The sequence below is a fragment of the Somniosus microcephalus genome, chromosome 3 (genome assembly GCF_052327205.1).
Source record: "Somniosus microcephalus isolate GS21.2 chromosome 3, FLI_Smic_1.0, whole genome shotgun sequence".
NCBI classification, from domain to species: Eukaryota; Metazoa; Chordata; class Chondrichthyes; order Squaliformes; family Somniosidae; genus Somniosus; species Somniosus microcephalus.
In genome coordinates, this window is record NC_140989.1 from 213179888 (window position 1) to 213324066 (window position 144179).

Here is a 144179-nt window from a genome sequence, read left to right on the forward strand (position 1 = left end):
TCCGGAGGTTTTTAAAGAACAATGGTGTTAAGCATTACACATCCGCCCCATATCACCCAGCCACCAATGGATTGGCTGAGAGGTTCGTTCAAATATTCAAGAAGGCTATCAAGGCAATGTGTAATGAAGACATACCCCTACAACACAAGGTGGATAACTTCTTGTTTGCCTACCGGAATGCGACACATGCGGTTACCAATCAAACTCCAGCCATGATGTTCTTCAATCGAAGACTAAGATGCTGCTTGGATTTGGTTAAGCCAAACATCAGAAGAGATGTGGCGAACAGGCAGTTTCAGAATATGAATGAAAGGCCAACCAGGAGTTTCAAGATAGGTCAACCAGTTTTGGCCCGGGACTACCGCACAGAGAAATGGCAGCCAGGAACGATCTGCACACAGCAAGGACCTCTAATGTATACCGTGGACATTGGAGAGAGCATTGTAAGATGCCATGCTGGCCAGATTCTAGAGTCACTGGAAAACGTCAAATCTACACCACGATCCTATACACCTGGTGATGAAACCGAAGTACCAATTGCATCTACCTCAGAATCGGTGATATTGGAAGCAGACGAACCAAACAACAACGTTGATCCCGAATCAACTTTGCCAGAAGAACCTGATACCCCAAGGAGGCGTTATCCGGACAGAATCAGGAAGCCTCCTCAAAGACTGAATTTATAATTGATTAACTTCAGCTAATGTATATAGCAACTGTAATTGTAAATATGTTATTTAATTATTAATCGAATGTTATGTACTGTTTAGCTAAAAGGGGAGGAATTGTAGTGTATGTACCTTGAAGAAGGAACTATATTCTGCAGCCCCTGTATGCTGCAGTACCAGTAGTGACCACCCCTGTATATAAGCCTGTGAAGTAACTTTGTATAGTAGTTCCAGTTTTGTCTCCATTCAGTAAACACCTGTTATAACCAACTTCTGCAGTCCGTGTCTCAATTACACACGGACGTTACAGCCACCCAAGAGGACGCCCGCCAAAGGTGTCGAGACAGGCGCAGCAGGAAAGTGAGCAAGGGGCCTCCTCATCTGTTGAAGCCACAGGGGTACCACTACGTAGGAGCACGCGTAAGAGAAAAATAAAGCACCACTAATCACAAGGGTAGTCACTTGGGTGAAAAGTCTTGTAAATAGTTTTAATGCCATCAGTTTCCTGTACATTAAAATTCTGGTGGCAACTGCTGCAGTTATGGCGTCTGTCATTTGGCGAATGGGGATATCACATTGAGGCCTTAGGATAACTTGCAGATGTCAGCAAGCTGGTCAAATAGGTAGAAATGCGCAGGCATGGGCCACTGTCCATGGTCAGTTAAGAAGCAGCGAGGCTGCAGTGTTTGATGTACTAGGCTACGCAAATCTGCCCAGGATGAGTGCATTCCTTGTATTCCGCCCAGCAATGTTCTCGCGCACTGGTGCCGCTGGTTGGCAGCCCTCTGCAGGATGCTCATTTCCGTCCTCCTCCTCCTTCTCCTCCTCCTCATCCGAGGCGGCTCTGTGAGGAGCCTCTTGGTCCTGCGGAATCGGCAAGCCACGACGCTGTGCCATGTTGTGAAGCACACAGCATACCATGATGATTTTGGAGACCCTGGCTGATGAGTACTGTAGGGCTCCACCTGATCTATCGAGGCATCTGAAGCGCATCTTCAGCAATCCAATGGCTTGCTCGATAATGCATCTGGTGGAAATGTGGCTGGAGTTGTAACGCTCCTCAGCTTCATTGGCTGGTCTCCTCAACGGCGTCATTAGCCAAGACCGCAGGGGATATCCCTTGTCTCCAAGTAGCCATCCCTGAAGTTCGTTTGGCGGACTGAATAGCGGAGGCACAGTAGACTGGCGCAGTATGAAGGAGTCATGGCAGCTGCCAGGGTAATTGGCAAAAACATGCAAAATCACCTTCTTGTGGTCACACACCAGCTGAATGTTAAGGGAGTGGAAGCCCTTGCGGTTGACAAAAACTCCTGGATTGCGGTGGGGTGCCCTAAGGGCCACATGTGTGCAGTCAATGATGCCCTGCACCCTTGGAAAGTCTGCCAGCTGAGCTAATCCAAGTGCTCGCGCCCTCACACTTGCGCGATCTCTGGTGAAATGGATGTGATTGTGCGCGAGGACAAAGAGGGCATCGGTGACCTGTTTGATGCAAGTGTGTGTGGCCGCCTGGGGGATGCCGCTGATGTCTGCTGCTGATCCCTGAAAGGAGCCTGAGGCATAAAAGTTGAGTGCGGTGGTGACTTTGATGGCCACTGGTAAGGAGTGTCGACCTGGTGCTCTGGGCTCCAGGTCTTGCTGGAGCATTGCGCAGATGTCAGTCACTACCTCTCATGAAAGTCGGAGCCACCTTTGGCACTGCTGCTCAGTCATGTTGAGGTAGCTCACCCTGTGTCTGTCGACCCTGGTTGGGGGGTATCTCCTGCGCCGATGGCCTTCCATGCGCTGGCCCCTTCTGGCCTGTGCTGCCTCAGGTGGCTGAGCCGCAGCCTGTCGCTCCTGCTGGTGCTGCAGTTGCTGGTGCTGCTGTTGCTGGAGCTGCTCCAGCCTCCTCTGCTGTTGGAGATCCTCTAATGCCAGGAAGGGAAGGAACAAAAGGCCTCCCATGCTTCTGGCAGATGCCTCCGTTGAGGAAGCGCTGAGTTAGGGTGGTGAGAGGGGCTTCCCAGGAGCTCACACTGGAGAAGTGTGTGAGGCTCCAACCTTCCACAGCTGTGCCTAAGCCTTCAACAAATTGCCCCAAGCCTTCAGCAACAAGGTCCTGCAGCCTACAAATGCTGGCTGATTAAATCTCTTCAGTCCTGATTGACCTGCAGCTGAAAGCAAGCAAGCCAACATTGTTCACGCCAGGTTTCATCAGCTGTGTACCCACCAGGCGTAGTTTACGTGGGGAACGGCTGAAAATTTCAAGGGCCCTTGAAAATAGGATTAAACATGCCAATTATTGATCATTAGGCTCCTGCCGACCAGTCCCGCCTGCTGCGGGCGGGACTGATTCGGGTCGCGCTGAAACACGGGGGCGAAAGTCGGGCGGGGCGGGGAATCGGGCGGGGGGGGTCGCGACCCCCTATTTCTGTGATTTTCAGCCCCCGCCTGCCTGAAACCCCGCCCGACGGCTCGGGGAAAATCGGGGCCTTTGTGTTGAATGAGGACAGGATGAAGCTGGACTATGATGCCCCATCATGGTAAAATAGCCGGTCAACTCTCACTGCCATGAGTCGGACTTGAAGGGCTGGATTTTGCTAATGGGGAGCTTTTGGAGGCAGGACTCCCACTTGTCAGGTTTTAGGCCCGCCTCCATTGACTTCTGGCCAGCCCACGCTATTTTCCCTTGATTGACCTGGGCGGGCTTAGCAGGCCAATTAACGGGAAGCCGGTTACAGAGAACGTCAGCGTATGACGTTTCATCTGTCAAAAATTTTTGACAGATGAATTGTCATCGTTTGGCAGCTCTGTAAAGCTGTCAAACACTGACATTCTCTGTAGTTTGATAAGTTGTTGAATTCAAGACTCATCAAACCTTTTTCTTTAGCAGAAATTAGATGGTTGTTGTATTGGAGAATGCAGCAGCCATCTGTCATCTCTGCCACGGAGATGCGAGACTCTCCGCATCCCCAACTCTTGAAGCCTGCAGGAAGAAACAAAGGTAAGTAAACTTTTTCTAAAACTTTCCACTTACCTCACATACTCACCTCTCCACCCTTGCACCCATCACTTACCTTCACAGCGCACTTTTGCACCCCTCCCACCCCCGCAGACCCAATGCTCGCCTTGGTGACCCTGGCAGGGTTCGGAGCCTTCGGGAAGCCCGCACTTGTGTGGGTAAAATGGGGATAATCCTCTTATCTACCTGTTAACTACCTGTTAACAGACAGTCAAGTGGCTGTAATCCCCTTCCCGCCTCCAAGGAGATGGGACCCGGCGCGGGTCGGCTACCCGCCTCCAGGCAAGACAGCACAGAGGTGGGCTGGCAAGATGGGCACCCGCCCCCAGATTCTGCCATTTTTCTGACAGTCCCGCCTCCATACCCGCCTCCCCAGGGCTGGCAAGATTGCGCCCGTAGTTTTGCCATTTCGGTGTCTGAATGGGTGATAAGGCCTGTGGAACTGGGCTCCAGTGCTTCAGGGGAGGAGTGTCGGGGGGTGAGGTGGGGTGGGGGGGTGCGAGAGGGCAGGGGAATTGGGGTGTGTGCAATATCTCCTTTCAATGGAGATGTAAAAATAAATCTTATCCCCAGTTCCTCGTTTGTTTTCCTATTTCTCTTACCGATATCTTTTGTCAACACTCTTGGGAATATCTGCATAGAGCCCAGATTGGTAGTGTCCTCCTTAGCCAGCAGCTTCCAGTCGTTATCACTCAGGTTCTCAGTGTCCCCAATAGCAGAGCAGGCCTGGGCCAGGAGCAAGGATCGTGCCATTCGTCTGATGTGAAGGTTTTCGTTGTCTGTCTCAGGCAGCGGCCGTCTTTGGCACTGCGTCCAGGTGCTTGGATCTTTCGGTTTGGTTGCAGCCTTAAAAGGTCAAATAAACGAGAGTTTGACCTTGACATGAATTTTACAATAAAATGCCCACAGGACTGCAAAAACAAGTCATTTTCCTGTTTCGAATTTAGATTGCATTTTACATTAGAACTTTTACCTCATCCCAAGCCCGTGGTTTGCTACACACACGCCTCTAGCACAGTAGAGGTGTGAGGTTCCATTAGGAAGGGGATTCATATAAAGCGAACGGTTGTGTTGTGGTAATGTCACTGGGCTAGTAATCCAGAGACTTGGCCTGAATGATCCAGAGACGTGAGTTCAAATCCCACCATAGCAGCTGGGGAATTTAAATTCAGTTAATTAAATAAATCTGGAATAAAAAGCTAGTATCAGTAATGGTGACCATGAAACTATTGGATGTCATAAAAACCCATCTGGTTCACTAATGTCCTTTAGGGAAGGAAATCTGCCGACCTTACCTGGTCTGGCCTATATGTGACTCCAGACCCACAGCAATGTGGTTGACTCTTAACTGCCCTCCGAAATGGCCGAGCAAGCCACCCAGTTGTAACTAACCGCTACGAAAAAGAATGCAACCGGCCGGACCACCCAGCATTGACCTCGGCACACCCAGCCCAGTTGGCCCTGCAAAGTCCGACCTCATTACAGCCTTGGTCCAAACATGGACAAAGGAGCTGAATTCCAGAGGTGAGGTGAGAGTGACTGCCCTTGACATCAAGGCAGTATTTGACCAAGTGTGACATCAAGGAGGCCTAGTAAAACTGAAGTCAATGGGAATTGGGGGAAAACTCTCCACTGGCTGGAGTCATGCCTAGCACAAAGGAAGATGATTGTGGTGGTTGAAGGTCAATCATCACAGCCTAGGACATTGTTGCAGGAGTTCCTTAGGGCAGTGTCCTAGGCCCAACCATCTTCAGCTGCTTCATCAATGACCTTCCCTCCAACATAAGGTCAGAAATGGGGATGTTCGCTGATGACTGCACAGTGTTCAGCGCCATTCACAACTCTTCAGATAACGAAGCAATCCATGCCCGCATGCAACAAGACCTGGACAACATTCAGGCTTGGGCTGATAAGTGGCAGGTAACATTTGCTCCACACAAGTGCCAGGAAATGACCATCTCCAACAAGCGAGAGTCTATCCAACTCCCCTTGAAAATTCAACGGCATTTCCATCACCAAATCCCCCACAATCAACATCCTGGGGGATCACCACTGACCAGAAACTGAACTGGACCAACCACATAAATACTGTGGCAACAAGAACAGGTCATAGGTTGGGTATTCTGCACCGAGTGTCTCACCTCCTGACTCCCCAAAGCCTTTCCACCATCTACAAGGCAGAAGTCAGGAGTGTGATGGAATACTCTCCACTTGCCTGGATGAGTGCAGCTTCAAAAAACTCAAGAAGCTCGACACCATCCCGGACAAAGCAGCCCACGTGATAAGCACCCCATTCACCACCATAAACATTCACTCCACCACCGATGTACCATGGCTGCAGTGTGTACCATCTACAAGATGCACTGCAGCAACTCGCCAAGGCTTCTTCAGCAGCAACTCCCAAACCCGCAACCTCTTCCACCTCGAAGGACAAGGGCAGCAGACGCATGGGAACACTACCACCTCCACGTTCCCCTCCAAGTCACACACCATCCTGACTTAGAAATATATTGCCGATCATTCATCGTCGCTGGGTCAAAATCCTGCAACTCCCTACCTAACAGCACTGTGGGTGTACCTTCACCACATAGAGTGTACCCCATCCAATTTCCCACCCTTCACACACACTGTACCCCATCCAACTCCCCACCATTTCACACACACATTGAATCCCATCCAACTCCCCAACCATTCACACACACTTTACCCCATCCAACTCCAGACCCTTACATACACTGGACCCCAGCCAACTTCACATCCTTTTCAGATACTGTACCCCATCCAACTCCCCACTCTGTCACACATACACTGTACCCCATCCAACTCCCCACCTTTTCACACACACTGTGCCCCATCCAACTCCCCACCCTTTCACACACACTGTACCCCATCTGTTGTGTATGTAATATGTGTGCTACTTTGAACCTATGGACAGGACTGCACTACTTGTAGGGCGTAGTGATACGCAGTACCACTCCTGGCCATAGGGGTATAAATAGTACTGTGGGTACTGATCTCCCCTCAGTTCCCGCCTGTGGGCATGAAGTAAAGACCTACGTATAGTCCCTACCTCCAACCAGTAAAGACCTGTTTGAGTTATACGTTTAAGTCTTTGTGTTAATTGTTCAATACAATACACATACTTAACACTGGCGACGAGTCAGGTTCTTACCCTGCGGCAGTTGAAGAGAGGTTTCAAACATCACCACCCCACTAGAAGCGACAGGCTTTAGGACTCTGAAGCCTCCATCAGCGACTGAGCATTGGAGTGCAGCAGCCATCCTGACAGCTTCCAGCGACTGACAGAAGTCTTTCTGCAGTTTCCTTGTTCAACCTAGGTGGTGGGGTAAGCCGTGCAGCGTTGGCTGCAAAGACAGGGCTGGGGAAGTTGGAGAAGATAAGGGCGATCGCAATCCCTGATAAGAGCCGCGGTGAAACGCGCGAGCGGGTAAGCCAGAGCCCGGGAGGGAGCGAGCAAGAGCCGCGCGAGCGGGTGAGCCAGAGGCCGGGAGCCGCTTCAAGTGCGAGGCGCAGCGCGGGCCAGCGGTCGGAACCAAAGATAAGGGCCGCACTCGGACTGAAAGGCGCGGCGGCTGCAGAAGCTCAAGGTGCGAGAGCCGCGGTGCACAGCGCGGGCTATCGATCGCGGCGAAGATAAGGGCCGCACTCGGGGGCTGAAGGGAGATGGCGTCGGGGGACGGGTGAAGACCGCCAAGCGCGGGAAAACCGCCATTTTGTGGGCGGAGGTCGACGGCAAGAGCGGGAAGCCGCCATCTTTGATAACAAGTAAACAAAATAAAATCTGAGAAATTGCAAATCTACAATGCCTAAACACGGGAATATTAGCACCTTTGATAGTGACCTCGAAGATTGGGCCATATATGTTGAAAGAGTAAAAAATTATTGTAAGGCCAATAAAATTCGTGACCAAGATAAAGCTCTAACATTATTAAATTTAATGGGTGCGAAGACATACGGGCAATTGAAACACCTGTTATCACCAGATGAACCGGCGGATAAGACGTTCGATGAGATTGTTACTGTCCTGAAAGATCATCTAAACCCCACGCCGCTGATGCTAGCGGAACGATTTAAATTTTATGACAGAAGGCAGCTACAGCATGAAAGCAATGCTGAATATTTGCTGGAATTGCGTAAATTAGCGAAATATTGCCAGTTTGGAACGGGACTGACAGATGCACTACGAGACAAATTTGTGTGTGGTTTATTTAAACAGGATACACAAAAGCGACTGCTCGAGGAGAATGAGCTGACGCTTGAGAAGGCGGTCACTATGGCAGCAGCACACGAAGCCGCAGCGAGAGGCACGGCAGTAATGCAGCTACGGTCACCGGAGCTCAGTGCACACAAATTGGGTGTGAGTTCTGGCAAATGTTATCGTTGTGGAAAGACAACGCATGATCAGAACCAGTGTTGGTTTAAAAACCAAGAATGTAGAACTTGTGGTAGGCTTGGACATATAGCTAGAGTATGCAGGTCAGGGAAGAAGACCAGCAACAAGAAGTCACCGCAAGGAAAATACGCAAAGGTACACAAGGTGACCGAACAGGAGTCCGATTCAGACGCTAGCAGTAATGAACTGGCTAGCTTAAGCTGTAATGAACTGGCTAGCTTAAGAGTACTCAACGCTGGTAAGGGTGCAGACCTCCAGACAATTTGGGTCACTCTTCAGATAGAAGGAGTCCAAGTAAAACTGGAATTGGACACTGGATCGGCATTGACGGTCATAAATAAGAAAGATTACGGAAAGTTATTCCAACATATTCCACTACAGGATACGGGGATTATATTGGAAACATACACGGGGCAAAGAGTGTACCCCATCGGGAAAATAGAGGTTGCAGTGGTCCACAAGGGCGAAGACAGTCAAATAATGGACTTATATGTGATATCTGAAGGAGGTTCTCCAGTACTAGGACGGGAGTGGATTAGGAAAATGAATATGGACTGGCATTTCCTACAAACAATAACGAGTGAGAACTCGGTGAAGATAGTCGGCCCAGACTCTGGAACGGATGATGGTAAGCCCAACTCAGGTGCAAAAGACAAAGTTTCAGCACAGAATTCCACTGAGCAACAACAACATAGTTTAACTGTGGATTCTGAGTCTGGCAAGTCTACTGATGTGCCCATTTCTGAGGGACACCGGGCTCGAACTCAACTCCATTTCAAACTACAACAGCAATTAGAACAAATGCTTCGCCGTTTTGAGCAAGAGTTGAATGCAACGAAAGAGTTCTTTGATATAGAGTTGGAGAATCTGGAAAGACAACAGAAGCAGCTGATGGAGAAAATGGAGCAGGAGCACACAAAACGTCTGATGTCAGAGGAGTTAACGGTCAGCCAACTCCTGCATATGCTGAAGGACAGGACTCTGAAATGGGAAAAACTTGAACACGAACTTCAATATTCAAACGAAAGGGGTTCGGAGCTCTCAAAGGTTATTGGAAGAGCTGAGGTGGCAACACAGACTGAGATGACTGCAACAGAGCAGCCCTTGGATGCCAAAAGTACGCTGACTCACGTCAACGTAGAACAACAGACCGCTGAAACAGCTGCTCCAGTAGAGGGATTGAATAGTCCGATCAATCAATCTCCAAAAGAAGTTGAAGTAGTAAAATCTCAAATGAGGTCATTAGTAAACGACTTGCTGAAAGCCCAGAAAAAGCTGGATGAAGAGGTACGCATGAAGAAGTCTCTTCAGGAAAGATGTCTGGACTTGGAACAAAAGCTGGCTAATGCCCAGCTGGGTATGGAGGAAATAGAAGACCCTCTCGCTGGCCTAGATCAGGACGACACCGAATATTACTATGTCCTGTCCTGCCCAACTTGTAACTTCGACTCCCACCATACAGAAATCATGGAGGAGCACCGAAAGTCTACGGAACATCGGGAGAAGGTGGCTCTACTACGGAAAAAGGAGGAAGAGAAGGAGGAACTGCGCATGCAGCTGGCAGCTGACAGTGGAGCCCAGAGAGTCTCCAAGAAGCAGAAAAGGAAAAGTTGAAACAGAAGATGACCCATCTGAACCATTATCACCTCTACCAGATCACACACGTGGTCCCTCCGAACGGAGCCAATTCAGTTCGGAAGTTCAAACTGTTAAATCCATGGAAGGACTATTGAATGAGTCACTCCAGCAATGTGAACCGACTACACCACAGAGATTGAATCTGTGAACTGTTTTCCGCAGAGACTGAATCTGTGATCTGTTTTGACATGAAGTTATCTATGTATCTATGTTATTCTGTTATGTAAACCTGAAGTTATATATGTATATATGTTATTACGTTATGTTAAATGGGGAGATGACTGTAAAGCTAGGAAGGGAGGAATGTTGTGTATGTAATATGTGTGCTACTTTGAACCTATGGACAGGACTGCACTACTTGTAGGGCGTAGTGATACGCAGTACCACTCCTGGCCATAGGGGTATAAATAGTACTGTGGGTACTGATCTCCCCTCAGTTCCCGCCTGTGGGCATGAAGTAAAGACCTACGTATAGGCCCTACCTCCAACCAGTAAAGACCTGTTTGAGTTATACGTTTAAGTCTTTGTGTTAATTGTTCAATACAATACACATACTTAACACCATCCAACTTCTCACCCATCACACACACCGTACCCCATCCAACACTCCACCCTTTCACAGAAACACTGTACCCCAACCAACTCCCCACCCATTCACACACACTGTACCCCATCCAACTCCCCACACTTTCACACACACTGTACCCCATCCAACTCCCCACCCTTTCACACACACTGTACCCCATCCAACTCCCCACCCTTTCACACACACTGTACCCCATCCAACTCCCCACCCTTTCACACACACTGTGCCCCATCCAACTCCCCACCCTTTCACACACACTGTACCCGATCCAACTCCCCACCCTTTCACACACACTGTGCCCCATCCAACTCCCCACCTTTCACACACACTGTACCCCATCCAACTCCCCACCCTTTCACACACACTGTACCCCATCCAACTCCCCACCCTTTCACACACACTGTACCCCATCCAACTCCCCACACTCTCACACACACTGTACCCCATCCAACTCCCCACCCTTTCACACACTGTACCCCATCCAACTCCCCACCTTTTCACACACACTGTACCCCATCCAACTCCCCACACTTTGACACACACTGTACCCCATCCAACTCCCCACCCTTTCACGCACACTGTACCCCATCCAACTCCCCACCCTCTCACACACACTGAACCCCATCCAACTCCCCACCCTCTCACACACACTGTACCCCATCCAACTCCCCACACTTTGACACACACTGTACCCCATCCAACTCCCGACCCTTTCACACACACTGTACCCCATCCAACTCCCCACCCTCTCACACACACTGAACCCCATCCAACTCCCCACCCTCTCACACACACTGTACCCCATCCAACTCCCCACCCTTTCACACACACTGTACCCCATCCAACTCCCCACCCTTTCACACACACTGCACCCCATCCAACTCCCCACCCTTTCACACACACTGTAAACCATCCAACTCTGCACCCTTTCACACACACTGTACCCCATCCAACTCCCCACCCTTTCACACACACTGTACCCCATCCAACTCCCCACCCTTTCACACACACTGCACCCCATCCAACTCCCCACACTTTGACACACACTGTACCCCATCCAACTCCCCACCCTTTCACGCACACTGTACCCCATCCAACTCCCCACCCTCTCACACACACTGAACCCCATCCAACTCCCCACCCTCTCACACACACTGTACCCCATCCAACTCCCCACCCTTTCACACACACTGTACCCCATCCAACTCCCCACCCTTTCACACACACTGCACCCCATCCAACTCCCCACCCTTTCACACACACTGTAAACCATCCAACTCTGCACCCTTTCACACACACTGTACCCCATCCAACTCCCCACCCTTTCAAACACACTGTACCCCATCCAACTCCCCACCCTTTCAAACACACTGTACCCCATCCAACTCCCTACCCTTTCACACACACTGTACCACATCCATCTCCCCACCCTTTCACACACACTGTACCCCATCCAACTCCCCACCCTTTCACACACACTGTACCCCATCCAACCCCCCACCCTTTCACACACACTGCACCCCATCCAAATCCGCACCCTTTTACACAGTGTACCCCATCCAACTCCTCACCCATACACACACACCCTGTGTTATAAATCTCATAATCATAAAGAAACTAATCATGAAATAATGCTGGACGGCCAGCTGGTGGCGCCATCCAAGGAGTATAAATACTCGGGCGTGGGCCCAGCTTGTCCAGGGACATTTTGGAAGACAGGAACGAGTGAAGTACAACTAGACCTCCATGTTCTGAAACAACTTGATTAAAGCCTTGCTTTATACTCAAACCAAGTGCGTAGTGAGTTTTATTACGTCACCCTGTAACCAATCCAACTCCCCACCCTTTCACACACACTGTACCCCATCCAACACCCGACCCTTTCACACACACTGTACCCCATCCAACTCCCCACGCTCTCACACAGACTGTACCCCATCCAAATTCCCAACCTTTCACACACACTGTACCCCATCCAACTCCCCACCCTCTCACACACACTGTACCCCATCCAAATTCCCAACCTTTCACACACACCGTACCCCATCCAACTCCCCACCCTCTCACACACACTGTACCCCATCCAACTCCCCACCCTTTCACACACACTGTACCCCATCCAACTTGTAATGTATGTACCGTTAAGGGGGGGAACTACTTTCTACAGCTCATGTATACTGTAGTACCGGCAGTGACCACACCTCTTTATAACGCTGAGTAGTAATCTGCTGTTTCAGTTGCAGTTTGAACCACGTTGAGTAAACACCTGTTCTCCGTTCTCTGCAGTCCTTTTCTTATTATTACACGGACGTAACAGTGGCGACGAGCAAGTTCGAACCTACCTGCAACTCTGCATCACCTCCCAGGGATTCGCTCCTGGAGAACAGTGGAAGAAGGTCGAGTCCAGCAGCACGGGCGTCGACCACGGGCAACTGCCCAGTCATCCAGCGGAGATTTGAGCATCGCAAGGGAGGCTGTCGAGAGCCAGGCTTGGCTTTCCAGTCATGGTGGTCCAGCGAAACGGGCTGGACACAGGTACTGCACAGACCCTTCCCGGACAGCGATGGGCTAGAGCCCGGCCGAGCGGCACAGAAAAAGGCCGAGCAGCGTCGACGGGGGAGAGAGAGAGGGCAGAGCGTACAGGGCGCAGCCGGTGTTCAGGACTGAGTGGCGTCAACGGGGGAGAGAGGCAAGAGAGCGCAGAGCGCAGCCGGTGGTCAAGGGACGAGCAGCGTCAACGGGGGAAGAGAGGCGAGAGAGAGCAGAGCACAGCCGGTGGTCAAGGGCCGAGCAGCGTCAACGGGGGAGAGAGGTGCGCAGGAAAATGCGAGGCGCTGCCATTGCCACGAGGACCACCGAGAGCGGCGTTGGCAGCAGCGCGGGAGACGCCATTTTAAGCCGCAGCAGGGAAGAAAGGAAAGCGCAGGAGACACCATTTTAAGCCAGTCTAACCACACCCAAAAATGCCGAAGAGTGGCAGTATCACAGCGTTCGACAATGAAGTCGAAGATTGGACGACATATGTCGAACACATAGAAGTACACTGCAAGGCGAATGAAGGACCAGATGACAAGAAAGCGCTGGTATTGTTGAATTCAATGGGTGCAAAAATGTATGGCTTACTACGAAACCTAGTAACCCCAGAGAAGCCAGTAGAAAAGGATTTTGAAAACATAGTGTCAATCCTACAGGACCACTTAAACCCCACACCGCTGCTGATAGCAGAAAGATTTAAGTTTCACAAAAGGAACCAGCATAAAGATGAAAGTAATGCTGAGTATTTAACGGAACTGTGCAAGCTATCGAAACACTGCCAGTTTGGAACGGGACTAGCAGATACTTTAAGGGACAAGTTTGTGTGTGGGCTTCAAAGTGAAGGAACCCAGAAACGGCTTCTATCAGAAAATGATCTTACGCTGGACAAGGCTTTTAGCATTGCAGTATCACACGAAGCAGTAGCACGGGGCGCTGCAGAGATACAACGGAGACCGCTAGAATATGGCACAAATGAAATGTCATACGGAACAGTGAAGTGCTATCGCTGCGGCAGAACAACACGCGACCATAATGATTGCTGGTTCAAGGACAAAGTGTGCAGACAGTGTGGAAAAGTAGGACACATAGCAAGAGTCTGCAGGTCGGGAAAGAAAACCAGCAGCAAGAAATCTCCACAGGAGAAGTACAAGAAGGTACATAAGGTGACGGAGAGTAGTTCAGACGAACAGAAGAGTGATACAGACGCCGGAAGGAAGGAGCTGGGTTGTCTGAAACTACATAATGTGATCAAAACGGAGGATCACCAAACTATCTGGGTCACGCTCAAGATAGCAGGAGTCCAAGTGAAAAAGGAATTGGACACAGGATCAGCCCTAACAGTCATCAACCGAAGGGACTACAAGCAGCTATTCTCACATATACCCTTGAGAGATACAAAGATTGTCTTGAAGATGTACACGGGGCAAAAAGTCTCCCCCAAAGGAAAAATAAGGGTGAACGTTATATATAACGGCAAGGAAACACCAAAAATTGACCTATATGTATTGCCAGATGGAGGACCACCACTACTAGGACGTGAATGGATCCGGAACATACAGCTAGATTGGCATTCCATACAAGCACTGACTGTAGATGCCAAAAAGGATGACGACGTCACACCTGGACGACTGTCAAAAATGCTAACTGATGCACAAGAAGTGTTCCAGCAGGGACTCGGAAAACTAAAAGGCATAACAGCGACGATCAAAATAGAGGAAAACGCAAGCCCAAAGTTTAAGGCCAGACCGGTACCTTATGCGATCCGCCGAGCCGTCGAAGCAGAGCTGGAAGTTTTGGCACATTCAGGAGTACTGTCCAAAGTGGACTGGAGTGAGTGGGCTACACCCATCGTTCCTGTAATGAAGAGGTCGTTGAGTAATACGCCTGGGGAACCAAAGAAGGTTCGCATCTGTGGGGACTTTAAGGTGACAGTGAACCCAGTCCTTCACACTGTACAATATCCGCTTCCGTGGATTGAAGATATTTTCGCCTCGCTATCTGGAGGGAAACGCTTCACTAAGATTGATCTGGCCCAGGCGTACCTGCAAATGGAGGTAGAAGAAGCCTCGAAACAGTACCTCACGATCAACACTCATAAAGGTCTCTACCAATACAACCGGCTGGTGTTCGGGGTAGCATCAGCTCCGGCTATTTGGCAAAGGGCAATGGAACAAGTCCTGCAAGGGATTCCAGGGACCCAGTGTTATTTGGACGACATCCTGGTCACAGGCGAAAATGACAGTGATCACCTCGCCAACCTGGAGCAGGTGCTCACTAGATTGAAGGAATATGGGCTCCGAGCTAATCGCCACAAATGCGAGTTTTTCCAGAAGCAGATCTCGTATTGTGGCCACGTTATTGATAAAGAGGGGTTACATAAGTCCCCTGAAAAGATTGAGGCAGTAGTCAAGGCTCCAGCACCGGAAAATGTGTCACAACTGAGGTCGTTCCTCGGGCTGGTGAACGACTACCATAAGTTCTTGCCGAATTTGTCTACCGTACTACACCCACTGAACACCCTACTGCAAACGGGGGTACCATGGAACTGGAGTGATGAATGTAAATGAGCTTTCCAGAAGAGCAAAGCATTGATCACATCAAAAGAGGTGTTGGCTCATTTCAACCCAGCACTACCAATTCGGTTGGCGTGTGATGCATCACCCTATGGCACTGGAGCAGTGCTGTCGCACAAATTCCCGGACAGCTCGGAGAGGCCAGTAGCCTTTGCGTCTCGGTCACTAACCTCAGCCGAGCGTAACTACGCCCAGATTGACAGGGAGGCCCTCAGCCTAGTGTGGGGAATGAAAAAGTTCAATCACTATCTGCACGGGCAGAAGTTCACCTTGCTGACTGACCACCAACCACTTGTCTCCATCTTTAATCCAAAGAAGGGCGTTCCGGTGATGACTGCGCAACGGCTACAAAGATGGTCCCTTTTTCTAGGGGCGCACCAATATGAAATCGAGTATAACGGCACGAAACAGCATGGAAACGCTGATGGGCTATCACGCCTGCCACTGCCTACTGCGGAGGAAGCACCAGCAGTGGATCCTGTCGAAATATTTCATTCAACTATAATTGAATGCTTGCCAGTAACTAACGCTGGTATAGAGAAGGAGACCCGAAATGACCCGACACTGTCTCGGGTATATGATTTGACGGTGAAGGGATGGCCAGCACATGGCGACTCACTGTTACCAGCATTCTCATCCAGAAGAGAACAGCTGTCACTATGCCAGGGGACCTTGATGTGTGGATCCCGAGTGGTAATTCCACCCAAGTTAAGGGAGAGAGTGCTCAATGAGCTTCACGAAGGTCATCTGGGAGGGGTGAAAATGAAAAGCCTTGCTAGGGCTTATGTGTGGTGGCCGGGGATCGATCAACAAATTGAGGACCTGACAAAGAGCTGCTCAGGATGCCAGAAGTTCCAAAATGCACCACCACATGCCCCTCTACACCTCATCTCCATGGCAAGGGGTGCATATTGATTTTGCTGGTCCATTCATGGACTCAATGTTTTTAATAGCCATGGATGTGCACTCAAAATGGCCTGAGGTGATCAAAATGTCTTCCACCACCACGGAGAAAACTATTGCAGTCCTACGGACCATTTTTACCAGGAACTGCTTGCCAGAGCAGATTTGCTCTGATGACGGACCACAGTTTGTATCCGAAAAGTTTCGAAGGTTTATGAAAAGGAATGGGGTAAGGCATTACACATCCGCCCCGTATCATCCAGCCACAAATGGGTTGGCTGAGAGGTTTGTAGAAACCTTTAAAAAAGCAGTAAAGGCCATGTGCGATGACGACATTCCACTGCAGCATAAGGTGGACAATTTCCTGTTAGCCTACAGAAATGCGACACATGCAGTCACCAACCAGGCCCCGGCCATGATGTTCTTCAACCGAAGGTTGAGATCTCGTCTGGATTTGCTCAGACCAAATGTACGAAGAGATGTTGAGAGTAAGCAATTCCAGCACATCAATGAGAAGCCGACAAGGAGCTTCAATGTAGGGCAACCAGTCTTGGCCCGCGACTACCGAACAGAGAAATGGCAACCAGGAACGATATGCACACGGCAGGGGCCACTAATGTACACAGTGGACATTGGGGAGAGCATCTTGAGACGCCATGCTGACCAGATCCTAGAGTCACAGGAACGAGTCAACCCCATGCCTCGCCCATACGTACCTGGTGATGAACCCGACGTACAGGTAGCATCTACCCCAGAAACAGTAGCATCAGAAGCTGATGAACCAACCGACGACAGGGGGCCAGAATCGCCTCCGCACCAAGAGCAAGACACTCGGGAAAGGCGCTATCCAGAAAGGATCAGGAAGCCTCCCCAAAGACTGAATTTATAAATAGACTATTTTCAGCTAATGTTGCATGTTAAAAGTGTTAATTGTAATTAGTTTGATATTTAATTGTTAAATGAGTGTTATGGTACTGTTAATCTAAAAGGGGAGGAATTGTAATGTATGTACCTTTAAGGGGGGAACTACTTTCTACAGCTCATGTATACTGTAGTACCGGCAGGGACCACACCTGTATATAACGCTGAGTAGTAATCTGTTGTTTCAGTTGCAGTTTGAACCACGTTGAGTAAACACCTGTTGTACGGTTCTCTGCAGTCCTTTTCTTATTATTACACGGACGTAACACAACTCCCCACCCTTTCACACAGACACTGTACCCCATCCAACTCCCCACCCTTCCACACACACTGTACCCCATCCAACTCCCCACCCTTCCACACACACTGTACCCCATCCAACGCCCCACCCTTTCACACAGACATTGTACCCCATCCAACTCCCCACCCTTTCACACACACTGTACCCCATCCAACTCCCCACCTTTTCACACACACTGTACCCCATCCAACTCCCCACCCTTTCACACACACTGTACCCCATCCAACTCCCCACCCTTTCCCACACACTGTACCCCATCCAACTCCCCACCCTTTCACACACTGTACCCCATCCAACTGCCCACCCTCTCACACACACTGCACCCCATCCAACTCCCCACCCTTTCACACACACTGTACCCCATCCAACACCCCACCCTTTCACACACACTGTACCCCATCCAACACCCCACCCTTTCACACACACTGTACCCCATCCAACTCCCCACCCTTTCCCACACACTGTACCCCATCCAACTCCCCACCCTTTCACACACTGTACCCCATCCAACTGCCCACCCTTTCACACACACTGCACCCCATCCAACTCCCCACCCTTTCACACACACTGTGCCCCATCCAACACCGCACCCTTTCACACACACTGTACCCCATCCAACTCCCCACCCTTTCACACACACTGTACCCCATCCAACTCCCCACCCTCTCACACACACTGCACCCCATCCAACTCCCCACCCTCTCACACACACTGTACCCCATCCAACACCGCACCCTTTCACACACACTGTACCCCATCCAACTCCCCACCCTTTCCCACACACTGTACCCCATCCAACTCCCCACCCTTTCAAACACACTGTACCCCATCCAACTCCACACCCTTTCAAACACACTGTACTCCATCCAACTCCCTACCCTTTCACACACACTGTACCCCATCCAACTCCACACCCCTTCACACACACTGTACCCCATCCAACTCCCCACCCTTTCACACACACCGTACCCCATCCAACTCCCCACCCTTTCACACACACTGCACCCCATCCAAATCCGCACCCTTTTACACAGTGTACTCCATCCAACTCCTCACCCATACACACACACCCTGTGTTATAAATCTCATAATCATAAAGAAACTAATCATGAAATAACGCTGGACGGCCAGCTGGTGGCGCCATCCAAGGAGTATAAATACTCGGGCGTGGGCCCAGCTTGTCCAGGGACATTTTGGAAGACAGGAACTAGTGAAGTACAACTAGACCTCCATGTTCTGAAACAACTTGATTAAAGCCTTGCTTTATACTCAAACCAAGTGCGTAGTGAGTTTTATTACGTCACCCTGTAACCAATCCAACTCCCCACCCTTTCACACACACTGAACCCCATCCAACACCCGACCCTTTCACACACACTGTACCCCATCCAACTCCCCACGCTCTCACACAGACTGTACCCCATCCAAATTCCCAACCTTTCACACACACTGTACCCCATCCAACTCCCCACCCTCTCACACACACTGTACCCCATCCAAATTCCCAACCTTTCACACACACCGTACCCCATCCAACTCCCCACCCTCTCACACACACTGTACCCCATCCAACTCCCCACCCTTTCACACACACTGTACCCCATCCAACTTGTAATGTATGTACCGTTAAGGGGGGGAACTACTTTCTACAGCTCATGTATACTGTAGTACCGGCAGTGACCACACCTGTATATAACGCTGAGTAGTAATCTGCTGTTTCAGTTGCAGTTTGAACCACGTTGAGTAAACACCTGTTCTCCGTTCTCTGCAGTCCTTTTCTTATTATTACACGGACGTAACAGTGGCGACGAGCAAGTTCGAACCTACCTGCAACTCTGCATCACCTCCCAGGGATTCGCTCCTGGAGAACAGTGGAAGAAGGTCGAGTCCAGCAGCACGGGCGTCGACCACGGGCAACTGCCCAGTCATCCAGCGGAGATTTGAGCATCGCAAGGGAGGCTGTCGAGAGCCAGGCTTGGCTTTCCAGTCATGGTGGTCCAGCGAAACGGGCTGGACACAGGTACTGCACAGACCCTTCCCGGACAGCGATGGGCTAGAGCCCGGCCGAGCGGCACAGAAAAAGGCCGAGCAGCGTCGACGGGGGAGAGAGAGAGGGCAGAGCGTACAGGGCGCAGCCGGTGTTCAGGACTGAGTGGCGTCAACGGGGGAGAGAGGCAAGAGAGCGCAGAGCGCAGCCGGTGGTCAAGGGACGAGCAGCGTCAACGGGGGAAGAGAGGCGAGAGAGAGCAGAGCACAGCCGGTGGTCAAGGGCCGAGCAGCGTCAACGGGGGAGAGAGGTGCGCAGGAAAATGCGAGGCGCTGCCATTGCCACGAGGACCACCGAGAGCGGCGTTGGCAGCAGCGCGGGAGACGCCATTTTAAGCCGCAGCAGGGAAGAAAGGAAAGCGCAGGAGACACCATTTTAAGCCAGTCTAACCACACCCAAAAATGCCGAAGAGTGGCAGTATCACAGCGTTCGACAATGAAGTCGAAGATTGGACGACATATGTCGAACACATAGAAGTACACTGCAAGGCGAATGAAGGACCACACCTGTATATAACGCTGAGTAGTAATCTGTTGTTTCAGTTGCAGTTTGAACCACGTTGAGTAAACACCTGTTGTACGGTTCTCTGCAGTCCTTTTCTTATTATTACACGGACGTAACACAACTGCCCACCCTTTCACACGCACTGTACCCCATCCAACTCCCCAGCCTTTCACACACACTGTACCCCATCCAACTCCCCACCTTTTCACACACACTGCACCCATCCAACTCCCCACCCTCTCACACACACTGTGCCCCATCCAACTCCCCACCCTTTCACACACACTGCACCCCATCCAACTCCCCACCCTCTCACACACACTGTACCCCATCCAACACCCCACCCTTTCACACACACTGTACCCAATCCAACTCCCCACCCTCTCACACACACTGTGCCCCATCCAACTCCCCACCCTTTCACACACACTGTACCCCATCCAACTCCCCACCCTTTCACACACACTGCACCCCATCCAACTCCCCACCCTCTCACACACACTGTGCCCCATCCAACTCCCCACCCTTTCACACACACTGCACCCCATCCAACTCCCCACCCTTTCACACACACTGCACCCCATCCAACTCCCCACCCTCTCACACACACTGTGCCCCATCCAAATCCCCACCCTTTCACACACACTGTACCCCATCCAACTCCCCACCCTCTCACACACACTGTGCCCCATCCAACTCCCCACCCTTTCACACACACTGTACCCCATCCAACTCCCCACCCTCTCACACACACTGTACCCCATCCAACTCCCCACCCTTTCACACACACTGTATCCCATCCAACTCCCCACCTTTTCACACACACTGTACCCCATCCAACTCCCCACCCTTTCACACACACTGTACCCCATCCAACTCCCCACCCTCTCACACACACTGTACCCCATCCAACTCCCCACACTTTCACACACACTGTACGCCATCCAACTCCCCACCCTTTCACACACACTGTACCCCATCCAACTCCCCACCCTTTCACACACACTGTACCCCATCCAACACCCCACTCTCACACACACTGTACCCCATCCAACTCCCCACCCTTTCACACACACTGTACCCCATCCAACTCCCCACCCTTTCACACACACTGTACCCCATCCAACACCCCACACTCTCACACACACTGTACCCCATCCAACTCCCCACCCTTTCACACACACTGTACCCCATCCAACTCCCCACCCTTTCACACACACTGTATCCCATCCAACTCCCCACCTTTTCACACACACTGTACCCCATCCAACTCCCCACCCTTTCACACACACTGTACCCCATCCAACTCCCCACCCTCTCACACACACTGTACCCCATCCAACTCCCCACACTTTCACACACACTGTACGCCATCCAACTCCCCACCCTTTCACACACACTGTACCCCATCCAACTCCCCACCCTTTCACACACACTGTACCCCATCCAACACCCCACACTCTCACACACACTGTACCCCATCCAACTCCCCACCCTTTCACACACACTGTACCCCATCCAACACCCCACACTCTCACACACACTGTACCCCATCCAACTCCCCACCCTTTCACACACACTGTACCCCATCCAACTCCCCACCCTCTCACACACACTGTACCCCATCCAACTCCCCACCCTTTCACACACACTGTACCCCATCCAACTCCCCACCCTCTCACACACACTGTACCCCATCCAACTCCCCACCCTCTCACACACACTGTACCCCATCCAACTCCCCACCCTTTCACACACACTGTATCCCATCCAACTCCCCACCTTTTCACACACACTGTACCCCATCCAACTCCCCACCCTTTCACACACACTGTACCCCATCCAACTCCCCACCCTCTCACACACACTGTACCCCATCCAACTCCCCACACTTTCACACACACTGTACCCCATCCAACTCCCCACCCTTTCACACACACTGTACCCCATCCAACTCCCCACCATTTCACACACACCGTACCCCATCCAACACCCCACCCTTTCACACACACTGTACCCCATCCAACTCCCCACCCTCTCACACACACTGTACCCCATCCAACTCCCCACACTTTCACACACACTGTACCCCATCCAACTCCCCACCCTTTCACACACACTGTACCCCATCCAACACCCCACACTCTCACACACACTGTACCCCATCCAACTCCCCACCCTGTCACACACACTGTACCCCATCCAACTCCCCACCCTCTCACACACACTGTACCCCATCCAACTCCCCACCCTTTCACACACACTGTACCCCATCCAACTCCCCACCCTGTCACACACACTGTACCCCATCCAACTCCCCACCCTCTCACACACACTGTACGCCATCCAACTCCCCACCCTTTCACACACACTGTACCCCATCCAACTCCCCACCCTCTCACACACACTGTACGCCATCCAACTCCCCACACTTTCACACACACTGTACCCCATCCAACTCCCCACCCTTTCACACACACTGTACCCCATCCAACTCCCCACCCTTTCACACACACTGTACCCCATCCAACACCCCACACTCTCACACACACTGCACCCCATCCAACTCCCCACCCTCTCACACACACTGTACCCCATCCAACTCCCCACCCTTTCACACACACTGTACCCCATCCAACACCCCACACTCTCACACACACTGCACCCCATCCAACTCCCCACCCTCTCGCACACACTGTACCCCATCCAACTCCCCACCCTCTCACACACACTGTACCCCATCCAACTCCCCACCCTTTCACACACACTGTACCCCATCCAACTCCCCACCCTTTCACACACACTGTACCCCATCCAACTACCCACCCTTTCACACACACTGTACCCCATCCAACTCCCCACCCTTTCACACACACTGCACCCCATCCAATTCCCCACCCTTACACACACTGCACCCCATCCAACTCCCCACCCTCTCACACACACTGTACCCCATCCAACTCCCCACCCTTTCACACACACTGAACCCCATCCAACTCCCCACCCTTTCACACACACTGCACCCCATCCAACTCCCCACCCTTTCACACACACTGTACCCCATCCAACTCCCCACCCTTTCACACACACTGTACCCCATCCAACTCCCCACCCTTTCAGACACACTGTACCCCATCCAACTCCCCACCCTTTCACACACAATGTACCCCATCCAACTCCCCACCCTTTCACACACACTGTACCCCATCCAACTCCCCACCCTTTCACACACACTGTGCCCCATCCAACTCCCCACCCTTTCACACACACTGTACCCCATCCAACTCCCCACACTTTCACACACACTGTACCCCATCCAACTCCCCACCCTTTCACACACACTGTACCCCATCCAATTCCCCACCCTTACACACACTGTACCCCATCCAACTCCCCACCCTCTCACACACACTGTACCCCATCCAACACCCGACCCTTTCACACACACTGTACCCCATCCAACTCCCCACCCTTTCACACACACTGTACCCCATCCAACTCCCCACCCTCTCACACACAATGTACCCCATCCAACTCCCCACCCTGTCACACACACTGTACCCTATCCAACACCCGACCCTTTCACACACACTGCACCCCATCCAATTCCCCACCCTTACACACACTGTACCCCATCCAACTCCCCACCCTCTCACACACACTGTACCCCATCCAACTCCCCACCCTTTCACACACACTGTACCCCATCCAACTCCCCACCATCTCACACACACTGTACCCCATCCAACTCCCCACCCTGTCACACACACTGTACCCCATCCAACACCCGACCCTTTCACACACACTGCACCCCATCCAATTCCCCACCCTTACACACACTGTACCCCATCCAACTCCCCACCCTCTCACACACACTGTACCCCATCCAACTCCCCACCCTTTCACACACACTGTACCCCATCCAACTCCCCACCCTTTCACGCACACTGTACCCCATCCAACTCCCCACCCTTTCACACACTGTACCCCATCCAACTCCCCACCCTTTCACGCACACTGTACCCCATCCAATTCCCCACCCTTACACACACTGTACCCCATCCAACTCCCCACCCTTTCACACACACTGTACCCCATCCAACTCCCCACCCTTTCACACACACTGTACCCCATCCAACTCCCCACCCTTTCACGCACACTGTACCCCATCCAACTCCCCACCCTTTCACACACACTGTACCCCATCCAACACCCCACACTCTCACACACACTGTACCCCATCCAACTCCCCACCCTTTCACACACACTGTACCCCATCCAACTCCCCACCCTCTCACACACACTGTACCCCATCCAACTCCCCACCCTCTCACACACACTGTACCCCATCCAACTCCCCACCCTTTCACACACACTGTGCCCCATCCAACTCCCCACCCTTTCACACACACTGTACCCCATCCAACTCCCCACCCTTTCACATACACTGTACCCCATCCAACTCCCCACCCTCTCACACACACTGTACCCCATCCAACTCCCCACCCTTTCAAACACATTGTACCCCATCCAACTCCCCACCCTTTCACACACACTGAACCCCATCCAACTCCCCACCCTTTCACACACACTGTACCCCATCCAACTCCCCACCCTTTCACACACACTGTGCCCCATCCAACTCCCCACCCTTTCACACACATTGTACCCCATCCAACTCCCCACCCTTTCACACACACTGAACCCCATCCAACTCCCCACCCTTTCACACACACTGCACCCCATCCAACTCCCCACCCTCTCACACACACTGTACCCCATCCAACTCCCCACCCTTTCACACACACTGTGCCCCATCCAACTCCCCACCCTTTCACACACATTGTACCCCATCCAACTCCCCACCCTTTCACACACACTGAACCCCATCCAACTCCCCACCCTTTCACACACACTGTACCCCATCCAACTCCCCACCCTTTCACACACACTGTGCCCCATCCAACTCCCCACCCTTTCACACACATTGTACCCCATCCAACTCCCCACCCTTTCACACACACTGAACCCCATCCAACTCCCCACCCTTTCACACACACTGCACCCCATCCAACTCCCCACCCTTTCACACACACTGTACCCCATCCAACTCCCCACCCTTTCACACACACTGTACCCCATCCAACTCCCCACACTCTCACACACACTGTACCCCATCCAACTCCCCACCCTTTCACACACACTGTACCCCATCCAACACCCCACCCTCTCACACACACTGTACCCCATCCAACTCCCCACCCTTTCACACACACTGTACCCCATCCAACTCCCCACCCTTTCACACACACTGCACCCCATCCAACTCCCCACCCTTTCACACACACTGCACCCCATCCAACTCCCCACCCTTTCACACACACTGTACCCCATCCAACTCCCCACCCTTTCACACACACTGTACCCCATCCAACTCCCCACCCTTTCACACACACTGAACCCCATCCAACTCCCCAGCCTTTCAACACACTGTACCCCATCCAACTCCCCACCCTTTCACACACTGTACCCCATCCAACTCCCCACCCTTTCACACACACTGTACCCCATCCAACTCCCCACCCTTTCACACACACTGTACCCCATCCAACTCCCCACCCTTTCACACACACTGTACCCCATCCAACTCCCCACCCTTTCACACACACTGTACCCCATCCAACACCCGACCCTTTCACACACATTGTACCCCATCCAACTCCCCACCCTCTCACACACACTGTACCCCATCCAACTCCCCACCCTTTCACACACACTGTACCCCATCCAACTCCCCACCCTTTCACACACACTGAACCCCATCCAACTCCCCACCCTTTCACACACACTGTACCCCATCCAACACCCGACCCTTTCACACACACTGTACCCCATCCAACTCCCCACCCTTTCAGACAGACATTCTCTGCTGTAACCCTCCTAGTTGATTCTGGCACTCTCCTCCCTTCTCCTGGTGAATCTGGCATCTTCTGCCACTCATCGCATTTATTTCTCTATTGAAACAATTTGTTTTTTTGAGGCACCATTCAGAATTTAGAGCCCAGGTGATAGCCTTGTTGCTCCTCTCTCAATCACCTTCCCAAATCAGGTAAAACCATTCACGGAATGCAATACATTATAGAGGACGTATAATACCTTACATAGAGCACATTACAGGATAACACACGTAATTGGCAATGTATTACTGGGATATAAAAGTATAGAGGGTGTATTACAGGACATAATCTGTTATATCTGTTCTAAACGGCTAAGCACACTGGATACAGCAAAGGCTGTGGGTCCCGACAACATCCTGGCTGTCGTGCTGAAGACTTGTGCTCCGGAACTAGCCGCGCCTCTAGCCAAGCTGTTCTAGTACAGCTACAACACTGGCATCTATCCAACAATGTGGTAATTACCCTGGTATGTCCTGTCCACCATAAGCAGGGCAAATCCAATCCGGCCAATTAACGTCCCATCAGCCTACTCTCAATCATCAGCAAAGTAATGGAAGGTGTCGTCAACAGTGCTATCAAGTGGCACTTACTCACCAATAACCTGCTCACCAATGTTCAGTTTGGATTCCGCCAGGACCACACAGACTTCATTCCAGCCTTGGTCCAAACATGGACAAAAGAGCTGAATTCCAGAGCTGAGGTGAGAGTGACTACCCTCGACATCAAGGCAGCATTTGACCGAGTGTGGCATCAAGGAGCCCTCGTAAAACTGAAGTCAATGGGAATCTGGTGGAAAACTCTACACTGGCTGGAGTCATACCTAACACAATGGCCCAGTAATTCCTGCCACAACACGTGAGTACGGATGGGGTACTCACGCGTGTGCCCGGAGGAATTGCCGGTTTTCAGCATGCACAGCGCATGCGCTGATAACCGGCATTTCCTGTCCTCTGACCCAAGGGGTTAAGAGGCAGAATGCGTGCGACTGTACAGGCAGTGCGTGCGCGGTGAAATTCCTTTTTTTTTCCTCCAGAGTTGCCCGAGTGTAAAGACCTCCGGTTTTTACGCGTGGAAAAACCAGACGTAAGTACTTAGTTTTACAGGTAAGTGGGCTTTTAGTACAATTTAGAATTTTTTTTTTTCCACAGGTTTATTATTTTTAAAGAATTTACAGTAAGGTAAGTTTAGTTTTAGACCCTATTTTTAAAAAATTTATTTTTTTCAAAAAATTGATTAATTGTTTAAAACATTTTTTTAAACTTATTTATAGTTAATATAATCAGTGGGATGTTTTTAAAAATTTTATTTAAAGTTTAAGTAGTGTTTTGGCAGCCCATACTTTTCATGAGTTTGACAGTTCTTACTCTCAAACTCATGAATGAGTTTCCCCTCCCCTGATTGGCTGCACAGTGCTCACCTGATCCCAGCCGGCACGTCGCACTAACTACGCCACTGGATCAGGTAAGCACATCGCGCCGACATCTGAACTGGGCCAGTGACAGGAAATGCAAGCAGGCCCAGGCTTCAGATGTCGGCGCGCAGGGTGAGTGCACATCGGGGGCTTGCACGCGCGGCAAGCTCCCGATCCTAATTTCAGGGCCAATGAAAGATGGTTGTGGTTGAGGCCAATTATTTCAACCCCAGGACATCGCTGCAGGAGCTCCTCAGGGCAGTGTCCTAGGCCCAACCATCTTCAGCTGCTTCATCAATGGTCTTCCCTCCATCATAAGGTCAGAAGTGGGAATGTTCGCTGATGACTGCACAGTGTTCCGTTCCATTCACAACTCCTCAGATAACGAAGCAGTCCATGCCCGCATGCAGCAAGACCTGGATGACATTCAGGCTTGGGCTGATAAGTGGCAGGTAACATTCGTGCCATACAAGTGCCAGGCAATGATTATCTCCAACAAGCGAGAGACTAACCACCTCTCCTTGACATTCAATGGCATTGCCATCGCCGAATCCCCCACTATCAACATCCTGGGGGTTACCATTGACCAGAAACTTAACTGGACCAGCCACATAAATACTGTGACAACAAGAGCAGGTCAGAGGCTGGGTATTCTGTGGCGAGTGTCTCAACTCCTGACTCCCTTTCCACCATCTACAAGGGGCAAGTAAGGAGTGTGATGAAATATTCTCCACTTGCCTGGATGAGTCCAGGACAAAGCAGACCGCTTGATTGACACCCATCCACCACCTTAAACATTAACTCACTCCACCACCAGCATACCGTGGCTGCAGTGTGTACCATCTACAAGATGCACTGCACCAACTCGCCAAGGCTTCTTCAACAGCACCTCCCATACCTGTGACCTCTACCACCTAGAAGGACAAGGGCAGCAGGTGCATGGGAACACCCCTCCACGTCACACACTATCCTGGCTTAGAAGTATATTGCCATTCCTTCATCGTCGCTGGGTCAAAATCTTGAAACTCCCTCCCTAACAGCACTGTGGGAGTACCTTCACCACACGGACTGCAGTGGTTCAAGGCGGCGGCTCACCACCACCTTCTCAAAGGGCAATTAGGGATGGACAATAAATGCTGGCTTTGCCAGCGACGCCCACATCCCGTAAATGAATAAAAATAATTAAATAAATAACTTGTACTATAATCTATTAACTGTTCCACAGGACATACAATGGGTTTATAATGGGCCACATCTTGCTGGAACGGGGCATCTCATGGCGTATGACGTTAGTAGTTAGATCTTTGCCTGCACCCTTCAATTTGAATATAATTTGCGCCATAACTTGCTGGAAGTGTGAGCTGATAACAGCGAGGGCAAAGGGGCATCGGGGACCTCAGTGAAAGGCGAGCCCAACAGTGTATCTACTTAACCAATGAGATTTAAGGATTGAGAAAGAAACCAAGGAACAACGGTGAAGGAGGGTGACTTAGAGTCAAATCAGATACGGAAAGAGAAATAAAGAGAGAGAATGAAATATTGGATTGAGAGAGTGAAAAAAGAGACAGAAAGGAAAGATAAGAAAAGCATATTGAAATTTAAAATTTAAAATTTTTTAAATCTCTAAGTCGAATATTCTACCTGCAAGAATGAGAGCAAAGAGTTTAAAGTGTTCCCTTTCTAGGCCGCAGACAATGATTGGCATAGCATTAACAATTATCACATCGTTAAAAGGGAGCTTAAGCTGTTAAATATGAACCCTAACTTTCTGCAGTGAGTTTAATGGGCAATTAATGTGCAAATCCAGCAAGTTCTTACAAATATCAGGAGATTGAGGGGCAGGTGCTCTCAGTGTGAGGCAAACAGCGGAGCGGCGTAAATCTAACATCAAATGCTGGAGATTCGTAACTCACTGCAGACTCGTCATCCCCTGAACCTGCTGGGCAACTAACACATTAATAACAGTGTGCATCGAGGAAGATGTAGCCCAATAGCTCAGAAAGAGCATATTGCAGGATCTAACACCTTATAGAGGGTGTATTACAGGACGTAACACATTCATGATAGGGTAGAGTGGACATGATGTGTGGAAGGAGATTAAATGGGTGGGTAGAGTCCATGATCGGGTAGATTGTACATGATGTGTGGAAGGAGGTTAAATGGGTGGGTAGAGTCCATGATCGGATAGAGTGGACATGATGTGTGGAAGGAGATTAAATGGGTGGGTAGAGTCCATGATCGGGTAGATTGTACATTATGTGTGGAAGGAGATTAAATGGGTGGGTAGAGTCCATGATAGGGTGGAGTGTACATGGTGTGTGGAAGGAGATTAAATGGGTGGGTAGAGTCCATGATAGGGTGGAGTGGACATGGTGTGTGGAAGGAGATTAAATGGGTGGGTAGAGTCCATGATAGGGTGGAGTGTACATGGTGTGTGGAAGGAGATTAAATGGATGGGTAGAGTCCATGATAGGGTGGAGTGTACATGGTGTGTGGAAGGAGATTAAATGGGTGGGTAGAGTCCATGATAGGGTGGAGTGGACATGGTGTGTGGAAGGAGATTAAATGGGTGGGCAGAGTCCACTGTCCGCTCTAAGGTGTGCGGGCAGGCGCATTGATCCCCGAGCTCCCAGCACTTGAATTGAAAAGCCGCGCAGAGAGCTGGACAGTACCTGTGGCGGAGAGGGGCCAATTACACAATGGCCCCGGGAATCCAGACAGACTCGTTTGTGAGTCTTGCGACCTCAGAGCCGATCCCAATTGCAGCTCTTGAAGTGTGTGTTTCGATGGTTGATGGGTTGCTGTGTAACACCGGGAGGGCGTTGTTTTTCTCCCTTGAACTTTGACCTTTCAGCTGGACAGCGAGAGAATCACCCGCACTCTGATTTTTTTGCCTTTCAGCCTTCAACTGCCTGCTTGTGGGATACTGGGGCCGTACGTGCAGTGTTCAGTTGGACCATGTTTTCGTCGGCTCCATGCAGGGGTCAGGGGATCTGTTGGTGGCCGGTGAGGGGAAGGTCGAGGATCGAAAGGGGAGAGAGAGGGAATCGCAGGGAGGAGTGAGAGAGAGACAGTGTCGGGGAGAGAGAGAGGGAGACGGGGGAGAGAGAGAGAGACGGGGCAGAGAGAGAGAGACGGTGTAGAGAGGGAGACGGGGAGAGAGAGAGAGACGGGGAGAGAGAGAGAGAGAGAGAGAGATGGGGAGAGAGAGGGAGAGAGAGAGACGGGGAGAGAGGGAGAGAGAGAGAGAGACGGGGAAGAGAGAGAGAGATGGGGAGAGAGAGAGAGAGACGGGGAGAGAGAGAGAGAGAGAGAGAGACGGGGAGAGAGAGAGAGAGAGAGACGGGGGGAGAGAGAGAGAGAGACGGGGAGAGAGAGAGAGAGAGAGACGGGGAGAGAGAGAGAGAGAGAGAGAGACGGGTGTAAAGTCTGTGGGTTGTGCAGTTAATTACGACACAGACTTCAGGAGTAACATACAACAGGACTTTACTATTCGAAGGTCAGGGCGAATCTGCCCTATAAACCGTATACAGAAGCCAAACAAGTAGTGCCACACCTAAAATAGTTCTCTTAAAGGTGAACGGTTACATACAATAGTCTCTTAAAGGTAGACAGTTACATACACTACAATCCTCCCTTTTTAGCTTACAACATACGTATTCCCCATTAAACATAACATATATTCAACTTCATGTAAAACAATTTACAGATATAGTCTCTGCGGAAAACAGTTCACAGGTTCAGTCTCTGTGGGAACAGCTCACAGATTCAGTCTCTGGTCTTGACTCGGTCCGAACAACATCTCTGTGGTGTAGCCGGTTCACATTGCTAGCGTGACTCATCCAATAGTCTTTCCCTTGACGTAACAGCTTGAACTTCCGTCCTGCTGAACCAGCAGTGCTGACTTTTACAAACAGCTGGACTGCCTTAGTAATTTTTCCCTACTTTCCCATTAGAAGTGATAATGATTTAGATGGTTATCATCTTCGGCTTCGTCTTTTCCTTTTTTGCTTCTTGGAGACTCTCGGGGCTCCCTTCTCAGCTGCCAGCTGTAGCGCCACCATCTCCCTATGTTCCTTAGACTTTAAGTGCTTCATCCTGATTTCTGCACTTTGGGAGTTTTCATCACAAGCTGGGCAGACCAAGTCCTCGTAATATTCCGTGTCACTCAACAGGTCATGGTAATATTCGGTGTCATCCTGAGCTAGTCTAGCGAGAGGGCCTGCTACTTCTTCCTTACCCAACTGGACGTTAGCCGACTGTTGTTCCCTCCCTAGACATCTTTCCTGAAGGGACTTCTTAATGCGTTCATAGTCATCCCGCTCTTCCTGGGTTTCCTGCAAATCCTTCACTAAGGACCTCATTTGTGATTTCAATACTTCCCCTTCCATCGGGGATTGATTGATCGGGCTATTCAATCCTTCTACTGGAGCAGCTGTTTCAATATTCTGTTGTTCACATAGACATGATTCAGCGTACTTTTGACATCCCAGTAAAATCTGTGTTGCAACCTCAGCTATTTCCATAACTTTTGAGAGCTCCGAACTCCTTCCCTTTGAAGATTGAAGCTCGTGTTCAGATTGTTCCCATTGCAGAGTCTTGTCCCTCAGCATATGAAGGAGTTGGCTGACCGTTAACTCTTCCACGGGAACACTGTGGATCAGAGTCTTCTCCATTTCCTCCACCTTTTCCTCCAATGCTTTCACCTTCTTTTCCTCTTGTACTTTGGCTTTCAGCGCTCGGAGAAGTTGCGCCTTGATGCTCTCTAGCTCATGTTCAGGGGCCATTCTTACAGTCTCTGTGTTTCTTACAGTTTCCTTTTCTTCCACTGAAAGGATTCCCAGTTGAATCTGTTCTTCAAGTTGTTGAACCTCGGTCATTGCCGCCTCATATTTGTCTTGGGTTTCCTTCAATATTTTTATGAGTTCTTGGACATCTTGTCTTTCATGTTCTGCCATGTCTTTCACCTCTAATTTCTCATCTATGGATGGAACTTCTACCGATGAGTCTGTCTTGGCCTTGAGCTCATCAAGAATTTCCTGCAGCCTTTGGACTTCTTGCTCATGTTCAACCTTTAGTTGCTCATATGCTTCTACTGAAACTAGCTTTTCGGAGGTTGCCGAGTTAACCCCCTCCAGAATTATAGCCTGGGCCTGTTCATACTGTTCTTTCAACTTCTCACACTCTGCTTGTAAGGAGTCGTAGAGAAGAACTGGAATAAAATCCTGGCTTCCTGAAGATTCCTCTTCATTTGCTTCTTTCGCAATTTTCTGTTGGAGTTCAGCCAAGGCTGCTATGCTATCTGCCTCTCGAAGTCTCACTGCCATCAAATCTTCTTTATTCTTGCAGTCTATCTCAGCCATTTTCCCTTTACTTTCATTTAACTGAGTGAGTAGTCCCTTATTCTGGGCTGAGAGATATTGCACCTTCTCCTGTAGACCATTGCACTCCTTCTCTGCTCGACATAGCTGGTTACTGCTGATTTGGTTCTGTGTTTCAAGTTCCAACATCCTTTGCTTAGCTTCTTTCAGTTTCGCCCCTATAAGCTCCTCTTGCAACATGGCCACATTATTCTCATCAGGTAAAGAAGCGTTTCTCTTTTCTATGTCCAAGATTTTTTTCTGCATCTCTTTAAGTGCACATTGCGATTCAGCTTCTCTTAACCTTGCCTGCACTAGCTCCGTCTCCAATTGCAGGACAAAATCCTCAGTGTAGCGTGGTTTGCCTTTATGCTGTATCTCTAGATCATGCAAATATTCTAACTCCTGAACATCATAAGGGAGATGTGATCGGTAATTGGTCACGATGGCTCTATGGTCGCTCTCTGCTTGAGCCAGCAGGTTCTGTTGTCTTTCCAGCCTCTCCCATTCGGTGTCATAGAACTTTTTCATTGTTTTCATCTCTTGTACGAGACGGTAACTCAATTGTTCTAATTGTTGTCGTACTTTGAGATAACGTTGAGTTCGAGCCCGGTGTTCCTCCGTAATGCATATGTCTGTAACTTGAACAGACTCAGAATTCTCTGTCTTTCTACACGCCATCGTTTTTCCAACCTTAGTCAGTGAGTTCATGTTAATCTTGTTTTTCATACTTGGGCTGGACTTATCGTCTTCCGGCTCAGAGTCTGAGCTGCTTGTCTGCACCAAGTCCTCACTCATCATTGCTTGTAGGTAGTGCCATTCCATGTCTATTTTCTTGATCCACTCCCGTCCTAGAAGTGGTGGTCCTCCCTCAGGTAGTACGTATAAGTTCATTCTTGGGTGTTCTTTACCCCTATCTCTCACCTTGACTCTTATCTTTCCCATGGGGTATACTTTATGCCCCGTGTATGTCTGCAATACGAACTTGGTATCTCTTAAGGGTATATGTGAGAATAGCCTGTGGTAATCCCTTCGATTTATGACTGATACAGCTGATCCAGTGTCCAACTCCATTTTCACTTGGACTCCAGCTATTTTTAGCATGACCCAGATAGTTTGTAGGTCAGCTTCCTTACTCACATTATGAATTCTCAGACTACCCAGCTCCTGGCCGTTTGGGTCTGAGTCCGAATTCTGTTCGTCTGAACTCTTCTCAGCCACCTTGTGTACCTTGTTGTACTTTTCCTGTGATGGCTTCCTCTGGTTGTTGGTCTTCTTCCCTGACCGGCATACCTTAGCGATGTGACCCAGTTTGCCACATTTCCTACATTCCTGGTTCTTAAACCAGCATTGGTTCTGATCGTGTGTTGTCTTCCCACAGCGATAGCATTTTGTTATACTCGAGGTAATTTGGTCCACACCGAGTGCCGCTGCCTTTAGCTGCATTTCCGCAGTTCCTTTCGCTGCGGCTTCGTGCGATGCTGCTATAAGGACAGCCCTGTCAAGTGTAAGGTCGTTCTCTTCGAGTAGTCGCTTTTGCGTCCCTTCCTTGGACAATCCGCATACGAACTTGTCTCGCAATGCCTCTGTCAGATTCCCTTCAAACTGGCAGTATTTCGCTAGTCTACGCAGTTCGACCAAGTATTCTGCGTTGCTTTCGTCCTTCCGTTGCGTTCTCGCATAGAATTTGAATCGTTCAGCCAACATCAACGGTGTGGGGTTCAAGTGATCCTTCAGAACAGCCACTATCTCATCGAAAGTCTGATCTGCCGGTTTAGCTGGTGCTAGTAGATGCTTCAAGAGCCCGTATGTCTTTGCGCCCATCGAGTTCAGCAAGGTTATAGCTTTGTCATCTTCTTCTATTTTATTGGCCTCACAATAGATCTCAATGCGTTCCACATACGTGGCCCAGTCTTCTACCGCGGAATTAAAATCGTTGATGTTACCACGCTTAGGCATCTTCCTCTCTTTGGGAACAACACAAGTATTTCTTTAAATTATTATTTCTTTTTTTTTCGAAGATGGCGGTTATCCCGCAAAAATGGCGGTTTCCCGCTCTTATCTTCTCTCCCCGCCCACTTCAATGGCGGTTTCCCGCTTCTGTCTTCTTCCCCGCCTAATGGCGGCTTCCCGCGTTTCTTCCCTGGCGGGAGGGGTACACTTTCCCCACGGGCGACGGCCGCTGGCTTTCAGGTTCACAGCCTGTACGTCGGCTTCAAGGCTTCCCCTTTTTTTATTTTTTATTTTATGGCAGGGCGACCGGCTCTGGGTACCCCGTTGACGGCGAACAGGTTCAGCCGCTGGGCTGGCTCTCGCACAGTTCCCCTTGCTCGGCTCTGTCTCTCTCCCGCTCGCTCGGCTCTACCGGCGCTGGGTACACCCCGTTGACGGAGGACAGTGCAGACGCTGGACTGGCTCTCGCACAGTTCCCCTTGCTCGGCTCTGCCTCTCTCCCGCTCGCTCGGCTCTACCAGCGCTGGTTACACCCCGTTGACGGAGGACAGTTCAGCCGCTGGACTGGCTCTCGCGCAGTCTCTCTTGGTCGGCTCTGCCTCTCCCGCTCGCTCGGACCCCAATCGCGCCTCCCAGCCCTCTCGCAGTCCGGTGCTTCCCTCCCCGGCTGCGGCTGAGTTTCTTTCTTCCTGCGCCTACACTCCCGGTCGCAGCGCTTCATGGCTTCGGTCACCGCCCGGCTTTTCCCGCCGGTCGCGGTCTCTCACGACGCCGTTGGACCCGACTTTTTTTTTTCCGGCTCCTTTTCCCCCTCGACCGTGGTCAAGTGCCCAGCCCTTATCCTCCGGCTATTCTTTTCACTTTCCCTTACTCACAGTCACCGTGGCAGAAGGGACAGTCAGTGCCTGTTGCTGATGGAAGTTTTTGTTGCTAAAGTCTTCCTCCTTTCTATTGCTGCAGCCTTGAGTTTTCTCCCAGCCGAATGACGAGGGCGGTTGCCTCTTTTCGACGCTCTTTCGTTGCTTTGAAATTATTGTTGCCGCAGGGTACGATCGGACTCGTCGCCACTGTAAAGTCTGTGGGTTGTGCAGTTAATTACGACACAGACTTCAGGAGTAACATACAACAGGACTTTACTATTCGAAGGTCAGGGCGAATCTGCCCTATAAATCATGCCACAGCACTTATATACCGGTGTGGTCACCGTCGGTATTACCGTATACAGAAGCCAAACAAGTAGTGCCACACCTAAAATAGTTCTCTTAAAGGTGAACGGTTACATACAATAGTCTCTTAAAGGTAGACGGTTACATACACTACAACGGGGAGAGAGAGAGAGATGGGGAGAGAGAGAGAGAGAGACGGGGAGAGAGGGAGAGAGAGAGAGAGACGGGGAGAGAGATGGAGAGAGAGAGAGACGGGGAGAGAGAGGTGGAGAGAGAGGGAGAGAGAGACGGGGAGAGAGAGAGAGACGGGGAGAGAGAGAGAGACGGGGGGAGAGAGAGAGCAAAAAACCTCATAAACCTCATAAACACTGCCAAAAGACGCAGCCCTCCCACCCCCTCTACCATTGGGAGCCGTAACCCAAACAGGACCACCAATGTCCCCCACCCCCCTTTACAAAACCAACAACAGAACCGTGCTTTTATACCTGACCCAAGACCCCCCTCTAGACCACAGACTGTAGACCAAGAACTGAGAAAGATCATGACGATGCTGAACAGCCTGATAGAAAGCCGGAGAAATTATTAATATTGTTATTTATCATTATCATTATTGTTATCTTATCAGTATTATTACTACTATTAGATAGATATATGTGCATGCCTCATGAAATTTATACTAAATCATCATTTAGCATTATAGAAAATAGTGTTTCCACACTCATCCCACAAAATAGGTCCATTTTATTTCGTTTTATTGAACTATATAAATGCGTTCTTTCCACATAAGCTGCTGGAATATCCAGGGCCTCCGCTCCTCAACTTTTGGGATGAAGAGTACAGACCCTGAATTCCTAAAAGCTATAAAAGACATTGATATAATTGTGTTAACAGAAACATGGTGCCAAAAGGACATGCCGACCCACTGTCCCCCAATGTACCATGAAATTATTGTGCCTTCAGTAAAGAACATTAAGACACGCAAGGGCAGAACCTCCGGGGGAATCCTGGTGTGGTATAAAGGAGAACTGAACAAACACATCTCACCGATAAAACAGGGAAAATCACACGTATGGCTAAAATTAGATAAAAATATAGGAATAGTAAAAAACGATGTTTACTTATGTGCGATCTACATACCTCCAATAGAATCGCCATATTTTGAAGAGGAGATATTTGACACTCTCCACATGGAAATCAGCCATTTCCAGGCCCAAGGAAAGGTGCTACTATGTGGGGACCTAAATGCAAGGACAGGATGTGAACCTGACTTCATAGACCCACAGGGCAACAACCATGTGTTTGGCCAGACCCCTCTATATGTCACACCAGCCATCGCAAACCGAAACAACCTCGATTGTGAAATAATTAAAAGCGGTAGGGAGGTAGTGCAACTCTGCCGAGCCTTAGGCCTGTACATAGTTAACGGTAGGTTCAGAGGGGACTCCTTAGGGAGACTCACATATTCCTCAACTCTTGGGTCTAGTGTGGTGGATTATACAATCACTGACCTGGACCCCTGCGATATCAACGCATTCACTGTCAGGCAGCAATCCCCCCTCTCAGACCATAACCAAATAAATGTGTACCTTAAACTTTCTGCCCAAACTACAGACACAAAAAAGGAACCCAGTAAGCTACATAAAATAAACCAGACATACAGATGGGCCCCAGACAGTGGAGATAAATTCATCACAGCACTAAATTCACCTGATCTCACAAGTAAAATTTCAAAATTTAAAGAAAATCTATATGAGATCACCAGAGATGGGGTAAACATGGCCATAGAGGATATAAATATGATCTTTCATGAGGCAGCTGTAAAAGCCGACCTCGTGAAACAGAAGAGGAAGAGTCACAAAAGACAAAATAAAAATAAGAAATGGTTTGACCACGAATGCAAAAATGCCAGAAAAGACCTGAGAAAAATATCAAACCAAAAGCATCGCCAACCAAACAATCCGGACCTACGTACTAGATACAATGAAACCCTCAAAAGATATAAACACACCATTAGGAACAAAACACAAAACTATACCCACAAAATACTAGAAGAAATTGAAAACTCCACCAACCCAAAACAATTCTGGGAAATGTGGAATAACCTGAGTACAACACAATTGCAAGCATTACCAATCCAAGATGGCGACATCTGGAGAACACATTTTGAAAACCTCTACAAAGACATCCCAATAAACGAAACAAACCCAAGTCAACATCAGGTCACAGAAAAACTCCACACATTAGAAGCAACAATCAAAGACAACCAAAACCCTCTAGACTCCCCAATCACATGGAAAGAAATGGCCACAAAAACAAAATCTCTCCACCTAAAGAAAGCCTGTGGCCCAGACAACATCAAAAATGAAATGCTCAAGTTCAGCAATATGGAGATGCAGGGTGCGGTACTCAAATTATTCAACATCATATTACGTTCAGGCTGTTTTCCCGATATCTGGTGCCAAGGACTAATCTCCCCCATATATAAAAGCGGAAACAAATCAGACCCAAATAACTACCGCGGCATCTGTGTCAACAGTTGTCTAGGGAAGTTATTCTGCAGTATTCTAAATAGTAGATTACTTGATTTTCTTAACAAACATAATATCCTCAGAAAAAACCAAATAGGCTTTCTTCCAAAACACCGCACCGCCGACCATATCTATACCCTTCACACCCTCATTGAAAAACATATACACCAAACAAAAAATGGGAAAATATTCGCCTGTTTCATCGACTTCAAGAAAGCCTTTGACTCTATATGGCACGAAGGGCTCTATTATAAACTTCTTCAATGTGGAATAGGGGGCAAAGTCTATGACCTTATTAAATCAATGTATCTGAAAAACAAATGCGGGGTCAAAATTGGAGACAAACGCACCGATTTCTTCACCCACAGAAGAGGCGTCCGGCAGGGCTGCAATTTGAGCCCTTCAACATATACATAAATGAATTAGCAGACATGCTGGAGCAAAGCGAGTCACCAGGTCTCCGTCTCCTAGATGGAGAAGTGAAATCCCTGTTCTATGCGGACGACCTGGTTCTGCTGTCTCCCACAGAACAGGGATTACAGCAACAACTAGACCTACTCGACAAATACTGCCAAAATTGGGCTCTAACAGTAAATCTAAAGAAAACCAACATCATGATTTTTCAAAAAAGGCCCAGATGTCAGGAAAACAAATACCAGTTTACCCTCAGTGATATCACTATAGGACACACTATGAGCTACACCTACCTTGGTCTAACTATTACAGCATCAGGGAGCTTCAGCATAGCAGTGAATGCACTAAAAGAAAAAGCCTGAAGAGCCCTATATGCAATAAAAAGAAAATTCTACAACATCCAAATCCCAATCAAAATCTGGCTCAAAATATTTGACAGCATAATCCTGCCCATTGCACTGTACGGTAGTGAAGTATGGGGCCCGCTAAATCACCAAAGCTACACTAAATGGGAAAAACATACAATAGAAGCCCTACATGCAGAATTCTGCCGAAGCATCCTTCGCACCCAAAGGAAAACGCCAACAAATGCATGCAGAGCCGAACTAGGCAGATACCCACTGATAATAAACATCCAAAAACGAGCACTAAACTTCCTAAATCACCTCAAATCTAGCTCCCCAGACACCCTTCATTTCAAAGCCTTTCAGACCCAAGAGCTAAACCCAGAAAAGAGTCCCCTGAGTCAGCTGCTACGGAAACTAAGTACTCAGCCGGACCCTGACCAGCCCCAGACCAACACAGCCGCCCAAACACCAATCCGAGTGAACCAAATCATTAAAAAATGCAAAGAAACCTACCTGGAACATTGGAACAAAATAACCGAAAGCCAAAGCAGATTAGAATGTTACCGGGCCCTAAAAAGAGAATATAAACTGGCAGACTACCTCACGACCATCAGAGACACAAAACAGAGACAGACCCTCACCAGGTACAGACTAAGCGACCACCAACTGGAAATTGAAAAAGGCAGATACAAGAAATCCTGGCAGCCTAGAGAGAATAGAATATGCGATCAATGTCTGGCTGGCGAGGTTGAAACAGAAATGCATTTCCTCCTAAAATGCGAAAAATTCAACACATCAAGAAACATATTATTCAACAAGCTAAGCCAAACAACCCCAGATTTCAAGGAATTGGATGATCTGTCAAAATTGAGATTAGTCCTAGGAGAAGGAGACAGACCATACCTTGGGGCCAAATATGTAACAACATGTCACAACCTGAGGACTGTTTAAAATTAAGACTGTTTAAAATTAATATTGAACGTACCAAATGAAGTACAAAGACTGTTTAAAATTAATATTGTTTAAAAGTAATATTGTATGTACCCAACAAATGTCAAATCGATTGACACCTACAGAATGTTGGAAAACTGTACCTTTTTGCTATGTAAGCTTTGGCAATATGGTTCTCTGTAAACTTTCATGCCAATAAAGCATTTTAATTGGAATTGGAATTGGAGAGAGAGAGACGGAGAGAGAGAGACGGGGAGAGAGAGAGACGGGGAGAGAGAGAGACGGGGAGAGAGAGAGAGAGAGACGGGGAGAGAGAGAGAGACGGGGAGAGAGAGAGATGGGGAGAGAGAGAGAGAGACGGGAGAGAGAGAGACGGGGAGAGAGAGAGAGAGAGCCGGGGGAGAGAGAGAGAGCCGGGGGAGAGAGAGAGAGCCGGGGGAGAGAGAGAGAGCCGGGGGAGAGAGAGAGAGAGAGAGCCGGGGGAAGAGAGAGAGAGCCGGGGGAGAGAGAGAGAGAGCCGGGGGAGAGAGAGAGAGAGAGAGAGAGCCGGGGGAGAGAGAGAGAGCCGGGGGGAGAGAGAGAGAGAGCCGGGGGAGAGAGAGAGAGAGAGAGAGAGAGACGGGGAGAGACAGAGAGACGGGGGAGAGAGAGAGAGAGCCAGGGGAGAGAGAGAGAGACGAGGGAGAGAGAGAGAGAGCCGAGGGAGAGAGAGAGAGAGCCGAGGGAGAGAGAGAGAGAGCCGGGGGAGAGAGGGAGAGAGCCGGGGGAGAGAGAGAGAGCCGGGGACAGAGAGAGAGAGCCGGGGGAGAGAGAGAGAGAAAGGGAGAGAGAGAGAGAGAGAGCCGGGGGAGAGAGAGAGAGAGCCGGGGGAGAGAGAGAGAGAGAGAGAGAGCCGGGGGAGAGAGAGAGAGAGAGAGAGACGGGGAGAGAGAGAGAGACGGGGGAGAGAGAGAGAGAGCTGGGGGAGAGAGAGAGAGAGACGGGGGAGAGAGAGAGAGAGCCGGGGGAGAGAGAGAGAGCCGGGGGAGAGAGAGAGAGCCGGGGGAGAGAGAGAGAGAGACGGGGGAGAGAGAGAGAGACGGGGAGAGAGAGAGAGAGAGAGAGAGAGAGGGGGAGAGAGAGAGCGAGAGAGACGGGGAGAGAGAGAGAGAGACGGGGAGAGAGAGAGAGAGAGACGGGGAGAAAGAGAGAGAGAGTCCCTGTTCTATGCGGACGACCTGGTTCTGCTGTCTCCCACAGAACAGGGATTACAGCAACAACTAGACCTACTCGACAAATACTGCCAAAATTGGGCTCTAACAGTAAATCTAAAGAAAACCAACATCATGATTTTTCAGAAAAGACCCAGATGTCAGGAAAACAAATACCAGTTTACCCTCAGTGATACCACTATAGGACACACTATGAGCTACACCTACCTTGGTCTAACTATTACAGCATCAGGGAGCTTCAGCATAGCAGTGAATGCACTAAAAGAAAAAGCCCGAAGAGCCCTATATGCAATAAAAAGAAAATTCTACAACATCCAAATCCCAATCAAAATCTGGCTCAAAATTTTTGACAGCATAATCCTGCCCATTGCACTGTACGGTAGTGAAGTATGGGGCCCGCTAAATCACCAAAGCTACACTAAATGGGAAAAACACACAATAGAAGCCCTACATGCAGAATTCTGCCGAAGCATCCTTCGCACCCAAAGAAAAACGCCAACAAATGCATGCAGAGCCGAACTAGGCAGATACCCACTGATAATAAACATCCAAAAACGAGCACTAAACTTCCTAAATCACCTCAAATCTAGCTCCCCAGACACCCTTCATTTCAAAGCCTTTCAGACCCAAGAGCTAAACCCAGAAAAGAGTCCCCTGAGTCAGCTGCTACTGAAACTAAGTACTCAGCCGGACCCTGACCAGCCCCAGACCAACACAGCCGTCCAAACACCAATCCGAGTGAACCAAATCATTAAAAAATGCAAAGAAACCTACCTGGAACATTGGAACAAAATAACCGAAAGCCAAAGCAGATTAGAATGTTACCGGGCCCTAAAAAGAGAATATAAACTGGCAGACTACCTCACGACCATCAGAGACACAAAACAGAGACAGACCCTCACCAGGTACAGACTAAGCGACCACCAACTGGAAATTGAAAAAGGCAGATACAAGAAATCCTGGCAGCCTAGAGAGAATAGAATATGCGATCAATGTCTGGCTGGCGAGGTTGAAACAGAAATGCATTTCCTCCTAAAATGCGAAAAATTCAACACATCAAGAAACATATTATTCAACAAGCTAAGCCAAACAACCCCAGATTTCAAGGAATTGGATGATCTGTCAAAATTGAGATTAGTCCTAGGAGAAGGAGACAGACCATACCTTGGGGCTAAATATGTAACAACATGTCACAACCTGAGGACTGTTTAAAAGTAAGACTGTTTAAAATTAATATTGAACGTACCAAATGAAGTAGAAAGACTGTTTAAAATTAATATTGTTTAAAAGTAATATTGTATATACCCAACAAATGTCAAATCGATTGACACCTACAGAATGTTGGAAAACTGTACCTTTTTGCAATGTAAGCTTTGGCAATATGGTTCTCTGTAAACTTTCATGCCAATAAAGCATTTGAACTGAACTGAACTGAACTGAGAGAGCCGGGGGGGAGAGAGAGAGAGAGAGACGGGGGAGAGAGAGAGAGAGACGGGGGAGAGAGAGAGAGAGCCGGGGGAGAGAGAGAGAGCCGGGGGAGAGAACGAGAGAGAGAGAGCCGGGGGAGAGAGAGAGAGAGCCGGGGGAGAGAGGGAGAGCCGGGGGACAGAGAGAGAGACGGGGAGAGAGAGAGAGAGCCGGGGGAGAGAGAGAGAGAGCCGGGGGAGAGAGAGAGAGAGACGGGGAGAGAGAGAGAGACGGGGGAGAGAGAGAGAGAGCTGGGGAGAGAGAGAGAGAGCCGGGGGAGAGAGAAAGAGAGAGCCGGGGGAGAGAGAGAGAGAGAGAGCCGGGGAGAGAGAGAGAGAGAGCCGGGGGAGAGAGAGAGAGACGGGGGAGAGAGAGAGAGACGGGGGAGAGGGAGAGAGCCGGGGGAGAGAGAGAGAGAGAGACGGGGGAGAGAGAGAGAGAGCCGGGGGAGAGAGAGAGAGAGACGGGGGAGAGAGAGAGAGCCGGGGGAGAGAGAGAGAGAGCCGGGGGAGAGAGAGAGAGAGACGGGGGAGAGAGAGAGAGCCGGGGGAGAGAGAGAGAGAGCCGGGGAGAGAGAGAGAGAGCTGGGGGAGAGAGAGAGAGCCGGGGCAGAGAGAGAGAGAGGGGGGAAGAGAGAGGGGGGAGAGAGAGAGAGAGCCGGGGGGGAGAGAGAGAGAGAGCCGGGGGAGAGAGAGAGAGAGAGACGGGGGAGAGAGAGAGAGAGACGGGGGAGAGAGAGAGAGACGGGGGAGAGAGAGAGAGAGAGAGAGAGAGACGGGGGGGAGAGAGAGAGAGAGAGAGCCGGGGGAGAGAGAGAGAGCCGGGGGGAGAGAGAGAGAGCTGGGGGAGAGAGAGAGAGCGAGAGAGAGAGCCAGGGGAGAGAGAGAGAGAGCCGGGGAGAGAGAGAGAGAGAGAGAGACGGGGGAGAGAGAGAGAGAGCCAGGGGAGAGAGAGAGAGAGCTGGGGGAGAGAGAGGGAGAGAGAGCCGGGGGAGAGAGAGAGAGAGAGAGCCGGGGGAGAGAGAGAGAGAGAGAGAGACGGGGAAGAGAGAGAGAGAGCCAGGGGAGAGAGAGAGCCGGGGGAGAGAGAGAGAGCCGGGGGAGAGAGAGAGAGCCGGGGGAGAGAGAGACGGGGAGAGAGAGAGAGAGAGAGAGAGAGAGAGAGAGAGAGAGCCGGGGGAGAGAGAGAGAGCCGGGGGAGAGAGAGAGAGAGAGAGAGAGAGAGAGAGAGAGAGAGAGAGAGAAAGAGAGAAATCACCATAGCTACACTAAATGGGAAAAACACACAATAGAAGACCTACATGCAGAATTTTGCCGAAGCATTCTTCGCACCCAAAGGAAAACACCAACAAATGCATGCAGAGCCGAACTAGGCAGATACCCACTGATAATAAACATCCAAAAACGAGCACTAAACTTCCTAAATCACCTCAAATCTAGCTCCCCAGACACCCTTCATTTTAAAGCCTTCCAGACCCAAGAGCTAAACCTAGAAAAGAGTCCCCTGAGTCAGCTGCTACTGAAACTAAGTACTCCTACTCAGCCGGACCCTGACCAGTCCCAGACCAACACTGCCGTCCAAACACCAATCCGAGTGAACCAAATCATTAAACAATGCAAAGAAACCTACCTGGAACATTGGAACAAAATAACCAAAAGCCAAAGCAGATTAGAATGTTACCGGGCCCTAAAAAGAGAATATTAACTGGCAGACTATCTCTCGACCATCAGAGACACAAAACAGAGACAGACCCTCACCAGGTACAGACTAAGCGACCACCAACTGGCAATTGAAAAAGGAAGATACAAGAAATCCTGGCAGCCTAGAGAGAATAGAATATGTGATCAATGTCTGGCCGGCGAGGTTGAGACAGAGATGCATTTCCTCTTAAAATGCGAAAAATTCAACACAGCAAGAAACATATTATTTGACAAGCTCAGCCAAACAACCCCAGATTTCAAAGAATTGGATGACCTGTCAAAATTAAGATTAGTCCTGGGAGAAGGAGACAGACCATACCTTGGTGCCAAATATGTAACAACATGTCACAACCTGAGGACTGTTTAAAATTAATACTGAATGTACCCAACGATGTTCAACGAATGTTTAAATTAATATTGTTTAAACTAATATTGTATGTACCCAACGAAGGTCAAAATTGTTTGACACCTACAGAATGTTGGAAAACTGTACTTTTTGTTATGTAAGCTTTGGCAATATGGTTCCCTGTAAACTTTCATGCCAATAAAGCATTTGAATTGAATTGAAAATTGAGAGAAAGTCTCTGACCTTATTAAATCGATGTATCTGAAAAATAAATGCAGTGTCAAAATTGGAGACAAACGCACCGGTTTCTTCACCCAGAGAAGAGGCGTCCGGCAGGGCTGCAATTTGAGCCCGACCCTGTTCAACATATACATAAGTGAGTTAGCAGACATGCTGGAGCAAAGCGAGTCACCGGGTCTCTGTCTCCTAGATGGGGAAGTGAAATCCCTGTTCTATGTGGACGACCTGGTTCTGCTGTCTCCCACAGAACAAGGATTACAGCAACAATTAGACCTACTCGACAAATACTGCCAAAATTGGGCCCTGACAGTAAATCTAAAGAAAACCAACATCATGATTTTTCAAAAAAGGCCCAGATGTCAGGAAAACAAATACCAGTTTACTCTCAGTGATACCATCATAGGACACACTATGAGCTACACTTACCTTGGTCTAACCATCACAGCATCAGGGAGCTTCAGCATAGCAGTGAATGCACTAAAAGAAAAAGCCCGAAGAGCCCTATATGCAATAAAAAGAAAATTCTACAACATCCAAATTCGAATCAAAATCTGGCTCAAAATATTTGACAGCATAATCCTGCCCATTGCGCTGTACGGTAGTGAAGTATGGGGCCCACTCAATCACCATAGCTACACTAAATGGGAAAAACACACAATAGAAGCCCTACATGCAGAATTTTGCCGAAGCATTCTTCGCACCCAAAGGAAAACACCAACAAATGCATGTAGAGCCGAACTAGGCAGATACCCACTGATAATAAACATCCAAAAACGAGCACTAAACTTTCTAAATCACCTCAAATCTAGTTCCCCAGACACCCTTCATTTTAAAGCCCTCCAGACCCAAGAGCTGAACCCAGAAATGAGTCCCCTGAGTCAGCTGCTACTGAAACTAAGTACTCCTACTCAGCCGGACCCTGACCAGTCCCAGACCAACACTGCCCTCCAAACACCAATCCGAGTGAACCAAATCATTAAACAATGCAAAGAAACCTACCTGGAACATTGGAACAAAATAACCAAAAGCCAAAGCAGATTAGAATGTTACCGGGCCCTAAAAAGAGAATATTAACTGGCAGACTATCTCTCGACCATCAGAGACACAAAACAGAGACAGACCCTCACCAGGTACAGACTAAGCGACCACCAACTGGCAATTGAAAAAGGAAGATACAAGAAATCCTGGCAGCCTAGAGAGAATAGAATATGTGATCAATGTCTGGCCGGCGAGGTTGAGACAGAGATGCACTTCCTCCTAAAATGCAAAAAATTCAACAAAACAAGAAACATATATTTTGACAAGCTCAGCCAAACAACCCCAGATTTCAAAGAATTGGATGACCTGTCAAAATTAAGATTAGCCCTGGGAGAAGGAGACAGACCATACCTTGGTGCCCAATATGTAACAACATGTCACAACCTGAGCAACAGTGAGGGACTAACGAGCACACCCATAGCATATATAAACATTAAGAATGTTTAAATCAATACCGAATGTACCCAACGACTGTTTAAAAATTAATACTGAATGTACCCAATGAGGGTCAACGACTGTTTAAATTAATATTGTCTGTACCCAACGAAGGTCAAAATTGTTTGACACCTACAGAATGTTGGAAAACTGTACTTTTTGTTATGTAAGCTTTGGCAATATGGTTCCTGTAAACTTTCATGCCAATAAAGCATTTGAATTGAATTGAGGGAGCCGGGGGAGAGAGAGAGAGAGACGGGAGAGAGAGAGAGAGAGAGAGACGGGGGAGAGAGAGAGAGAGAGAGAGACGGGGAGAGAGAGAGAGAGAGACGGGGAGAGAGAGAGAGAGAGCCGGGGGAGAGAGAGAGAGAGAGAGAGACGGGGAGAGAGAGAGAGAGAGAGAGAGACGGGGAGAGAGAGAGAGAGAGAGCCGGGGGAGAGAGAGAGAGCCGGGGGAGAGAGAGAGACATACCTCCAATAGATTCGCCATATTTCGAAGAGGAGTTATTTGATACTCTCCAAATGGAAATCAGCATTTCCAGGCCCAAGGAAAGGTGATAATATGTGGGGACCTAAATGCAAGGACCGGTTGTGAACCTGACTTCATAGACCCACAGGGAAACAACCATGTGTTTGGCCAGACCCCTTTAGATGTCACACCAGCCATCGCAAATCGGAACAACCTTGATCGTGAAATAAATAAAAGCGGTAGGGAGGTAGTGCAACTCTGCCGAGCCTTAGGCCTGTACATAGTTAATGGTAGGTTCAGAGGGGACTCCCTAGGGAGACTCACATACTCCTCAACTCTTGGGTCTAGTGTGGTGGACTATACAATCACTGACCTGGACCCCTGCGATATCAACGCATTCACTGTCAGGCAGCAATCCCCCTCTCAGACCATAACCAAATAAATGTGTACCTTAAACTTTCTGCCCAAACTACAGACACAAAAAAGGAACACAGTAAGCTACATAAAATAAACCAGACATACAGATGGGCCCCAGACAGTGGAGATAAATTCATCACAGCACTAAATTCACTGATCTCACAAGTAAATTTCAAAATTTAAAGAAAATCTATATGAGATCACCAGAGATGGTGTAAACACGGCCATAGAGGATATAAACATGATCTTCCATGAGGCAGCTGTAAAAGCCGACCTCGTGAAACAGAAGAGGAAGCATCAAAAAAGACAAAATAAAAATATGAAATGGTTTGACCACGAATGCAAAAATGCCAGAAAAGACCTGAGAAAAATATCAAACCAAAAGCATCGGCAACCAAACAATCCGGACCTACGTACTAGATACAATGAAACCCTCAAAAGATATAAACACACCATTAGGAACAAAACACAAAACTATACCCACAAAATACTCGAAGAAATTGAAAACTCCACCAATCCAAAACAATTCTGGGAATGTGGAATAACCTGAGTACAACACAATTGCAAGCATTACCAATCCAAGATGGCGACATCTGGAGAACACATTTTGAAAACCTCTACAAAGACATCCCAAAAAACAAAACAAACCCAAGTCAACATCAGGTCACAGAAAAACTCCACACATTAGAAGCAACAATTAAAGACAACCAAAACCCTCTAGACTCCCCAATCACATGGAAAGAACTGGCCACAAAAACAAAATCTCTCCACCTAAAGAAAGCCTGTGGCCCAGACAACATCAAAAATGAAATGCTAAAGTTTAGTAATATGGAGATGCAGGGTGCGATACTCAAACTATTCAACATCATATTACGCTCAGGCTGTTTTCCCGATATCTGGTGCCAAGGACTAATCTCCCCCATATATAAAAGTGGAAACAAATCAGACCCAAATAACTACCGCGGCATCTGTGTCAACAGTTGTCTAGGGAAGTTATTCTGCAGTATTCTAAATAGTAGATTACTTGATTTTCTTAACAAACATAATATCCTCAGGAAAAAACCAAATAGGCTTTCTTCCAAAACACCGCACCGCCGACCATATCTATACCCTTCACACCCTCATCGAAAAACATAAACACCAAACAAAAAATGGGAAAATATTCGCCTGTTTCATCGACTTCAAGAAAGCCTTTGACTCTATATGGCACGAAGGGCTCTATTATAAACTTCTTCAGTGTGGAATAGGGGGCAAAGTCTATGACCTTATTAAATCAATGTATCTGAAAAGCAAATGCGGGGTCAAAATTGGAGACAAACGCACCGATTTCTTCACCCAGAGAAGAGGCGTCCGGCAGGGCTGCAATTTGAGCCCGACCCTGTTCAACATATACATAAATGAATTAGCAGACATGCTGGAGCAAAGCGAGTCACCAGGTCTCCGTCTCCTAGATGGAGAAGTGAAGTCCCTGTTCTATGCGGACGACCTGGTTCTGCTGTCTCCCACAGAACAGGGATTACAGCAACAACTAGACCTACTCGACAAATACTGCCAAAATTGGGCTCTAACAGTAAATCTAAGAAAACCAACATCATGATTTTTCAGAAAAGACCCAGATGTCAGGAAAACAAATACCAGTTTACCCTCAGTGATACCACTATAGGACACACTATGAGCTACACCTACCTTGGTCTAACTATTACAGCATCAGGGAGCTTCAGCATAGCAGTGAATGCACTAAAAGAAAAAGCCCGAAGAGCCCTATATGCAATAAAAAGAAAATTCTACAACATCCAAATCCCAATCAAAATCTGGCTCAAAATATTTGACAGCATAATCCTGCCCATTGCACTGTACGGTAGTGAAGTATGGGGCCCGCTAAATCACCAAAGCTACACTAAATGGGAAAAACACACAATAGAAGCCCTACATGCAGAATTCTGCCGAAGCATCCTTCGCACCCAAAGAAAAACGCCAACAAATGCATGCAGAGCCGAACTAGGCAGATACCCACTGATAATAAACATCCAAAAACGAGCACTAAACTTCCTAAATCACCTCAAATCTAGCTCCCCAGACACCCTTCATTTCAAAGCCTTTCAGACCCAAGAGCTAAACCCAGAAAAGAGTCCCCTGAGTCAGCTGCTACTGAAACTAAGTACTCAGCCGCACCCTGACCAGCCCCAGACCAACACAGCCGTCCAAACACCAATCCGAGGTGAACCAAATCATTAAAAAATGCAAAGAAACCTACCTGGAACATTGGACAAAATAACCGAAAGCCAAAGCAGATTAGAATGTTACCGGGCCCTAAAAAGAGAATATAAACTGGCAGACTACCTCACGACCATCAGAGACACAAAACAGAGACAGACCCTCACCAGGTACAGACTAAGCGACCACCAACTGGAAATTGAAAAAGGCAGATACAAGAAATCCTGGCAGCCTAGAGAGAATAGAATATGCGATCAATGTCTGGCTGGCGAGGTTGAAACAGAAATGCATTTCCTCCTAAAATGCGAAAAATTCAACACATCAAGAAACATATTATTCAACAAGCTAAGCCAAACAACCCCAGATTTCAAGGAATTGGATGATCTGTCAAAATTGAGATTAGTCCTAGGAGAAGGAGACAGACCATACCTTGGGGCTAAATATGTAACAACATGTCACAACCTGAGGACTGTTTAAAGTAAGACTGTTTAAAATTAATATTGAACGTACCAAATGAAGTAGAAAGACTGTTTAAAATTAATATTGTTTAAAAGTAATATTGTATATACCCAACAAATGTCAAATCGATTGACACCTACAGAATGTTGGAAAACTGTACCTTTTTGCTATGTAAGCTTTGGCAATATGGTTCTCTGTAAACTTTCATGCCAATAAAGCATTTGAACTGAACTGAGAGCCGGGGGAGAGAGAGAGAGAGAGAGAGAGAGACGGGGAGAGAGAGAGAGAGACGGGGAGAGAAAGAGAGAGAGCCGGGGAGAGAGAGAGAGCCGGGGGAGAGAGAGAGAGAGAGAGAGACGGGGAGAGAGAGAGAGCCGGGGGAGAGAGAGAGAGAGAGAGAGAGAGAGAGAGGAGACGGGGAGAGAGAGAGAGAGAGAGACGGGGAGAGAGAGAGAGCCGGGGGAGAGAGAGAGAGAGAGAGAGAGACGGGGAGAAGAGAGAGAGAGATGGGGAGAGAGAGAGAGAGAGCCGGAGGAGAGAGAGAGAGCCGGGGGAGAGAGAGAGAGCCGGGGGAGAGAGAGAGAGAGAGAGAGAGACGGGGAGAGAGAGAGAGAGCCGGGGGGGAGAGAGAGAGAGACGGGAGAGAGAGAGAGAGACGGGGAGAGAGAGAGAGCCGGGGGAGAGAGAGAGAGAGAGAGAGACGGGGAGAGAGAGAGAGACGGGGAGAGAGAGAGAGACGGGGGAGAGAGAGAGAGAGACGGGGGAGAGAGAGAGAGAGACGGGGAGAGAGAGAGAGAGCCGGGGGAGAGAGAGAGAGAGACGGGGGAGAGAGAGAGAGAGACGGGGGAGAGAGAGAGAGCGCCGGGGGAGAGAGAGAGAGAGCCGGGGGAGAGAGAGAGAGAGCCGGGGGAGAGAGAGAGAGAGCCGGGGAGAGAGAGAGAGAGCCGGGGGAGAGAGAGAGAGAGCCGGGGGAGAGAGAGAGAGAGCCGGGGAGAGAGAGAGAGAGCCGGGGGAGAGAGAGAGAGCCGGGGGAGAGAGAGAGAGAGCCGGGGGAGAGAGAGAGAGAGCCGGGGGAGAGAGAGAGAGAGCCGGGGGAGAGAGAGAGAGAGCCGGGGGAGAGAGAGAGAGCCGGGGAGAGCGGGAGAGACGGTTTGTACCCAACGACTGTTTAAAAAAAAAATTAATACTGAATGTACCCAACGAGGGTCAACGACTGTTTAAATTAATATTGTCCGTACCCAACGAAGGTCAAAATTGTTTGACACCTACAGAATGTTGGAAAACTGTACTTTTTGTTATGTAAGCTTTGGCAATATGGTTCCCTGTAAACTTTCATGCCAATAAAGCATTTGAATTGAAAAAATTGAATTGAGAGACGGGCAGAGAGAGAGACGGGCAGAGAGAGAGACGGGCAGAGAGAGAGACGGGCAGAGAGAGAGACGGGGAGAGAGAGAGACAGGGAGAGGGGAGGACGGGGAGAGGGGAGGACGGGGAGAGAGAGGGAGACGGGGAGAGAGGGGGAGACAGGGAGAGAGGGAGACGGGGGAGAGAGACAGACGGGGGAGAGAGAGAGATGGGGGAGAGAGATGGGGAGAGAGGGAGACGGGGGAGAGAGGGAGACGGGGGAAAGAAGGAGACGGGGGAGAGAGAGACGGGGGTGAGAGGGACGGCGAGAGAGGGACGGCGAGAGAGGGACGCGGAGAGAGGGACGGGGAGAGAGGGAGACAGGGAAGAAAGAGAGATGGGGGAGAATTGTCAACGGTAGGTTCAGAGGGGACTCTCTAGGAAGATCGACCTATTCTTCCCCTCTTGGCATCAGCACCGTAGACTATATGATTACAGATCGGGACCCATCCTCTTTCAGAGCATTCACAGTCAAACCACTAACACCTCTGTCAGATCACAGCCAAATTACTGCGTATCTTAAAAGGACAGAAACAACCAACACAGAAACACAGCCCAGTAAGCTGTACATCATTAACAAATCCTACAGATGGGCCCAAAATATCACTGAAAATTACCAGAAAGCAATTAGCAGTCAATCAACTCAATCTCTCTTGGACACCTTTCTGGAAAACACATACACTCACAATAAAGAAGGCGTAAGCCTGGCAGTGAATAACCTAAATAATATTTTTGATAATTTGGCATCAATGTCGAACTTGAAATCTTCCAAGAGTAAATCCAAAACACAAAACCACGAAAAATGGTATGATTCAGACTGTTATAACATCAGAAAAATATCAAACCAAAAACACAGACAACCTGAAAACGAGGAATTACGCCTTGCTTATTGTCAGGCACTAACACAATACAAAAACACACTCAGAACCAAGAAAGAACAGTATATTAAGAATAAACTCAGCACCATTGAAGAATCTATTGATTCTAATTGTTTCTGGGACAACTGGAATACATTACACAAAAAGCAACACGACGAATTGCCCATTCAAAATGGAGACATATGGGAAAACCATTTTGAAAAATTATACCAGAAAAACACACTAAGCCCAGAACAAGATCAAATATGTAAAAAATTGGAAAAGCTCGAACTGACCATAAAAGATTACCAAAACCCTTTAGACTCCTCAATAACTGAAAAAGAGCTATTTGAAAAACTCAAGGACCTGCGACCAAGAAAAGCCTGTGGTGCAGATGGCATCCTAAACGAGATGCTTAAACACACTGATGATAAACTGAAATTGGCTATCCTAAAACTCTTCAACTTGGTTCTGAGTGTCGGTTACTTCCCTGATGTCTGGAACAAAGGACTCATAACGCCCATATATAAAAGTGGAGACAAAGTTGACCCAAATAACTACCGAGGCATCTGTGTGAACAGTAATCTGGGGAAGGTATTCTGTAGTATCATAAACAAAAGACTTATAAACGTCCTTATGGAGCACAACGTCTTGAGTAAAAACCAAATTGGATTCTTACCAAATTATAGAACATCGGATCATATTTTCACCTTACACACCCTAATTGACAAACATGTTCACCAAAACAAAAGCAAAATTTTTGCCTGCTTTATAGATTTCCAGAAGGCTTTCGATTCTATTTGGCACGATGGTCTATTCTTAAAACTTATTGAAAGTGGTGTAGGGGGAAAAACATATGATGTAATTAAATCAATGTATACAAATAATAAATGTGCAGTTAAAATTGGAGACAAACAAACAAAATATTTCTCACAGGGGTGTGGCGTGGCGCAGGCCTCGTCTATCTCACCGACACTTTTTAATATTTATATAAATGAATTGGCAAAACTACTTGAACAAACTACAGCACCTGGCCTCGCCCTATATGACTCCAAGGTTAAATTCCTCCTCTATGCAGACGACCTGGTTCTGCTCTCACCAACAGAGGAGGGTCTACAGCAGAACCTGGATCTGCTAGAGTCGTTCTGTCAGACCTGGGCCCTGACAATAAACCCCCGAAAAACCAAAGTTCTTGTGTTCCAGCAAAGATCCAGACATCAGGGACCCAAAATAAACTTCACATTCGGAGCAACAAAAATTGAACAAACTACAAATTACACATGCTTAGGCTTAAAAATCAGTTCTACGGGAAATTTTCATTTGGGTGTGAATGAACTGAAAGAGAAAGCAAAAAGGGCTTTCTATGCCATTAAAAAGTCAATCCAAATAGAAATTCCAATTGGCATTTGGCTCAAAATGTTTTAATCAGTAATTGAACCAATTGCACTTTATGGCAGTGAGGTGTGGGGTCCGCTGACACAACAAGAATTTGCAAAATTGGACAAACATCCAATTGAGACCCTGCATGCAGAATTCTGTAAAAGTATCCTCCGGACTCGGAGGAAAACCACAAACAATGCATGAGGGCAGAATTAGGCCAATATCCACTACTAATTAATATCCAAAAAAGAGCCATCAAATTTTGGAAACATCTAAAAATGAGCAACCCCCACTGCTATCATTACAAAGCCATGAAATGCCAAGAGGGGAACAAAGAGAAGAGTCCCCTCAGTCAACTGATCCTGGGACTCAGTGAAGTAACTATTAACACTACTAATAATAATCAGCCCCAGGACAGTGACATCCTAACAGAGAATTCGACCCAACACAATTATTACTAAACAAAAAGAAAAATATTTGACATATTGGACAGAAACGACAAAAACCCAAAACAAACTCGATTGCTATTTGGCCCTAAACAGACCGTACACAATGGCTGATTACCTGACCATGGTGAAAGATAGCAAACTGAGAAAAACCTTGACAATGTACAAACTTAGTGAGCATAGCCTGGCCATCGAAAAAGGCAGACACAGGCAGACCTGGCTGCCCAGAGAGGACAGGCTGTGCTCTCACTGCAGTCAGGTAGTGGTGGAGACAGAGATGCACTTCCTCACAACTTGTGGAAACTATCAGGACATAAGGGGGAATTTCTACCCAAAATTCATAAAAATATGCCCTGAATTCGAAAATTTGAATGACCACCAAAAACTCCCATATCTATTAAGGGAACAGAGAAAATGTGTAACATTAGCGGCAAACTATGTTACAGCTTGCCATAAGCAGAGGGACAACCAGTGACCATTGAATCTAAGAAAAGATTATATGTATGTTATATGTGTGTATATTTATGTATACATGGGTATATTTGTCTATACACTATGTCTAGATCTGCGTTTATGTGTTCAATTATAAATGTTCTTTTTCTGTGCTTTGGCAACATAAGATGTATCTTGTCATGCCAATAAAGCGAATTGAATTGAATTGAGAGAGGGAGAGATGGGGAGGGAGAGAGAGACGGGGAGGGAGAGAGAGACGGGGAGGGAGAGAGAGAGACGGTGAGAGAGAGAGAGAGACGGGGAGAGAGAGAGAGAGAGAGATGGGGAGAGAGAGACAGAGACGGGGAGAGAGAGAGAGAGAGACGGGGAGAGAGAGAGAGAGACGGGGAGAGAGAGAGAGAGACGGGGAGAGAGAGAGAGATGGGGAGAGAGAGAGAGAGACGGGGAGAGAGAGAGAGAGACGGAGAGAGAGAGAGAGACAGGGAGAGAGAGAGAGAGAGAGACGGGGAGAGAGAGACGGGGAGAGAGGGAGAGACGGGGAGAGAGGGAGAGACGGGGAGAGTGGGAGAGGCGGGGAGAGAGGGAGAGAGGGAGAGACGGGGAGAGACGGGGAGAGACGGGGAGAGAGGGAGAGACGGGGAGAGAGAGGGAGAGACGGGGAGAGAGAGAGAGAGACGGGGAGAGAGAGAGAGAGAGACGGGGAGAGAGAGACGGGGAGAGAGGGAGAGACGGGGAGAGAGGGAGAGACGGGGAGAGAGGGAGAGACGGGGAGAGAGGGAGAGACGGGGAGAGAGGGAGAGACGGGGAGAGTGGGAGAGGCGGGGAGAGAGGGAGAGACGGGGAGAGAGGGAGAGACGGGGAGAGAGGGAGAGACGGGGAGAGAGAGAGACAGGGGAGAGAGGGAGATGGGGAGAGAGAGACTAGGGAGAGAAAGAGATGGGAGAGAAAGAGAGACTAAGGGTGAGAGAGACTAGGGGGGATAGACTGGGGGAGAGAGAGAGAGAGAGACTTGGGAGAGAGAGAGGGGGATAGAGAGGCGACCGCACATGTACAATGGCTGGTGGAATGAGGCGAAAGCAAACAGGTTTTAGGCCCCCGGTGAAACAAAAATGAGAATTTTATTTTTTAATTCAGAAAATTGTTTAAAGCTGGAAAAGAATACGGAAAAGTGATGTTGAATGTCCTGCGGTATGTTCCAGTTAAATTTTGCCAGGTGTTGTCCCCTTTTTGAAAGAGTCTATCAGGGTTATTTAAATCATGTTATGAAATCGGGGAAAAAGTTTGTACCCCTGTTTGTACCTCAGAGTCTGTGAGAGACGAAGGGAATGGCAGCATAAAAAGAGGAAACAACTTCTCCAAAACTGATCCCAACTCATCGCCAAGGCTGGGGATCGATAACTTCACCGCCTTCTTAGGAAGTTTAACCACTTTATTCACTTTCTTATTTGAGCTCCATTTGGAATTAGAGTTTATTTTATTATTTTTTGTTGTCTGTTTAGCGACAGCGTTGAAGAGGGAAAGAGAAACTTGGAGCAACTTCTGTCAACGCTGCAACGAGACTTGAAAGAATTTAAAGATTTTTAATGAACTTCTCTCAAAAAATGTTAAAAGCACTTGTTTCCCCCCTAAGTTTCGAACATGATTTTACATAAAAACATAAGAAACAGGAGCAGGAGTAGGCCATTTGGCCCTTCGAGCCTGCTCCGCCATTCAATGAGATCATGGCTGATCTTCTACCTCAACTCCACTTTCCTGCACTATCCCCATTTCCCTTAATATCCAAAAATCTATTGATCTCTGTCTTGAATATACTCAACGACTGAGCCTCCACATTTTGGAAGAAACAGAAAAAAAAATCAATTTTCCCCTCATCTAAACAAGTTTCAACCAGGTCTTGAAGTCCAAATGCTTTTAAAGAAGTTCTTAAATGCTTAAAACATTTTAAAATTGAAATTTCTCAATATTTGATTTTGAACGATCGACTGAAGTGAGTAGCTTTACACAAACATGCAACCATGCTGTTGAGGAGGGGGAAAGGCAGGGGAGGATTTGTAGGATCACAGAAATCACAGAAACCCCACAGTGCAGATAGAGGCCATTTCGGCCCATCGAGCCTGCACCGACACATATCTGACCCGATCCCTGTAACCCCTACACCAACACATATCCCAGTAACCCCACTTATTTAATCCCCCTAACACTAAGGGTCAATTTATCATAGCCAAGCAACCTAACCCGCACATCTTTGGACTGTGGGAGGAAACCGGAGCACCCGGAGGAAACCCACGCAAACACGGGGAGAATGTGCAAACTCCACACAGACAGTCACCCGAGGCCGGATTCGAACCCGGGTCCCTGGCACTGTGAGGCAACAGTGCTAACCACTATGCCACCATGCATATTACTTTTTATTGACTTTTTAAAAAATATCATTAAGACGTTTAGCAAGAGAACTAAAAAAGGAGAAAAACATAAACCATTTTATTTTGTCTGTCGTTCTATGGTCCTAACAATTCTCAGGAATAATGTAAATATAGATTTCCTCTTAAACATTTAGTGGAGTGTAAATAGAAAAACAAATTATGTAATGATGTATAAAAATGGCAGGAAGCTACTTTAGAAGAAACCACTATTTGTTTGTTGAGAAAGACACAGAAAATACTTTGATTAAACTGATAATGTACAATTTTTATTTGGTATAAATGTTTGAAATAGGAGATTAAAAATTGAGAGTAAAATGAAGTTTGTTTCCCACTATTTAATTGCGAAGTGCCTAATATAATTCAACACTTCGTGATAAGAGCAGGGATTAATATTGTGTAGAATGTTTGAGGGGAAAACATAAGAAGCGAAATTTGTAAATTAACATCTTTACGTCAACACATTAGTAAACATTTCCAAGTCAGTCTGATTGGTTTTCCTGTCCAGGAAGAAAGATGAATGCTTATTTCTGATAAATCATAGCTTTTTCTGCTTTTTGTTTTTAATTCGGTGATGCAAATTGTGTATGTTTTTCTGCCCTTGTGAATAAGTGCTATATTTCTGACATGTTACATGGGGGGGGTTGCTGGTTCAAGAAGACAAGGTTTATTAATGGAAGCGAATAAAGTTGGAAATATGGATACCCGTTTTTGTTCAATTCTTTTTAATACTGTGAACTAAAGAACTACAGCACTTTATATCTGTTGGTTGTCTGGTTGCATTGTGATTAATATTCTAATTACTTATGTGAATGTACAGCACATCAGCACCATAGGAAAGCAGCTGCTCCTGCTGCTTGTGCAGCCACTGCTATAGTGACATGAAGGATGGGCTAATATGTTGAAAACCTTAAAATGAATACAAATTGCACGAATAGATATGCCTCTTTCAGCTCACCTTGGGCTACTGGATTGTTTGTCGATGCATAACTGTGTAACTGAGTGAGGTTTCTGAAGTGTTAATGCATTATTATGCTGTTCTTTTATATCCCAGTCATTTCTGACAAGTGATTTATTTATTAAATAGAGTTGGTAAATGACGAACTAAAAGCTTTTAATTAATTATACCATAAACAAACTTGCAGAATGGGCATGTAAATGACAAATGAATTTTAATATAAATAAGTGTGAAATAAGGAGGCCATCTACTCCTGGGAAAATAAGGGGGAGAAATTGGGTTGGTTTGCTCAAATCCCCTAGCGCCCGAGCGCAAATCCTCTAGTGCCCAGGCGCGGTGCCGCTAACGCCTCCCACGAAATTCAGCGGGCGGTTAGTGGTGGCAGTAGCCAGTAGCACCCCGTGGCACTGAGCCGCCAACGATGTCATCATCACCGTGCGCAGTGCCCCGCTCGCGCCCCGGCCACAAACTTCCCTTGCGCCCCGACCTATCGGTGGATGATAAGTCCGACAGGGTCAGGGGAGCGTTTTTGCAGCGGCGGCGACGCTACTTAAAGGGCAGGTGTCAGGCAGCCATTTTTATTTTGTCCGACTGCCAGCACCTGCCCCCTTTCACATTTGTATGTGGGGTGCCCGCCACGATCGATCAGCCATTAACTTTAATCAGGGGAGGAGGCCTGCAATGACCCAGCGCCGCACGTAGCATCACGAAATTCAGTCGTCGTGCCCCAAGCGGGGGGTGGAGTGCTTTCCAGTAGCGCCCCACCTCCTGCTTGGGGCGCTACTACTGAATTTACTTTTACGGGGCGCTCGACGTGAGGGCCCCTAAATGGGTGCCACCCAATTTTTCCCTCTAAGAGTCTAAATAGGGTAGAGGCGTAAAGGGATCTCGGGGTACAGATTCACAAATCATTAAAAGTAGCAACGCAGGTTAAAAAAGCCATAAAAGTGCAAATAAAGCAGTGGGGTTCATTTCTAGCGAAGTTATGTTAAACTTGTATAGAAGCTTGTCTGACTGTCTCATGATTTAAGATGGTGGGTTGGCAGTAAGGCATTGCTGTGTATCTGCTTTTAAGTGGTTTCTGTTGCTGGCGTTGTTGTAAAAGTTGTTGTTGTTTTAACATTTGCTCATGGACAAAAAGGTCGCGCTCAAAGGAGTTCATGGCTCGCTCAGTACAAAAACAATTAGAGCGAACAAGGTAGAGTGTACATGGTGTGTGGAAGGAGAGTAAATGGGTGGGTAGAGTCCATGATAGGGTGGAGTGGACATGGTGTGTGGAAGGAGATTAAATGGGTGGGTAGAGTCCATGATAGGGCAGAGTGTACATGGTGTGTGGAAGGAGATTAAATGGGTGGGTAGAGTCAGTGATAGGGTGGAGTGGACATGGTGTGTGGAAGGAGATTAAATGGGTGGGTAGAGTCCATGATAGGGTGGAGTGGACATGGTGTGTGGGAGGAGATTAAATGGGTGGGTGGAGTCAGTGATAGGGTGGAGTGGACATGGTGTGTGGAAGGAGATTAAATGGGTGGGTAGAGTCCATGATAGGGTAGAGTGTACATGGTGTGTGGGAGGAGATTAAATGGGTGGGTAGAGTCCATGATAGGGTGGAGTGGACATGGTGTGTGGAAGGAGATTAAATGGGTGGGTAGAGTCCATGATAGGGTGGAGTGGACATGGTGTGTGGAAGGAGATTAAATGGGTGGGTAGAGTCCATGATAGGGTGCAGTGTAAATGGTGCGTGGAAGGAGATTAAATGGGTGGGTAGAGTCCATGATAGGGTGGAGTGGACATGGTGTGTGGAAGGAGATTAAATGGGTGGGTAGAGTCCATGATAGGGTGGAGTGGACATGGTGTGTGGAAGGAGATTAAATGGGTGGGTAGAGTGCATGATAGGGTGGAGTGGACATGGTCTGTGGAAGGAGATTAAATGGGTCGGTAGAGTCCCTGATAGGGTGGAGTGTACATGGTGTGTGGAAGGAGATTAAATGGGTGGGTAGAGTCCATGATAGGGTGGAGTGTACATGGTGTGTGGAAGGAGATTAAATGGGTGGGTGGAGTCCATGATAGGGTGGAGTGGACATGGTGTGTGGAAAGAGATTAAATGGGTGGGTAGAGTCCGTGATAGGGTGGAGTGTACATGGTGTATGGAAGGAGATTAAATGGGTGGGTAGAGTCCATGATAGGGTGGAGTGGACATGGTGTGTGGAAGGAGATTAAATGGATGGGTAGAGTCCATGATAGGGTGGAGTGGACATGGTGTGTGGAAGGAGATTAAATGGGTGGGTAGAGTCCATGATAGGGTGGAGTGGACATGGTGTGTGGAAGGAGATTAAATGGATGGGTAGAGTCCATGATAGGGTGGAGTGGACATGGTGTGTGGAAGGAGATTAAATGGGTGGGTAGAGTCCACGATAGGGTGGAGTGGACATGGTGTGTGGAAGGAGATTAAATGGGTGGGTGGAGTCCACGATAGGGTGGAGTGTACATGGTGTGTGGGAGGAGATTAAATGGGTGGGTAGAGTCCATGATAGGGTAGAGTGTACATGGTGTGTGGAAAGAGATTAAATGGGTGGGTGGAGTCAGTGATAGGGTGGAGTGGACATGGTGTGTGGAAGGAGATTAAATGGGTGGGTAGAGTCCGTGATAGGGTGGAGTGTACATGGTGTGTGGAAGGAGATTAAATGGGTGGGTAGAGTCCGTGATAGGGTGGAGTGGACATGGTGTGTGGAAGGAGATTAAATGGGTGGGTAGAGTCCGTGATAGGGTGGAGTGGACATGGTGTGTGGAAGGAGATTAAATGGGTGGGTAGAGTCCATGATAGGGTGGAGTGGACATGGTGTGTGGAAGGAGATTAAATGGGTGGGTAGAGTCCATGATAGGGTGGAGTGTACATGGTGTGTGGAAGGAGATTAAATGGGTGGGTAGAGTCCATGATAGGGTGGAGTGGACATGGTGTGTGGAAGGAGATTAAATGGGTGGGTAGAGTCCGTGATAGGGTGGAGTGTACATGGTGTATGGAAGGAGATTAAATGGGTGGGTAGAGTCCATGATAGTGTAGAGTGGACATGGTGTGTGGAAGGAGATTAAATGGGTGGGTAGAGTCCATGATAGGGTGGAGTGTACATGGTGTGTGGAAGGAGAATAAATGGGTGGGTAGAGTCCATGATAGGGTGGAGTGGACATGTTGTGTGGAAGGAGATTAAATGGGTGGGTAGAGTCCATGATAGGGTGGAGTAGACATGGTGTGTGGAAGGAGATTAAATGGGTGGGTAGAGTCCATGATAGGGTGGAGTGGACATGGTGTGTGGAAGGAGATTAAATGGGTGGGTAGAGTCCATGATGGGTAGAGTGTACATGGTGTGTGGAAGGAGATTAAATGGGTGGGTAGAGTCCGTGATAGGGTGGAATGGACATGGTGTGTGGAAGGAGATTAAATGGGTGGGTGGAGTACATGATAGGGTAGAGTGTACATGGTGTGTGGAAGGAGATTAAATGGGTGGGTAGAGTCCATGATAGGGTAGAGTGTACATGGTGTGTGGAAGGAGATTAAATGGGCGGGTAGAGTCTGTGATAGGGTAGAGTGTACATGGTGTGTGGAAGGAGATTAAATGGGTGGGTAGAGTCCATGATAGGGTGGAGTGGACATGGTGTGTGGAAGGAGATTAAATGGGTGGGTGGAGTGCATGATAGGGTAGAGTGTACATGGTGTGTGGAAGGAGATTAAATGGGTGGGTAGAGTCCATGATAGGGTGGAGTGTACATGGTGTGTGGAAGGAGATTAAATGGGTGGGTAGAGTCCATGATAGGGTGGAGTGTACATGGTGTGTGGAAGGAGATTAAATGGGTGGGTAGAGTCCGTGATAGGGTGGAGTGGACATGGTGTGTGGAAGGAGATTAAATGGGTGGGTAGAGTCCATGATAGGGTGGAGTGTACATGGTGTGTGGAAGGAGATGAAATGGGTGGGTAGAGTCCATGATAGGGTAGAGTGGACATGGTGTGTGAAAGGAGATTAAATGAGTGGGTAGAGTCCGTGATCGGGTGGAGTGGACATGGTGTGTGGAAGGAGATTAAATGGGTGGGTAGAGTCCATGATAGGGTGGAGTGGACATGGTGTGTGGAAGGAGATTAAATGGGTCGGTGGAGTCCATGATAGGGTGGAATGGACATGGTGTGTGGAAGGAGATTAACTGGGTGGGTAGAGGCCATGATAGGGTGGAGTGGACATGGTGTGTGGAAGGAGATTAAATGGGTGGGTAGAGTCCATGATAGGGTAGAGTGGACATGGTGTGTGGAAGGAGATTAAATGGGTGGGTAGAGTCCATGATAGGGTGGAGTGTACATGGTGTGTGGAAGGAGATTAAATGGGTGGGTAGAGTCCATGATAGGATGGAGTGGACATGGTGTGTGGAAGGAGATTAAATGGGTGGGTAGAGTCCATGATAGGGTGGAGTGGACATGGTGTGTGGAAGGAGATTAAATGGGTGGGTAGAGTCCATGATAGGGTAGAGTGGACATGGTGTGTGGAAGGAGATTAAATGGGTGGGTAGAGTCCATGATGGGTAGAGTGTACATGGTGTGTGGAAGGAGATTAAATGGGTGGGTAGAGTCCCTGATAGCGTGGAGTGGACATGGTGTGTGGAAGGAGATTAAATGGGTGGGTAGAGTCCATGATAGGGTGGAGTGTACATGGTGTGTGGAAGGAGATTAAATGGGTGGGTAGAGTCCATGATAGGGTGGAGTGGACATGGTGTATGGAAGGAGATTAAATGGGTGGGTAGAGTCCATGATTGTGTAGAGTGGACATGGTGTGTGGAAGGAGATTAAATGGGTGGGTAGAGTCCATGATAGGGTGGAGTGTACATGGTGTGTGGAAGGAGAATAAATGGGTGGGTAGAGTCCATGATAGGGTGGAGTGGACATGTTGTGTGGAAGGAGATTAAATGGGTGGGTAGAGTCCATGATAGGGTGGAGTGGACATGGTGTGTGGAAGGAGATTAAATGGGTGGGTAGAGTCCATGGTAGGGTGGAGTGGACATGGTGTGTGGAAGGAGATTAAATGGGTGGGTAGAGTCCGTGATAGGGTGGAGTAGACATGGTGTCTGGAAGGAGATTAAATGGGTGGGTGGAGTCCGTGATAGGGTGGAGTGGACATGGTGTGTGGAAGGAGATTAAATGGGTCGGTAGAGTCCATGATAGGGTGGAGTGGACATGGTGTGTGGAAGGAGATTAAATGGGTGGGTAGAGTCCATGATAGGGTGGAGTGTACATGGTGTGTGGAAGGAGAATAAATGGGTGGGTAGAGTCCATGATAGGGTGGAGTGGACATGGTGTGTGGAAGGAGATTAAATGGGTGGGTAGAGTCCATGATAGGGTGGAGTGGACATGGTGTGTGGAAGGAGATTAAATGGGTGGGTAGAGTCCATGATAGGGTGGAGTGTACATGGTGTGTGGAAGGAGATTAAATGGGTCGGTGGAGTCCGTGATAGGGTGGAGTGGACATGGTGTGTGGAAGGAGATTAAATGGGTGGGTAGAGTCCATGATAGGGTGGAGTGTACATGGTGTGTGGAAGGAGATTAAATGGGTGGGTAGAGTCCATGATAGGGTAGAGTGTACATGGTGTGTGGAAGGAGATTAAATGGGTGGGTAGAGTCCATGATAGGGTAGAGTGTACATGGTGTGTGGAAGGAGATTAAATGGGTGGGTAGAGTCCGTGATAGGGTGGAGTGGACATGGTGTGTGGAAGGAGATTAAATGGGTGGGTAGAGTCCATGATAGGGTGGAGTGGACATGATGTGTGGAAGGAGATTAAATGGGTGGGTCGAGTCCATGATAGGGTGGAGTGGACATGGTGTGTGGAAGGAGATTAAATGGGTGGGTAGAGTCCATGATAGGGTGGAGTGGACATGGTGTGTGGAAGGAGATTAAATGGGTGGGTAGAGTCCATGATAGGGTGGAGTGGACATGGTGTGTGGAAGGAGATTAAATGGGTGGGTAGAGTCCATGATAGGGTGGAGTGTACATGGTGTGTGGAAGGAGATTAAATGGGTGGGTAGAGTCCATGATAGGGTGGAGTGTACATGGTGTGTGGAAGGAGATTAAATGGGTGGGTAGAGTCCATGATAGGGTGGAGTGTACATGGTGTGTGGAAGGAGATTAAATGGGTGGGTAGAGTCCATGATAGGGTGGAGTGGACATGGTGTGTGGAAGGAGATTAAATGGGTGGGTAGAGTCCATGATAGGGCGGAGTGGACATGGTGTGTGGAAGGAGATTAAATGGGTGGGTAGAGTCCATGATAGGGCAGAGTGGACATGGTGTGTGGAAGGAGATTAAATGGGTGGGTAGAGTGCATGATAGGGTGGAGTGGACATGGTGTGTGGAAGGAGATTAAATGGGTCGGTGGAGTCCATGATAGGGTGGAGTGGACATGGTGTGTGGGAGGAGATTAAATGGGTGGGTAGAGTCCATGATAGGGTAGAGTGGACATGGTGTGTGGAAGGAGATTAAATGGGTGGGTAGAGTCCATGATAGGGTAGAGTGGACATGGTGTGTGGAAGGAGATTAAGTGGGTGGGTAGAGTCCATGATAGGGTGGAGTGGACATGGTGTGTGGAAGGAGATTAAATGGGTGGGTAGAGTCAGTGATAGGGTGGAGTGGACATGGTGTGTGGAAGGAGATTAAATGGGTGGGTAGAGTCAGTGATAGGGTGGAGTGGACATGGTGTGTGGAAGGAGATTAAATGGGTGGGTAGAGTCAGTGATAGGGTGGAGTGGACATGGTGTGTGGAAGGAGATTAAATGGTTGGGTAGTGTCCGTGATAGGGTGGAGTGGACATGGTGTGTGGAAGGAGATTAAATGGGTGGGTAGAGTCCATGATAGGGTAGAGTGGACATGGTGTGTGGAAGGAGATTAAATGGGTGGGTAGAGTCCATGATAGGGTGGAGTGGACATGGTGTGTGGAAGGAGATTAAATGGGTGGGTCGAGTCCATGATAGGGTGGAGTGGACATGGTGTGTGGAAGGAGATTAAATGGGTGGGTAGAGTCCATGATAGGGTGGAGTGGACATGGTGTGTGGAAGGAGATTAAATGGGTGGGTAGAGTCCGTGATAGGGTGGAGTGTACATGGTGTGTGGAAGGAGATTAAATCGGTGGGTAGAGTCCGTGATAGGGTGGAGTGGACATGGTGTGTAGGAGGAGATTAACTGGGTCGGTAGAGTCCATGATAGGGTAGAGTGGACATGGTGTGTGGGAGGAATGGATCTGATGGGCTGTATGGGCATTCCTCGTTCAATACTTTATGGTATTTATTTTAAAGTCAGAGGATTTTAATCTCAAATACGATCAGTGAAAATTGAAAACCCCCAAATGCCCATTTTCTAGCCTTGATTTTTTTTTTGTAATATTCTCCTATTTCCCTTTGAAATGCAAGTTAACATCAGGAGGAAAGTTTACACTGAACGTTCTGCTCTTTATTTCCTCCTGAGCTTAAATTTAGTGGTACAGTACTTGGAGGGATGCGAGGCCTGTCTGTCTCAGACCTGCTATCCTTTGTGCAGTTTGGCGGCGTCACTCCCCATCAACACAACTGGTGGTGTTGGACAGTGTAAAAGGATCTGTGACAGTCTTACCACAAGATGTTGGAAGTTCTTATCATCTTGATCCAGAAACTCATCATACGTATCTCGAAGTATCTGTTGGAAGAGTAGACACCACATTGAAGGGCTTGTTTCTGCTTCACACATACTTTAAGATCACATCCAGCCTGCCCTATATGGCACTGACCCACACAGTTGGCCTCAGACTCAATTCAATTCAATTCAATTCAAATCGCTTTTTTGGCATGACAAATTACATCTTATGTTGCCAAAGCATCGAAAAACATTCATGTTTGTTCACAAAAATACAGATCTATCCATACAGTGTATAAACAGATATATCCCTGAGTGTATAAATATACTTTCATATAATTTATATATACTCTTTTCTTATTTCATTCCTGGTCTAGGCTGAGTCGGTTGATCTCAGGCTGGACAGCAGCTGGAGCATTCCACTTGGCTTCGGGTCTCCTGAGCTAGGGAAGGGAAATTCAACCAGGGTTCCCGCTCTTGAGGGCTGTCAGGTGCCTCCTCTTTGACAGTGAGTGCTCGTGTATGGGTGTTGGGAGAGGACAAGTTCAGGCTCAATGGTGATGACCATCTACCGGCAAGGTACCAGAGGCACACTGTCACCTGCGCAACCAGACCTTGCAAGGTCTGGCAGTAGTCATGTGCTCCGTGAGGGAGCGGAGACAGTAGCTGATGTGCCATCCTTTCTTTTAACCAGTTACGTGATAAGTGACGAGTGCCGGAACAGCTTTCAAGACACCAGGGAAATCGCAAGCCTGCTCCCTGTTTTGTACCCACTAATTTAATGGGTAGAAAGATATGGGGAATGCACAGTGTTCTCCTGATATACTCTCCTGCTGGGCATGGGTGGTCTCATGTCACGCTGACCATAACTGTACATAGCTACTGGCCAACCACGGACACCTTCATCGGACCTCTGGCAACTTGAACCCACTGATTTGGCAATCTAGAATCATAGGGTACGAAATTCGGTTACACCCCATTTGGGGGTGGCAACTGAATTAGCACCGGACATTTAGCACCTGGCGCGGTAGCACTGCCCTGCCCACTAAATTTGGCTTACCGCCCCGGAGAGGAAGTGGAGTACTATCACTGGCGCTCCACTTCCTCTTGTGGCGGTGTCAGGTGCGCAAAGCGCTCAAATGCTGGAGCACTACGCGACCACTCCAAGTAGCACTGACGCGTTTCACCACCCGCCCCTTCCGTTAAAGGGGAAGGACACTGCGAGCCCTGCAGGGCCTCCAATGGCCCACACTAGGCCACCAGGGCGGCGTGCTGCCACGGCCACTGACCACGCCACTTGCCGCCATGAAGGGACGACCTGGAGGTCGGCCAAAAGAAGAAAATGGCGGCACGGGTCGCAGCTGTACCTCCCCTTTAAATACCGCCCTGCGAGCGGAGGTCGGCCCGTTTCGGCAGCCTCGCGGCGCGTAGCTAAATTTCTGCTGCGGGGCGGCAAGGGTCCGCGGCGGGATGCTAAGGGGTCGCGTCGCTCGCCAATGACGTCATTGCCGGCGGTAAGCCCTTTGCGCCCCCCAGTGGCGCTAACGGCAGGCGCAAAGGAGCGGAATTTTGCCCCCATAGAATTTTATAGCACAGAAGGAGGCCATTCAGCCCATCGTGACTGTGCCGGCTCTTTGGAAGAGCGATCCACTTGTTCCTATTTCCCCTGCCCGGTTCATTTTTTTTCTTTTTCAAATATTTATCCCCTTTTTTAAAATCTATCGTCAATTCTGCTCCCATCATTGTTCTCCAAGTATCTGTTGGAAGAGTAGACACCACATTGTAGGGTTTGTTTCTGCTTCACACATACTTTAAGATCCCATTCAGCCTGCCCTGTATGGCACTAAACCACATTCTATGCCCTAACATAAAAATACCTGATAACCTCTTCCTTCATTCGTTTTGCGATGATCTTAAATTTCGCCCTCGTCACCCATTGAAACAAATTTCCCTTATTCACCTCATCAAAATCCTTCACCATACAACCCAGCATCCTTTGCTTTGCCAGGCAGAGTAGTAGGCGCAGGCAGGTAATACAGGGGTCCCCTGTGGCCATCCCCCTCTCAAACATCCCCCACTAAAAGGACTAAGAGTGTTAAAAAAACAAGCCTGAAGGTTTTGTCTCTTAATGCAAGTAGCATTCGTAATAAGGTGGATGAATTAGCTGCACAAATAAATGTAAACGGATATGATATAATTGGGGTTACGGAGACATGGCTCCAGGGTGACCAGGGCTGGGAATTCAACATCCAGGGGTATTCAATATTCAGGAAAGACAGGCAAAAGGGAAAAGGAGGTGGGGTAGTATTGCTGGTTAAAGAGGAGATTAACACAATAGTAAAGAAGGATATTAGCTCTGATGATGTGTAATCTGTATGGGTAGAGCTGAGAAATACCAAAAGGCAGAAAACGTTAGTGGGAGTTGTATACAGACCCCCAAACAGTAATGCTGAGGTTGGGGATGGCATTAATCAGAAAATTAGAGACGTGTGCAATAAGGGCACTGCAGTTATCATGGGTGACTTTCATTTACATATACAGGAAACTTTGGTTTATCCGGAGGTTAACTGTCCAGAATGCTCAAGCCACCGGCAAAAATCAGGAGCCGTTTCGTTAGTTTTTTTTTCTTTTCGTTGCTTTTTTTTCACCAGTCAGGCTCTGCAAGGTCTCGCTGAAGCTGTTGCTAAGCTACAGAGACGCTTGCAAGGTATGGCCGACTGTTTAGAAGCTGTTCCTAAGCAACAGGGTTTGTTGCCAGATACAGAGCTCAAAATCTCCGTATGTTTCAACATTAGCGCTGGTTTGTCTGGCAGTTTTGATGGGACAGCAACAGCTCAGTCCCGTCGGTACCGGATAGCACAAAGTTTCCTGTATATTAGGCTAACCAAATTAGTAACAATACTGTGGAGGAGCAAATCCTAGAGTGTATACGGGATGGTTTCCTGGACCAATATGTCAAGGAACCAACTAGAGATTAGGCCATCTTAGACTGGGTATTATGTAATGAGAAAGGATTGATTAGCAATCTTGCTGTGCAAGGCCCCTTGGGGAGGAGCGATCATAATATGATCGAATTCTTCCTTAACATGGAGAGTGACGTCGTTGACTCAGAGACTAGGGTCCTGAATTTAAATAAAGGAAACTACGATGGTATGAGGCGTGAATTGGCTAGGATGGATTGGGGAATGTTACTTCAAGGGTTGACGGGCAACAGGCAATGGCAAACATTTAAAGATCGCATGGATGAACTACAGAATTTGTTCATCACTGTCTGGCATAAAAATAAAACAAAAAAGGTGATTCAACCGTGGCTAACAAGGGAAATTAGGGATAGCATAAGATCCAAGGAGAGGAAATATAATTTCGCCAGAAAAAGCAGCAAACCTGAGGATTGGGAGAAGTTTAGTATTCAGCAAAGAAGGACAAAAGGATTAATTAAGAGGGGGAAAATAGAATATGAGAGTAAGCTTTCAGGGAACATAAAAACTGACTAAAAGCTTCTTTAGATATGTGAAGAGAAAAAGATTGAAGTCAAGCGTAGGTACCTTACAGTCAGAATCAGGGGAATTTATAATGGGGAAAAAGAAATGGCTGACCAATTAAATATAGACTTTGGTTCTGTCTTCACAAAGGAGGACATAAATAACCTCCCAGAAATGTTGGGGAACATAGGGTCTAATGAGAGGGAGGAACTGAATGAAATCAGTATTTGTAGGGAAATGGTGTTCGGGAAATTGATAGGATTGAAAGCCGATAAATCCCCAGGGCCTGATGGTCTACATCCTAGGGTACTTAAGGAAGTGGCCCTAGAAATAGTAGATGCATTGTTGGTCATCTTCCAAAATTCTATAGACTCTGGCACAGTCCGCATGGATTGGAGGGTAGCTAATGTTACCCCACTATTTAAAAAAGGTGTTAGAGTGAAAACGGGGAATTATAGACCGGTAAGCCTGACATCTGTTAAATCCGTGAATCTTTAGGTATGGTGTTCTTCAATAAATAGACGGAGACTGCAGATGAACAATCAACAGGTGTTTACTGGATGAGGGTATTCTAAAAACTAACAGTGCAGATCCCTACTCAGGGTTTATATACAGGTGTGGTCACTGCCGGTACTACAGTATACAGGAGCTGTAAAAGTAGTTCTCCTCTTAAAGGTACATACATTACAACATCGGTAGTGGGGAAAATGCTAGAGTCCATTATAAAAGATGTAATAGCAGAGCACTTGGAAAACAGTGACAGGATCGGAAAAAGTCAACATGGATTTACAAAAGGCAAATCGTGCTTGACAAATCTACTGGAATTTTTTGAGGATGTAACTGGTAGAATAGATAAGGGAGAACCAGTGGATGTGGTGTATTTGGACTTTCAGAAGGCTTTCAATAAGGTCCTGCATAAGAGATCAGCGTGTAAAGTTAAAGCACATGGGATTGGGGGTAAGGTACTGACTTGGATAGAGAACTGGTTGGCAGATAGGAAGCAAAGAGTTGGAATAAACGGGTCTTTTTCCAAGTGGCAGGCAGTGACGAGTGGGGTACCGCAGGGATCGGTGCTAGGACCCCAGCTATTCACAATATATATTAATTATATAGACGAGGGAACTAGATGTAATATCTCCAAGTTTGCAGACAACACAAAGCTGGGTGGACATGTGTGCTGTGAGGAGGATGCCGAGAAACTCCAGTATGATTTGGACAGGTTGAGTGATTGGGCAGATGCATGGCAGATGCAGTATAATGTGGATAACTGCAAGGTTTTCCACTTTATCCGAATGGCAATAGATTGGGAAAAGGGGAAGTGCAACGAGACCTGGCTGTCCTTGCGCACCAGTCACTGAAGGTAAGCATGCAGGTGCATGGGTAGAACTGAGAAATACCAAGGGGCAGAAAATGTTAGTGGGAGTGGTATATAGACCTCCAAACAGTAATGCGGAGGTTGGGGATGGCATTAAAAGGGAAATTAGAGAAGCGTGCAAAAAGGGCACAGCAGTCATCATGGGTGACTTTAATCTACATATAGATTGGGCTAACCAAATTAGTAACAATACTGTGGAGGAGGAATTCCTGGAGTGCTTACGGGATGGTTTCCTGGACCAATATGTCGAGGAACCAACCAGAGATCAGGCCATCTTAGGCTGGGTATTATGTAACGAGAAAGGATTCATTAGCAATCTTGTTGTACGAGACCCCTTGGGTCGGAGCGATCATAATATCACAGAATCACAGAATCACAGAAACCCCACAGTGCAGATAGAGGCCATTTCGGCCCATCGAGCCTGCACCGACACATATCCCACCCGATCCCCATAACCCCTACACCAACACATATCCCACCCTATCCCCGTAACCCCACATATTTAATCCCCCTAACACTAAGGGTCAATTTATCATAGCCAATCGACCTAACCCGCACATCTTTGGACTGATCGAATATGATCGAATTCTTCATTAACATGGAGAATGAAGTAGTTGACTCAGACTAGGGTCCTGAATTTAAATAAAGGAAACTACGATGGTCTGAGGTGCGAATTAGGTAAGATTGATTGGGGAATGTCACTCAAGGGGTTAACGGTGGATAGGCAATGGCAAACATTCAAAGACCGAATGGATGAACTACAGAATTTGTTCATTCCAGTTTGGCATAAAAATAAAACAAAAAAGGTGACTCAACCGTGGCTAACGAGGAAAATTAGGGATAACATAAGATCCAAGGAGAGGGCATATAAATTGGCCAGAAAAAGCAGTAATCCAGAGGATTGGGAGCAGTTTAGGAATCAACAAAGGAGGACAAAGGGATTAATTAAGAAAGGGAAAATAGAATATGAGAGTAAGCTTTCAGGGAACATAAAAACTGACTGTAAAAGCTTTTATAGATATGTGAAGAGAAAAAGATTGGTGAAGTCAAGCGTAGGTCCCTTGCAGTCAGAATCAGGGGAATTTATAATGGGGAACAAAGAAATGGCAGACCAATTAAATACATATTTTGGTTCTGTCTTCACAAAGGAGGACACAAATAACCTCCCAGAAATGTCGGGGAACATAGGGTCTGATAAAAGGGAGGAACTGAATGAAATCAGTATGTGTAGGGAAATGGTGTTAGGGAAATTGATGGGATTGAAGGCCGATAAATCCCCAGGGCCTGATAATCTACATCCTAGGGTACTTAAGGAAGTGGCCCTAGAAATAGTAGATGCATTGCTGATCATCTTCCAACATTCGATGGAATCTGGAACAGTACCCATGGATTGGAGGGTAGCTAATGTTACCCCACTATTCAAAAAAGGTGGTAGAGAGAAAACGGGGAATTACAGACCGGTAAGCCTGACATTGGTAGTGGGGAAAATGCTAGAGTCCATTATATAAAAGATGTAATAGCAGATCACTTGGAAAACAGTGACAGGATCGGACAAAGTCAACATGGATTTACAAAAGGTAAATCGTGCTTGACTAATCTACTGGAATTTTTTGAGGATGTAACTAGTAAAATAGATAAGGGAGAACCAGTGGATGTGGTGTATTTGGACTTTCAGAAGGCTTTCGATAAGGTCCCACATAAGAGATTAGCATGTAAAGTTAAGGCACATGGGATTAGGGGCAAGGTGTTGACTTGGATAGAGAACTGGTTGGCAGATAGAAAGCAAAGAGTTGGAATAAACGGGTCTTTTTCCGAGTGGCAGGCAGTGACTAGTGGGGTACCGCAGGGATCGGTCCTTGGACCCCAGCTATTCACAATATATATTAATGATCTAGACAAGGGAACTAGATGTAATATCTCCAAATTTGCAGATGACACAAAGCTGGGTGGACGTGTGTTCTGTGAGGAGGATGCCAAAAAACTACAGGATGATTTGGACAGGTTGGGTGATTGGACAGAAGCATGGCAGATGCAATAGAACATGGATAAATGTGAGGTTATCCACTTCGGTGTCAAAAACAGGAAGGCAGATTATTATCTGAATGGCAATAGATTGGGAGAAGGGGAAGTGCAACGAGACCTGGGTGTCCTTGTGCACCAGTCACTGAAGGTAAGCATGCAGGTGCAGCAGGTGGTTAAGAAGGCAAATGGTATGTTGGCCTTCATAGCGAGAGGGTTCGAGTACAGGAGCAAGGATGTCTTGCTGCAGTTGTACAGGGCCTTGGTGAGACCACACCTTGAGTATTGTGTGCAGTTTTGGTCGCCTTATCTGAGGAAGGATGCTCTTGCCATGGAGAGAGTGCAGCGAAGATTCACTAGACTGATACCTGGGATGGTAGGAATGACGTATGAGAAGAGATTGGGTCGATTGGGCTTATATTCGCTGGAGTTTAGTAGAATGAGAGAGGGTCTCATTCAAACTTATAAAATTGCAACAGGACTAGACAGACTAGTTGCAGGAAGGATGTTCCCGATGGCGGGGGAGTCCAGAACCAGCTGTCACAGTCTAAGGATAAGGGGTAAGCCATTTAGGACTGAGATGAGGAGGAATTTCTTCACCCAGAGAGTGGTGAACCTGTTGAATTCTCTACCACAAAAGGCAGTTGAGGCCAATTCATTAAATATATTCAAGAAGGAGTTAGATATATTTCTTAAGGCTAAAGGAATCAAGGGATATGGGGAGAAAGCAGGGACAGGGTACTGAATTTGGATGATCAGCCATGATCTCATTAAATGGCGGAGCAGGCTTGAGGGGCCGAATGGCCTACTCCTGCTCCTATCTTCTATGTTTCTATGTTTCAACGCTACTTCCTACCAAAAGGTCAGTGTCGAATCAACTAACAGCTCCCAGATTTCTTTCAATTTATCCCCGGACAAGTTTCATCCCACCCACAGGTAATTACTACCTTTACTTCCAATATGAGTCTCAGCTGGAAAGAGAATGTGCATGGCCAACGGTGGTTAGATGTTAGCAGGTGTTTCTTTGTGCAGAGAGTTATTGCGAGCTGGAATAAGTTGGCGGCTCGTGCAGTGAATGGGGGTTCGCTGGAAGCATTCAAAAGGGAGCTGGCCAAGTTCCTGAGAGTGGCTGACGTATAGAAGGTGAACGAGTCATGGGGCAATGTGACATCCAGTCACCGCGATCTCCCGGAGTTTGCTCAATCGCCTATCATGTTCGGAGAGGAATTTCCCAGAGTTTCTCCTAAACCAGCCTCAGGATTTTTCTGGTTTTGCCTTTGCTTCTCCCAAGAGATGGTGTGACTGCGCTGGGGGAACATTCTGAACAGGAGGAAACCATTCAGCCCCTTGAGACTGTTCAAATAGATCATGGCTGATCTGGACCTCAACTCCATATCCCTAGATACCATCACCTAACAAAAATCTATCAATATCAATCTCAAAAATCTATCAACTATGGGGAAGGAATGGGGGTGATGGTGTGTGTAAATTATGAAGGGTTTAGATAAGAGTAAATAAAGAGAAACTGTTTCCAGCGGCTGAAGGATCGATACCCAGAGGGCACAGATTTAAGATGATTGACAACAGAACCAGAGGCAACATGAAGAAAAGCTTTTTTATGCAACGAATGGTTAGGATTTGGAATGCGCTGCCTGATAGGGTGGTGGATACAGATTCAATAGTAGCCTTCAAAAGGGAATTGGATAAATACTCGAAGGAGAAAATATTGCAGGGATATGGGGAAAGAGCGGGGGAGTGGGACTAACTGGATTGCTCTTCGAAAGAGCTGGCGCAGACTCGATGGGCTGAATGGCCTCCTTCTGTGCTGTACTATTCTATGATTCTATGAAATCACGCCACACAGGATGGAACAGGCTGTATTTATGTCCCTCTTTTTTGTAAGTTCGTAAGGATAACTGCAATGGAACATTAGCCAATAAGAGTGACATAGACTCATACAGCATGGAAGGCGGCCATTCGGCCCATCGTGCCTGTGCTGGCTCTTTGAAAAAGCGATCCAATTAGTCCCACTCCCCCTGCTCTTTCCCCATAGCCCTGCAAACTTTACCTTTTCAAGTATATATCCAATTTCTTTTTGAAAGTTACTAATTAATCTGCTTCCACCACCCTTTCAGGCAGCGCATTCCAGATCATAACAAGTCGCTGTGTAAAAAAAAAATCTCATCTCCCCCTCTGGTTCTTTACCAATGATCTTAAATCTGTGTCCTTTGGTTACTGACCGCCCCCCCCGCCCCCCGCCAGTGGAAACTGTTTCTCCCTATCAAATAGTGAGGTCTGATGGTGTGTCCGTGGCTAGCTTGGGACTGACTGGCTAAGCTTCTTCCTGCTCTATCCTGCCCATGAAACACTGCAGTGCTTTCACACAGATGAGGTGACCACATTCCCTGCACAGGCAATTCATCTCAATGTCTCCAATGTCAGCTTTGTGCTGCACCTGACCTTTCCATATCTGAACTGGGTAGATCTCCTTCACTCACACCATCACCTACCTCCTTCAGATACACACACAAAACCAAAGTTGGCAGTGGATTCTCACCTCACAAACCTCTTTCTGTGCAGTGAATATCCATGGGATAACCCTACCCGAGGGGAGAAGGATCTTGAGCTGCTTGGCAGTTTCCACCTGAAGCTTGGCATATTGCTTACTGCTCTCCTTCAGGTAGACCTCTACAATCTTCTCCGCTAGGATCTCCCTCAGGAGATACCCAGCCCTGTCCTTCACGCTCAACACGACATTCAAGAAGTTGCTCATTTCATGCCACAAACGCAGGTAGTGGAGCTTTGAGAGGTTGTTATTCACCCTCAGGAAGGTTGCAAATGGTTCTCCTGCCAGCTGGTCTGCGTTGAAGGCCCAGTGGAGATACTCGGACTGCTGGGTCTTCTCAGAAAACTTCTGGCATAACAGCATCGAGGGTGCTTTGATGACAGGGATGGAGGAGTCCAGCTGCGGGAAGATATACTCCTCGGAGGTGCCCTGTGCGTCAGCTGTCCACACATCTTTAGCTGCTGAAGAACAACAGGCCTGCTTCGGAGACTGAGAAAGGCATCCCGATGGGTGCCGCACGGGGAGATCAGGTGGACTAAGCTTTGGGATGGTCCTGGCCTTCGACTGACCCTGAGAATAGTCCCGTTGGTCCTTAGCTTTCAGGGTACTTGAAGGCTGATGTCCAGTCATGGTAGTTTTTGGTTGCTTGCCCGTGCAGTAAGGGAGCCTCCAGAGGAGGCGCTTGCTGGCTTTGGTGAAGTATGGCTGCGTGACGCCTTCTGTTTGTTTGATAGTCATTGTCAGCTCGGAAGGGCCCAGCTGATGTTTTGTAAGCTCCCCTTTAGACACCTTCGCTCTATATTCTCGGAGGATAGGGCCACATTCTTTCACCTTCCTCAAGCAATGTTTGCAGTGTGTGAGGAAGCGAGGCAACCAGTACACCTTCAGTTTCTGCAGGACCCGTTCTTGCAGTTTCACCATAAAGTCCCTCCTGGTTCGATAGGGCTGCTCCGATTTGGACAATCGAATGTCTTCTCAATGAAGAGCAAAAGAAACATGAGTCAGACAACAGCATTATAGATCTTCTACAGAATCATATATGGAACAAAAGGCCAGAGGCTCTTTTCAAAAAATCTTAAAACAGAGGAGGAGGCCATTTGGCCCGTCGTGCCTGTGCTGGCTCCTTGAAAGAGCCATTGTGCTCAGTCCCATATCCCCGCTTTTTGTCCGTAACCCTATAAGTTCCTCATCCTCCAGTACCTGTCCGACTCCCTTTTAGAATTATTTATGGAATCAGCTTCCACCAGCTTTTCAGGTCGAGCGTTCCAGATCCCAACAACTCTTGAGTGAAAACATTTCCCCTCATCTCCCCTCTAGATCTTTTTCCAATGATTTTGAAACTATGACCTTTAGTTATTGACCCACTCGTCAGAAGGAATATTATTTCTTTATTTACTCGATCAAAACTTCTCTCCATCTTGAAAACCTCTATTAGGTCCCCTCTTAACCTTCTCTGTTCCAAGGAGAACAGTCCTAACCTTTCCAACCTCTCCTCATAACTGAAGTCCCTCAGCCCTGGTAACATCCTGGTAAACCTCCTCTGTATCCTTTATAAGGCCTTTACATCTTTCCTGAAGTGTGGGGCCCAGAGTTGTCCACAATACTTCAACTGAGGTCTAACCAGTCATTTATAAAGTTCTAGCATGATCTCTTTGCTTTTATATTCTATTCCTCTATTTATAAACCCACATGCTTTTTTAACCACCTTATCAACTTGCCCTGCCACCTTTAAGGATTTGTGTATATAACACCAAGGTCTCTCTGCTCATCTACACTTTTTAAAATCTTGCCATTTATAGTATACTGTCTTTCCATATTAGTCCTCCCAAAGTGCATCCCGCATTGAACTCCATCTGCCATGCTGCTGCCCATTTCACCATCCTGTCTATCTTCCTGAAGCCTATAACTATCCTCATCACTCTCTACTATGTTGCCAAGTTTTGTATCATCTGCAAACTTTATAATGCTGCTCCCTACACCCAAGTCTAGGTCGTTTATAAAACCATTACAACAACACCCCCAGTCCGAAAAACATCCCTCCACCACCACCCTTTGCTCCTGTCACTGAGCCAATGCCTGTATCCATACCACCACTTTCCCCTTAATTCCATGGGCTTCCTTTGGAGGTAGTTTTGGGTCAATGACACAGCTTCCTTCTCCAAAAATAAAAGCAGTACCAGTTGCAAATCAAGTGTCATTGTGAAAGGGCCGTGTGGCCCAAAAGAAAATTAGAGGAAACATTGCTTGCAAGCCACTCTGTTGTATCAAACTGCTACCAATGATGGCTCAAGAGCCATGTTCACAGAGCAACTAGGGATGGCTAAGAAATGCAGCCTTGCCAGCAGTGCCCACATCCCGAGAATGAATAATAAAATAAAACTAGTTGGAGGCACAATGCCCTCTGGTTTGGCAATCTGATTGATCATTAGGACTTGACAATACAGCATTACGTCACACACACGGCTTTCGGGTGAACTAATGCACTGATTATTGTAACAAAGGCAGCTCTGGGCATTTTCCATTTGTGTCACCCAGTGCCTGGATGGAAGTCTCCCACAGAAGGTGTGGAACAGCCAGATGGAGAGTAAATCGATGTCTTCCCTGAGCCATCCATCTTAGCCCCAAACCCACAAGCACATCCCCTCCTTCCACCATCAGCTGCTTTGAGATAGGAACACAGGAACAACAGGAGGCCATTCAGCTCCTCGAGCCTGTTCCACCATTCAATTAGGTCATGGCTGATCTGTATCTTAACTCCATCTACCCACCTTGGTTCTGTAGCCCTTAATACCCTTGTCTAACAAAAATCTATCAACCTCAATTTTGAAATTTTCAATTGACCCCCAGCCTCAACAGCTTTTTTGGGGGTAGAGTATTCCAGATTTCCACTATCTTTTGTGTGAAGAAGTGCTTCCTGACCACCCTTGAATGGCCTGGTTCCAATTTTAGGGTTATGTCGTCTTGTTCTGGACTCCCTCACCAACTACCCTATCAAATCCTTTAATCATCTCAAAACAATTAGATCACTATTTACTGTGCCACCTCTCATCTTCTTCTTCTTCCTAACTTGGTGTCATCAGCAAACTTAGATACATGACTCTCTATTCCTTCATCCAAGTCATTTAGAAATATAGTGAAAAGCTGAGGCCTTGGTACTCCCCTGGGGGAGACCACTAGTCACATTCTGCCAATCAGAGTACATATCCATTGTCCCTACTCTCTGCCTCCTATCTCCTAACCAATTTCTTATCCAAGTCAATAGGTTGCCTCCAATTCCATATGCTTTCATTTTTGTTAACAATCTCTTATGTGGAACTTTATCAAATGCCTTATCTACCACATTAGTAACCTCATCAAAAAATTCAACTAGGACATGTCTTGCCCATTACAAATCCATGCTGGCTCTCTCTGATCAGCTCATATTTATTTAAGATCAGAGGAGATAGTGAGGCCAAGAAAGTCAACAGATGAAGGCTGACTTTAAAGGCAAGAGGTGGGAGCTGTTGGTTGGACTCGAGGGCTCGCCGAGGTCGGATCGTTGAAGAATTGAAAGAACAAAAATTTTCACCGCCAACTGAAGAGCATGGAGCGGGTGGTGGGCTACTGATGGAGTCATTGCACCAAGAGGATGTGAGCACCAAGGGTGTTCGAACCAAAGCCGATGAATGTAGAATATAATAATTAGCAAAAAAAATGGATAAGATTGGATGGGTTGTAGAGGGGGTCAAAGATTTGGAGAAGGAAGAGAAGGTGATGGAGAGAAAAATGAGCCTGGGAGAACCCTTGAATAAAACAGAGAGAAATAGTGAGAAATAGAGAGAAAGAGAGAAAAAGAGAGATAGCGATAAAGAAAGAAGGACTTGCATTTCTATAGCGCCTTTCACGACTTCAGGGTGTCCCCAAGTGCTTCACAGCCAATGAAGTGCTTTTTGAAGTGTAGTCACTGTTGTAATGTAGAAAACGTGGCAGCCTATTTACACACAGCAAGATCCCACAAACAGCAATGTGATAATGACCAGATAATCTGTTTTAGTGCTGTTGACGGAGGGATAAATATTGGCCAGGACACTGGGGAGATCGCCCCAGCTCTTCTTCGAAATGGTGCCTTGAGATCTTTTACATCTACCTGAGAGAGCAGGCCTTGGTTTGACGTCTCATCCGAAAGACGGCACCTCCGACAGTGCAGCACTCCCTCAGTACTGCACTGGAGTGTCAGCCTAGGTTTTTGAGCTCAAGTCACAATTCAGTTGAATTCAGATTCCCAGAGGTCATTTGAAGCTATACCTTGGCCAGTCAAAAAGTGACCATGACTTGGACTGGACCTCCAGGCAGTGGTGGTGAAAACCATTCAAGAGTCGGTTAGATGTGGGATCAGTATAATTCGGGTTCAATAAGGAAAGAGGCAGGGTTGAATCTAGTTCCAGGAAATGAAGTAGATAACGTAATGGTAGGGGAACATTTAGAAAACAGCGACCGTAGTAACATCATTAGGTTCAATACAGACAAAATGGAAGGGTTACAAAGATAAAGGTACTTGGGTAGAAAAAAAACCCTAATTTCAATGAGATAAAAGGGAACGAGCTGAGGGTATCTTCCTGAGAAGAGACAGTGAGAAATTAAAAACAGTGCTGTCCTCAGGGGTCAGTGCTGGAACTATTGCTTTCCTCAGTATACATCAATAATCTGGACTTCTTTTGCAGATGACACAAAAATCGAGATTGACTTTGAAGAGGATTGTAAGTGACCTCAGGAAGATAGAGACAGGCGAGGAGATTGGGCAGATATTCACTTTTAAAAGGGAAGTGGATAAAATTTTGAAAAAGAAAAATTGTGAAAGGGTACGGGGAAAGGCATGAGAAGGGTACTGATTGCACAGCTCTTTCAAAGAGCCCACAAATGTCCTCCTCCTGGTCTAATTTTTTATAATTCTACAATGTGATGGGGTTGAACTGTAGATCTGGTAGAAAGAACTTGCATTGATATCGCACCTTTCATGAACTCACGGTGTCCCAAACTGATGGACACCTACAGACACTGAAAGATGCCCTTGTAAGAATGGGATATGACGCTCGACTCGTCGATCGACAGTTCCGACGGGCCACAGCGAAAAATCGCATAGACCTCCTCAGAAGACAAACACGGGACACAACCAACAGAGTACCCTTCGTCGTCCAGTACTTCCCCGGAGCGGAGAAACTACGTCATGTTCTTCGCAGCCTTCAACATGTCATCGATGACGACGAACACCTCGCTAAGGCCATCCCCACGCCTCCACTACTCGCTTTCAAACAGCCGCCTAACCTCAAACAGACCATCGTTCGCAGCAAATTACCCAGCTTTCAGGAGAACAGCGACCACGACACCACACAACCCTGCCACAGCAACCTCTGCAAGACATGCCAGATCATCAACACAGATACCATCATCACACGTGAGGACACCACCCACCAGGTACATGGTACATACTCATGTGACTCGGCCAACGTTGTCTACCTCATACGTTGCAGGAAAGGATGCCCCGGAGCATGGTACATCGGCGAGACCATGCAGACACTGCGACAACGGATGAACGGACACCGCACAACAATCACCAGGCAGGAGCGTTCCCTCCCAGTCGGGGAACACTTCAGCAGTCAAGGACATTCAGCCTCCGATCTTCGGGTAAGCATTCTCCAAGGTGGCCTTCGAGACACACGACAACGCAAAATCGTCGAGCAGAAACTGATAGCCAAGTTCCGCACCCATGAGGACGGCCTTAACCGAGATCTTGGGTTCATGTCACGCTACATGTAACCCCACCTGACGCAGGGTCATCCAGACTCGAGTCGACATTGGCTTGTTCTCTCTACACAGATGCGGCCGGACCTGCTGTGATTTCCAGCCAAAAAAAAAAAAATGTTTTTTGTCTGTTTTTTTGTTTTTCATACAGACCCCAGCATCTGCAATATTCGACCCCCTGTGACCCCACTTCATTGTTCTTTGATGTAATGTTTCCCTGACTGACCTGTTTGGACACCATTCACACCTTTGACTGCTGTGATTATCTCTCTGCCGAGGTGTGATAAATGGCAGTTGGAAAGGTTACCTGTAAACATCTGACATGATTCTCTGACTATATAAGCTGTGTCTTTATGCATTTCTCCACTTCACCTGAAGAAGGAGCAGCGCTCCGAAAGCTTGTGATTTCAAATAAAGCTGTTGGACTATAACCTGGTGTTGTGTGACTTCTTACATTTGTCCACCCCAGTCCAACTCCGGCATCTCCACACCATGACTACTATCGACACCACAAACTGCCGGCTCAAAGTGGAGAGGATCTCCAAGAAGATCGCGCATATTGACACAGACATCAAGTTTCTACAGAGATGCAAGAAAGCAGACAAGATCCCGAAAGGACTACAGATCACTAACCCACTCAAGTCGACCTACAACACAGACTACGCTGAGAGACTCTGCCGTCGTACCTCTCGCACACTCCTCAACCATCTCGTACACCAGCTCTACAGCAGACGCCGCAACCTCGAAACCGAGATGGAGTCCATGTTCTCAGCCTGTGCTCAGGACGCAGCAGACCAGCTGCGAGACACCGCCAAACAAACAAGGCAACGGAACTACGCTACCTACATGCACACCAAGAACAGGAAGCTTGAGAAACTTGGCATCACCAGCAGCAGCAACCAAGCCTCCCCCGGTACCACGGTTGAAACCACAGGGAAATCCATCGTCAACCTGTCCAACCACACCCTTCAACCAGACGAAATTGAAGTTCTCAGCCGAGGGCTCAATTTCTGCCCCACCACCAAAATGGACCCCATCGGTCTCGCGGCAGACACAGAGGAATTCATCAGGAGAATGAGGCTCCGGGAATTCTTCCACAAATCCCAAGATGTCAGCAGCGAACCCAATGAGACAATCAATGATCCGGAACAGCAGACAGAGGGATCCGCAGTGCAGCTACCGAAGAAGAAAGAGTCAAATTGGACCCCTCCGGAGGGTCGCTGCCCTAAGCTTGACATGTATGCTCAAGCTGTCAGGAGATGCATCAACGCCAGATTCATCAGCCGCACTCACAAGACAGTCCAGAATGTCACCCGAGCACAATGCAACGCCATCCACGCTCTCAAGACCAACCGCAACATCGTCATCAAACCAGTAGACAAAGGAGGTGCCATCGTCATACAGAACAGAACAGACTATTGCAAAGAAGTATACCGACAACTGGACAACCAGGAACACTACAGACAGTTACCCGCAGATCCGACCAAAGAACACACCCGCCAACTCAACAGACTGATCAAAACCTTCGATCCAGACCTTCAAAGCATCCTACATGCTCTCATCCCACGTACTCCCCTCGTGGGAGACTTCTACTGCCTCCCAAAGATACACAAAGCCAACACACCTGGACGTCCTATCGCATCAGGCAACGGAACCCTGTGTGAGAACCTCTCTGGATATGTCGAGGGCATCCTGAAACCCATCGTACAGGGAACCCCCAGCTTCTGTCGCGACACTACAGACTTCTTACAGAAACTCAGCACCCACGGACCAGTTGAACCAGGAACACTCCTCGCCACGATGGACGTCTCGGCACTCTACACCAGTATCCCCCACGATGACGGCATCGCTGCGACAGCCTCAGTACTTAACACCAACAACAGCCAATCTCCAGACGCCATCCCACAACTCATCCGCTTCATCCTTGACCACAATGTCTTCACCTTTGACAACCAGTTCTTTACCCAAACACACGGAACAGCCATGGGGACCAAATTCGCACCCCAATACGCAAACATCTTCATGCACAAGTTCGAGCAAGACTTCTTCGCTGCACAGGATCTCCAACCAACGCTATACGCCAGATACATCGACGACATTTTCTTCCTATGGACCCACGGCGAAGAATCACTGAAAAGACTACACGATAACATCAACAAGTTCCATCCCACCATCAAACTCACCATGGACTACTCCTCAGAATCGGTCTCATTCCTGGACACACAAATCTCCATCAAAGACTGACACCTCAGCACTTCACTCGACCGCAAGCCCACGGACAACCTCACGATGCTTCACTTCTCCAGCTTCCACCCTAACCACGTTAAAGAAGCCATCCCCTATGGACAAGCCCTGCGAATGCACAGGATCTGCTCAGACGAGGAGGAACGCGATGGACACCTACAGACACTGAAAGACGCCCTTGTAAGAACGGGATATGACGCTCGACTCGTCGATCGACAGTTCCGACGGGCCACAGCGAAAAATCGCATAGGCCTCCTCAGAAGACAAACACGGGACACAACCAACAGAGTACCCTTCGTCGTCCAGTACTTCCCCGGAGCGGAGAAACTACGCCATGTTCTTCGCAGCCTTCAACATGTCATCGATGATGACGAACACCTCGCTAAGGCCATCCCCACGCCTCCACTACTCGCTTTCAAACAGCCGCCTAACCTCAAACAAACCATCGTTCGCAGCAAATTACCCAGCTTTCAGGAGAACAGCGACCACGACACCACACAACCCTGCCACAGCAACCTCTGCAAGACATGCCAGATCATCAACACAGATACCATCATCACACGTGAGGACACCACCCACCAGGTACATGGTACATACTCATGTGACTCGGCCAACGTTGTCCACCTCATACGTTGCAGGAAAGGATGCCCCGGAGCATGGTACATCGGCGAGACCATGCAGACACTGCGACAACGGATGAACGGACACCGCGCAACAATCACCAGGCAGGAGTGTTCCCTCCCAGTCGGGGAACACTTCAGCAGTCAAAGACATTCAGCCTCCGATCTTCGGGTAAGCATTCTCCAAGGCGGCCTTCGAGACACACGACAACGCAAAATCGTCAAGCAGAAACTGATAGCCAAGTTCCGCACCCATGAGGACGGCCTCAACAGAGGTCTTGGGTTCATGTCACGCTACATGTAACCCCACCTGATGCAGGGTCATCCAGACTCAAGTCGACATTGGCTTGTTCTCTCTACACAGATGCGGCCGGACCTGCTGTGATTTCCAGCCAAAAAAAAAAAAATGTTTTTTGTCTGTTTTTTTGTTTTTCATACAGACCCCAGCATCTGCAATATTCGACCCCCTGTGACCCCACCTCATTGTTCTTTGATGTAATGTTTCCCTGACTGACGTGTTTGGACACCATTCACACCTTTGACTGCTGTGATTATCTCTCTGCCGAGGTGTGATAAATGGCAGTTGGAAAGGTTACCTGTAAACATCTGACATGATTCTCTGACGATATAAGCTGTGTCTTTATGCATTTCTCCACTTCACCTGAAGAAGGAGCAGCGCTCCGAAAGCTTGTGATTTCAAATAAAGCTGTTGGACTATAACCTGGTGTTGTGTGACTTCTTACTATTAAAGTGTAAGCCGTGTTGTTATGAAGGCAAAAACAGCAGCCAATTTGTACACAGCACGGTCCCACAAACAGCAACAACATAAATAATCCATAGATCTAGTTTGCTGGCAATGGTTGAGGGAGGAATGTTGGCGAGGAGATTGGGAGAACTCCCTGCTTCTCATGGATAGTGCCGTGCAATCTTTTCCATCTGTCCATCTATACGGGGCCTCAGTTTAACATCTCTTCCATACTACAGCACCTCTGACAGTGCAGCACCCCCTCAGTACTGCACTGAAATGTCAGCCTAGATTACGTGCTCAAGTCTCTGGAGTCGGACTTGAACCCACGGCCTTCAGACTCAGAGGTAAGAATGGTGCCCCCTGAGCCACGGCTGACATGTGTGTCACCTTGTTATGGAGGCAGCTGGTAGCAGACATGGTGTCAGACTCTCATCCTAATACGATAGAGCGACAGGGTATAGAAACATAGAAGATAGGAGCAGGAGTAGGCCATTCGGCCCTTCGAGCCTGCTCCGCCATTCAATGAGATCATGGCTGATCATCCAAATTCAGTACCCTGTCCCTGCCTTCTCTCCATATCCCTTGATCCCTTTAGCCTTAAGAAATATATCCAACTCTTTTTTGAATATATATAATGAACTGGCCTCCACCGCCCTCTGTGGCAGAGAATTCCACAGGTTCACCACTCTCTGGGTGAAGAAATTCCTCCTCATTTCAGTCCTAAATGGCTTACCCCTTATCCTTAGACTATGACCCCTGGTTCTGGACTCCACGGCCATCATAAACATCCTTCCTGCATTTAGTCTGTCCAGGCCTGACAGAATTTTATAAGTTTTGATGAGATCCCCTCTCAATCTTCTAAACTCCAGTGAGTATAAGCCCAATCGACACAATCTCTCCTCATACGTCATTCCTGCCATCCCAGGTATCAGCTTGGTGAATCTTCGCTGCACTCCTTCCATGGCAAGAATGTCCTTCCTCAGGTAAGGTGACCAAAACTGCACACAATACTCAAGGTGCGGTCTCACCAAGGCCCTGTACAACTGTAGCAAGACATCCTTGTTCCTGTACTCGAACCCTCTTGCTACGAAGGCCAACATACCATTTGCCTTCTTAACCGCCTGCTGCACCTGCATGCTTACCTTCAGCGACTGGTGCACAAGAACACCCAGGTCTCTTTGCACTTCCCCTTCTCCCAATCTATTGCCATTCAAATAATAATCTGCCTTCCTGTTTTTGCCACCAAAGTGGATAACCTCACATTTATCCACATTATAGTGCATTTGCCATGTTTCTGCCCAATCACCCAATCTGTCCAAATCGTACTGGAGTTTCACGACATCCTCCTCACAGCTTACCCTCCCACCCAGCTTTGTGTCATCTGCAAATTTGGAGATATTACATCCAATTCCCTCGTCCAGATCATTAATATATATTGTGAACAGCTGGGGTCCTAGGACCGATCCTTGCGGTACCCCACTAGTCACTGCCTGCCACTCGGAAAATGACCCGTTTATTCCAACTCTTTGCTTTCCGTCCGCGAACCAGTTCTCTATCCAAGTCAATACCTTGCCCCCAATCCCATGTGCCTTAATTTTGCACGCTAATCTCTTATGTGGGACCTTATCGAAAGCCTTCTGAAAGTCCAAATACACCACATCCACTGGTTCTCCCTTATCTATTTTACCAGTTACATCCTCAAAAAATTCCAGTAGATTAGTCAAGCATGATTTACCTTTTGTAAATCCATGTTGACTTTGTCCGATCCTGTCACTGCTTACCAAGTGCTCTGCTATTACATCTTTTATAATAGATTCTAGCATTTTCCCCACTACCGATGTCAGGCTTACCGGTCTATAATTCCCTGCTTATTCTCTAACACCTTTTTTGAATAGTGGGGTAACATTAGCTACCCTCCAATCCATGGGTACTGTTCCAGAGTCTATCGAGTTCTGGAAGATGACCAGCAATGCATCTACTATTTCTAGGGCCACTTCCTTAAGTACCCTGGGATGTAGATTATCAGGCCCTGGGGATTTATCGGCCTTCAATCCCATCAATTTCCCTAACACCATTTCCCTACAAATACTGATTTCTTTCAGTTCCACCCTTTCATCAGGCCTTATGTTCCCCGGCATCTCTGGGAGGTTATTTGTGTCCTCCTTTGTGAAGACAGAACCAAAGTATGAATTTAGTTGGTCTGCCATTTCTTTGTTTCCCATTATAAATTCCCCTGATTCTGACTGTAAGGGACCTACGCTTGACTTCACCAATCTTTTTCTCTTCACATATCTATAAAAGCTTTTACAGTCAGTTTTTATGTTCCCTGAAAGCTTACTCTCATATTCTATTTTCCCTTTCTTAATTAATCCCTTTGTCCTCCTTTGTTGAATCCTAAACTGCTCCCAATCCTCAGGATTATTGCTTTTTCTGGCCAATTTATATGTCGTCTCCTTGGATCTTATGCTATCCCTAATTTCCCTTGTTAGCCACGGTTGAGTCACCTTTTTTGTTTTACTTTTATGCCAAACTGGGATGAACAAATTCTGTAGTTCATCCATTCGGTCTTTGAATGTTTGCCATTGCCTAGCCACCGTCAACCCTTTGAGTGCCATTCCCCAATCAATCCTACCCAACTCGCTCCTCAGACCATCGTAGTTTCCTTTATTTAAATTGAGGACCCTAGTCTCTGAGTCAACTACTTCATTCTCCATCTTAATGAAGAATTCGATCATATTATGATCGCTCAGACCCAAGGGGCCTCGTACAACAAGATTGCTAATTAATCCTTTGTCGTTACATAATACCCAGTCTAAGATGGCCTGATCTCTGGTTGGTTCCTCGACATATTGGTCCAGGAAACCATCCCGTAAACACTCCAGGAATTCCTCCTCCACAGTATTGTTACTAATTTGGTTGGCCCAATCTATATGTAGATTAAAGTCACCCGTGATGACTGCTGTGCCCTTATTGCTCGCTTCTTTAATTTCCCTTTTAATGCCATCCCCAACCTCCGCCTTACTGTTGGGAGGTCTATATACCACTCCCACTAATGTTTTTTTCCCCTTAGTATTTCTCAATTCTACCCATACAGATTCCACATCATCAGAGCTAATATCCTTCATTACAATTGTATTAATCCCTTCTTTAACCAGTAATGCTACCCCACCTCCCTTTCCTTTTTGCCTATCTTTCCTGAATATCGAATACCCCTGGATGTTGAGTTCCCAGTCTTGGCCATCCTTGAGCCATGTTTCCGTAATCCCAACCAAATCATATTCGTTTACCTCTATTTGCGCAGCCAATTCGTCTACCTTATTACAAATGCTCCTCGCATTAAGACACAAAGCCTTCAGGCTTGTTTTTTTAACGCTCTTACACCTATTAAAATTATTATTTACTGTGGCCATGTTTGATTTAAATCATTGATTTCTCTGACTGCCACTTTTGTTTTTCTCCTTCCTATCTTTTGCTTTGGTGAGCGGTCGCTGTTTGTGTTTCAGTGACTAAAACTGAAAATATTTCATGAGGGAATGAGCTGGTGTTGCAGGTTATGATGTGACTTGAACCTTTTGATTGGATCGGACTCCCCTTCAAGCCTGCCAATCCCTTACCGATGAAACCACCACAGGTGGACATAACGACGGAGCCATCTTGCAGGTGAGTGGCCTGCAACATTCGGAGCTGAGCGAAGTACTGATCTCTTTGATTGACATTGGTTTCATCCAGTTTCAGCATCCTCTCCATCCTCACCCAGAACTCCGCCAATTCCTCTCCTACACAATGCACACAACAACTAGTTATTTGGGTAAACGTACCTCAGGTTCATTACAAAGTCTAGGCATATGTGAATAGACACAGTGCAGTCTGGGTATATGTGAAGGGACAGACTGGGTATATGTGAAGGAACTGACTGGGTTTATGTGAAGGGACTGACTGGGTTTATGTGAAGGGACAGACTGGGTTTATGTGAAGGGACAGGCTGGGTATATGTGAAGGGACAGACTGGTTTTATGTGAAGGGACAGACTGGGTATATGTGAAGGGACTGTCTGGGTATATGTGAAGGGACTGTCTGGGTATATGTGAAGGGACAGACTGGGTATATGTGAAGGGACAGACTGGGTATATGTGAAGGGACAGACTGGGTATATGTGAAGGGACTGTCTGGGTATATGTGAAGGGACTGTCTGGGTATATGTGAAGGGACTGTCTGGGTATATGTGAAGGGACAGACTGGGTATATGTGAAGGGACTGTCTGGGTATATGTGAAGGGACTGTCTGGGTATATGTGAAGCGACTGACTGGGTTTATGTGAAGGGACAGACTGGGTTTATGTGAAGGGACAGACTGGGTTTATGTGAAGGGACTGTCTGGGTATATGTGAAGGGACTGTCTGGGTATATGTGAAGGGACAGTCTGGGTATATGTGAAGGGACAGACTGGGTATATGTGAAGGGACTATCTGGGTATATGTGAAGGGACTGTCTGGGTATATGTGAAGGGACTGTCTGGGTATATGTGAAGGGACTGTCTGGGTATATGTGAAGGGACAGACTGGGTATATGTGAAGGGACTGTCTGGGTATATGTGAAGGGACAGACTGGGTATATGTGAAGGGACTGTCTGGGTATATGTGAAGGGACTGTCTCGGTATATGTGAAGGGACTGTCTGGGTATATGTGAAGGGACAGACTGGGTATATGTGAAGGGACTGTCTGGGTATATGTGAAGGGACTGTCTGGGTATATGTGAAGGGACTGACTGGGTTTATGTGAAGGGACTGTCTGGGTATATGTGAAGGGACTGACTGGGTTTATGTGAAGGGACAGACTGGGTATATGTGAAGGGACAGACTGGGTATATGTGAAGGGACTGTCTGGGTATATGTGAAGGGAATGTCTGGGTATATGTGAAGGGACTGTCTGGGTATATGTAAAGGGACAGACTGGGTATATGTGAAGGGACAGACTGGGTATATGTGAAGGGACAGACTGGGTATATGTGAAGGGACTGTCTGGGTATATGTGAAGGGACTGTCTGGGTATATGTGAAGGGACAGACTGGGTATATGTGAAGGGACTGTCTGGGTATATGTGAAGGGACTGTCTGGGTATATGTGAAGCGACTGACTGGGTTTATGTGAAGGGACAGACTGGGTTTATGTGAAGGGACAGACTGGGTTTATGTGAAGGGACTGTCTGGGTATATGTGAAGGGACTGTCTAGGTATATGTGAAGGGACAGTCTGGGTATATGTGAAGGGACAGACTGGGTATATGTGAAGGGACTGTCTGGGTATATGTGAAGGGACTGTCTGGGTATATGTGAAGGGACTGTCTGGGTATATGTGAAGGGACAGTCTGGGTATATGTGAAGGGACAGACTGGGTTTACGTGAAGGGACTGACTGGGTATATGTGAAGGGACAGACTGGCTTTATGTGAAGGGACTGACTGGGTATATGTGAAGGGACAGACTGGGTTTACGTGAAGGGACAGACTGGGTTTATGTGAAGGGACAGACTGGGTATATGTGAAGGGACAGACTGGGTTTATGTGAAGGGACTGACTGGGTATATGTGAAGGGACAGACTGAGTATATGTGAAGGGACAGACTGGGTTTATGTGAAGGGACAGTCTGGGTTTATGTGAAGGGACAGACTGCGTTTACGTGAAGGGACAGACTGGGTTTACGTGAAGGGACAGACTGGGTTTACGTGAAGGGACAGACTGGGTTTATGTGAAGGGACAGACTGGGTTTACGTGAAGGGACTGACTGGGTTTACGTGAAGGGACAGACTGGGTTTACGTGAAGGGACTGACTGGGTTTATGTGAAGGGACAGACTGGGTTTATGTGAAGGGACAGACTGGGTTTATGTGAAGGGACAGACTGGGTTTATGTGAAGGGACAGACTGGGTTTATGTGAAGGGACTGTCTAGGTTTATGTGAAGGGACAGACTGGGTTTATGTGAAGGGACAGACTGGGTTCATGTGAAGGGACAGACTGGGTTTATGTGAAGGGACAGACTGGGTTCATGTGAAGGGACAGACTGGGTATATGTGAAGGGACAGACTGGGTATATGTGAAGGGACAGACTGGGTTCATGTGAAGGGACAGACTGGGTATATGTGAAGGGACAGACTGGGTATATGTGAAGGGACAGACTGGGTTTATGTGAAGGGACAGACTGGGTTTATGTGAAGGGACAGTCTGGGTATATGTGAAGGGACAGACTGGGTTTACGTGAAGGGACAGACTGGGTTTATGTGAAGGGACAGACTGGGTTTATGTGAAGGGACAGACTGGGTTTACGTGAAGGGACAGACTGGGTTCATGTGAAGGGACAGTCAGTGTAGTCTGGGCCCAAGGCTCAAATTCCAGCCTGCACCCAGTTTGGGGAGCGAGCTCCCTTTACTAATATGTCCCACAGTTTCTCCTACCATGCGTTCCCATGAGGAACGATCGGAAGCGTTTCATTCCCTGCACAGTCCCGATGCATCTCCTCAGCAGCCACTGGTCTGGCGTCTCTTCTGTCTCTGTCTCTTCTGACGGAACCAAACGGGAAGAGAAGCATTTAGCGACAGGAGCCTTTTCGATAGATCAATCCCATAACTTCTCACTGTTCCTTTTAGCCCCTTCTGTCACACGAAACACACAGAAGCCTGGACATTGGTGTTGCCGATAATAGTAAACATCCGCTCAGCGCACTCGTATAACATTCTTCGCTCCGTTATTTTAGTTACAGATAAACTGGTTTACTCCAGATGGAGGAAGGTCAAAAGAACAGGTTAAGTGTTCATAGGAACCTAGGAACTGCTGGACGACAAAAGACCACGGTCCATCGAGTTCACCTCAACCATCCTGATAGTTGCCTGATACAACAATAATGGAGTTGTTGACTAATCCTGGCACTCAATCTCTGTCAATGAGACTACAACAGGCCCAAACACGAGGCGAGGGAAACCCCAGTGGTGGACAGCTTTGGGAGCCATAGGTCCAAAGTCACCTGTTCCTCCCCAGCACTTACCACATGTCCTGTCTCGAATTACTCATACTAAATCCCAGAATATTATTTTCTGAAAATAAATCTATCTAATTGGCATTTAAATTAATCAACACTAACTGCTCCCCGGTAATCTCCCCAGGGAGTCTGGGTTGACCACTCACTCACTGAAATATCACCAACACTAATTTCTACTCTATAGTTCCTCTTCAGTCCCTTGTGATCCTCTTACGTTCTGTTGTTTTCAGGGCTCCTGGTAACCCAGGAATCGAACGATAAAGGAAAAATATCATCCGCCTTGGAGACTTACGTATTTCTCCAGTCTGATCCAGAACATTTATATGTTCTCAGCCACAAACACTGCTGCTAAGGAAAGATCCACAAACTTTCCTGCTCAAGATTACTATATCGTGACAACTGTCAGGGTTGCTGTCACGGGGCCATGTAGACACGGGGCCGTGCTGTCCGGGCGAGGCTGGTTCTGGAGCCAAGTGCAGACAGACGAGGCGAGAAGCAGATAGGCAGTCTTAAATAACAGTACTTTACTAGAATCACACAGGTAAACAGTACAAAACATAAGAGCTCAAGACAAGCTACCACATAGGCAAATGGCTAGTCAAGATAGGAACTCAAGACAAGCTACCATGAGGCAACCGGCTTGTCCAGACTGAGCTCAAGACAAGCTACCCCAGGGCATCCGGCTTGTCAAGATAGGAACTCAAGGCAAGCTACCGTGAGGTAACCGGCTTGTCAAGACTGAGCTCGAGACAAGCTGCCACAGGGCAACCGGCTTGTCCAAACTGAGCATCTTATCAAGACTGAGCAACTTGTCAGCACCTTGTCAAGACCGAGAACAAAGGGAAAAACCACAGAACTCAAATACAAGCAAAACATAACACAGATAAACCGTTATAGACATAGGAGCTCAAGACAAGCAACCACGAAGGCAACCGGCTTGTCAAGGCACGCTACCACAGCAACAGGCTTGTCGAGACTGTGCACCTTGTCAGGACTGAGCACAGAGAGAAGAAACCACAGAACTTAAATACAAGCAAAAACAGGTGAAACCAATAAACCAGGTGAAAGGCAGTTAAGTAATAAACAGGAGAAACAAGTAACAATTAACAAAGGGAAACCAACCAGTGAAGGTGCCATCTAGGGGTTACTGAAGGAACTGACCGGCACCCTCACAGACAACCACTTACACTGTTTGCTTCAGTGACCTTTCTCATAGGAACATAGGAAAAGGAGGAGGCCATTCAGCCCCTCGAGCCTGCACTGCCAGTTAATTAGATCGCGAGTAATTTGTATTACAACCCCATTTACCCATCTTAGCTCCATACCTTGATACCCTTACTTAACAAAAATCTATTGGTATCAGTCTTGAAAGCTCCACTTGCATCCCAGCATCCACAGCCTTTTGCAGGAGAGCGTTCCAGATTTCCACTACTGTATGTGTAAAGAAGCACTTCCTGATTCCACTCCTGAACAGCCTGGCTCTTAATATTAAAATTATGTTCCCTCATTCTTGATTCTCCCATCAAAGGAAATTGTTTCTCCCATCAGTACTTTGCATCTGTCTTTACCAAGGAAGAAGATGCAGCTAAAATCATAGTGAAAGAGGAGGTAGTGGAGATATTGGATGGCTTAAAAATTGATAAAGAGGAGGTACTAGAAATGCTGCCTGTACTTAAAGTAGATAAGTCACCAGGACCGGAAGGGATGCATCCTAGGATAGCAAGGGAAGTAAAGGTGGAAATTGCGGAGGTACTGGCCATAATCTTCCAATCCTCCTTGGATACGGGGATGGTGCCAGTGAACTGGAGAATTGCAAATGTTGCACCCTTGTTCAAAAAATGGTGTAAGGATAAACCCAGCAACTACAGGCCAGTCAGTTTAACCTCGGCGGTGGGGAAGCTTTTAGAAATGATAATCAGGGACAAAATTACCAGTCACTTGGACAAGTGTAGATTAATTAAGGGAAGCCAGCACGGATTTGTTAAAGGCAAATCGTGTTTAACCAACTTGATTGACTTTTTTGATGAGGTAACAGGGAGGGTTGATGAGGGCAATGCAGTTTATGTGGCGTACATGGACTTCCAAAAGGCATTTGATAAAGTGTCACATAATAGGCTTGCCAGCAAAGTTGAAGCCCATGGAATAAAAGGGACAGTGGCAGCAAGGATACAAAATTGGCTAAGTGACAGGAAACAGAGAGTAGTGGTGAACGGTTGTTTATCGGACTAGAGGAAGGTATACTGCAGTGGAGTTCCCCAGGGGTCGGTACTAGGACCACTGCTTTTCTTGATATATATTAATTACAAGGACTTAGGAGTACAGGGCACTATTTCAAAATTTACAAATGAAACAAAACTTGGAAGTATAGTGAACAGGATAGTGATAGACTTCAAGAGGACATAAACAGGCTGGTGGAATGGGCAGACACATGGCAGATGAGGTTTAACGCAGAAAAGTGTGAAGTGATATATTTTAGTAGAAGAACAAGGAGAGGCAATATAAACTAAAGGATACAATTCTAAAGTGGGTGCAGGAACAAAAAGACCTTGGGGTATTTGTGCACAAATTGTTGAAGGTGGCAGGGCAGGTTGAGAAAGTGGTTAAAAAAGCATACAGGATCCTGGGCTTCATAAATAGAGGCATAGAGTCCAAAAGCAAGGAAGTTATGATGAATCTTTATAAAACACTGGTTCAGCCACAACTGGAGTATTGTGTTCAATTCTGGGCACCGCACTTTAGGAAGGATGTGAAGGCCTTAGAGAGGGTGCAGAAAAGATTTACAAGAATGGTTCCAGGGATGAGGGACTTCAGTTATGTGGATAGACTGGAGAAGCTGGGGTTGTTCTCCTTAGAGCAGAGAAGGTTGAGAGGAGATTTGATAGAGGTGTTCAAAATCACGAGGGGACTAGACAGAGTAGATAGAGAGAAACTGTTCCCATTGGCGGAAGGGTTGAGAACCAGAGGACACAGATTTAAGGTGATTGGCAGAAGGTCCAAAGGTGACATGAGGGAAAACTTTTTTACGCAGCAAGTGGTTATGATCTGGAATGCACTGCCTGAAAGGGTGGTGGAGGCAGATTTAATTATGGCTTTCAAAAGGGAATTAGATAAGTACCTGAAGGAAAAAAACTTTGCAGGGCTACGGGGAAAGGGCGGGGGGGTGGTGGGACTTGCTGAAGTACTCTTGCAGAGAGCCGGCATGGGCTCGATGGGCTGAATGGCCTCCTACTGTGCTCTAACCATTCTATGATTCGATGATTCCATCAGAGGAAGTAGTTTCTCTAACTATCCTGTTGAATCCCTTTGTAGTGTTCGAGTATAAATAATACACGGACTGCAGGAGAACAATAATAACAGGTATTTACTGAACAGAGGGTAACTTAAGACTGAAATACAGAAGCCTGCTATGGCTTTATATACAGGGGTGGTCACTGCCGGTACTGCAGTATAGAATCAGTTCTTCTCTTAAAGGTACATACACAACAATTCCTCCCCTTTTAGATAAACAGTACATAACATTCATTTAACAACTAAATAATAACTAATTACAATTACAATTTTCTCTGTACTATATACATCAACTGAAATAATCATTTATAAGTTCAGTCTTTGAGGAGGCTTCCTGATCCTGACTGGATAGCGCCTTTCTCGAGTATCCTGTTCTTGCGGCGGAGTTGATTCTGGCTCATTGTCATTGGTTGGTTCGTCAGCTTCCAATACCACTGCTTCTGAGGTAGACGCAATCTGTACTTCGGGTTGATTACCAGGTGCACCTGCTCATGGTATGGGTTTGGCTTGTTCCTGTGACTCTAGAATCTGGTCAGCATGGCGTCTCACGATGCTCTCTCCAACGTCCACTGTGTACATTAGTGGTCCCTGCTGTGTGCATATCGTTCCTGGCTGCCATTTTTCTGTTCGGTAGTCGCGGGCCAAGACTGGTTGCCCTATCTTGAAGCTCCTGGTTGGCTTCTCATTTATGTGCTGGAATTGCTTATCCTCAACATCTCATCTTATGTTTGGTTTGAGCAAATCCAGGCGACATCCTAGCCTTCGGTTGAAGAACATTATGGCTGGAGCTTGGTTGGTGACTGCATGTGTCGCATTCCGGTGAGCAAACAAGAAATTATCCACCTTGTGTTGTCATGGTATGTCGTCATTATGCATTGCCTTTATTGCCTTTTTAAAGGTCTGAACAAACCTCTCAGCCAATCCATTTGTGGCTGGATGATATGGGGCAGATGTGTAATGCTTCACCCCATTATTCCTCAGAAACCTCCGGAAATCCTCTGACACAAACTGTGGCCCATTGTCGGAGCAAATCTGTTCTGGCAAGCCATTCCTGGCGAAGATGGTCCGTAGGACTGCAATAGTTTTCTCTGTGGTGGTGGAGGACATTTTGATGACCTCTGGCCATTTCGAATGGGCGTCCACAGCGATTAGGAACATTGAGTCCATAAATGGACCAGCAAAATCAATGTGTACCCGTTGCCATGGAGATGAGGGCCACTCCCATGGATGTAACGGGGCCTGTGGTGGAGCGTTTTGGACCTTCTGGCATCCTGTGCATCTCTTGGTCATATCCTCGATTTCTTTATCGATTCCCGGCCACCACACAAATGCCCTGGCTAGGCTTTTCATTTTTACCCCTCCCAGATGACCCTCATGAAGCTGATTGAGCACTCTATCTCTCAACTTGGGTGGAATTACCACTCGGGATCCACACATCAAGGTCCCCCGGCACACCGACAGCTGTTCTCTCCTTGGCGAGAATGCTGGCAACAGTGAGTCGCCATGTGCTGGCCATCCCTTCACCGTCAAATCATAGACCCGAGAGTGTGTCGGGTCATTTCGGGTTTCCTTCTCTATACTTGAGTTTGTAACAGGTAGACATTCGACTATGGTCGCATGGAATATCTCAACAGGGTCCACTGCAGGTGCTTCCTCTACCGTAGGCAACGGTAGGCACGACAGCCCATCAGCGTTTCCATGCTGTTTCGTACCCTTGTACTCTATGTCGTACTGATGTGCCCCTAGAAAAAGTGACAATTTTTGCAGCTGTTGCGCCGTCATCACCGGAACGCCCTTCTTTGGGTTAAAAATGGAGACCAGGGGCTGATGATCCATCAGTAGGGTGAATTTCTGCCCGTGCAGATAGTGATTGAACTTCTTCAGCCCCCACACCAGGCTGAGGGCCTCCCTGTCAATCTGGGCGTAGTTACGCTCGGCTGAGGTTAACGAGCGCGACGCAAAGGCTATTGGCCTCTCTGAACCATCAAGGAATTTGTGTGACAGCACCGCTCCAATGCCATAGGGAGACGCATCACATGCTAACCGAATCGGTAGTGTTGGATTGTAGTGGGCCAATACTTCTTTTGAAGTGATTAGGCTTTTACATTTCTGAAAGGCACGCTTACACTCATCACTCCATTCCCATGTTACTTCAGTTTGCAGTAGGGCGTTCAGTGGGTGCAGAATTGTAGATAAATTCGGCAAGAACTTATGGTAATAGTTCACCAACCCAAGGAACGACCTCAGTTGCGACACATTTTCCGGTGCTGGAGCCTTGACTACAGCCTCAATCTTGTCCGGCGACTTATGCAACCCTTCCTCATCAATCATGTGGCCACAATACGAGATTTGTCTCCTGAAGAACTCGCATTTGGGGCGGTCGGCTCGTAGCCCATATTCCTGTAATCTTGTGAGCACCTGCTCCAGGTTGGCAAGGTGTTCACTGTCATTTTTGCCCGTAACCAGGATGTCGTCCAAATAACACTGGGTCCCCGGGATCCCTTGCAGGACTTGTTCCATCGCCCTCTGCCAAATAGCTGGGGCTGATGCTACCCCGAATACCAGTCAATTGTACTGGTAAAGGCCTTTGTGAGTGTTTATCGTGAGGTATTTCCTAGATGCTTCTTCCACCTCCATTTGTAGATACGCTTGGGCCAGATTAATCTTTGTAAAGCGTTTCCCTCCAGATAGTGAGGCGAAAATATCTTCTATCCGTGGAAGTGGATATTGTACTGTGTGCAGGACTGGGTTCACAGTTACCTTGAAGTCCCCACAGATGCGAACCTTCTTCGGTTCCCCAGGCGTGCTGCTCAATGATTTCTTCATTACAGGAACGATGGGTGTGGCCCATTCGCTCCAGTCCACCTTGGACAGCACACCCGAATGCTCCAGACTCTCCAGCTCTGCTTCAACGGCTGGGCGGATCGCGTAAGGTACCGGTCTGGCCTTACAAATTTTGGGGTTTGCGTTATCTTCGATTTTTATCGTTCACGTTACTCCTTTTAGAGTCCCAAGTCCTTGTTGGAACACCTCTTTCGCGTCAGTTAGAATCTTTGACAGTCGTCCAGGTGTGACGTCATCATCCTTTTTATCAGTCACAGTTAGCGCCTGAATGGAATGCCAATCCAATTGTATTTTTTGGATCCATTCACGTCCCAATAATGGTGGTCCTCCATCTGGTAGTATATATAGATACAGTTTCTGTGTTTCCTTGCCGTTGTATTCAACTGGCACCCTTATTTTTCCTCTGGGGTAGACTTTTTGCCCCGTGTATGTCTTCAATACAATGGACGTGTCCTTCAAGGGTATGTGTGGGAATAGCCACTCATAGTCTCGTCGATTCATGACAGTTAGGGCTGATCCTGTGTCCAATTCCATCTTTACTGGGGACCCTGCTATCATGAGGGTGACCCAAATGGTTCAGTGATCCTCCTTTGTGGTCACGTTGTGTAACTTTAGACAACTTAGTCTCCTGCTCCCGGAGTCCTTATCACTCTCCTGATCTTCCGAACTACTGTCTGTCAATTTCTTTACTTTCTTGTACTTTTCCTTAGTAGTTCTTGTAGTGTTGGTTTTCTTTCCCGACCTGCAGACTCTTGCTATGTGTCCCATTTTCCCACATTGCCTGCATACTTTGTCCTTAAACCAGCAGTCCTTCTGATCATGGGTTGTGCTGCCGCAGCAATAGCACTTTTCTGCTCCATACGCCATTTCGTTAGCACTGTATTCTTGTGGTTTCTGTTGTATTTCCGCAGCTCCCCGTGCTGCTGCTTCGTAGGATACTGCCACGCTGAAAGCCTGTTCTAGCGTCAGGTCTTTTTCTGAAAGTAGTCGTTTCTGTGTTCCTTCACTCTGGAGCCCGCAGACAAACTTATCCCGTAAGGTGTCTGCCAGTCCTGCTCCGAACTGGCAGTGCTTCGATAACTTGCGTAGTTCCATAAGATAGTCAGCATTGCTCTCATCTTTGTGCTGGTTTCTTTTATGGAACTTGAATCTTTCTGCTATCAGCAGCGGTGTAGGGTTTAGATGTTCCTGTAAGGTATTAACAATCTCTTCAAAACTGTTAAGTCTGTGAATTATTTAGTTAATTAAGACACAGACTAATGAGTAACAATAAAAACAGGTCTTTACTGGTTGGAGGTAGGGACTATACTGAATACAAGATTACTGCACCGTGCTTATATACCGGTGTGTTCACCCCCGGTATTACGTCTACAGCAGCCTGAGAAAGTAGTACATCTCTTAAGGTGGAACAGGCTTAAGCTCTCTTAAGGTGGAACAGGTTACATACACAACACTCCTCCCTTCTTAGCTTTATAGTCATCCCCCCATTTAACCTAACGTAATAACAGATATACATATATAACTTCATGTCAAAACAGATCACAGATTCAGTCTCTGCGGAAAACAGTTCACAGATTCAATCTCTGTGGTGTAGTCGGTTCACGTTACTCATTCAATAGTCCTTTCATGGATTTAACAGCTTGAACTTCCGAACTGATTTGGCTCCGTTCGGAGGGACCACGTGTGTGATCTGGTAGAGGTGATAATGGTTCAGATGGGTCATCTTCTGTTTCGGCTTTTCCTTTTCTGCTTCTTGGATCCTCTCTGGGCTCCACTGTCAGCTGCCAGCTGCATGCAAAGTTTCTCCTTCTCTTCCTCCTTTTTCAGTAGTAGCGCCACCATCTCCCGGTGTTTCTTAGACTTTTTGTGATTCATCATGGTTTCTGCACTTTGGGAGTTTTCATCACAAGCTGGGCAGACCAGGTCACTATAATATTCAGTGTCACTCAATAGGTCATGGTAATATTCGGTGTCATCCTGATCTAGACCAGCGAGAGGGTCTTCTATTTCCTCCATACCCAGCTGGGCGTTAGCCAGCTTTTGTTCCAAGTCCAGACATCTTTCCTGAAGAGACTTCTTCATGCGTACCTCTTCATCCAGCTTTTTCTGGGCTTTCAGCAAGTCGTTTACTAATGACCTCATTTGAGATTTTACTACTTCAACTTCTTTTGGAGATTGATTGATCAGACTATTCAATCCCTCTACCGGAGCAGCTGTTTCAGCGGTCTGTTGTTCTACATTGACGTGAGTCAGCGTACTTTTGGCATCCAAGGGCTGCTCTGTTGCAGTCATCTCAGTCTGTGTTGCCACCTCAGCTCTTCCAATAACCTTTGAGAGCTCCGAACCCCTTTCGTTTGAATATTGAAGTTTGTGTTCAAGTTTTTCCCATTTCAGGGTCCTGTCCTTCAGCATATGCAGGAGTTGGCTGACCGTTAACTCCTCTGACATCAGACGTTTTGTGTGCTCCTGCTCCATTTTCTCCATCAGCTGCTTCTGTTGTCTTTCCAGATTCTCCAACTCTATATCAAAGAACTCTTTCGTTGCATTCAACTCTTGCTCAAAACGGCGAAGCATTTGTTCTAATTGCTGTTGTAGTTTGAAATGGAGTTGAGTTCGAGCCCGGTGTCCCTCAGAAATGGGCACATCAGTAGACTTGCCAGACTCAGAATCCACAGTTAAACTATGTTGTTGTTGCTCAGTGGAATTCTGTGCTGAAACTTTGTCTTTTGCACCTGAGTTGGGCTTACCATCATCCGTTCCAGAGTCTGGGCCGACTATCTTCACCGAGTTCTCACTCGTTATTGTTTGTAGGAAATGCCAGTCCATATTCATTTTCCTAATCCACTCCCGTCCTAGTAGTGGAGGACCTCCTTCAGATATCACATATAAGTCCATTATTTGACTGTCTTCGCCCTTGTGGACCACTGCAACCTCTATTTTCCCGATGGGGTACACTCTTTGCCCCGTGTATGTTTTCAATATAATCCCCGTATCCTGTAGGGGAATATGTTGGAATAACTTTCCGTAATCTTTCTTATTTATGACCGTCAATGCCGATCCAGTGTCCAATTCCAGTTTTACTTGGACTCCTTCTATCTGAAGAGTGACCCAAATTGTCTGGAGGTCTGCACCCTTACCAGCGTTGAGTACTCTTAAGCTAGCCAGTTCATTACAGCTTAAGCTAGCCAGTTCATTACTGCTAGCGTCTGAATCGGACTCCTGTTCGGTCACCTTGTGTACCTTTGCGTATTTTCCTTGCGGTGACTTCTTGTTGCTGGTCTTCTTCCCTGACCTGCATACTCTAGCTATATGTCCAAGCCTACCACATGTTCTACATTCTTGGTTTTTAAACCAACACTGGTTCTGATCATACGTTGTCTTTCCACAACGATAACATTTGACAGAACTCCACTCCAATTTGTTTGCACTGAGCTCCGGTGACCGTAGCTGCATTACTGCCGTGCCTCTCGCTGCGGCTTCGTGTGCTGCTGCCATAGTGACCGCCTTCTCAAGCGTCAGCTCATTCTCCTCGAGCAGTCGCTTTTGTGTATCTTGTTTAAATAAACCACACACAAATTTGTCTCGTAGTGCATCTGTCAGTCCCGTTCCAAACTGACAATATTTTGCTAATTTACGCAATTCCAGCAAATATTCAGCATTGCTTTCATGCTGTAGCTGCCTTCTGTCATAAAATTTAAATCGTTCCGCTAGCATCAGCGGCGTGGGGTTTAGATGATCTTTCAGGACAGTAACAATCTCATCGAACGTCTTATCCGCCGGTTCATCTGGTGATAACAGGTGTTTCAATTGCCCGTATGTCTTCGCACCCATTAAATTTAATAATGTTAGAGCTTTATCTTGGTCACGAATTTTATTGGCCTTACAATAATTTTTTACTCTTTCAACATATATGGCCCAATCTTCGAGGTCACTATCAAAGGTGCTAATATTCCCGTGTTTAGGCATTGTAGATTTGCAATTTCTCAGATTTTATTTTCTTTACTTGTTATCAAAGATGGCGGCTTCCCGCTCTTGCCGTCGTCCTCCGCCCACAAAATGGCGGTTTTCCCGTGCTTGGCGGTCTTCACCCGTCCCCCGACGACGTCTCCCTTCAGCCCCAAGTGCGGCCCTTATCTCCGCCGCGATCGATGGCCCGCGCTTTTCACCGCGGCTCTCGCGCCTTCAGTGTCTGCCGACACTGCGCCTTTCAGCCCGAGTGCGGCCCTTATCAGGGATTGCGATCGATGGCCCTTATCTCCCGATCGCGATCGCCCTTGTTCCTCCGACTTCCCCCAGCCCTGTCTTTGCAGCCAACGCTGCTCGGCTTACCCACCACCGAGGTTGAATAAGAAGCTGCAGGATGTCTTCTGTCCTCCAGTTTTCAGTCGCTGATGGAGGCTTCAGGGTCCTAATGCCTGTCGCTTCCAGTGGGGTGGTGCGGTTTGAAACCTCTCTTCAACGTCCTGTCTGTGGACGAAGCCGCCGTGGAATAACTGCCGCAGGGTAAGAACCTGACTCGTCGCCAGTGTTAAGTCTGTGAATTATTTAGTTAATTAAGACACAGACTAATGAGTAACAATAAAAACAGGTCTTTACTGGTTGGAGGTAGGGACTATACTCAATACAAGATTACTGCACAGTGCTTATATACCGGTGTGTTCACCCCCGGTATTACGTCTACAGCAGCCTGAGAAAGTAGTACATCTCTTAAGGTGGAACAGGCTTAAGCTCTCTTAAGGTGGAACAGGTTACATACACAACAAAAACTTTTCTCCATTGGTTTAGCTGGGGTAATTAAATTCCGCAATAGGCCGTACGTTCTCGCGCCCATCAAATTTAATAATACCGACGCCTTCTTTCCATTGGCCACCTCATTTGCCTTGCAGTACACTTCAATTCTTTCCACATACGTGGTCCAGTCTTCTACCTCATTGTCGAAAGCAGTGATACTGCCACTTTTCGGCATCTTGGGTGATTTAGAATGGCGCCTCCCGCGCTTTTTCTTCTTCACCAATGGATTAAAATGGCGCCTCCCGTGCTTTTCCTTCTTCCCCAATGGAATAAAATGGCGCCTCCCGCGCTTTTCCTTCTTCCCCTTGCTGCCACGCTGCTCCTAGCGTTCTGCAGGGTAATGGCGGTGACCCGTGGCTTCAGCGCATCTCACTTTTCCTTCCCCTTGTTTTATTTTCGCTGCGCTGCCCGGTTCTTGAGCACCGACCGCGCTCTGTGCGCTCCACCCTCTCTCTCTCTCTTTTCCTCCCGACGACGCTGCACGGCCCCTTTGCAGAGCCGCTCGATCGAGCTCGAGCCCACCACAGTCCGGAAGGGTCAGCGCACTACCTGCTACCAGCACGATTTGCTGGAACACCTTGACTGGGGAGCCAAGCCCAGCTCTCCACAGCCTCTCCTGCAACTCTCCGAACTCCAATGGATCCTTGGGCGGTTGCCCGCGGTCGACGTTTGTTGTTCTGACTTCGACCTCCAAAAGCTTCTTCTCAGGGAAAGATCCCCGTGAGGTGATGCAGTACTGCAGGTGAGTTCGAACCTGTTCGTCGCCAATGTTGTGTCCGAGTATAAATAATACATGGACTGCAGCAGAACAATAATAACAGGTATTTACTGAACTTAAGACTGAAATACAGAAGCCTGCTATGGCTTTATATACAGGGGTGGTCACTGCCGGTACTGCAGTATAGAATCAGTTCTTCTCTTAAAGGTACATACACAACACCCTTAATCAATTTAAACACCTCAGATCACCCCTCAATCTTCTATACTCAGGGGAATACAAACCAAGTTTATGCAACCTGCCCTTATAATTTAACCCTTTGAGCCCCGGTATCATTCTGGTGAATCTGCGCTGCTCCCCCTCCAAGGCCAATATATCCTTCCTGAGGTGCGGTGCCCAGAACTGAACGCTGTGTCCAGGTGGGGTCTAACCAAGGCGCTGTACAACTGTAACATAACTTCCACCCCTTGTATTCCAGCCACTGAGATAAAGGCCAACATTTCATTAGCCTTTTTGATTACTTTTTGTACCTGTGCACGCTAGCTTTAAACAATTTGTGTGCTTACACCCCCAAATATCTTTGCTCCGCTACAGTTGCTAGTTCTCAGCACCTGTTGTTCTGAATCTCTATTGTCCTTTTCAGTCTGCCTGATTTCCTCTAACTTGTTAACCTGTGCTCCCTCTGGTATTTGAAATGAAAATCGTTTGCTGTACATTTTTCCTACCCTAATTCAATACCACGTGAAACGGAAGACAGAAAGAAAAGAATAAAAAGAAAAAGAAAGACTTGCATTTATAAAGCATCGTTCATGACCTCAGGACATCCCAAACAGCTTTATAGGCAACAAGTGTCAGCTGTGGCTCAGTGGGCAGCGCACTCACCTCTGAGTCAGAAGGTTATGGGTTCAAGTCCCACTCCATGGGACTTGAGCACATAAATCTAGGCTGACATTCCAGTGCAGTACTGAGGGAGTGCTGCACTGTCGGAGGTGCCGTCTTTCAGATGAGACGTTAAACTGCTCTCTCAAGTGGATGTAAAAGATCCCATGGCACTATTGCGAAGAAGAGCAGGGGAGTTCTCCCTGGTGTGCTGGGCCAATATTTATCCCTCAATCAACATAACAAAAAACAGATTATCTGGTCATTATCACATTGCTGTTTGTGGGGGCTTGCTGTGCGCAAATTGGCTGCTGCGTTTCCCACATTACAACAGTGACTACCCTTCAAAAGCACTTCATTGGCTGTAAAGTGCTTTAAGACATCCGGTGGTTGTGAAAGGCGCTGTAGAAATGCAAGTCTTTTTTCTTTCAATTAAGTACTTTTGAACTGTAGTCACTGTTGTAATGTAGGAAACGCGGTAGCCAATTTTTGCGCAGCAAGATCCCACAAACTGCAAGGTTATGAAGACCAGATAATCTGCTTTTAGGATATTGTTTGCGAGATAAACATTGGCCAGGACTCTGGGGAGAACTCCCCTGCTCTTCTTCAAAATAACGGCCATGAGATCTTTTATGTCCACCCGAGAGAGTAGGTTTAGCGTCTCATCCGAAAGACGCCACCTCCGACTGTGCCATGCTCCCTCAGCACTGCACTGGGAGTATCAGTCTGGATTTTGTTCTCAAGTCTTCAGAGTGGGACTTGAACCCATGACCTTCTGACTCAGAGGCGCAAGCTCAAAGGTTGAAGGGAAGAAAACATTATGATAATACTTGAAAACAATAAAATTGGAATCAGTTGACGAAGAGTTAAAGAACACTTAAAAAAAAAAAATAAACAGTTTCAGCAGCAGGACTTTTTGATGAAACAGGCTTTCATAGACCTTCACAAGGTAATGTTGTAGGTGGAGTCCGGATTTCAAGCCCAAACTACAGCCTGTGGTAATATTCCCCAGGCTTAAACAATCTAACAACCCATAATGTCAGATCTGTCAATCATCTCTGATTAATAACATAAGACTCAATAGACAGGTGTCGAGGTCTCACTTACATGATTGTGCTTTTGACCATGTTTTAATCAGCACTTAGCAGAAAGCTCCGGTATCCTGTCCAGCTTAACTGGACTTGGTGCAGTTCTCAGAATGGTGAGAGATGAAATCCAGAATCTCCCTATTTTCTGGTACTCACCCTTGGATGGCACTTGGTTCAGCCCAATCTCAGAGCCTTCTGCTCTATTGCTCACATTCTCGGGGCTCAGACTATCCTCAGAGAATTGCAGTATTGAGAGGGAGTCTTCCGATTGCTGAGGCAATGCAGCTATTTTGGATTCTGTGAAACAGATGTAACATTAATCATATCCTGGGGTCTTGAAAAGCAAACCAAGGACAAGTGATAGACTTCAATATGCATCTTATCCAGATTGGACCAGCTAAGGTGGACAACCACTTCTAATGTCCTGCTTTAATATACAGCAACCATTTATCCTTTTATAACAATGGATGTCACCATTTTCAGATATCGCACTAGATATTCTCTTAGGTACTGCATTATTGGTTACTCCTGTAAACAGACCTTGTGACCCCTATGAACCAAAGTGCACCTTTAAACTGCCCGATATCCAGTTAAAGAATAGTGTGACTTGGGGATCATAACAGAGAGTCTTTCCTGTATATAATCAACTACCTTAACATTGCATGTGCTGCAACATGCAACAACTTGCATTTATATAACGCCTTTAACGTATGTCCCAAGGCGCTCCACAGCAGCATAATCAGATAAAAATTGACACTGCACCACATAAAAAGATATTAGGACAGATGAGGTAGGTTATAAGGAGCATCTTAAAGGAGGTAGAGAGGCGGAGAGGTTTAGGGAGGGAATTCCAGAGCTTAGGGCCTAGACAGCTGAAGGCACGGCTGCCAATGGTGGAGTGGTGAAAATCGGGGATGCGCAAGAGGCCAGAATTAGAGGAGCGCAGAGATCTCAAAGGCTTGTATGGCTGGAGAGGGTTACAGAGATAGGGAGGGGCGAGGCCATGGAGCGATTTTGAACACAAGGATGGGAATTTTCCATTCCCCTGTTTGTACAGAAGGTGGAGTAAAAGCCCTCTAGTGAGATAAGGCATGACTGCAAGCTGGCTTATTTTATATAACAATATATACATGAATGAACAGAATACAGTTTTCACAGTGAAATCTGTCACTCCCCTACATTTCCTCAACTCTCAACTCAACGGGAAGGGGGGGCAGGATGGGTTGGTCGGCAAGCTGTCAATCACCGATGAGCTCCAAATTGGACCCAGCCACATCTTTCATCGTTCAACTAAGCCAGTAAAGGCCATCTATCAACATTGAATGGACAGGTCTTTGCAGGTACCCGAGGATGCTCGGCAGGGATTGACAATTACCAACTGAATGACCCCCCTTCCCCAAGGTTGTTCCATTGTTTTGGAGCTATGGAAACCTGTGCAAGCAACCAATTCTGGTGCCCCCAGGAACCATTCCACAACCAGAGCATGAAATGCTTGACATCTTCCACAATAATCCTCCCTGTGTCTGCTATCTTTGCATGTTATTATGGTAAGCAGGCTTGGATTGCACTGTCTTTTGGATGAAATGGCGAGTCGGAAAATGTTGCATTTAACATTACAGAAATATTATAAATTATCCAAATTCAGCTCAGGCAACATATGAAAATGCTACAAATGGTAACAAGTACATTTTATTTTTGTTTGCCAAAGGTGCCGACAATGCCTGGGACACAGTTCCACAATGGAGCCAGCAACGGCCCAGAACCTCCACCATGTGACCAATCTTCATATGCAAGCCTAGACAGTGAGGGTTGGCAGGAAACTGAAACACGGAGGGCATCAGAGCCATAGCTGATCCTGTCCTAACCCAATGTCCAGAGACATGGGCTTTCCAATGGTGGGGGTCACTGGAGGGTGATCAGGAGTGGGAATTCTGGCTAATGTTCGCACCTCCGTAGCCTAGCTTGTTGAGGTCAAGTGTAGCACCTCAACTTCTAACCCAGCTGAGGTGAACTAACTCAGTACAGACTCGGAATTGAATCAGAGTGGGTTGCACTCTCGCCTCGGAGTCAGAAGCTTGTGGGTTCAAGCCCCACTCCAAAGACTTGAGCAGATAATCCAAACTAACACTCCAGTGCAGTACTGAGGGAGTGCTGCACTGTCGGAGGAACCGATGTAGGTCAGAAAGTACAGGGGTGATGGGTGAACGGGACTTGGTGCGAGTTAGGACACGAGCAGCAGAGTTTTGGGTGCGCTGAAGTTTAGGAAGGGTGAAGATGGGAGGCCGGCCAGGAGTTCATTGGAATAGTTGAGTCTGGAGGTGACAAAGGCAGGGATGAGGGTTTCAGCAGCAAATGGGCTGAGGCAGGGGCAGAAACAGGCAGTGTGACCAAGCTGGAGTAAGTGGTCTTTGTGATAGAGCAGATATGGGGTCAGAAGATCAGAGTAGGGTCAAATAGAACTCCCAAGGTTGCGAACGGTCTGGTTCAGCCTCAGACAGTTGCCAGGGCTGGAGTTGGTGGCTAGGGAACGGAGTTTGTGGCAGGGACCGAAGACAATGGGTTCAGCCTTCCCAATATTTAATTGGAGGAAATTTCTGCTCATTCAGGGCTCGATGTCGGACAAGCAGCATGACAAATCAGAGGCAGTGGAGGGGTCGAGAGAGGTGGTGGTGAGATAGGGCTGGGTGTCATCAACGTATATGTGGAACCTGACCTCATATCTTCAGATGATGATGTCACCAAAGGGCAGCATGTAGATGAGGAAGAGGGGGAGGGCAAAGTTAGATCCTTGTGGGACTCCAGAGGTAATGTTGCAATGGGCATCTCTATAGGGAGAGAGTGTGCACTCCGTATCACAGAATCTTACAGCACAGAAGGAGGCTATTAGGCCCATTGTGCCTGTGCCGGCTCTTTGAAAGAGCTATCCAATTAGCCCCACTGCCCAGCTCTTTCCCCATAGCCCTGCAAATCTTTCCCCTTCATGTGTTTATTCAATACGCTTTGGAATGTTACTCTTGAATCTGCTTCCTCCACCCTTTCAGGCAGTGCATTCCAGATCACATCAACTCATTGTGTAAAAGAATTTCTCCCCATCTCTTTTCTAGACAGAAAAAGAGAAACTCTACCTGTTATGTTCATTAATAAATAGACATTCTTATTATGAACACAGCTAGCTTTTGCTAGTTACTTTATTGAGCCATGTGGACTTGGTACAGTATCTGTAGAGATGCAGCCTTGTGCTCCTGTGTGCAGGCTGCCATCTTGACTGTTGCCTTCTGGGTAGCCTAGTGCCTCATGGGTAATGTAGTCTTAATATCTATACAGCTGGGTAGTGTAGTCTTAATACATACAGCTATATACAGCTCTACTGCTCCACCTAGTGTCCACCACAGAATGACATGTTATTGATCACTACACTACCTGGGTGGATTTTCTCACGGTGGCCTGGTGTAGAGACAACACCAGTTTATTGATGGAGTAAAGTGGGGTGAGAAGTCAGTGAGTTCTGGGACCAGCCTGATGGATGGAGATGAACATTTCCAGTCCTGTGCTTCTAAGTAAATGGGGACATATGGGGTTGGAGGGACTGTATAAGGACATGTAGCTATGTTTCTGGGGTAACAATAATCTCGTGGACCCTCGCTTGATCATCTGAGAGAGTCAGGAAAGAGCTTCCTAAATTGGCCATGGAATTTTTCTCTCTCTAATTTTTGCCACCCCGGGAGTTTGCCCTACGAGTGAACGACGGGGTGGGGGGTGGGGGGGGCGGTGAGGGGAGGCACAAGACTGCATGCAGAGCATAAGCATCTATGAACCTTTTGTCTTTCCTTTCAAATGGATTCCCCAATTAAAGAAAGAAAAAAGAAAGACTTGTATTTATATAGCACCTTTCACGACCACCAGACGTCCCATAGCGCTTTACAGCCAATGAAGTACTTTTGAAGTGTAGTCACTGTTGTACCATAGGAAACACGGCAGCCAATTTGCGCATAGCAAGGTCCCACAAACAGCAGTGTGATAATGACCAGATAATCTGTTTTAGTGATGTTGGTTGAGGGCTAAATATTGACCAGAACACTGGGGAGAACTCCCCTGCTCATCTTCGATCTAGTGCCACGTTCACTTGAGAGAGGAGACATCGGTTTAACATCTCATCCGACAGATGACACCTCCGACAGTGCAGCGCTCCCTCAGTACTGCACTGGGGTGTCTGCCTTAATTATTAGAAGCATACAATCAAAAGAATCATTATGACTGAAGCAGGTAGACGTTTGGGTTGCACACACCTGTTAAGATGGGCATAGTTAAGCCCAGCAGCAATTCACACAGAACAAAGTGAAGGTACAGGTCCGTCGTGAGAAAGTGGGCCAAACGATTTTCTTCCATCCATTTCAGAAACCCATTCACGTTCTTGATCTGAGATCAAACACAGCATTGAATCTTTTTTTTTAAGGGATGGACAATCCAAAAACCTTCCAGCGACTGGCTATGTTCCCATAACACGAGGTACCAGACAGATAGTGAACACTAGGGCAAGTACATGCAACAGAATTGAAGCCTCATTCAACCTATTGCTTGTGTTTTGGCTTCCACCTTGATACCAAGGACTGTTATTAAGAGGGGGCAGGTTGGAGGGGAGCCATGTTCAAAGGGAGCCCAGGTAAGAGAATCAATGCTGCGCTGTTGTCCTCCAGACTTTGAGCACAGGATCGGTGAATTTACCCTTCTATATACTTACTGCTGCTCATTCAGATCCTGCACAGTATCCCCTAGAGCTGTTCCAGAGCAATTTCCCAAGAAAGGTGGTTCAGTCCCTCCATGCAGTTGGAATTGCAGAAGTTCTGGTTAACAATTAATATGATGAAAATGAGGGAGAAAGCGATTTCCAATAGAGTATGCAGGTGCAAGAGCTGGGACTACAACACAGCAGCACGGACTCTCCAACCCGTGCTCCCTTGAGGAAGGTCCCCCCGACTGTGAGCGTGAGATTGGTGAAGTTATGTGGACAGATATTCACACTCGACTGTATCTCTCAATGGGAGCTCTTGCCCACTGAATCACAATTTTCACCCCTCCCATCCCAAGGACTCGTGCTGGGGTCCAGTCCGGTGGGCACTGCCAATCCTAGTGCCCACACATCAGGCGGGCACCCAGATAGTGACGTTGGGAGTTTCCTTAGGGATTCTCCCAATTGGGCGCCGTAAGTTAAGCAAAATATCAGTGGGAACCACTTTTGAGTGGCTTCCCCCTACCCACCCTCCCACTCCCGACGTAATTCCTAGCATGAGAGGATCATTCTTCTTGTGTGTGCTGACTCAGGGAGTTGAGCCTCTTTGGTCACACGTATTGGGCCAGCCCTTGAAATTCCAGCACCAGCACCCGAACACATCCACCCCCACCACTGTCGGTGCAAACTCAGAGGATAATCCCCACCCACCCCTAGCTATGAGGCAGCATTACAGCCAAGCCCAGTGCTATTTTCATGCCACTTCCACATTGAATTCACTGGAGAACTCCCTTGAACAGCAATCAGAGGCAGGAACCCTGGATAGGAACATAGGAACAGGAGTGGGCCATTTATCCCCTCGAGCCTGCTCAGCCATTCAATGAGATCATGGCTGAGCTGTGAATTAACTCCATGTACCCACCTTTGCCCCATATCCTTTAATACCATTTGTTAACAAAGATCTATCAATCTCAGATTTAAAATTAACAATAGATCTAGCATCAATTGCTATTTGCGGAAGAGAGTTCCAAACTTCTACCACCCTTTGTGTGTAGAAGTGTTTCCTAACTTCACTTCTGAAAGGTCTGGCTCTGATTTTAAGGTTATGCCCCCTAGCCCTAGACTCCCCATTCAGTGGAAATAGTTTCTCTCTATCTACCCTATCTGTTCCCCTTAATATCTTGATTTTATCCCCTCCCTGGCCTGGAGAGCTGAGACTGACTCTAGTGTTTTCACTGTTGCCCTGACCGAAACCAGGGTAGGTCAGCACAGGCCATGCATTGAACCTGGGACCTTCTCATCTCAAGGCTTAGTATCATGCCATGGCTTCACTCAGTCACTCAGCTCACCAGGTAGCTCCAGTGGAATGGTTCAGACTGCATATTCTAACTTGATCGTGCAGCCAATCATCAGTAGCACGTGAGGAAGAGCGCCAATCTGGATACAGTTCCCTGGGGGTAGTCTGGATCCCGGTTCCCCGGGGATGGGTGGGGGGTTAGTCCGCATCCAGTTCTCCCCAGGATAGTCTGGATCCCGGTTCCCCGGGTAGTCCGGATCCTGGTTCTCGGGGGGTAGTCTGGATCCCGGTTCCCCGGGGAGTAGTCCGGATCCCGGTTGGGGGGGGAAGTCTGGATCGGTAATGGGAGGGGGGTGGGGGGGTAGTCTGGAACCGGTTCCCAAGAAGTAGTCCGGATCCCGGTTCCCCAGGTAGTCTGGATCCCGATTCCCCAGGGAGTAGTCCGGATCCCGGTCTCCAGGGAGTAGTCCAGATCCCAGTTCTCGGGGAGTAGTCTGGAACCAGTTCCCCGGGAAGTAGTCCAGATCCCGGTCTCCAGGGAGTAGTCCAATTCCCAGTCTCCAGGGAGTAGTCCAGATCCCGGTTCTCGGGGAGTAGTCTGAATCCCGGTTCCCCAGATGGTCTAGGTCTAGGATCCCGGGGTGGTCTGGGGGAGGGGGGAGTTCCGCTTACACTCCGTTGTATAGGTCCAGTATGGGTAGCTGGGCGGAGAGGATTGGTCCAGTGCTGGGGAACGCACAGGGTGTGCACTGTTTCGCTATATCCGTGTACTCAGATTCGATCACTTCGCGCTCACCAGATTGGATGGCAAGTCAGGGTGTAGCTCCCAACATTTGTCTTTATAAACGTAGAGTGGAATCTGTCCAAAAACCTGAGAAACAAATCACAAGGCAGTTACTCTGGAGGACGAGTTCATGGAATGCGTTCAAGACTGTTTCCGAGAACAATACATCATGGAACCAACCAGGGAACAGGCCATTTTAGATCTTGTATTGTGTAACGAGACAGGGTTAATTAGTAATCTCATAGTAAAGGCTCTTTTGGGGAACAGTGATCATAATATGATAACATTTCACATTGAGTTTGAGAGTGAAATACTTCAGTCGGAAACAAGAGTCTTAAACTTAAATGAAGCCAATTGAATAGGTATGAGGGGCGAGTTAGCTAAGGTAGATTAGGAAATTAGATTAAAAGGTATGACGGTAGATAAGCAGTGGCAAACATTTAAATAAATATTCCAAAATTCTCAACGAATATATATTCCATTGAGAAATAAAAACTCCACGGGAAAAGTGATCCATCCATGGTTAACTAAAGAAGGTAAGGATAGTAGTAGATTAAAAGAGGCTTCTAATGTTGTGAAGAATAGTAGTAAGACTGAGGATTGGAAGAGCTTTAGAAACCAGCAAAGGACGAGCAAAAGATTGATAAAAAGGGAGAAAATAGAATATGAGAGTAAACTAGCAAGAAATATAAAAACGGAATTTAAGAGCTTCTACAAGTATGTAAAAAGGAAGAGAGTAGCAAAAGTAAGCTTTGGTCCCTTAGAGGCTGAGACAGGTGAAATTATCATGGGGAATAAGGAAATAGTAGAGACTTTAAACAAATATTTTGTATCTGTCTTCACAGTAGAAGACACAAAAAGTGTACCAAAAGTAGTGGAGAACCAAGGGGCTAATAAAAGTGAGGAACTTAGAGTAATTAAGATCAGTAGAGAAAAGTACTTGAGGATTTTGGGGACTAAAAGCCAACAAATCCCCTGGACCTAATGACCTACTTCCTCAGGTTCTAAAAGAGGTGGCTGCAGAGATAGTGGATGCATTGGTTGTGATCTTCCAAAATTCCCTAGATTCTGGACCGCTCTCTGGATTGTACTGAAACGGCTCTCATTAAAGTCACAAATTATATCCTTTGTGACTGTGACAAAGGTAAACTATCCCTCCACGTCCTTCTTGACTTGTCTGCAGACTTGACACAGTTGTCCAGCTGGGTGGGACTGCACTCGCCTGGTTCCATTCTTATCTATCTAATCATAGCCAGAGAATCACCTGCAACGGCTTCTCTTCCTGCTCCCACATCGTTACCTCTGGTGTTCCCCAAGTATCCTGGGCCTGCTCCAGCTGCCGGCACGCAGTGCTTGCATATCCCAGGGGCGCAGTTAGTTCGATGCGGCCCCTGGGATCACATGGGCCATGGGGAGCCAATCGGAGCAGGGAATGCTCCATTCATAAGATTGACAGGAAGAGCTGTCAAAACTTATAAATACTACGGCCCCAAAACATCACTAAATCTTCAAATAATTTTTTTTTTTAAATCACATTTTTTAAATAAACTATAAATTACATGAAATAACTATTTTAAACAATAATTTAAGTTTTTGAAAAAAATAATTTTATTTTCTAACGGGGCAAAAAATAAACTTACCTTGCTTTAAAGTATTTAAAAATAATAAACCTGTGGAAAAAATGTTTTAATTTTAATTAATTCACCAATTACCTTGTAAAAAGCAGGCCTTACGCCTCCTTTTCCCGGGAGGGTAAGTCTGCAGAAGTTACACATTTAAAAACCAAGGCCCTGTACAACTGCAGCAAGACATCCTCGCTCCTGTACCCGAATCCTCTCGCTATGAAGGCCAACATACCATTTGCCTTCTTAACCGCCTGCTGCACCTACATGCTTACCTTCAGCGACTGGTGTACAAGGACACGCAGGTCTCGTTGCACTTCCCCTTTTCCCAATCTATTGCTGTTCAGATAATAATCGGTCTTCCTGTTTTTGCCACCAAAGTGGATAACCTCGCATTTATCCACATTATGCTGCATCTGTCATGCATCTGTCTAATCACCCAACCTGTCCAAATCATACTGGAGTTTCTCTGCATCCTCCTCACAGCACACACACCCACCCAGCTTTGTGTCATCTGCAAACTTGGAGATATTACATCTAGTTCCCTCATCTAGATCATTAATATATATTGTGAATAGCTGGGGTCCTAGCACCGATCCCTGCGGTACCCCACTAGTCACTGCCTGCCACTCGGAAAAAGGCCCGTTTATTCCAACTCTTTGCTTCCTGTCTGCCAACCAGTACTCTATCCAAGACAGTACCTTACCCCCAATCCCATGTGCTTTACTTTGCACGCCAATCTCTTATGTGGGACCTTATCGAAAGCCTTCTGAAAGTCCAAATATACCACATCCACTGGTTCTCCCTTACCTATGCTACTAGTTACATCCTCAAAAAATTCCAGTAGATTAGTCAAGCGCGATTTACCTTTTGTAAATCCATGTTGACTTTGTCACTGTTTTCCAAGTGCTCTGCTATTACATCTTTTATAATGGACTCTAGCATTTTCCCCACTACCGATGTCAGGCTTACTGGTCTATAATTCCCTGTTTTCTCTCTACCACCTTTTTTAAATAGTGGGGTTACATTAGCTACCCTCCAATCCATGGGAACTATTCCAGAGTCTATAGAATGCTGAAAGATGACCAGCAATGCATCTACTATTTCTAGGGCTACTTCCTTGAGTACCCTAGGATGTAAATTATCAGGCCCTGGGGATTTATCGGCCTTCAATGCCGTCAATTTCCCTAACACCATTTCCCTACAAATACTGATTTAATTCAATTCCTCCCTCTCATTAGACCCTATGTTCCCCGACATCTCTGGAAGGTTATTTGTGTCCTCCTTTGTGAAGACAGAACCAAAGTATGTATTTAATTGGTACGCCATTTCTTTGTTCCCCATTTTAAATTCCCCTGATTCTGACTGCAAGGGACCTACGCTTGACTTCACCAATCTTTTTCTTTTCACATATCTATAGAGGGATGTAGTATATTTGGATTTCCAAAAGGCATTCGATAAGGTGCCACATAAAATGTTGCTACGCAAGATAAGTGCTCATGGGATTGGGGGTAATATGGATAGAGGATTGGTTAACAGACAAAAAACAGAGAGTAGGGGTAAATAGGTTATTTTCCAGTTGGCAGGCTGTAACTAGTGGGGTGACGCAAGGCTCAGTGTTGGGGCCTCAGCTATTTACAATCTATATTAATGACCTAGATGAAGGGACCGAGCGTAATGTATCCAAGTTTGCTGACGATACAAAGCTAGGTGGGACAGTAAGCTGTGAGGAGGACACAAAGAGCCTGCAAAGGGAGTGCAAGTCGCATTGAGTTTAAGCAGAGTTTGGTAAGTGGCAGAAAGTCTTTTAAGTGCATTTACTGAATTTTAGTGAGTAAAAAAGTTAATTATTTGAAGTAAGTTAAATTTTTTAGAGTAAATTAAGCTGTTGGGAGTTTAAACCGGAAGTAGAATCCGGGTATAAAAAGGGGTGGGCTTAGTGCGGTATCGCTGAGTGCGGTCACATTGAGTGTAAGTAGAGTTCGGGCAAGTGGGAGATGAGGGGGTGCTTTTTGCTCTGTTTTGCTTCCCACTCTCAGGCTAATCCAACACTGCGGAAGCGGAGCAGCAAGGACAATTCAACCGGACAGGTCCCCCAGACAGCATTCACGAGGGATGTTGGTGGTCCGCTGGTTGGTAGGTCCTCTTCCTTCTCTTCTATACCTTTAAGTTGGTAAGTCCTATTAAATAGTGGTGTAATATTATCATTTATATCGGGGCAGAGGGTCTTCATAACTAATAATAAGAAATTTAATTAATTACATAGATATGGGTGAACAGGTGATGTGTCACTGTTGCGAAATGTGGGAGCTGGTGGACCCCATTGAGGCTCACAGTGATTACATTTGCGATAAGTGTTTGCTGCTAGAGAAACTCAAGCTCCATGTTAAAGAGCTTGAGACCGAGCTTCAGACACTGTGACACATCAGGGAGGGGGAGAAGTTCCTGGACTCTATGTTTCAGGAGGTGGTCACACCTATGAAATTAATTAATGCAGATGTAGTCCGTGGTCAGGGACAGGACGGTGCAACTACGAGTGAGGCAGGTACAGGGATCCAGGAGGTAGTGTTGAAGGAGCCGCAGCCCTTGCTCTTGTCAAGCAGGATTGAGGTTCTTACTCCCTGTGAGGGCGGGAGTGGGGACTGCAGGGGGGATGAGCAACCTGGCCACAGCACCGTGGTACAGGGGGCCATTCAAGTGGAGGGAGTAAAAAGAAATGTTGTAGTGGTAGGGGATAGTATCATTAGGGGGATAGATAGGGTTCTCTGCAGTCAAGAGCGGGAGTCCTGAAGGCTGTGTTGCCTGCCCGGTGCCAGGGTTAAGGACATCTCTTCTGGGCTGGAAAGAAACTTGGAGTGGGAGGGGGAGGATCCAGTTGTCGTGGTCCATGTTGGTACAAACGATGTAGATAGGACAAGGAAGAAGGTTCTGTTAAAGGAGTATGAGCAGCTAGGGGTCAAATTAAAAAACAGAACCTCAAGGATAATAATCTCTGGGTTATTACCTGAGCCACGAGCGAATTTGGCTTGGATAAATAAAATTAAAGAGTTAAATGCGTGGCACAAAGACTGGTGTGGGAGAAATGGGTTTTGCTTCTTGGGGCACTGGCACCAGTACTGGGACAGGAGGGAGCTGTTCCGTTGGGACGGACTCCACTTGGCCAGTGCTGGGACTAGAGTCCTGGCGAATCATATAACTAGGGCTGTAGAGAGGGCTTTAAACTAATTAGTGGGGGGGAGGTTTCTAGAGAGCAAATAATAGAAATGACAATGGAGAAGGTCATAGACTTAGGTAGCAATGGGTGAATTAAAAAACAGAACGTGTCAGGAAGGGACAGAAGGTATGGAGTAAAAGGTAAAGTAGTAAAAGGGGAAAAAACAGGAACTGAGTGTCACAAAACATATATGAAAGTTCTTTATCTGAATGCACGTAGCATTCGTAACAAAATGAATGAGTTAATGGCACAAATAACTACATATGGGTATGATCTTGTGGCCATTACAGAAACATGGCTGCAGGGTGACCATGACTGGGAATTAAACATACCAGGTTATTTAACAATCAGGACGGACAGGCAGGAAGCTTAATAAAGGAAGGAATCACTATAATACAGAGAAATGATATTGGGTCAAAGGAGCAAGATAGTGAAACAGTTTGGGTGGAGATAAGGAATAATAAGGGGAAAAAAACACTAGTGGGCGTAGTCTATAGGCCTCCGAACAGTTGCAACTCTGTTGGACGGAGTATTAATCAGGAAATAGTTGAGGCTTGTAATAAGGGAACAGCTATTATTATGGGGGATTTTAACTATCATATTAACTGGACAAATCAAATTGGGCAGAGCAGCCTTGAGGATGAGTTCATTGAGTGTATTAGAGATGGGTTTCTTGAGCAGTATGTAACTGAACCGACCAGGGGGCAAGCAACCTTAGATTTGGTCCTGTATAATGAGACAGGATTAATTAAAAATGTCCTAGTAAAGGATCCCCTTGGAATGAGTGACCATAACATGGTTGAATTCCATATTCAATTAGAGGGTGAGAAGGTTGGATCTCAAACAAGCGTGCTGAGCTTGAATAAAGGAGACTATGAAGGTATGAGAGCGGAATTGATGAGAGTGGACTGGGAAGATAGATTAAAGGGTAAGACGGTACATGATCAGTGGTGTACATTTAAGGAGTTATTTTACAACTTCCAAAAAATATATATTCCACTGAGGAAAAAAGGGTGTAAAAGAAAAGATAGCCATCTGTGGCCAAGTAAAGTTATTAAGGATAGTATCCGACTAAAAACAAGGGCATATAAGGTAGCCAAATCTAGTGGGAGGATAGAAGATTGGGAAGTCTTTAAAAGACAGCAAAAAATAACAAAAAGATTGATTAAAAAAGGGAAGATAGATTATGAAAGTAAATTAGCAAAAAATATAAAAACAGATAGCAAAAGTTTCTATAGTTATATAAAAAGAAAAAGGGTGGCTAAAGTAAATGTTGGTCCCTTAGAGGATGAGACTGGGAAATTAATGGTGGGAAACATGGAGATGGCAAAAACGCTGAACAAATATTTTGTATCAGTCTTTACGGTAGAGGACACTAAGAATATCCCAACACTGGACAAACAGGGGGCTCTAGGGCGGGAGGAGCTAAATACGATTAAAATCACTAAGGAAGTGGTACTTGGTAAAATAATGGGACTCAAGGCGGATAAATCCCCTGGACCTGATGGCTTACATCCTAGGGTCTTGAGGGAAGTGGCGGTAGGGATTGTGGATGCATTGGTAATAATTTTCCAAAACTCCCTGGACTCAGCAAAGGTCCCGGCAGATTGGAGAACTGCTAACGTAACACCCTTATTTAAAAAGGGTAGTAGGCAGAAGGCTGGAAACTATAGACCAGTTAGCCTAACATCTGTGGTTGGTCAAATGTCAGAGTCCATTATTAAGGAGACAGTAACAGGACATTTGGATAATCATAATTTAATAGGACAAACTCAGCATGGTTTCATGAAGGGGAAGTCATGTTTGACAAATTTGCTTGGGTTCTTTGAGGAAGTAACATACAGGGTGGATAAAGGGGAACCAGTGGACGTAGTGTATTTAGACTTCCAAAAGGCATTTGACAAGGTGCCACACAAAAGATTATTGCTCAAGATAAAAAATCACGGGATTGGGGGTAATATTCTGGCGTGGGTGGAGGATTGGCTCTCTAACAGAAAGCAGAGAGTTGGGATAAATGGTTCATTCTCAGACTGGCAATTAGTAACTAGTGGTGTTCCGCAGGGGTCAGTGCTGGGTCCCCAACTCTTTACAATCTATATTAACGATTTGGAGGAGGGGACCGAGTGTAACATATCAAAGTTTGCAGATGATACAAAGATGGGAGAGAATGTAGTGAGTGAGGAGGATATAAAAAGCCTGCAATGGGACATAGACAGGCTAAGTAAGTGGGCAGAGATTTGGCAGATGGAAAGTGTGAGGCTATGCACTTTGGCAGGAAAAATCATAGAGCAAGTTATTATCTTAATGGCAAGAAACTGGAAAGTACTGTAGTACAAAGGGATCTGGGGGTCCTGGTGCACGAAACTCAAAAAGTTAGTATGCAGGTGCAGCAAGTGATCAAGAAGGCCAATGGAATGTTGGCTTTTATTGCTAGGGGGATAGAATATAAAAACAGGGAGGTATTGCTGCAGTTGTACAAGGTATTGGTGAGACCGCACCTGGAATACTGCATACAGTTTTGGTGTCCATACTTAAGAAAATACATACTTGCTCTCGAGTCAGTACAAAGAAGGTTCACTCGGTTAATCCCGGGGATGAGGGTGTGGTCATATGAGGAGAGGTTGAGTAGATTGGGACTCTACTCATTCGAGTTCAGAAGAATGAGAGGCGATCTTATTGAAACATATAAGATTGTGAAGGGGCTTGATCAGGTGGATGCGGTGAGGATGTTCCCAATGATGGGTGAAACTAGAACTAGGGGGCATAGTCTTAAAATAAGGGGCTGCTCTTTCAAAACTGAGATGAGGAGAAACTTCTTCACTCAGAGGGTGGTAGGTTTGTGGAATTTGCTGCCCCAGAAAGCTGTGGAAGCTACATCATTAAATAAATTTAAAACAGAAATAGATAGTTTCCTAGAAGTAAAGGGAATTAAGGGTTACGGGGAGCGGGCAGGAAATTGGACATGAGTCTAGGTTCGGAATGGTCATGGTCCTGTGGGTAGTGGAGCGGGCCCAGGGGTCGTGTAGCCTGGTTCTGCTCCTACTTCTTGTGTTCTAATTCTGTGTTAGATTTGAGGAGATGGTTTTATTCCTGTTCCTGGCTGGGGTGGAGATCGCCTTTACAGAAGGTAAGTACTGTAGAAAATATAGGGACAGAGTGATCTCCTGGATGAGTTTCGATCGCCTAGATGGGTCGGAGAGGAATTTCCCAGATTTTTTCTCCCAAATTGGCCATTGGGTTTTTTATCTGGTTTCTCGCCTCTCCCGGGAGATCACATGGGTTCGGGTGGGATGGAGAGTGATAGAAGATTTGTGGTTAGGATCAGATCAGCCATGATCTTATTGAATGGTGGAGCAGGCTCGAGGGGCCGATTGGCCTACTCCTGCTCCTATTTCTTATGTTCTTATGTCCTTATATAGACAGGTTAAGTGAGTGGGCAATAAGGTGGCATCATTCCTGGGAACATTCTATTATTCCCCATATAATGTGGGGAAATGTGAGGTTATTCACTTTGGTAGGAAGAATAGAAAAGCAATATTTTTTAAATGGTGAGAAACTATCAAATGTTGGTGTTCAGAGAGATTTGGGTGTCCTCGTGCAAGAAACACAGAAAGCTAGCATGCAGGTACAGCAAGCAATAAGGAAGGCAAATGGCATGTTGGCCTTTATTGCAAGGGGGTTGGAGTATAAGAGTGAGGAATTGTACAGCGCTTTGGTGAGACCACATCTGGAGTACTGTACATAGTTTTGGTCTCCTTATCTGAGAAAGGACATACATGCCTTAGAGGCAGTGGAACAAAGGTTCACTAGATTGGTCCCTGGGATGAGAGGGCTGTCTTATGATGAGCTTGTGGAAAATATCAGGGCATCAGGGAGAATTTCTACCAAAAATTCACAAAAATATGCCCTGAATTCAGAAATTTGAATGACGACCAAAAACTCCCATACCTACCAGGGGAACAGAGAAACTGTGTAACCTTAGCGGCACACTATGTTACAGCTTGCCATAAACAGAGGGACAACCATTAAACCTAAGAAAAGAGTACATACAAATTATACGAATGTATATTTATACACTCAGGGATATATCTGTTTATACACTGTATGGATAGATCTGCGTTTATGTGTTCAACCATAAATGTTTTTCGATGCTTTGGCAACATAAGATGTACCTTATCATGCCAATAAAGCAATTTGAATTGAATTGATTGTGTATACTCTCTGGAGTTTAGAAGAATGAGAGGTGATCTCATTGAAACATACATGATTCTGAAGGGGATTGACAGGGTAGATGCTGAGAGGTTGTGTCCCTGGCTGGAGTGTCTAGAACTAGGGGGCACAGTCTCAGAATAAGGGGAAGACCATTTAAGACTGAGGTGAGGAGGAATTTCTTCACTCAGAGGGTTGTGACTCTTTAGAATCCTCTGCCCCAGAGGGCTGTGAATGCTGGGTCTTTGAGTATATTGAAGGCTGAGATTGATAGATTTTTGGACTCTAGGGGAATCGAGGGACATGGAGATCGGGCGGGAAAGTGGAGTTGAGGTCGAAGATCAGCCATGAATGGCGGAGCAGGCTCGAAGGGGCATATGGCCTAATCCTGCTACTAATTCTTATATTCTTATGTTCTTACTCACACTCGCCCATTCTCTTTCCTGATGCCTCTTAAAGGGATGGTCCCTTTTGTGGTGTATGTAACCTGTTCCACCTTAAGAGAATTACCTTAAGAGATGTACTACTTTCTCTTGGCTGCTGTATACTGTAATACCGGTGGTGACCACACCGGTATATAAGTGTTGTGTAGGGATTTGCTGGGCAGTTCAGCCCTGACCTCTGAATAGTAAAGACCTGTTAAAGTTATTCTTGAGGTCTGTGTCCAGTGATTTATAATAAGCATAACTGGGACACACAGACTTAACAGTGGCGACGAGTCCGATCTTACCCTGCGGCAGTTTTACATCCAAGGCAGCTTCGTCCTCAGAACGGGCGTCGAGAAGAGGCATCTGCCCTCATCATCCTGCTGAGCACCATCGCACAGGAGGCATCGAGAACCCGGGTTAAAAAGAAAAATTCTGACCACGAAGCCCTCCATCAGCGACAGGCAGTGACCATCCCTTCTACCACGGTGGTGGGTAAGCCGATCAGCGACACGAGCAGAAAGTCGGCCGTGTTGACTGTGGAGTGGGGGAGGGAAAACGGAGGAAAAAGGGCGGAGAACTCGACCACGACCGGTGAAAAGGGCCGGGCTGCAATCGAGGCCGAGAGGCGCAGCGACTGGGGCAGCTTAAGGCACGAGAGCCGCGGAGAACTCAAACGCAGCCGGTGTAAAGGACCGGACTGCATGCGGGGCTGAGAGGCGCAACAGCAGGGGAAGCGTGAATGCCCACGGGAACCGCGGGGGAGTAAAAGCAGCGTCGGGGAATTGAGAACCGCTGGGGAGGCGAGAACGGCAGCAGCACGGCAATCGCCATTGCAGCCAGCGGGGGAAGAAGGCAAACGCGGGAATCTGCCATTGTAGTCGGCGGGGGAAGAAGACGAGCGCAGGAAAGACTGCCAAGCACGGGAAGCCGCCATTTTAGTAGGCGGGGGAAGAAGACAAGCGCGAGAAGCCGCCATTTTGAGAAAAAGAAAAATTTAAAAACTTGCAAGGATGCCTAAACATGGGAACATTAATACCTTTGATAGCAATATCGAAGATTGGACCACGTATGTAGAACACATGGGAGTTTATTGTAAAGCAAATAAGGTACCAGATGATGAGAAAGCACTAACCTTATTAAGCTCAATGGGTGCGAAGACATACGGGCTATTGAAGCACCTTCTGTCACCAGATAAACCAGCGGATCAGACTTTCACGAATATTGTTACTGTCCTGAAAAATCATTTAAACCCCACGCCGCTGATGATAGCGGAACGATTTAAATTTTACAGAAGAACGCAGCTGAAAGACGAAAGCAACGCTGAATTTTTAATTGAACTGCGTAAGCTATCAAAGTACTGTCAGTTTGGAACAGGACTAGCAGATGCGCTGAGAGATAAATTTGTGTGTGGATTGTTAAAAGAAGGAACACAAAAGCGACTGCTTGAGGAGAATGATCTTACGCTTGATAAAGCTGTCACTATTGCAGCATCGCACGAAGCCGCAGCGAGAGGCACTGCGGAAATGCAGCTACAGTCACCGGAACTCAGCACCAATCAAATGGTCTTGGGTACAGTAAAATGTTATCGTTGTGGAAAGACAACGCACGATCAGAACCAGTGCTGGTTCAAAAATCAGGAATGCAGAAAATGTGGCAGGCTTGGTCACATAGCTAAAGTATGCCGGTCAGGAAAGAAGACCAGCAACAAAAAGTCACCGCAGGAAAAGTACAGAAAGGTACACAAGATGACAGAGAACAGTTCGAACGAACAGAAGTCAAATTCAGACTCCAGCAGTAATGAACTGGGTAGTCTAAGAGTACACAATGTTGGTAATGAAGCAGACCTCCAAACAATCTGGGTCACACTTCAGATAGCAGGAGTCCAAGTGAAGATGGAATTGGACACTGGATCGGCATTGACGGTCATGAATAAGCAAGATTACAAAAGGTTATTCCCACATATTCCCCTACGGGATACGGAGATTGTAATGAAAACATACACGGGGCAAAGAGTATACCCCATCGGGAAGATAGAGGTAAAGGTGGTCCACAAGGGCAAAGAAAGCCGAGGAATGGACTTATATGTGCTACCTGAGGGAGGTCCACCACTACTGGGACGGGAGTGGATTAGGAAAATAAATATGGACTGGCATTCCTTAAAAGCACTAACGGTAGATTCCGGTAAAAAAGATGTCAAACCTAAACGATTGTCAAGAATATTGGACGATGCTAAAGAGGTGTTCCAACAGGGACTGGGAACACTGAGAGGAATTACGGCAAACATCAAGGTTGAAGAACATGCAAACCCGAAATTTTTCAAATGCGATACGACCTGCTGTGGAAGCTGAGCTGGGAGGGCTAGAACGTTCAGGAGTACTGTCTAAGGTAGACTGGAGTGAGTGGGCCATGCCCATTGTCCCCGTCATGAAGCGTTCATCGAGCAACAAGCCGAGGGAACCGGGGAAGGTTCGCATCTGTGGAGATTTCAAGATCACTGTTAATCCGGTGCTTCACACGGTGCAGTATCCGCTTCCGCGGATTGAGGATACCTTCGCTTCGTTGTCTGGCGGGAAACACTTCACCAAGATAGACCTGGCGCAGGCGTACTTACAGATGGAAGTTGAGGAAGAGTCACGCCAGTATCTCACGATCAACACGCATAGAGGCTTGTACCGGTATAATAGACTGGTTTTTGGAGTGGCATCGGCTCCAGCAATTTGGCAGAGGGCCATGGAGCAGGTATTACAGGGAATTCCAGGCACACAATGTTACCTGGACGATATTCTGATTACAGGAGATGATGACGAGGAACACCTTGCAAATTTGGAACTGGTGCTCACCAGATTGAAAGAATATGGACTTCGAGTTAATCGCCAGAAATGTGAGTTCTTTCAGAAGCGGATCTCGTACTGTGGTCATGTCATTGACCAGGAGGGGCTTCATAAGTCTCCTGACAAGATCGAAGCTGTTGTGAAGGCTCCCGCTCCGGATAATGTATCCCAGTTGAGATCGTTCCTAGGGTTGATTAACTATTACCATAAGTTTTTGCCAAATTTATCCACGGTGCTGCACCCGCTGAACGCTCTTTTGCAGAAGGGAGTACCATGGAAGTGGAGCGAGGACTGTAAGAGGGCCTTTCGCAAAAGCAAGGCATTGATCACCTCAGAGGAAGTGTTGGCTCACTTCAACCCAACGCTGCCTATTCGTTTGGCTTGTGATGCTTCTCCATATGGTATTGGGGCAGTACTCTCACACAAGTTGCCAAATGGCCTGGAGAGGCCAGTTGCGTTCGCATCCAGATCATTGACCTCCGCTGAGCGCAACTATGCTCAGATAGATAGGGAGGCTCTCAGCCTTGTGTGGGGAGTAAAGAAGTTTAATCATTACCTGCAGGGCCAAAAGTTTACGCTTCTGACAGACCACCAGCCGTTGGTATCCATTTTTAACCCTAAGAAGGGTGTTTCGGTGATGACAGCACAGAGACTCCGGAGATGGTCCCTTTTCCTAGGGGCACATCAATATCAGATCGAATTCAAAGGTACAAAGCAGCATGGTAATGCTGATGGGCTGTCGCACCTGCCACTACCTACAGAGGAGGAGGAGGCACCGACGGTTGACCCTGTTGAGTTATTTCACTCGACCATCATCGAATGTTTACCAGTCACCAATGCAAGTATTGAAAGAGAAACCAGGAACGACCCGACACTGTCCCGGGTCTACGAAGTGACAGTGAAGGGATGGCCAGCACATGGTGATCCACTGTTACCAGCATTCTCAGCAAGACGAGAACAGCTGTCCGTCTGTCAAGGAACATTGATGTATGGAACAAGGGTGATTATTCCTCCTAACTTAAGAGAGAGAGTTCTAAAGGAACTGCATGAAGGTCATCTGGGGGGAGTCAAGATGAAAAGCCTTGCTAGGGCTTATGTGTGGTGGCCAGGTATCGACCAGCAGATAGAGGATCTGACGAAAAGCTGCTCAGGGTGCCAAAAAGTGAAAAATGCACCTCCGATTGCACCGCTGCATCCATGGGAATGGCCTTCAACCCCATGGCAACGTGTACATATTGACTTTGCTGGTCCATTCATGGACTCCATGTTTTTAATTGCGGTGGACGCACATTCTAAATGGCCAGAAGTGATTAAAATGACTACCACTACCTCGGAAAAGACGATCGCGGTGCTAAGAACGATATTTGCAAGAAATGGATTGCCAGAACAAATATGTTCAGACAACGGACCGCAGTTCGTGTCAGAAGAATTCCAGAAATTCATGAAGAAGAATGGGGTGAAACATTATACCTCTGCCCCATATCATCCGGCTACAAACGGGTTGGCCGAGAGATTTGTACAAACGTTCAAAAAAGCAATAAAGGCCATGAGCGAAGATCAGATTCCACTACAACACAAGGTGGATAAATTCCTACTGGCATATCGAAACGCCACTCATGCAGTGACAAACCAAAGTCCTGCCATGATGTTCTATAACAGGAGGTTGCGGTCCAGGTTGGACTTGTTAAAACCAAATGTGCGGAGGGAAGTTGAAAACAAACAGTTCCAGCATATAAATAACAAGACCACTCGGAGTTTCGAAATAGGACAACCAGTGTTAGCCCGGGACTATAAAAACGAGAAATGGCAATCTGGAACAATTCGGGCCAGACAAGGACCCCTGATGTACACGGTAGATATTGGTGAAAATGTAATATGGCGTCATGCTGACCAACTGGTAGAATCGAGAACAAGGGCGAACCCATGGTTACGGCAGAGACAACCGTGGAAGAAGTTAGTGAACCTGAAGCATCTACCTCAGAAGTGAATGTACCTGATGATGATGTCCAATCCATAAGAGACCAACTAGATGAGTCACCCCAGCAACGAGAATCAGAGACCCCTGAAAGGCGTTATCCAACTCGAATCAGGAGGCCTCCTCAGAGACTGAATCTTTGAACTGTTTTGCATGAAGTTGTATATATATATGTTATTATGTTATGTTAAATGGGGATATAACTGTTAAGCTAAAAAGGGAGGATTGTGGTGTATGTAACCTGTTCCACCTTAAGAGAACTACCTTAAGAGATGTACTACTTTCTCTTGGCTGCTGTATACTGTAATACCGGTGGTGACCACACCGGTATATAAGTGTTGTGTAGGGATTTGCTGGGCAGTTCAGCCCTGACCTCCGAATAGTAAAGACCTGTTAAAGTTATTCTTGTGGTCTGTGTCCAGTGATTTATAATAAGCATAACTGGGACACACAGACTTAACACCTTTTAATCAATATTGTTTGTCAAACCTTTTATTCTGCCGGGTTGACCAGGGGAAGCATGGCAAAGACACAATGGCCCAGAACTTGGTGTCGGGGGCTTTCCGCGCGTGCAAGCCCCCGATGTGCACTTACCCGGCGCGCCGACATCTGAAACCTGGCCCGCAGTGGATTTCCTGTCACTGGCCCGGTTCAGATGTCAGCGCACAGTGCTTACCTGATCCAGCGGCGTACTTAGTGCGATGTGCCGGCTGGGATCAGGTGAGCACTCTGCAGCCAATCAGGGGAGGGGAAACTCATTCATGTGTTTGATAGTAAAGACTGTCAAACTCATGAAAAGTATGGGCTGCCAAAACACTAGTTAAACTTTGAATAAAATTTTAAAAAACATCCCACTGATTATAATAACTATAAATAAGTTTTTAAAAATGTTTTAAACAATTAATCAATTTTTTGAAAAAAATAATTTTTTTAAAAATAGGGTCTAAAACTAAACTTACCATCCTGTAAATTCTTTAAAAATAACAAACCTGTGGAAAAAAAATTTCTACATTGTACTAAAAGCCCACTTACCTGAAAAACTAAATACTTACGTTGTGGCGGATCGCCACCTAAACGGGCGCAATCCACTTTTCCATCCGTGGACAATAAATCGGGCACCTTGCCTTTAAGAAGCATGCTGCCTTTAAGGCATGACAAAGGAGCGGGCGTCGCCCTCAGTGTGTACTCAAAAGCGCGGGTGTCGCCCTCAGTCTGTTTTCGGGTTTAGCAGAGAGAGGAGCTGGGGCAGCCATCTCTCAAGAGAATGTAATAAAAGCCATGTGTTCCTCAGATCGGTTCAGCCTCTATTCGTGTTCCGCGGCAGCCGCAACATTGGTGACCCCGACGCTCAGAACGTATTCCGAGCACTGCAATGGCGGACACGAATGCAGTTTCCGTGAAACTGCCAGAGTTTTGGGAAAACCAGCCCGAAGCCTGGTTCCTCCAAGCTGAGTCCCGATTCCAGCTGCGACACATCGCCACAGATGGGACGAAGTATGACTACCTCGTTGCATCACTCGGTAGCTCCACAGTCACGAAGGTCTGGATAGCGCTGCAGAATCCACCAGAGGAGGGCAAGTATGCACATCTTAAGGCCGCGCTCCTTAAAAAATTTACGACCTCGACATACCAGCGAAACTGCCGTCTCCTCGACCTTCCAGGCCTCGGTGACGCCTCATCGTCAGACCTCCTCTCCCACATGCTCTCACTCACCGACGAGAGCCCACCCGGGTCCCTCTTCCGCACGCTGTTCATCCGCCAGCTACCTCCCAGCACCTGCCCAGCGATCGTGGCGTCCGGCCTCACGGACCTAGAAGCCCTGGCCGACGAGGCCGACAAGCTGCTGTCCGCTCACTCCAGCCGCGACGTCGCTCCGGACCTGGCAGCCACAGCCTGGGCGCGCCCCTCACCGGCCACCACGCAGCCACAAGGCCCAGCCACGGGGCCCACGGGGCCTTCGCGCCCCACAAACCCGGGCTACTGTTACTACCACGCACGGTTCGGCGCCAGGGCACAACGGTGCACACCTCCCTGCTCCTTCAAGTCCGCCCCCGTACCAGCCCCCGCGATGGCCGTGGGCCACGCGGGCTCCCTGCTGTACGTCACGGATGACAAAACCGGCCACCGGTTCATGTGCGACACTGGAGCTCAGCACAGCATCATCCCGGCCTCCGCCCTCGACATCCAAAAGGGCGAACGAGGACAGGCGCTGGCTGCCGCTAACGGCTCGGACATCCGGACGTACGGCACCCGCACAGTCACCCTCGACCTCGCTGGTCGCCGCTACCGATGGGAGTTCATCACTGCCAAGGTACTCTCCCCTCTCATCGGCGCAGACTCCCTGTGCGCCCAAGGCCTACTGGTAGACATCCCTCGACACTGCCTCGTGGACATGAACACCATGTCCCCCATCCTGGGCGCCATGGCCCCCCGTCAACCCGCCGACATGGCGTCACAGTGCCACGCCCGGGTTACGGATGACTACTCGGCACTCCTGGCCGAATTCCCGGCCCTCACCAACCCGACCTTCTCCGCGGAGGTCGCCAAACACGGGGTGGAACACTTCATCCCCACCACAGGCCCCCCAGTGTACGCCCACGCCCGCAGGCTGGACCCGGCCAAACTGGAGATCGCGCGGACCGAGTTTGCCACTATGGAACAGCTCGGCATCATCCGCCGCTCCAACAGTCCCTGGGCCTCCCCACTCCACATCGCCCCCAAACCAGGCGGGGGTTGGCGCCCCTGCGGGGATTACCGCCGCCTCAACGATGCCACCACCCCTGATCGGTACCCCGTGCCGCACATTCAGGACTTCTCGGCTAGACTGGCCGGCCGCTCAGTCTTTTCCAAAGTCGACCTGGTGCGCGGCTACCACCAAGTCCCCGTCCACCCCGCGGACGTCCCCAAGACGGCCGTAATCACCCCCTTCGGGCTTTTCGAGTTCCTGCGGATGCCCTTCGGCCTCAAAAATGCGGCCCAGGCATTCCAACGGCTCATGGACTCGGTCCTTCGGGACCTGAAGTTCCTGCTCGTCTACCTGGACGACATCCTGGTAGCCAGTTCCTCCAAGCAGGAACACCTCGAACACCTTCGCATCCTGTTCGGGCGCCTCAGCGACCACGGGCTCATCCTCAGCCCAGCCAAGTGCCAGTTCGGCCTGGACAAGATCGACTTCCTCGGCCGCCACATCACCCATGCTGGGGCCATTCCCCTGCCCACCAAGGTGCAGGCCGTCCAGCAATTTCCCCGCCCCACCACCATCAAAGGACTCCAGGAGTTCCTCGGGATGGTGAATTTCTACAACCGCTTCATCCCCAAAGTGGCGTCCCTCATGAAGCCCCTGTATGAAGCCCTCCGGGGCAGGAGCGGCAAGATGGCGGTCAAATGGACGGCAGACGTATCAGCCGCCTTCAACTCCACCAAGACCGCGCTCGCCGACGCCACCCTGCTCGCGCACCCACGGCCCAATGCCAGAGTAGCGCTCACCACGGACGCCTCCGACCACGCGGTCGGCGCCATGTACGAGCAGTGGGTCGACGGCGCCTGGCAACCACTTGCCTTCTTCAGCCGCCAACTACGCCCCCCGGAGGTCAAGTACAGCACCTTCGACCGCGAGCTCCTCGCGCTGTACCTGGCGGTCCGCCATTTTCGGTTTTTGCTGGAGGGCCACCCCTTCACTGCGTTTGTCAACCACAAACCCCTGACATTCGCAATGGCAAAGACAACCGACCCCTGGTCCGCCAGGCAGCAGCGCCAGCTCGCGGCAGTGTCTGAGTTCACCATGGACATCCAACACGTCTCCGGCCGAGACAACGTGGTAGCCGACTGCCTCTCCCGCCCGGCCATCCACGCCGCACACCTGGCAGTCGACTATGCTCAACTCGCAGCAGACCAGCTCACGGACCCTGATCTGCTCTCCGCACCTACCAACCTACCAGGGCTACGCCTGGCCGATGTCGCCTGCGGCCCGACCGCAGTCACGGTTAAGTGTGACATATCCCTATCTCAACCTCGGCCCATCGTCCCAGCATCCTGGCGCCGCCGGGTATTCAAAATTCTCCACAACCTCTCCCACCCCGGCGCCCGCACATCCATCAAATTGGTAGCCAACCGCTTTGTCTGGCGCGGCCTTCGCAAGGATGTGCGTACTTGGGCCAACTCCTGCCTAGCCTGCCAACGGGCCAAGGTGCAGCAACACATGAAAGCACCCCTCAGGGAGTTCACCGTCCCTTCACGTAGATTCGACCACATCCACGTGGACATCGTCGGGCCCCTGCCGCCGTCGCAAGGCCACACGCACTTGCTGACGATCGTCGACCGCACCACACGCTGGCCCGAGGCAATTCCACTGACCTCTACCACCACCGCCGACATCGCCAGAGCCTTCAGCAGCACCTGGGTCGCACGGTTCGGCGTCCCCTCCGACATGACGTCGGACAGAGGTCCGCAATTTACCTCTGAACTCTGGACCGCCATCGCACGCAATCTCGGGGTGACCATTCACCGCACCACAGCGTACCACCCCCAAGCCAATGGACTGTGTGAGCGGTTCCACAGATCCTTGAAGGCATCTCTTCAAGCCAGCCTCCAGACGGCGCCTGGACCGACCAACTCCCGTGGGTCCTCCTCGGCCTGCGCTCCGCGGTTAAAGAAGACCTCCACGCATCGGCAGCAGAGCTCGTGTACGGCCAGCCACTGCGCGTACCCGGCGAGTTCCTGCCCACCGCCACGACACCCTGGTCAGCCGACCAGCAACGCCACGACTTCGCCTCACCGGCACTACAGTTCGCCCCGGTGCCCATTGCCCGGCACGGCGAATCCACCTCACACGTCCCGCTAAGCCTGCACCAGGCACGGTTCGTTTTCGTCCGGCACGATGCCCACCGCGGACCCCTTCAACCCCCGTACGACGGGCCCTACAAAGTGCTACAGGCTGGGGACAAATTTTTCGACCTACAAGTGGGCGACAGGACTGAAAAAGTGTCGGTTGACCGACTCAAGCCAGCTCACTCGGAGCCCGGTGAGCAGGTCCCAGTAGCTCGCCCACCGCCATGCGGCCGACCTGCCCTCAAGCCAGTACACCCGGCTGCTCCACGCCCGGCCGTTCCACGTCCACCGGCGTCCTACAAGAGCCGGTCCGGCTGGCCCATCAGACCGCCGCACCGTCTCATCCACACCTCCTAAGCGGATTCTGGGGGGAGCTGTGTGGCGGACCGCCACCTAAACGGGCGCAATCCACTTTTCCGTCCGTGGACAATAAATCGGGCACCTTGCCTTTAAGAAGCATGCTGCCTTTAAGGCATGACAAAGGAGCCGGCGTCGCCCTCAGTGTGTACTCAAAAGCGCGGGTGTCGCCCTCAGTCTGTTTTCAGGTTTAACAGAGAGAGGAGCTGGGGCAGCCATCTCTCAAGAGAATGTAATAAAAGCCATGTGTTCCTCAGATCGGTTCAGCCTCCATCCGTGTTCCGCGGCAGCCGCAACAACGTCTTGTTTTTCCACGCGTAAAGACCGGAGGCCTTAACACGCGTGCAACTCTGGAAAAAAAAGGAATTTTACTGCGCACGCGCTGCCTGTGCAGTCGCGCGCGTTCTGCCTCTGAACCCCTTCGTTCAGAGGACAGGAAATGCCGGTTTTCCCCGCATGCACTGTGCATGCTGAAAACCGGCATTTCCTCCGGCCAGACGCGTGAGTACCCCAACCGTACTCACGCGTTTGGAAAGGAATTACTGGGCCAATGTCAGCAAATAAAGGCACCACATTCAAACATCGTCTGACTCGCAGTTTTCGTCATGGTGACAGAAGGAACCCATTTAGGGTCGGCATCTCTGATTGGTCGTATTCCTAATAATTAATTTCATCACATGACCTCCCGCCTCCAACCGCCCCACCCGGTCGAACAGACACTTTTTCCCCCATCACCAATATTTTTGTAACTAATGAACAAAAGTGTGCAAAGAAAATGAAATAAAAAGCACATTTTTAAAATGCCCCTGTGATTTTTCTCCTGGGCTCTTGCTCGCATGAAAAGTCGAGGAGATTGACGTTAAATTCCTGAAGACTCCAGGACACTCCTGGAGGGTTGGCAACCTTAAGCCCACTGTGAACAAAGAAAGAAAGAACTTGCATTTATATATCGCCTTTCCCGACCTCAGGACGCCCCAAATAGCTTTACAGTCACTTAAGTTCTTTTTGACATGTGGTCACTGTTGTAATGTAGAAAACACGGCCGCCAAATTTGTGCACAGCATACTCCCACAAACAACAATGTGATAATGACCAGATCTGGGTTTTTTTTAGTGGTGTTGGTTGAGGAATAAATATTAGCCATGACACCAGCTAAAACTCCCCTGCTCTTCTTTGAATAGTGTCATGGGATCTTTTACGGCACCTGGGAGGGCAGGCTGGGCCTCGGTTTAACGCCTCATCCAAAATATGGCACCTCTGACAGTGCAGCACTCCCTCAGCACTGCACCGGAGTGTCAGCCTGGATTATGGGCTCAAGTCTGGAGAGGGACTTGAACCCACAATCATCAAGAGGTGAATGCACGGGTTAGATACAGAGTAAAGCTCCCTCTACACTGTCCCATCAAACACTCCCAGGGCAGGTACAGCACGGGTTAGATACACAGTAAAGCTCCCTTTACACTGTCCCATCAAACACTCCCAGGGCAGGTACAGCACGGGTTAGATACACAGTAAAAGCTCCCTCTACACTGTCCCATCAAACACTCCCAGGGCAGGTACAGCACTGGTTAGATACACAGTAAAGCTCCCTTTACACTGTCCCATCAAACACTCCCAGGGCAGGTACAGCACGGGTTAGATACACAGTAAAGCTCCCTCTACACTGTCCCATCAAACACTCCCAGGGCAGGTACAGCACTGGTTAGATACACAGTAAAGCTCCCTTTACACTGTCCCATCAAACACTCCCAGGGCAGGTACAGCACGGGTTAGATACACAGTAAAGCTCCCTCGACACTGTCCCATCAAACACTCCCAGGGCAGGTACAGCACTGGTTAGATACACAGTAAAGCTCCCTTTACACTGTCCCATCAAACAATCCCAGGGCAGGTACAACACAGGTTAGATACAGAGTAAAGCTCCCTCTACACTGTCCCATCAAACACTCCCAGGGCAGGTACAGCACGGGTTAGATACAGGGTAAAGCTCCCTCTACACTGTCCCATCAAACACTCCCAGGGCAGGTACAGCACGGGTTAGATACAAAGTAAAGCTCCCTCTACACTGTCCCATCAAACACTCCCAAGGCAGGTACAGCACGGGTTAGATACACAGTAAAGCTCCCTCTACACCGTCCCATCAAACACTCCCAGGGCAGGTACAGCACTGGTTAGATACACAGTAAAGCTCCCTTTACACTGTCCCATCAAACAATCCCAGGGCAGGTACAACACAGGTTAGATACAGAGTAAAGCTCCCTCTACACTGTCCCATCAAACACTCCCAGGGCAGGTACAGCACGGGTTAGATACAGGGTAAAGCTCCCTCTACACTGTCCCATCAAACACTCCCAGGGCAGGTACAGCACGGGTTAGATACAAAGTAAAGCTCCCTCTACACTGTCCCATCAAACACTCCCAAGGCAGGTACAGCACGGGTTAGATACACAGTAAAGCTCCCTCTACACCGTCCCATCAAACACTCCCAGGGCAGGTACAGCACTGGTTAGATACACAGTAAAGCTCCCTCTACACTGTCCCATCAAACAATCCCAGGGCAGGTACAGCATGGGTTAGATACAGAGTAAAGCTCCCTCTACACTGTCCCATCAAACACTCCCAGGGCAGGTACAGCACGGGTTAGATACAGGGTAAAGCTCCCTCTACACTGTCCCATCAAACACTCCCAGGGCAGGTACAGCATGGGTTAGATACAAAGTAAATTGCAGGGAACACTTGATTCTGCTTGGATTTTTCGCAAAGTGTTTAGCATTTTCCTGGAAACACCAATGAGCGCAAAGCCTTACTGATGTATTTGCGTCATTACGCTGTGTGTCCAATGTGATTGCTACCCTCTTTCTCTCTCTTTCCCTCTCCCTCTCTTTCGTTAACTCCAATCGCTAGGAAAACAGCTACAGGTAAGCTGCTCATTCAGTGCCAATTTGCAGAGAGTTTTTTTTATTCCTTTTGGGATTTGGGCGTCGCTGGCAAGACCAGCATTTATTGCCCACCCCTAATTGCACTTGAGAAGATGGTGGTGAGCAGCCTTCTTGAGCCGCTGCAGTCCGTGTGATGAAGGTACTCCCACAATGCTGTTAGGGAGGGAGTTCCAGGATTTTGACTCACGAAGGAACGGTGATATATTTCCAAGTCAGGATGGTGTGTAACTTGGAGGGGAACTTGGAGGTGGTGGTGTTCCCATGCGCCTGCTGCCCTTGTCCTTCTAGGTGGTAGAGGTCGCGGGTTTGGGAAGTGCTGTCGAAGAAGCCTTGGCGAGTTGCTGCAGTTCATCTTGTAGATGGTACACACTGTACCCACGGTACTCAGTGGTGGAGGGAATGAATGCTTAAGGTGGTGAATGGGATGCCAATCAAGCGCGCTACTTTGTCCTGGATGGTGTTGAGCTTCTCGAGTGTTGTTGGAGCTGTACTCATCCAGGCAAGTGGAGGTTATTCCATCACACTCCTGACATGTGCCTTGTAGGTGGTGGAAAGGCTTTGGGGTGTCAGGAGGGAAGGTCATTGATGAAGCAGCTGAAGATGGTTGGGCCTAGGGCACTGCCCTGAGGAATTCCTGCAACGATGTTCTGAGGCTGAGATGATTGGCCTCCAACAACCACAACCATCTTCCTTTGTGCTAGGTATGACTCCAGCCAGTAGAGAGTTTTCCCCCTGAATCCCATTGACTTCAATTTTACTAGGGCTCTTTCATGCCACACTCGGTCAAAGGCTGCCTTGATGCCAAGTGTAGTCACTCTCGCCTCACCTCGGGAATTCAGGTCCTTTGTCCATATTTGGACCAAGGCTGTAATGAGGTCGGGAGCCGAGTGGTCTTGGCGGAACCCAAACTGGGCATCGCTGAGCAGGTTATTGCTGATTAAGTTCCACCTGATAGCGCTGTCGATGACACCTTCCATCACTTTGCTGATGATTGAGAGTAGACTGATTGGGGCATTAATTGGCTGGATTGGATTTGTTCTGCTTTTTGTGGACAGGACATACCTGGGCAGTTTTCCATCTTGTCAGGTAGATGCCAGTGTTGTAGCTGCTCTGGAAAAGTTGTGTATTGCGCACTAGGTCGTGATACGATTAACCGCAACCCCAATTCCACATTCATCAACAGTCCCACACCTTACTTTCCCTCTGTCACTGACCATCACAGCGTCTGCGTGGCCACAATGCAAAAATAAAAGCCACCACAAAATAAAGATTCCAAACCAAATTTATAAATGAAATCATGCCATATTGCATACACATGTCAACTAATCACCCTTGTGCATTCCCTTAGTGCCTGTCATCCGTGTGCCTTTGCCTGTCCTCGTGCTCCTATGCAGTGTTACCCCAGTGGCTGCAGCATGGCTGGTGGAAGGTGTAATGTATATACCTTTAAGGGGGGAACTACTTTTTACAGCTCATGTATACTGTAGTACCGGCAGTGACCACACCTGTATATAGCACTGAGTAGTAATCTGTACAGTTCAGTTCCCGAGTGAGCCACGTTGAGTAAACACCTGTTGTACCGTTCCCCTGCAGTCTGGTGTCTTATTACTTTCGGACACAACATTGGCGACGAGACAAATTCAATCCTACATGCAACTCTGCATCACCTCCCAGGGATTCGTTCCTGGAGACCAGTAGATTGGAGGTCAAGGCCAGAGATACGGGCGTCGACCACTGGCAACCGCCCAGTCATCCAGCAGAGACTCGAGAATTGCGGGGGAGGCTGTTGAGAGCCAGGCTTGGCTTTCCAGTCGCGGTGGTCCAGCGAAACGGGCTGGCAACAGGTAGTGCGCAGACCCTTCCCGGACAGCGGCGGGCTAGAGCCCGACCGAGCGGCACAGCAAAGGGCCGAGCAGCGTCGACGGGGGAGAGAGAGAGAGGGCAGAGCGCACAGGGCGCAGCCGGTGTTCAGGGGCCGAGCAGCGTCAAAGAGCGGGAGAGAGACGCGCAGAAACCCGCGAGGCGCCGCCATTGCCACGAGGACCGCCGAGAGCGGCATTGGCAGCAGCGCAGGAGAAGCACGCGAAACCTACAGGGCGCCGCCATTGCCACGAGGACTGCCGAGAGCGGCGTTGGCAGCAGCGGGGAAGGAAGGAAAGCGCAGGAGATGCCATTTTAAACCACACCCAAAATGCCGAAGAGTGGCAGTATCACCGCATTTGACAATGAAGTCGAAGATTGGACTACATATGTCGAACGAATAGAGGTGTACTGCAAGGCAAATGGGGTGTCAGATGACAAGAAAGCGTCGGTATTGTTAAATTTAATGGGTGCAAAGACGTATGGCTTATTACAAAATCTAGTAACCCCAGCGAAGCCAGTGGAAAAGAGTTTTGGAGACATAGTGACGATACTACAGGAACATTTAAACCCCACACCGCTGCTGATAGCAGAAAGATTCAAGTTTCACAAAGCTAACCAGCATAAGGATGAAAGCAATGCTAATTATTTAACAGAACTGCGCAAACTATCGAAACACTGCCAGTTTGGAACGGACAAGTTTGTGTGTGGGCTTCAAAGTGAAGGAACCCAGAGACGGCTTTTATCTGAAAAGGACCTTACGCTGGACAAGGCTTTCAGCATTGCGGTATCATATGAAGCAGCAGCACGGGGCGCTGCAGAGATACAACAGAGACCGCAAGAATATGGCACAAACGAAATGTCATACAGAACAGAGAAGTGCTATTGCTGCGGCAGAACAACACACGACCACAATGCTTGCTGGTTCAAAGACAAAGTGTGCAGACAGTGTGGAAAAGTAGGACACATAGCATGAGTCTGCAGGTCGGGAAAGAAAACCAGCAATAAGAAATCTCCAAAACAAAAGTACAAGAAGGTACATAAGGTGACGGAGAATAGTTCAGACGAACAAAAGAGTGATACCGACTCCGAAAACAGGGAGCTGAGTTGTCTGAAACTACATAATGTGATCAAAACGGAGGATCACCGAACCATTTGGGTCACTCTCAAGATAGCAGGAGTCCAGGTAAAAATGGAATTGGACACAGGGTCAGCCCTAACAGTCATAAACTGACGGGACTACGAGCGGCTATTCTCACACATACCCTTGAGAGACACAAAAATTATTTTGAAGACGTACACGGGGCAAAAAGTCTACCCCAAAGGAAAAATAAGGGTGACCGTTATATACAACGGTAAGGAAACACCAGAACTACACCTGTATGTATTGCAAGATGGAGGACCACCATTACTGGGGCGTGAATGGATCCGGAAAATATAGCTGGATTGACATTCCATACAAGCACTGACTGTGGCTGCCAAAAAGGATGACGACGTCACACCTGGGCGACTGTCAAAGATCCTAACCGACGCGCAAGAAGTGTTCCAGCAAGGACTCGGAACACTAAAAGGCATGACAGCAACAATTAAAATAGAAGAAAACGCAAGCCCAAAATTTTATAAGGCCAGACCGGTACCTTATGCGATCCGCCCAGCCGTCGAAGCAGAGCTGGAGAGTTTGGAACATTCAGGAGTACTGTCCAAGGTAGACTGGAGCGAGTGGGCTACACCCATCGTCCGTGATGAAAAAGTCATTGAGCAGCACGCCTGGGGAACCAAGGAAGGTTCGCATCTGTGGGGACTTTAAGGTAACAGTGAACCCAGTCCTTCACACCGTACAATATCCACTTCCGCGGATTAAAGATATTTTCGCCTCGCTATCTGGAGGGAAACGCTTCACTAAGATTGATCTGGCCCAGGCGTATCTGCAAATGGAGGTAGAAGAAGCATCAAAAAAATACCTCACAATCAACACCCATAAAGGTCTCTACCAATACAACCAGCTGGTATTCGGGGTAGCATCAGCTCCGGCTATTTGGCAAAGGGCAATGGAACAAGTCCTGCAAGGGATCCCAGGGACCCAGTGTTATTTGGACGACATCCTGGTCACGGGCGAAAATGACAGTGATCACCTCGCCAACCTGGAGCAGGTGCTCACTAGATTGAAGGAATATGGGCTCCGAGCTAACCACCCCAAATGCGAGTTTTTTAAAAAACAGATCTCGTATTGTGGCCACGTTATCGATAAAGAGGGGTTACATAAGTCCCCAGAAAAGATTGAGGCAGTAGTCAAGGCTCCAGCACCGGAAAACGTGTCACAACTGAGGTCGTTCCTCGGGCTGGTGAACTACTACCATAAGTTCTTGCCAAATTTGTCTACAATACTACACCCACTGAACACCCTACTGCAAACTGGGGTGCCATGGAAGTGGAGTGACGAATGTAAACGAGCTTTCCAGAAGAGCAAAACACTAATCACATCGAAAGAGGTATTGGCCCATTTCAACCCAGCACTACCAATTCGGTTGGCGTGTGATGCGTCACCCTACGGCATTGGAGCGGTGCTGTCGCACAAATTCTCGGACGGCTCAGAGAGGCCAATAGCCTTTGCGTCACGATCACTAACCTCAGCCGAGCATAACTACGCCCAGATTGACAGGGAGGCCCTCAGCCTAGTGTGGGGAGTGAAAAAGTTCAATCACCATCTGCACGGGCAGAAATTCACCTTGCTGACTGACCACCAGCCTCTTGTCTCCATTTTTAGTCCGAAGAAGGGCGTTCCGGTGATGACTGCGCAACTACAAAGATGGTCACTCTTTCTAGGGGCGCACCACTATGAGATTGAATATAAGGGCACAAAACAGCATGGAAACGCTGATGGGCTATCACGCCTGCCACTGCCTACTGCGGAGGAAGCACCAGCAGTGGATCCTGTCAAAATATTTCATTCGACTATAGTTGAATACCTACCGGTAACTAATGCTCGTATAGAACAGGAGACCCGAAATGACCCGACACTGTCTCGGGTATATGATTTGACGGTGAAGGGATGGCCAGCACATGGCGACTCACTGTTGCCAGCATTCTCGACAAGAAGAGAACAGCTGTCAGTGTGCCGGGGGACCTTGATGTGAGGATCCCGAGTGGTAATTCCACCCAAGTTAAGGGATAGAGTGCTCAATGAGCTTCATGAGGGTCATCTGGGAGGGGGAAAAATGAAAAGCCTTGCCAGGGCTTGTGTGTGGTGGCCGGGAATCGATAAACAAATCGAGGACCTGACCAAGAGCTGCTCAGGATGCCAGAAAGTCCAAAATGCACCACCACATGCCCCTCTACACCCATGGGAGTGGCCCTCACCTCCATGGCAACGGGTGCATATTGATTTTGCTGGTCCATTCATGGACTCAATGTTTTTAATAGCCGTGGATGCGCACTCGAAATGGCCTGAGGTCATCAAAATGTCCTCCACCACCATGGAGAAAACTATTGCAGTCCATTTTTGCCAGGAACAGCTTGCCACAACAGGTTTGCTCCGATAACGGACCACAGTTTGTGTCCGAAGAGTTCCGGAGGTTCATGAAGAAGAATGGGGTAAGGCATTACACATCCGCCCCGTATCATCCAGCCGCAAATGCATTGGCCGAGAGGTTCGTACAAACCTTTAAGAAGGCAATAAAGGCTATGTACAATGACAACATTCCGCTGCAGCATAAGGTGGACAATTTCCTGTTCGCCTACCGGAATGCGACACATGCAGTCACCAACCAGGCCCCGGCCATCATGTTCTTTAACCGAAGGTTAAGATCTCGCCTGGATTTGCTCAGACCAAACGTACGAAGAGATGTTGAGAGTAAGCAATTCCAGCACATCCATGAGAAGCCAACAAGGAGCTTCAATGTAGGGCAACCAGTCTTGGCCCGCGACTACCGAACAGAAAAATGGCAGCCAGGAACGATATGCACACGGCAGGGCCCACTAATGTACACAGTGGACGTTGGGGAGAACATCCTAGAGTCACAGGAACAAGTCAACCCCATGCCTCGCCCATACGTACCTGGTGATGAACCCGACGTACAGGTCGCATCTACCCCAGAAACAGTAGCATCGGAAGCTGATGACCCAACCGACGACAGGGGGCCAGAATCGCCTCCGCACCAAGAGCGAGACACTCAGGAAAGGCGCTATCCAGAAAGGATCAGAAAGCCTCCCCAAAGACTGAATATATAAATGGACTATTTTCAGCTAACGTTGTATGTTAAAAGTGTTAATTGTAATTAGTTTGATATTTAATTGTTAAATGGGTGTTATGGTACTGTTAATCAAAAGGGGAGGAATTGTAATGTATATACCTTTAAGTGGGGAATTACTTTTTACAGCTCATGTATACTGTAGTACCGTCAGTGACCACACCTGTATATAGCACTGAGTAGTAATCTGTACAGTTCAGTTCCCGAGTGAGCCACGTTGAGTAAACACCTGTTGTACCGTTCCCCTGCAGTCTGGTGTCTTATTACTTTCGGACACAACAGAAGGCTGCTGACTTTCAGTGGAGGAGACTGCAGATGGCTTTGGTGGACAACTTCGAACACCTCTGGGCCTAGAAGGCCCAGCTTTGGACTGCACCACCTCGGCATGGGCGGCAGCAGTCTGGGCTGGCTGGCTGACAGGTGACAGCAAGGTCACTGGTGGAGTGGCAATGGTGGGACGACGAATGCTGTCATCCTGAGAGAGGACAGCAGGATCGTGCTCCTTGGAGCCACTGCCACTCCCTGGACGGTGCCGCAGCAATCCAAGTAATCTGTTGGAGGACAGATTGCTAGACCGCTGTGACACCCTGCTGTTAGATCCGTGTATCTTGATGTGGTGTGTCCTTCAATAACTAGACACGAGACTGCAGGGAACAATCAACAGGTGTTTACTCAACGTGGTTCAAACTGCAACTGAAACAACAGATTACTACTCAGCGTTATATACAGGTGTGGTCACTGCCGGTACTACAGTATACAGGAGCTGTATAAAGTAGTTCTCCCCTTAAAGGTACATACACTACAATTCCTCCCCTTTTAGATTAACAGTACCATAACATTCATTTAACAATTAACACTTTTAACATGCAACATTAACTGAAAATAGTCCATTTATAAATTCAGTCTTTGGGGCAGCTTCCTGAATCTTTCTGGATAGCGCCTTTCCTGAGTGTCTTGCTCTTGGTGCGGAGGCCCCCTGTCGTCAGTTGGTTCATCAGCTTCCGATGCTACTGTTTCTGGGGTAGATGCTACCTGTATGTCGGGTTCATCACCAGGTACGCGAGACATGGGGTTGACTCGTTCCTGTGACTCTAGGATCTGGTCGACATGGCATCTCACAATGTTCTCCCCAACATCCACTGTGTACATTAGTGGCCCCTGCCATGTGCATATCGTTCCTGGTTGCCATTTCTCTGTTCGGTAGTCGCGGTCCAAGGCTGGTTGCCCTACATCGAAGCTCCTGTCGGCTTCTCATTGATGTGCTGGAATTGCTTATTCTCAACAGCTCTTCGTACATTTGGTTTGAGCAAATCCAGACGAGATCTCAACCTTCGGTTAAAGAACATCATGGCCGGGGTCTGGTTGGTGACTGCATGTGTCGCATTTCTGTAGACTAACAGGAAATTGTCCACCTTATGCTGCAGTGGAATGTCGTCATCGCACATGGCCCTTACTGCTTTTTTAAAGGTTTGTACGAACCTCTCAGCCAATCCATTCGTGGCTGGATGATACGGAGTGGACGTGTAATGCCTTACCCCATTCCTTTTCATGAATCTTCGAAATTCTTCGAACACAAACTGTGGTCCGTTATCAGAGCAAATCTGCTCTGGCAAGCCGTTCCTGGCAAATATGGTCCGTAGGACTGCAATAGTTTTCTCCGTGGTGGTGGAGGACATTTTGATCACCTCAGGCCATTTCGAGTGCGCATCCACGGCTATTAAAAACATTGAGTCCATGAATGGACCAGCAAAATCAATATACACCCGTTGCCATGGAGATGAGGGCCACTCCCATGGGTGTAGAGGGGCATGTGGTTGTGCATTTTGGACCTTCTGGCATCCTGAGCAGCTCTTTGTCAGGTCCTCGATTTGCTGATCGATCCCTGGCCACCACACATAAGCCCTAGCAAGGCTTTTCATTTTCACCCCTCCCAGATAGCCTTCGTGAAGCTCATTGAGCACTCTCTCCCTTAACTTGGGTGGAATTACCACTCGGGATCCACACATCAAGATCCCCTGGCATACTGACAGCTGTTCTCTTCTGGATGAGAATGCTGGCAACAGTGAGTCACCATGTGTTGGCCATCCCTTCACCGTCAAGTCATATACCCGAGACAGTGTCGGGTCATTTCGGGTCTCCTTCTCTATATCAGCGTTAGTTACTGGCAAGCGTTCAATTATAGTCGAATAAAATATTTCGACAGGGTCCACTGCTGGTGCTTCCTCCACAGTAGGCAGTGGCAGGCGTGATAGCCTATCAGCGTTTCCATGCTGTTTCGTGCCATTATACTTGATTTCATATCGGTTCGCCCCCAGAAAAAGGGACCATCTTTGTAGCCGTTGCGCAGTCATCACCGGAACGCCCTTCTTTGGATTAAAGATGGAGACAAGTGGTTGGTGGTCAGTCAGCAAGGTGAACTTCTGCCCATGCAGTTAGTGGTTGAACTTTTTCACTCCCCACACTAGGCTGAGGGTGATGTGCCTCAATAAATCCGAGACTCGATGTTAGCGAAACAAAACAAGGCTTTTATTGACTTAGAAGGTAACACACAGAGGAGAATGTATCTTCCATCCAGAGGTCTGCCGTACTGGATGTGCTGCAGGCTGGGCCAGCTTACATAGGAGCCAGGTATGGGCGGAGACCTACACACAGTACAATACAATGGAAATGAAACTGAAACCAACCACAGTCACAGGCAGAGAAATACTGATGAGTGATGAATGGAATATTTCATCACAGAGGGCCTCCCTGTCAATCTGGGTGTAGTTACACTCGGCTGAGGTTAGTGACCGAGACACCAAGGCTACCGGCCTCTCCGAGCCGTCCTGGAATTTGTGCGACAGCACCGCTCCAATGCCATAGGGTGATGCATCACACGCCAACCGAATTGGTAGTGCTGGGTTGAAATGAGCCAACACCTCTTTTGATGTGGTCAATTCTTGCACTTCTGGAAAGCTCGTTTACATTCGTCATTCCACTTCCATGGTACCCCCGTTTGCAGTAGGGTGTTCAGTGGATGTAGTACTGTAGACAAATTCGGCAAGAACTTATGGTAGTAGTTCACCAGCCCGAGGAACGACCTCAGTTGTGACACATTTTCCGGTGCTGGAGCCTTCACTACTGCCTCAATCTTTTCAGGGGACTTATGTAACCCCTCTTCATCAATAACGTGGCCACAATACGAGATCTGCTTCTGGAAAAACTCGCATTTGTGGCGATTTGCTCGGAGCCCATATTCCTTCAATCTAGTGAGCACCTGCTCCAGGTTGGCAAGGTGATCACTGTCATTTTCGCCCGTGACCAGGATGTCGTCCAAATAACACTGGGTCCCTGGAATCCCTTGCAGGACTTGATCCATTGCCCTTTGCCACATAGCCGGAGCTGATGCTACCCCGAACACCAGCCGGTTGTATTGGTAGAGACCTTTATGAGTATTGATCGTGAGGTACTGTTTTGAGGCTTCTTCTACCTCCATTTGCAGGTATGCCTGGGCCAGATCAATCTTAGTGAAGCGTTTCCCTCCAGATAGCGAGGTGAAAATATCTTCAATCCGCGGAAGTGGATATTGTACCGTGTGAAGGACTGGGTTCACTGTCACCTTAAAGTCCCCACAGATGCGAACCTTCTTTGGTTCCCCAGACGTATTACTCAACGACCTCTTCATTACAGGAACGATGG

The 144179-nt window shown here is 47.9% G+C and overlaps 1 protein-coding gene across 1 annotated transcript; it reads right to left on the reverse strand.

The window, feature by feature from the left end:
• Positions 1-2861: 2861 nt before the first annotated feature.
• Positions 2862-112082, reverse strand: LOC147121708 (regulator of G protein signaling protein-like). Its single transcript, XM_085977989.1, has 9 exons — positions 112005-112082; positions 109472-109601; positions 105342-105482; positions 90997-91101; positions 88168-88329; positions 75155-76134; positions 65722-65784; positions 4272-4515; positions 2862-2920 (listed from the first exon to the last, which is right to left on the reverse strand). Exons 2-9 carry the CDS (start codon positions 109569-109571, stop codon positions 2862-2864), a joined length of 1854 nt encoding a protein of 617 aa, XP_085834115.1. The 5' UTR covers positions 109572-109601; positions 112005-112082.
• Positions 112083-144179: the final 32097 nt, after the last annotated feature.

Coding starts and splice junctions, on each gene's coding strand:
- LOC147121708 (XM_085977989.1), bottom strand. CDS start 109,571: ATGGAAGAAAATCGTTTGGCCCACTTTCTCACGACGGACCTGTACCTT. Junction 88,330..90,996: donor GTTCCTCATGGGAACGCATG/GTAGGAGAAACT, acceptor TGCATTGTGTAG/GAGAGGAATTGGCGGAGTTC. Junction 76,135..88,167: donor CACCTGTGGTGGTTTCATCG/GTAAGGGATTGG, acceptor TTCATTGAGAAG/ACATTCGATTGTCCAAATCG.